General features: G+C 39.9%; 2 protein-coding genes across 3 annotated transcripts; both read right to left on the bottom strand.

Annotated features, from left to right (window-relative positions):
- Positions 1-7815: 7815 nt before the first annotated feature.
- Positions 7816-21022, bottom strand: siva1 (SIVA1, apoptosis-inducing factor). The gene is made up of 4 exons (XM_073039783.1): positions 20829-21022; positions 15018-15239; positions 13152-13308; positions 7816-10023 (listed from the first exon to the last, which is right to left on the bottom strand). The coding sequence occupies exons 1-4, from the start codon at positions 20944-20946 to the stop codon at positions 9975-9977; spliced, it is 546 nt and encodes a 181-aa protein (XP_072895884.1). The 5' UTR covers positions 20947-21022; the 3' UTR covers positions 7816-9974.
- A 19861-nt stretch (positions 21023-40883) lies between these two features.
- adss1 (adenylosuccinate synthase 1) lies at positions 40884-95935 on the bottom strand. Of its 2 annotated transcripts, XM_073039781.1 has the most exons (13): positions 95689-95935; positions 81499-81601; positions 80495-80557; positions 75249-75299; positions 75020-75086; positions 74004-74111; positions 72416-72497; positions 63096-63222; positions 54457-54611; positions 52635-52759; positions 51428-51525; positions 43856-44005; positions 40884-42158 (listed from the first exon to the last, which is right to left on the bottom strand). In XM_073039781.1, exons 1-13 carry the CDS (start codon positions 95860-95862, stop codon positions 42106-42108), a joined length of 1356 nt encoding a protein of 451 aa, XP_072895882.1. In that variant the 5' UTR covers positions 95863-95935; the 3' UTR covers positions 40884-42105. The 2 variants fall into 2 exon arrangements, with proteins under 2 accessions (XP_072895882.1, XP_072895883.1); XM_073039782.1 differs by lacking the exons at positions 75020-75086; positions 95689-95935 and having other exon boundaries at positions 41785-42158; positions 81499-81573.
- Positions 95936-110852: the final 14917 nt, after the last annotated feature.

The raw sequence follows: 110852 nt of genomic DNA, 5'->3' as shown, positions 1-110852 counted from the left end.
TAGCCATTGAACACTGTAAAACCAAATTACAAGTTGGAGTGGGAGTTACCAAATTTCAGGTTATATTTATATAGTTAGATATCTCCCGATATGTAGACTATTCACTCACAATGATACTTACGGTGAACTGGATCATAGCAAGCAAGCTGAAATGAGGAGAAGCTATTTTGCTTATTCTTTGCCTTAAAGGGTATTGGTTAAAAATGTTGAGAGAAAATTTAAAGGCTATATGAAGAGAACAAGAGTAAGTTCTAAGGTTAGGTATCTATACTTTGCTGTAGCAAATTAAATACTGCACGTTGAAGTGTACAGACTGGTAGTCACTGGATTTAATAAAATCTAAAAACAAATACACAGTGATAGTATTAGTCAAATTCAATGAAAAGCTTGGAACAAGAAATGAATCTAGTTTAAAACTAATTTTCAAATATATTGTGACATTGAATCATTTATTGCATGTTGAATTTTTTTTGGAGAGCTGGAAAGAAACGTTTCTATCCTCATGGTGGTTGGGGAACTTGAACATCAAAAAAACCCAGATCAGAATCTGTTGGGCAGCTTTGGTCATTGGGCATTATGGTCATTGGGCATTATGGTCGCTGGGCATTATGGTCATTGGGCAGTTATGGTCGTTGGGCATTATGGTCGCTGGGCAGTTGTGGTCATTGGGCAGTTACGGCTGTTGGACAATTATAGTTGTTGGACAGTTATATTCACCATCTGGAGCACACAGTCCTCCAGTCTGAAACTCGCTTTGACAAGCAGGTTTACAAGTTTAATAATTCACCTCACGGAGGGATGCAGCTTCATTCCCCACCATGATTCAAACCTGGAGCCCAATGGCAGGGGAAAAATAGCACAAAGGCACCTGTGCCCTCATGAATAGAGTATCAATATTGTAATAGTACTTTTTTTGTAATGACACTGCTTTCTTTTCATAATAAATACTGGAAGCTCATTAAGCTTAAGTAACCTAATTCTAATAAACCGCAGTCAGTCATTCTGCAAGCAACAATTTGCTGCAATCCGCTTTTACAATCAATATGTTCTACTCTGTGCATTACTTTGCTGGTTTTCTGTGTCACGCCCATTAAGTACACAAAGTATCAGTCAACTTTGTTCTCTATTTGTGGGAAGCATTTATCAGATAGAGGAGTCAAGGGAGAACTATACACTGGTAGTATTGTTTGACTGATCTGAAGTTCATCAGCATCCCTGTGGTAAATGAGTGATGCGCACATTCACCTTGGTCAAAAAGGTCAGAGGCCTGAGATGACTTGCTGTGTTAGTACTCACTGAAACAAAACTGTCCCAGAGAATATACTGGGAACCAGCCATGTTTTCTTTCTTATGCAGAGACACAAAATATTTCATGGGTATACACATGTTCAGAAACTCTGCATAAAAGCAGTAGTGAATGACTGACAAGATTGAATCATTCTTTGTCTTGCAGAAGTGGGAACATGTGTCAGCTGTCACTGCATCTGCTAATAGTAGATGTGACAGGCTTCAGCCCCTAAGCAACAGATTGCAGGTCCTAATTCTAAAAATCTTTGACTTTTATACGAAACAAGGGAATTTAAAATAGAGGGAACACGCTACCATTTCCCCAAACAGTAGCACATTTAAGATAGGCAGCAAAGGTAAATTCTGTAACCTTTATTCAACTGTCTAGTGAATACTCTACCAGACATCCACACCAACAAAAACTTGCTTCAAAATGTCACACTAGCTTATAGGGATTTGGAAGCATTGTCCTGCATTTTCAGGTCAGATACATCTCTATTTTGGCAGAACTTACTTTAATATCTTCTATAAACACAAAAACAAATGATTCTTCTTTTGAAAGGAGAGTCAATGAATCCCTTACACCCAATATGGTTTTAAATAATCCTGCCTTTACAAATATTTATTTCAAATAAGAATCAATGTCTTAAGAGCAAACCCAGTTGAAATAGAATATATTTACAAGAGGCTAATTTAAAAACTGTGATAGCTTTGGCTTGGCAGTTTTACAGTGCTTGTGATTGTTTTGTTACTCAGCCTGCTGCCTTGTGGCTACACTTTTTCAGGCTTAGATAAATTAATTTCCCTAAAACGTAAAAGAAAGAGACCAATTCCCTACTTTTCACTACATTTGTTAATGTTACTATGAATTACTCTTACAAAAAAATTGAACTTAGAGCAGCAGTTTTTTGCTGTGCTGTGGGAAATTACAAAACTTTTGTGTATTTTTATAGGGAAGGAACAATCAAAGCTGGCAGAGCACAAATGAAAATGGACACAAAGACTTGACTACAAATAAAAATAGTCATGAATAAGAAGCTACATTTATCCAGTGACCACGTGTTAAATATTGCATTTAAAGATGCAAGAACGGCAAGAGTAGAAACAAAGTGTTCAATAAATTAACTGTGCAATTTGGAAAGGATTAATATAAATGACTATCTCTGGCATCTTTCAAGGTTAGTTTTGGAAGGAATATGCGACAACAGAACAGCAGAAAGCAGAACAGGGGCCTTGCATGCTGCTGGAAAAAGAGTCAGATTTGGCAAGAAAAATAATTTAACATTTTTTCTTCAGATATCCTACATTTCACAGAAGCTGTCAATTACTTCCTGTGATTGATGGCAGCTTTCCAACATTCATGATATTTTGATCTTCTATTGAATTATACTCTGTAGATTTCAATTTAGTCAGATTTAGTCTCCACTTTTCATTTTTCTTTTATGTTAGAGAACAAGTTCCCAAGCTTTTATTCAGGTTGATGACTATTGATTTTAGGGACTTTTCAGAAAAAGATTTTGACACGCAGTAAAACTCTTGGCGAGAGGTAGGTTAAGTAGTGAGAGATGTAGAGATTCAGGGAAGACAATTCCAGAAATCAGGCTGAAGGTCTGAAGATCAGCCACAGTGAAGGAATTGGGGTTGCATCATGGGACAAATTGAAAGCAGATTTGAGGGCCAAGAAAAATTTTTGAATAAGCACTGCAATAAAGGCTAGCAAGGTAACACTTTAGGTGGTGAAAGCGACTGAGAATAAATCAGAATTAGGATCTGAAAACCGGATGGAACTTTTTTGTGGAAATTCAAAAAACAGCTGGAAGTTTATAAATAGTTAATTCTAAAGGTAATAAACTGTGATACATAAGAACATAATAAATAGGAGTAGGAGCCGGCCAATCAAGCCTGCCCTGCCATTCAATAAGATCATGGCTGATCTGTCTGTAAACTCCGCTCCATCTACCTGTCTTTTCCCCATAACCTTTAATTCCCTTACTTTGTAAAAATCTATCTAACTGTATCTTAAATATATTTAGTGAAGAAGCCTCAACTGCTTCCCTGGGCAGAGAATTCCACAGATTCACCACTCTCTGGGAAAAACAGTTTCTCCTCATCTCTGTCCTAAATCTTCTCCCCTGAATCTTGAGGCAATGTCCCCTAGTTCTAGTCTCACCTACCAATGGAAACAACTTTCCTACCTCTATCTTGTCGATCCCTTTCAAAATTTTGTATGTTTCTATAAGATCCCTTCTCATCCTTCTGAATTCCAGAGATTATAGTCACAGACTACTCAATCTCCCCTCATAAGTTAACCCCTTCATCTCTGGAATCAACCTGGTGAACCTCCTCTGCACTGCAACAATACCATTTGATTTAAACGTGGGAGTAAACAGTCTTGGTGTTCGTGATATGGAGGCCGATCTCCAGTACACTTCAACAGAGAAATACACTAGGAATAAAGGTGTAAGTGCAAAGCCAAAAATTGAACTAGTCATAAACTAGTTATTTATGATAACCTAAATAACACTAATTTACTGACAGATCTTTTGGGTAAAATTGTGTCTACTAACTCAAGATAGAGTTGAAACCTGGACACTGCAGACAATTTGTATTGTAGGGTAGTTTAATAGGTGGAAATATATGCATAATTCACAACCACCGACATCGAGTTGGTGTGTTCATTTTAAGAGGCTGGTCCGACGTGGTGACATAATGATGTGAAGATTTTCTGATAGCAATTTACGTTCTGTGTTTGGTGGAGAATAAAGGAGTGGTGTGGCTTCCTTAAACTTAAACACATCTGCCATTATATTTGCAAAAACTACATTGGCTCTAGGGTGATTTCGGAGTTATTCAACACGTCGGCCAACACAGTCGCCTTGAAACTGCCAGAGGTTTGCTGTTGCTTAGTTTGTTCAAGCTGATGCCTAATTTGTGCTGTGGAAAATCTCACGGACAGCACCAGATACAACACCTGCCTGAACACCGTAAGTATGGCATGCTGAAAGCTCACCTAATGCAGACTTCTAAACTATTGGAGTCCGAACACACTGAACAGTTGCTCTCCCTGCCTGGCCTGGGGGATGCTAGGCCTTCAGAGCTAATGGACCACGTACTGTCTCTCCTAGGAAATCACCACCCTTGTTTTAGTTTTAAAGAACTCTTCATGCAGCAAATGCCCTGAGCAAATTTGCATAGCCCTAATACACCCATGAACGACTATAGGGAGTTTGCTAAAATGGGTGATAGTCTGTACTCAGCCGGGCAGAGGTGCGCAGTTCCTCCCCCTTTCCCTGCCTCAGTAAGCCCGCTCAGCAGGGTCTCCAACACACATGCGCCTGTGGCTGCAAGACAGACATCGCCGGGTCTGTGCTTTTACCACTCTCGCTTTGGTACGAATGCCAGGAAGTACCAACCACATTGCAGTTCTGACAGTGCCAGTGCACTGGGACATCACAGGTTTGTGAACACCGTGGGTTCAGCTGCCAGGGTCGTCTACTGTTCATTATGGGCACCCTTTCAGGGCAACGCTTCTTGTGTGACACGGGTGCTCAAGTGAGTGCGCTGCCAACATCACCTATTGATCAGAAGGCAAAGAGTGATGAAACGTCACTGGAGGCCAACGATGGGAGCAGGATCTGGAGTCACGGACTCAATGGGTGACACACTGTGCTTCAGTGGGCATCATTAGACACGGAATTTCATCCTAGCTAAAGTGGTTAGACCTCTGCTCGGTACATATCTCCTGTGTGCCCTGTTGATTTATCTTAACTGCTGGCTTGTGGATGTCAAGGACTTTGGGTCGGTACCCTGCTTCCCCAGTGAGGTCTCCGCAATGACACTGTCAGGTGCACACACCACCACATGAGTTTACTTGCCTGCTGGGTGAATTTCCAAACCTCACCCAGTGCACATTCTCCACTACAGACACAAAACATGGGCTGGAGCACCACCATTTCACAACTGACCTGCTGGTCCATGCCCACACACGTAGACTGGACTCAAAAAATCTGGCAACCACGAAGGCTGAGCTTGCCAACTGGAAAGGCTTGGCATTGTATTCCAATCAAATAGCCCCTGGGCTTTGCCCCTCCACATAGACCCCAAGTCTAATGTTGGTTGCCACCCATGCAACGATTACTGTTGCCTCAATGAAGTCACCACCCAATTGTTACCAGGTTCCACACATCCAAGACTTTTTGACATGTTCAGCTGGAAAGTAAATAGTTGTCAGAGTTGATTTAGGGGCTACTATCAGGTTCCTGTGTGTGCAGAAGACATTCCCAAAATGGCTGCGATAACCCCGTTTGGCCTCTGATTTTCTGTGCATGCCGTTTGGGCTGAAAAATGCAGCACAGACTTTCCAAAGGCTGATGGATTCTGTACTAAAAGACATAGGTCTTTTTAATTTACCTGGATGTCATACTTGTCGCCAGTGCATCCAAATCCGAATGTGTATCACATTCCACACACTTTCTCAGCCAACGCCACACACTACTAAAAAAGGTTTTTAGGTATGGTGAATTTCTGTCACCACTTCATTCTGCAAGCTGCTGTATAGTGCCCTTAAGGGCAATGCCCCTAATTGCGTGCTAGGCTGGTCAGCGGACGTGACCAGAGCATTTGATGACACCAAAGGAGCTCTCTCCACGTGACCCTTCTGCCACACCCACTCCCTAATGCACCTATAGCCATTACTACTGAAGCTCGGTGCACAAAGTTGGTTGGAGGTGTGTGGCAGCCGCTTGCCTTCTTCAGCCACGAGCTGTCCTGAAAGGAAGTACACGTTTGACTGTGAACTTCTCAGTCTCTATCTGGCTGTCTGCCATATTTGTTTTCTACTAGTGGGTTGCCATTTCACAGCGTTCATTGACCACAAATCCCTCATGCACGATGGCCAAAATATCAGATCCTTGGTCTGCATGGCAGTAATGGAACCTGGCCTATATATATCAGAGTATTACCCACAAAATGCTGGAAGAACTAGTTCCCAAAACTGAATAATACCATTGCTGATTGACCTCAATGACTGGCTGTGAGGCATACGCTTTGGGGTTGACTACGCCAGATGACTAAACTACTGCCCTAGAGGTGCAGGCTTACTGAACAGCAGTCATGGGCCTGCAGTGGGCTGACATTAAATTCAGGGAAGCTGGGACTTCTCTCCTGTGCGATGTCTCAACCAGTCACCCTTGTTCCATAATACCTGCAAACCAGAGATGTACTGTTTTTAACTCAATTCACAGCCTATTGCGACTGGGCCGGAAGGCTCATGGAAACTGGTTGTACTAAGTTTGTGTGACACAGCCTTAGAAAGGGTGCCAGTGTGCAAAAATTAACCGTGTTTGGGCAACATTGGCACTTTTTGAGATCCTTGAGTAATGGGGTTGACCACATTAATGTGGACCTGCTTGGTCTTCTTCCCTCCTCCTGCAGTTTCATACACTTACTTAGCATGGTGGCCTGAGGTCACCCCTCTAGCATCAGTGATGGCCAGACATAGCTCAGACGAACATCAGCACCCCTTCTGATATTTCCTCTGACCATGGCCCCGAATTCACATCAGTTCTCTGGCTTGTAATGGCCTAGAACCCATCAGGCTGTATCACACTATGGCATACCACCCGCAGACAACAGCACATGAAAGCAGTTTCACTGCTCCTTAAAGGCTGCTCTGAGAGCTTCCCTGATGAGTGAGTCCCCGACACAATCATCTGCTGTGGCTCAATGGCTTACAAAAAGAAAAAAAAACCAGTCTTCCACAGCTGAATTAGTATATCAGGGGCCATTATGAGTGCCAGATGATTTTATCCTGATGCCATGTCTACCTGGCTAGCCTCTGTAAACTGATTTCATTTCCACCTCCCATCATGGTGTACAGCACTCCTGGGTTCCTGTTGATCTACATTCATTTTCATCTGCCATAATGCACACCAACATCTCTTCAGATTCATTGTTTCAGAACAGGAAAAAGTCTTGTCATAGATGGAAGGGGTAAATCTGGATGTATTTCATAAGATCAGCTTAAACCAACACACTAAGATGTAGAGGATTCTACTAGCATGTCCTGACCAAATGTCAACCCATCTCTGGCCTAGGCAGAGGGACCTGCTGTTATTCCACCCATGGAATGTAGGACCCAAGCCTGGCATAATTCACACCCATTGAAATTTAAACCACTTTAAGAGGCTGTTCTGATGATGACATATCAGTTTAAAAAACCTTCATGTTGTGTTTGGTGGGGAATAAATGAGTTGTTTGTTTCCCTTACAACACCTCTGCTGTTTATTTGCTAAAACCATTGTTTAACTTTATGTCAGCTTTCTTTGGGTGTGTGATTTACCCTTTACCCAAAAATGGAGGACAAGGGCTATTGTGGAATATAATATTGAGGTACTGGTTCAGTTTGTCATACTATAGAATGAATAATCTTCAAATAACTTGACAGGAACTTTATTACAAGTGGGCACAGTGAGTAATCAATTGTACTCAAGAACTATTTGAAGTACAAGTCTGTAATTATCCTCAACATTTGCCAGTATAATAAAAGTGCTTTATTGAAATTTCAAATACAAATCCCCTTTAAAGCAGGGCTGCAATTGCAAAAGTCAGTACTCTATAGGTAAAAGGTGTTTATTAAAAGAATCTAAGAATTTTAAAAGACAAATATTTTCAGTGCATAGATGTTTTCCAACTCATTTAGGACAGCGGACTTAAATATCAAGATTAAAAAACAGTAGGAAGTTCAAAAATTTGAAGTTTGACCTTAGTCTAAAATTGAGACTATGTTGTTCCTTAATCTGCTACTTATATTTAACAAACAAAATTAGTTTCCTACAATTGTACTGAATTCAGAGATCACAAGTTTCACAACAGATTGAATTTTTAGCTTATTTATAAAGTGGCTTAGATGAATTAAATGTTCAACTTAAAGTTACTTACAAAATAAATGTAATCTTAAATTTACATTTAAACACTAAAAGAGCTATTAATATGTTGCAACATTTCATCACTTTAAGTCTACAATATTCAAATCTGCACATTTGACAAAATCAGCACTGGATCAAAGTCAAACTATTACTAAAAACAGAGGGTTAAGTAGCTTTAATCCTGTTAAGAACTGATTATCTCCCAATTATAGGTATGAGCAGCTTCACATGCAGATATTACCAAATAACACCCCCCCCCAAAAAAAAATCTCAATTGAATTGCTATGGTTGCCAAATATCTTACATCCAGGTTAAAGGCATTAGTTTTGAACTAGTGTGTAGCAAATGATCATTGTTTGAAGCTTAACTCAATTAGAGGTGTTACTTGTAGCTTACTACTACACTCTAGTGGCAAGAAAGTGCAGCTTGAAAAACCTGAATTGTTGAATCTCCTCACTTCTCACACTTGAATTGTTTTCCCACTCAGATGCTAAACCAATTCAAAGAGAGGATAGAGTAAATTAGCTACAGATGTGGGCCAGCTGGGTTAAAAATGTTTTCACATCAACTAAAACAATTAATGTTGATAATTATTTCAAGTGGCATTTATATTTTCTAGTCGAGAAACAAATACCTGAACCAAGCAGGCACAAAGGTGTGAGAACAGTGCTGTTTTACCATTAGGAACATTAGTCCCAACTCCATGGCTCTTTCTAAAGGAATGCATTTAGCACTTTAGCATCCATTCAAAATAAAATCCTATTATTGACCATCCTTTTATAACACTGAGGCAGACTTAACCTGCAGGATACTTAACTGCAAAGAGTCATTACTCTATCTCCATAAACATGCCAAATGACCACAAAACCATGGGCTTAAGGCAGAATGCATGAGAAGTGGTTTTGCCAATTTGAAGTTAATTTCAGTACTATACTATTTTCATTAAATTTCTGGTTGACACTTGTAATAAGATGGACCAGAGCAAATCTTTGAAAGCAATGATGGTTTTGAAGCTCCATAAAGCAGGAGATGATGGCAGATTTGTGCTTGCATTGGAGGTGTGGGGGTGGAGTTAGATCTCATTCATACAACTTGCTTTGTTTCCAGAGATTTGGTGATGCAGTCATTTTGTAAATTAAATAAAACTGAAGAAATTGGTGAATACTTTGAATATTTCAATAGCTATCCAACATCCAGATGCACCTTGGTCAAATCCTTCCATTCTTCAGTAAGTAATTTCATCTGTTACAGCAGACTGAAACTGTACAGATTTGCTCAATCACCAATAGCACCTCTTGAAACTCACCAGGTCTGTAATTCACCCAACCTCTTAAACAACCAACTCGGTAATTCCATTTTTTAATTATGAGTATTAATTGTCATAATATCCATTAAAACAGACAAGATCTGCAAAATGTCAGGAGTCAGTTTTTCTGCACAGCAACTTTGAACCTGTTAGATCAGATCAGTAATTAGACTAGTTATTAGAGGGAAATACACTTCTCAACCCATGCATTCTGCTGTATGCAAACACCAACACTAAAGTAAAAGTTGATGAATACTTTCCTTCATTTGTTAGAGAACAAATAAGTGTGTACTTAACAGTAAAGTTTTGCAAACAGTTAAAAAACTTTTATTATAAAATACAAAATTAAAACAGTATATTACAATGTAGAATTGCTTCCATTTGTACACAAGTGGAAATCACTTGACGTAAAAAATTCCCATACAAAAGTCCACAAATCTTCTGAAAGGTTGCTTTCATGAGACACAGTCATAGCAGAACACTTTGTCCTCAGCATCATTATAACTGAAAGTGGAGGGAAATTCAGTTAGTACAAGAGAAACATTCTCAGATTATTCAGTTTTGTTTTTGGCAGTCATGATATTTCACAACTAATTCACACCATTTGATTCTTAAATAGATATTGAAGCTTTGGACAGTACCTCACTTCTTTTTAATATATAGCATTTCTGTTTTTACACATTAAAAAAAATCTATTCAATAAACTGATTTATTTATTTATTATGTTTTATTTTATTTATTATTTTTATGCTAGATTATGTATTTCATTGAACGGCTGCTGCCAAGGTAACAAATTTCACGTCACATGCTGGTGATTCGGTGACCCGATTCTAATATAGTGCACTTCCTGCAAGTATTTGGCATCAGATCTAGAAGTAGCAAGTTATTGGTAGCATTCACTCAACAGGTTGAAGTACATGCTATGAGGCAGAAAAGTCAAACTGGAGAGTTCTGTATGTTCAGTAGCTAATCCTAAAGCAGTCATGGAAAAGGAAGGCCTCAACTTCAACCTTCAATCTACTCAAAGCTTAATGCAAATTTCAGCAAAGAGAAACTAGTGTCACCCTATTTCAACATTGGACTTAATTTGGAGACCAGTAGCAGAACTGTCTTGGCTTCCTAAATGATCAGTCCTCATTCATATGAACGGGATTCCTAGTTTGCTGAAGACTATAGACTTAGCAGAATTAGGCCATTCAACACATCAAGTCTGCTCTGCCATTTCATTATGGCTGATCCATTTCCCCCTCAACCTCATTCTGCTCGCAACTTTTCAACGGGAACTATCAAACCCCACCTTACCCAATGACCTGGCCTCTACAGCCATCTCTGGCAGCAAATTCCACAGATTCATCAGCCACTGGGCTAAGAAATTTCTCATTTATTCTAAATTCTCAAGTTCTGCCCTCTTTCCCCACTTTCTGAAACATTCTCTCCACATCCACTATCTACACCTTTCAATATTTGACGGGTTTCAGTGAGATCCACCACTCCTAAATTCCAGCAAGTACAAGCCCAGAGCCAAACACTTTATATGATACGGCTTTCATTCCTGGAATCATTTGTTAACTCCCTTTGAATCCTCCCTACTCTTTTAAATTAAGGGCCTAAAAGAGCTCACAATACTCCAAGTGAGGCCTTGCCAGGGCCATAGAGCTTCAGCATTACATCCATTTTTAGTCCTCTCAATGAATGCCAAAATTGCATTTGCTTCTTCACCACCGACAACCTGCAAGTTAACCTTTACTGATGCCTGCACAAGGACTCCAAGTCCCCGAGTTTTGAATTTTCTCCATGTTCAGAATATAGACTGCTTTTGTTCATTCTACCAAAGTGTATGATCATACACATCCCAACAATGTATTCCATCAGGTATTTCTTTGCTCATTCTCCTAGTCTGTCCAAGTCCTTCTCAAGCCTCTGCTACCTCAACACTAGCTGCCCCTCCACCCATTTCATATCATCCACAAACCTGGCCACAAAGCCGTCAATTCCATCATCCAAACATTGACAAACAAGCAGTACCAACACAGACCTCTGCTGAACACCATGAATCACTGTCAGCCAATTACAAAAGACTCATTTTATCCCCCTTCTTTGCTTCCTGCCAATCAGCCGATGCTCTATATGCTAGCACCTTTCTTGTAATACCATGGGCTCTTATCTTGCTGATCAGCCTCATGTGGCACATTGTCAAAGGCCTTTTGAAAACCCAGGTTCACAACATCCAACAATTTTTCATCTATCCTGCTTGTTATTTTCTCAAAAGAATTACAAGAGATTTGTCAAGCAAGATTCTTCCTTGAGGAAACCTTACTGGCTCAGGCCTATTTTAATGTGCCTCCAAGTACCCTGAAATCTCATCCTTAATAATTGGATCTTCCCAACTAGCAAGTTCAGGTTCAGTTGCCTCTTGTATCTTCCTTCTGCCTCCCTCCCTCGTGAAGGATAGAGTGACATTTGCAATTTTCTAGTCTTCTAGAATCTAGTGATTCTTTAAAGATCATTACTAATATCTCCACAATCTCTTCAGCTTTCCCCTTTCAGAACACTGGGGGAGGAGTCCACCTGGATTAGGTGACATATCGACCTTCAGACTTTTCAGCTTCCCATCTTCCTAGCAAGAGCAACTTCTGTCCTGACTCATACTGCTAGTCTTCCAGTGAAGAATGATGCAAAAGAAAAAAACTTAGTTCATCTGCCACTTAGTGGTCACCCATTACATCTAGAGTGTTATTTTCCAGTGGTCCAATATCCACTCTTATCCCTATATATCTGAAGAAACTTTGTAGTGTCTGATATTTATTGGCACCAATGACATGGGTAGCCAATATGTACCAAGATTTCTGGCTGCTCACCCTCCCCCTTTAGAATGCCATGGACCCAATCTGAGGCATATGATTCTAGCATCTGGGTGTCTCTATTGTGTCCATAGAATCTTGTGTTTAGTCAAACCATGGAATCCCCCATCACTTCTGCGGTCTTCTCCCCCCTCCCTTCAGGGAAAGACAGCACTTGACACCTAGTCATGGAGGCTCCCCGCAGTAGGTCATTTGAGGAGAATGGACACAAGGCTACGAGGCACTGGCTGCCCATCTCTTTTCCCTCTAACAGAGACCCAGGTACCTGCAGCCTGCAACCTTGTCACTCCAAGTCAAAAAAAAATTTAACTTCATATCATGATACATTTAAATGCAAAGCTTTAACAGGAGGGAAGGTTCTTACTGCTGAACAGTATTTGATTCATGCAGGCAGGGGGAGGCAGATGGAAAGAGCCCTCAGCATGAAATTGCCCAAGGGGTTTTGCCACTGTGGCCTAACAAGTGCAGTGGGAGATCGCTCCATCTTTCCTTAGGCAGAGCCCACTGACAATATGCACCCACTCAACTGCAGCTATTTTGGCATCTAGACCAGCAAATCAACAGCTAGCTACAGAAGCAATAAATGCAAAATTTATCTTCCAAACAATTACATCAAAATATGGGAACAGGTTCTAACATCAGTAAATTTAAAAGTCTGGTCAAGCTATTAAATATTGAGTTTGCTGGTTTCAAGTTGGAGCATATAGATTGTAAAGTTTACAGATTACAGCAAAGCAGAAGCCAAGTACAAAATACAAAAACATTACTCACTCTGCAACTGAACATATTGAACAGAAATTCTTCGTGCAGTGATCACACACTTTGATGCAATCCTGGCATAGTAAGTGGTCACACCGTGAACAAGGTTTCTTGAAATTGGATGGTTTCAGACAGATAAAGCAGTTTGTAACTGCTGCCTTGATGGATGCTATATGAACAAAAATCAGTAATTTAGACCAAAACAAATAACCATTCCCAATGAAAGCTGTGAAAGACTGAAAAACCAGTCTTCATTTTTGCAGGAAAAAAAACATTTTGTTGCCATTTGAAATACTGAAATAAAATTGATTTTGTCTGAAAAACACCTATGGTTAGACATCATTCTAAATATGCAAAGATAAAAGCTCAATCATTCCTCCCAAATACAAGCTCATTAAGTCACATCTGTGATTTTTTTTTGAGGTTGGGATGAAGGGCTAAGATTTAAAACTCAATCAACAACCCAATTAAAAAAAACATTTTTGTTTGAAAAGCTACATTGTTTTGAACTTTTCCTATGCAGTTTAAACTGATGGACTGCATGTCCATCAAAACTAGCTGGTGATGTTGTGGCGTCCACACCGGACTTCAAGACAAGTGGTCTCGGGTACGAATCCAGCTGGTTCCTTGCATGCTTTCCACCATCCGGGTTGAGCGTAAAGCTAGCATCCTGGCCTCAAATAGTAAATGCTAAAGAAACAGCAACATTGCCACCTGATGCGCTAAAAGGCACGGGAAGGAACAACAATGTGCATCAAAATAATACATTAAATCAGCAAGGACTGCTGGGCCTGTTGCCACACTTCCAGCACCAACAAAGTATGCCCATAACTCATTCACCCTATCTGTAGACCTTTGGAATTGGGAGGAAACCCACACTATCAGAATGTACAAATTCCTTACTGACAGCAGGAATTGAATGTAATCTTACAGATAGATCTGTCACAGCATTCTGTGCCCCCTCAATTGTAATCACTGAAGTATTGGCATTACCACTAAAAGATAGTAGTAAAAGGTGATGGAAAATAAAAAACACTGAGTAATTACAGCAGCACAATCACCACCCATCCAGAAATGTTTAATAGCAAGCAACTTCATGAGACCACCACCCAGATCCTAGGAACTTGTTCTACCACACTCCCTTCCAAAAATGTCAGTATGAATCAACTAGAAATAATTTCCACAGCAGTACAAGAACTGACATTAATTATACCACAATATTTCAGTTTATGTTGTTTTAAAAAGCATGACCAAGTACTGTTGACTGTCTGAATTCTTCAGATTATCAGATGTTGAGCTTCAAACTAGTTTAACTCATGAATGTACAATAAATGCACATCCATCTTGTACAACCATCTGAAATGCAGACAAAGCCAGACTGGCCAATTTCACCCAAGTCTTCTGTTCCTCAGTTGCCCATACTATTATGCTCTTCTCTCATTAGACATTCCAAAGATGTCTGCCTCACTTGAGGATCAATTCCATTTGCCCATGCTGTCATTTTACCAACTGGTCAATGCCCACAGGGCTACCTTCACTAATACCCATTTTCAGAACTTCCAAGCATATGTTAAATATTGCAGGGATAATGCTAGTGATCTTTAAAACAGTTATCTACTTACTTGTGTAAAGCCTCATTTAGAGAGAACTTTCAGCAATACTATACAGGTGCCAACCTCATGTTCAGTTGCTACAGCTGACCTTGGACAAAATCCTCTGACACAGGTCACTGCATGCATTGGAAGTTTTGACTTAAATACCAAAGATTACTGCTATACAAACATTGACTTCAGCCAATTCGTATGCTCCAGTAACTAGATTAAGACCCCAATAAAATGTAAAACACCCAAACGTGTAAATTAAATCATATAAACTTACATTTTTGCAGATATGATAAACCCCTTAGAAGTTGTCCATTTTGTCCTAGAAATGTCTGCCCTTGGAGGAAGTCATGATTACTGTTACAAATACTTTCAGGTTCCTTCATATAGTTATCCTCAACAAGTATGGGGTCCAGTGTATATTTTTCATCCAAGTTACCAGTCCATAAATCTCCCATAAAAGACTGAGCTCCATTGAACAGCAAGCTCTTGGTTTTCTCTGGAAGTAAAAATTAGGACATTAAGTTCAATTTCAAGTAAATACAAAACAGCTACTCAGTTATCAAAAAGATTTAGCTGTCATTTTAACATTTTTCATGTAGGAAACAGGCCAGGCACAATTTCCATACAAGCTCAATCACAATTGTATCCAGATATGAATTAAGCAATGTTTGTGAAACTTCTAACCAGTACATCACAAGGATTAGGCCAGGGTTTTCATTATTTGTTTGAAAGGCAAATTCAAGCACTATTGATAGTGAGGAGAATATTCTTAAAGGGTGAAAGGAATAATGATGAGCTGTTGGGAATTTAGCAGTCTCTGGAACAATCCTAAAGAAAATGCCAGAAGCCATTATGGGCTGTTCAATTACGGGGGGTGGAGATGCTAGGAAAATCATGAAATGAGCACATGGCAAGACAATATGGGGCTGTTGCTCAAAAAGTCAATACACATTGGAAGATGTGCAGGAAGAATGGAATACATCAAGAATTGAAAAAGGCCTTTTCAGGCCATGGGAATGAGCTCAGTCCTCTGCTCTCTCTCTATACCCATGACTGTGTGGCTAGGCATAGGTCAAATGCCATCTATAAATTTGCTGATATACAACCAGTGTTGGCAGAATTTCAGATGGTGACAAAAGGGCATACAGGAGCAAGATATACCTGTTAGTTGAGTGGTGTCGCAGTAACAACCTTGCACTCAAGGTCAGCAAGACCAAAGAACTGATTGTGGACTTCAGGAATTATAAGACAAGGAAACAAGTCAATCCTCAGAGGGATCAGAAGTAGAGAGTGAGCAATTTCAAGTACCTGGGTGTCCATATCAGAGGACCCAATCTGGATGCAACATATAGATGCAGCTATAAAGGGGGCAAGACAGCAGCTATATGTCATTACGAGTTTGAGGAGATTTCATTTTTCAGCTACAACATCTACAAGTGAAGAGCATTCTGACAGGCTGTATCACTGTCTTGTGGGGAGGGGTGGGGGCTACTGCACAAGATTGAAATAATTCTTATTCTGAATTTTCATGATATATCAATAAAATTCTTAATTATAAGCTTTGGAATTTAAAACATATTCACCATATGTGTACAAAGATGGAGTCACAAATTAAGTGGTACAAATTGATAGCTGTAATTGTAGAAGCACTGATGTTTTATACTGTCTTGGATGGCAGAAGACAGAAGATTTCACTGCATTTGTTCCAGAACACCAAGTCTTTCTGGATATGAAGCAAAATTCTAGGGTATAATCCACGAACGGCACTGAATTTCAGAAGTACTGGTCAAGCCTAAAAGAGGACATTTGTTTTAAGAAACAGACTGGAATACATGAATGCATTCTGATAGCATTTTGCTCCAAAAATAATGGCAGTATAAAGGATGCACTCAATCACACACAAGCAGCTCAGAGGTGCACACCAAGCATAACTAAAGGGCAATAATCTTCCAGGAACTAGTAAAAGTGTCTGCTTACACCTCAACTGGGAAGTCTTGATTTACTTAAACATTTTGAAATTCATTATTCATTCCTCAAAACTAATCTGAAAACCCGGCTCACTTTACTAAGGATGCTACATAATCTGAACTACCGTAGATTCCGGACTACAGAGCGCACCTGATTAAAAGCCGCTGGCTCTAATTTTAGAAATAAAATCAATTTTTTACTTGTACAGGCCGCACCGGATTTTCGGCCGCAGGTGTCCCACGTTGTAATATGAGATATTTACACAGAAAGATATTACACGTGAGGATTTTTTAACTTTTAATTAAATCCATATGGTAACATAAACAAATACATATTGCAAATGCTTTTTTTTGAACCGTGCCTGTAACGCGGCTACTTTTAAATATACGTTGCGTATACTTCTTTACTGTACAGTGCACGAACAACATTCCAATATCTCCTAACGACTGGTAAAAAATATATATACTGCAGCCTACCAGGAAAAGTTATTGATCGCCTTTAACTTAAAAGCAGCGTTTTCGCTCCGCCGCTCGACCCCCTCCTTCCCGTTTATCACAAACCGGTATCCCACAAGACGCGGCGAAACCGGGTGTGACGTCATAGCATCCCGCGATGTAGTACAGAAAACAAATATAGTTAAAACAGTTCTAACTTTAACTAACAAATGAATTACTAAGCGAAAATATTATAAACTAAATAACAGCCATAAAGGCAGCACAATGCTTTTCTTCGAGTGTTTTCCATGTTGATGAGGGTGAGTACAAATGACTGATTTACAATAATTTAATTGTGAAAGTGCGCTTGATTTATCGTACAATTTCATTGGACCTCTGTGAACTACTCATCAATTTTATTGGTCTACTGTTACGAGGCAAAATGTTTTCGGCGGCATGAAAAAAAAATACATTAGCCGCTCCGTATTAAAGGCCGCAGAGTTCAAAGCTGTTCAAAATGTGGGAAAAAAGTAGCGGCTTAAAATCCGGAATCTACGGTACTCACTAGAATCTGGCAGGTACAACCAAGGTTATTAGGACATTTTTCCTTGGAGGGTAGATAAAACTGCATTCTGCCTTTGTGATAGTGAAGTGCAGAGTAACATTACAAGAAACAAGCATAAACTGACAACAGTGCAAGAACATTTTAATTCAGTGGTCAAAACACAATCAGAAAGAAAAAGAGAAGCTTGTTGTTAGAATCTAATAAAAAGCATCTGAAGAAGTGATATACTCAAATTCACTGTACAGAGGTTGATTGAAAGCAGTAAGAATCATGCACTTGGGTGTGCAGTACTATTTTATTACAAGATGTAGCAACTTCTCCATTTAATGGTTTCAGTAAATGGAAGAGCAAGGTAATTTTTTTTATAAGACCATATGAAATAGGAGCAGAATTAGGCCACTTTGCCCATCAAGTCTGCCTGCCTCTTCATGGTGATTAATTTCTCCTCAGGCCCAATAAACTGCCTTCTCCCTGTATCCTTTCATGCCCTGACTAATCAAGAATCTCAACCTCTGCCTTAAATATACCCAAAGACTTGACCTCTGACACCAACGGCAACAATCTCCACAGATTCAACACCCTTTGGCTAAAGAAATTCCTTATGTTGTAAAAAGATGTCCCTCTATTGAGGCTGTGCCCTCTGGTCTCCTCCACCATCGGAAACATCCTCTCCACACCCACTTTCAACATCTGATAGTTTCAAGAGGTCACCCCCATTCTTCTGAATTCCAGTGAGTAGAGGCCCAGAGCCATCAAGCACTTCTTGTATGACAAGCCTTTCAATCCTGGAATGGTGAGACAGAAATTTATGGACAGCTTCTGTATGTTAGGAACCTAATTAAATATTAGTATTATGATTTAGAGCACAAATAGTTAATCTCTAGTTGAGTCTTTTTCAGAAGTAACATTAGGTTCTGTACAAAAAAAAACTGAAAATAATTATTCAATCTATGACCACGAGTTGGATATGGTAGTCCAGGGGTTCCTAACTTGGGATCCGCAGATCTCTTGCTTAATGGTATTGGTCGATAACAAAAAAGGTTTGGATGCCCTGTGGTGGACTGAGGAAGCACACAGGAGTGAGTGTTATCAGATGGTTGAGTGGTATCGCGACCATCTTGCATTCAATATCAGCAAGACTAAGGAATTGTTCCTCATGGAATGAAGGGTGCAGTAGAAAGGGTCAGCAGATTCAAACTCTTGGGTGTCAACAGTTTTAAAGATCTACCCTGGGCCCAACATACTTGTGCTAGATGAAGGCAACGGCCAACGGCTCTACTTGATTCAAATTTTAAGATTTGCAAATTTCTACAGATGTACAGTGATGAGCAGTCTTACTTTTTGCATCACAGCCTGGTAATGGAGCCTCAAATGAACTGGATTGCAGGAGGGCTGTAGACTCAAATCAGATGAAGAACAGACAAACTGCATGGACAGCAGCCAAATGCAGGATTGAACAGTGTTTTCTGACATTGCCAAACAGCAGTCCTACAGGCTGTACCACTCTGCTGCCCTGTAATTCCAGGGCCTTTGATATCCTTAAATTCAGATTTGTTACTAAAGAATGAAATTTAATTATATTGCAGTTATGTGAAAGCAGCAATCAACTACCTGTATATTTAAAAACTTCAGTTACTATTCTGACCTTAAAGATTCAAAGACAAATCACAAGTATTGTTATTAAAAACATACCTGTAACTAAAGCACAAGATACCCAAACATTTCATCATCCTTCAAAAGCTTCAAAAGTGAATTACAATGTTATGCCACAGAAGTTCAGGCAGTGAGGAATCTCAGTGTTATACCCAAGTGAAATACTGACCCAAGTTGATAGAGTAGTGATAAAAACCCAACTGGGTTAGTGGCAAGAATCTCAGGATTTCCATACACGTGTGGATCAGCTTAGAAATCCAGGAAAAATTCTCACCAATTAGGCTCCAACATTAGATTAATCTCATTGCAAAAGTGATGGACTTAAGCAAAATTAATCTGTTTCTGCATAATGGATCCATATAGGATTCAGTTTAAGGTACAACAGGTACTGATAGCTAAACAGGAAACACTGTTGAGTTTGATCAATTAAAATATTATTCCAATTTTACCCCAGCAAATAAGGATCTTTAGCATTTCCCATTTTGAAACAACAATTGCAAATTGTTTAATATTTTGGGACTAACAAATAAAAAATGTAGGAGGGGGAACAGGAATAGGCTTGACAACAGAATTTTCATGTCATTGTTTGGAACTTAATGCATTGGAACTTCAAATTAAACAGAGGATGATAGCTTTTTAAAAAGCCAGTTACAAGTGGCATCAACTTTCCGGACCTTAAAAAAATCAGCACAATATTACTTAGCTCGTCAGCATATCGGACCCCATACCCAGAGCGCTCTTAACGCATTACTTCACAGATAACTCCCAAATGACACCTTCACAAGTGTATCCATCAGTAATAGCAGGGCCTGGACTGGGGAGCATGCCTTATGAGAACAGATTGAGTGAACTCGGCCTTTTCTCCTTGGAGAAAAGGAGGATGAGAGGTGACCTGATAGAGGTGTATAAGATTATGTGAAGCACTGATCGTGTGGATAGTCAGAGGCTTTTTCCCGGGGCTGAAATGGTTGCCACAAGAGGACACAGGTTTAAGGTGCTGGGGAATAGGTACAGAGGGGATGTCAGAGGTAAGTTTTTTTTACTCAGAGTGGTGAGTGCGCGGAATGGGCTGCCGGCAACGGTGGTGGAAGCGGATACGACAGGGTCTTTTAAAAGACTTTTGGATAGGTACATGGAGCTTAGTAAAATAGAGGGCTATAGGTAAGCCTAGTAATTTCTAAGGTAGGGACATGTTCGGCACAACTTTGCCGTAGGTTTTTTTTATGTTTCTAAGACTTTTCATTGCCAATAAAGCACAAAAATGCTCCTAAATGCCCCACTTTCTGGAATGCAACTTGTGCGGAGTTAGCAGACGGCCCTTCTACAAGTAACCCCACACGCAGACCGAGACCACCGGGGAGACGAATCCCCACCTCAGCGAGCAGCTTCCAGGAGACTGCTGGCGACCTGGTGCAAGGCCGGAGCGGACCCGGCCTCCATAACGCGAGTCACAGCACCCACTCACCATACACTTCGCGCTTGTACTTCTCCCCGAGCACGCCTTCACTCAGCTCCCTCTGGGTCACGTAGACTTTCCACTGGAGCGGCGCGATGTCCCCGAACGGGCTGGCTCGCTTCATCATACTCACACACCGCCGAGCGCCCCGTTCCCGCGCCAAACGTGACCTTTCACACGCAAACGCAGGCGGTTTAAAGAACGGGACCACGTGACCACCCGGGCGCCGCGTGTGAGGGGGCGGGGTCTGTCCGGCTGCCCCGCCCACCCGGCCCCTCCTCCAGTGACAATGTTTACATTGCCAATTGTTGCTAATCCGGACGAAATAAGCCTAGTCAACTGCACAAGGCGGTTGGTCTTCTGAAGAGGTAAATTATTAACTGCTTTAGAAAATACAATTTGGGTATTATTCCAAACAACGTGTAGTAGGAAACCGGGAACCAAACAATGAAGGTTCTCGGCCAGAAACGTCGCCTCCATAGATGCTGCCTGACTTGCTGAGTTGCCCCAGCTTTTTGTGAGTGTTGCTCAATATTTGCAGCATCTGCAGACTCCCTGGTGTTAGTAGGTATTACATAGTCAGAAGGAGGTAAGATAGGTTAATTGTTTCCTATAGTTTGTTGAATGGTATAGAATAGGGCAAATTCATGACTCCCATTCCCTCGTGAAACCTTGAAAAGACACCATGCAAAGAAAAATTTAAGAGACTTACGTAGACTGAGCGTTTAGAACTATCTTCTAGATTTGGTGACTAACATCCGAAATTATATTGGATGAGTGGAGTGCACACAGAGGTAAAATAACATGGGAATGGGAAGGTACATATGAGTAAGATTATCTTCTCACCTGGAACAGAGGGGCAATTTTCAAATTATCAAAATTAAGTAAAACTATGAATCTGGTCTACTGAGCTTGCTTTGCGATTCATCAAGATCATTTTCTATCTCAGTTAACTCTACTGCACTATCCCTATATCATTTGATTCTGGCAATTTCCAAAATTTAGATTCAGATTTGTTTAGTTATCACATGTACATACAGTGAAGTGAATTGCTTGCATTAGCAACCACCATAACCTAAGGATGTGCAATCAATCAATAGCCTAGCAATCATCTCCAATTAAAAGTAATAAATTAATACTTAATCTTGAATGAACTCAGCGGCTGAATTGTCAAAGCCCTCTGGGATGAAGAATTCCAAAGATTCACTATCCTTTCAATTAAGTCCTAAAAGTCCTAGCTCTCGTCTTACCAAGATTGTGTTACCGGGAAAACATTCTTCCTGCATCTTCCCTATCCAGCAGGGAATAATTTTTTATGAATTTCAGTGACATCACCATTCATTCTTCTCAATCTCTTCTGGCATAGTAAAGCCAGTATCTCCAGGAACTAGCCTAACACAACGTTGTCACAGCTTCCATGGCAAACGTACGGAGACCCAAGCTGTACGATGTACAATGTCGGAACCAGTCAGGTTTTATTATTACTGACATACGTTGTGAAATTTGCTGTTGCAGTATATGCAATAAATAAAATATATAAAATAAACTATAAATTATTGTAAGATATACACACACACACACACACACACACACACACACACACACACACACACACACACACACACACACACACACACACACACACACACACACACACACACACACACACACACACACACACACACACACACACACACACAGTATAGGAGCAGAATTAGGCCCATTGGCTATCGAGTCTGCTCTACCATTCCTGAATCCTATGATGCCCTTACTAATCAAAAACATATTAACCTCCATTTTAAATATACCCAATGACTTGGCCTCCACAGCCATCCATGGCAATGACTTCCACAGGTTCTCACTAGCCTCTGGCTAAAGAAATTCTTCCTTACCTCCATGTACAAATTGTGTGGTCATTAGACACTACACCATGCTTAGAACAGTTTTCAAATAGCGTCACTTGTGTCTGTCTTCAAAAAGCAGTGCATTTTTCACTCGTGGTCAGTGAGTAATAAGCTCTGATAAAATTCAGAACTGTTTTGATCATTGCGGTTTTAAGTATTTAGGCTTGCCAGAAACAGCTGGGAGTGAAAATGAAATGATTTCGCGAATTAACAAGTTAGGAACTAAGAAGAATTTGGAGTGTCGACAACTGTCTTGAAGATTTGAATGAAAATGAAGATTTGGAGGATGCAATTGTCAAAAGCATTGTTTGAAGGCAGTGGATTATCTGTACTAGGTGTCTGTGCTGATTTTCTTCATTTATAGTCAATCAAAAGAACGCAGAAGGGTACACTGGATTAATTCCTCCATTGATAACTAATAGGAATTTAGCACAGTTTTATTGTTTTGTAGTAGTTTTGGTAGTGTTCTAATTGGCTCTGTATTTCATTTAAATACGTAATTTGTTTCTCAGTTAAATGGTAATTTGCCTTTCTTATACCCCTTTAATTATTTCCATAAAACTTCGGCTAATTGGGGCAGCCACTTAATTGGGCAAAAATGTACAATGTCCCAATTAACAGGAATCTACTGTGAGTTTATATAAATACAGTACTATGCAAAATCTTAAGCACATGTGAAAAGAATCTGTAAAGTGAGGATGCTTTCAAAATAAAGAAAACTAAGTTTCTTTGTATTAAAAAATACCATAAAGAGCAGTATACAGTAAAAAAATTAATTCAAAGCAATATTTGGTGTGACCAGATTTTGCCTTTAAAATTGCATCAATTTTCTTAGGTACACAGTCGTGCAGTTTTATAAGAAGATCAATTGGTAGGATTCTGCAAGCATCTTGGAGAACTTGCTCCAGTTCTTTGGCAGGCTTCCGCTGTCTCACTTGGGCAATCCCAGACAGCCTCAATGATGTTGAGATTAGGACTTGTGGACTCCATCTTGTCTGAAACCATGTAAAAAATCTAGAGTGCCTAAGACTTTTGCACTTTACTGTGTATGAGGAGGAAATGTGACCTAAGTGACTTTAACTGTGAAATGAAATGAATGTTGGTGCCAAGTGGGTAGTTTGATTATGTCACAAGCTAATCTCCTGGGTTTTTCATGCACAGCAGTTGAAAGTTTACAGAGAATGGTGTGAAAATTTTAAAAAAACAGAAGTGAGCTGCAGTTCGGTTTGTGTAAATGCCTTGTTAATGAGAAAGGTCAGGGGAGAGTGGCCGGAATGATTCAAGCCGACAGGAAGGTGACAGTAACTCAAATAACCACGGGCTACGATGGGCAAAAGAGCATCTCTGAACACACAACACCTCGAACCTTGAAGTGGATGGGCTACAGCAACAGAAGACCACGACGTACACTCAGTGTATATACATCTGGAAAATTGACATGGCATGAAAGACCATGCTTTCTGAGCTTGACTGAGTTTTTAATGATGTGATCAAAAAAAGGGAATGGAAGTTGAGTGGGGTACACGTGTTTATATGTACTTCAGTAAGGGCATTGAGAAGGTTTCACATGGTAGGCTGCTCTGGAAGGTCAGATCACATTCTATCCAGGGAGACCTGACTAACTGAGTACACAGTGGGCTTGTTGGTAAAAAGCAGAAGGTGATGGTGGAAGGTTGCTCCTTGGATTGGAGACCTGTGACTAGTGGTGTGCCTCAGGGCTTAGTGCTGGGCCCATTGTGGTCATCTATATCTACAATTTGGATAAGCGTGTACAAGACATGGTTAGTAAGGTTGCAAATGATCCTAAAGTAGGTGCTATAGGACTAAGTTTGTAGGTATCACTAAAGTAGGTCATATAGTAGACAATGAAGAAGGTTATTAAAAATTAAGGGGTATTTTAATCAGCCAATTAAGTGGAGTTTAATTCAGAATAGCGTGAGGTGCTGCATTTTGGGAAGTCAAATTCAGGTGTGACTTTCACAGTGAGCAACAGGGCCCTGGGGAATGTTGTAGGACACGGAGACCTTGGAGTATTGGTACATTGCTCACTGAAAGTAGAGTCACAAGTAGACAGCATGGTGAAGAAGGCTTTGCCTGCAGCCTTTCATATGTCAGTGCATTGAGTATAAAAGTTGGGAGATTATGCTTCAATTGTACAAGATGCTAGTGATACCTACTTGGAGTATTGTGTTCAGTTTTGGTTGCTATGCTAAAGGCAAGATGTTTTAAACTGGAAAAAAAGACAGAAAAAAATACAAGAATGTTGCAGTCCTTGAGGGACTGAGTTAAATAGGGAGAGATTGGACAGCCTGGGGCTTTATTATTTAAAGTGTAGGAGAATGAGGTTGGAATGGCTGGTGTAGGCAGTGGGAGCAGGTAGGTTGTGGGAATAAGCTGCTACTACCTATTAAGTGGTCCCAATATTGTGCACCTCAAATTGCCTCTGCAAACCAAGTCCATCTCCTGGCCTTCACGTGTGGTTTCGCTACTAAGCCTGGCAGAACCATTCCTACTGACAGGAGAAGGGGCAAAGGCAGATTACTGGTGCCTTAAAACCAGTTGTTTCAGGCAGGTGGGGCTTGTCAGCTGTGGTTGGCAGCTCATCGAGGAGAAGGACATCTCTGATCTCAAGCCTCTGCTGCCTTGTGGCTATACTCAGTCATGGAAGAAGTTTTGAGAGTTAACCCCAAAGAAACATTCAGAGCTGGAGCCTCTAATGCAGTCCTACATTGAGTTTGACCTGACTGGCAACTCCTGTGACATCGCTGGTGCCAAACTGTATCAGTCTCTGCCATTTGTTTGGATTCACCAGCTTCATGGAGAGGGAGAGCTTGCTGCATGGGCAACAGCTTGCTCCCCATATTGTATTGTGCTGGCCTGTGTATCACGTAGACAGCCAGGATGCAGTAACTGTGATCGGCCCTGACCAATGGAGGGTCCCATGGAGACTGAGAGATGATCTTGTAGATGTATATAAAGTCTGAGGGTCAAAGATAGGATAAATGTACTCTGCCTTTTTCAAAGGGTTGGAGAATCAAGAACTAAAGGGCATAAGTTTAAGGTGAAAGGGGAAAAGATTTAATAGGAATACTGCACAAAGGGTGTTATTTAAAAGGAATCAGCTGCTTTAGCAACTTTTAGCATACATTTGGACAGGTACATGGATTGAAAAGATTTAGAAGGTTATGGACCAAATGCTAGCAAATGTGGTTAGCTTGAATGGGGCATCCTAGGTGGCATGGATTAGCTAGACCTGCTTCTGTGCTGTGCTATGAGATGCTGCCTGACCTGCTCAGTATTTTTTAACATTTCTGTTTTTATTTCACATTTCCAGCAGCCAGCTGCAATTTTAATTTTTATTCAGTGATGTTAAGCTAATGGTTTGATAGTTACTCGATTAGTTCACTCCTTTATTAAACGGCTGAGCACATTTAATACCCTCCCATCTGCAGGAATTATTGCAGAGTCTACAGAATTTTGGTTGGCCTGTTTGTTCTCTAACCCCACATAGTTTGAAGGATTACTCAGTTAACAACATTCTGAGTGTGTTCTGTCATGATGAGTTGGCATTGGTAAGGTTCAACTAAGAATAGGCAGTTTCTTTTTTCCATGATCGAACTTATTTTCAAACAAATGCATTGCATGAACTAAAAAGGCTTACTTCCAGAAAAGTTTTTATTTTAGCATATACACAGCAACAAAATATTGCACCTGCTAAATGCAATTTTATTGCGAAATAGCTGTATTGGTTCTCTTCTTTAAAAAATCTTTTCATTAAGTTAGTTCTGACTTTAAATACTCCTACATTTTATAAACTAATGTTAAATACTTCCTTTCCTGTCCTGATGAAGGGTCTTGATCTAAAACATTGACTGATTATTCCCCTCCATAGATGCTGCCTGGCTTGCTGAGTTCCTCCAGCATTTTGTATATATTGCTCAAGATTTCCAGTATCTGCAGAATCTCTTGTGCTTACTATTTTTAAAATATTTCCCTCCCCTGACATCAGTTGTGATGTTTCTTTCGCTAGACTGATGTCACAATGGCTTTATTGTATCACCCAGTTATACTGAAGTATCCTTTCGTAGAAAATTGATGGTTACCACTAACAGGCAAATTCTATAATTTTGTTGAGGTAAAATATGTTAAAAGTAATTTAATTCATCTTAGGATTTAACATTATGAATAAGATACCTAATTCACTCAATAATTACAATTCATCTTTATATTTGGCAACTGAATTTTTTTGGTTATTGGATAAAAATGGCTCAACTGCGTGTTTGTACTTTACACATTTGTAGTCTGATTTCATTTTGTTCATTTGAAGGTTCAGGAACAATATTGTGGATACAAACTATGAAACCAGATGTGAGAATTGTATGAAGTGAAAGTGAAGAATTAAAACAGTTACTTCAATGGTGAGATCTTGTTCAATTGATCAGTGGCATTTGCCTTTATTCTTTGCTAGACTGTTCTTCATCTCAACTGTATTGATTATTTCAATCATTAAGGTGTAACAAATAAATTTAAATAAATGTTTTATATTTATTAATATTGCAATTTCAGCTTGTCAGTGTGTATCTAGAATGACATCAGGTAGAGAACAGACAGCAAAGACTTGGTTATGTTGTAAATTTAACAAAATAGTTAAATATCAGTTGTACAAAAACTAATATATCCAATCATCGGCGAGTAAAAGCACTTTTCTGATTTTCCACCTAGTCTGCTAATGTGACAATAGAAAAGATGGATTTTTCCTGTCCCTCAGTTGCAAACGTGTATACTCCGGGGTAAGTACTAAGAACTTCATGTTATTTCAATAGATTTTTGGGATTCTGGAAAGATATATATTCAGAAGCCATTTTATTAGGTACAACCTGTACCAAATAAAGTGGCCACTGAATGTATATGTTGATGGTCCCCTGCTGCTGTAGCACATCCACTGCAAGGTTCAATGTGTTGTGCATTCAGAGATGCTCTTCCACCTGCCACTGTTGTTACACGGTGGTTATTTAAGTTACTTTTGCCTTCCTATTTGTTTGAACCAGTCCTGCCATTCTCTGATTCTCTCATTAATAAGGCATTTTCGCCCACAGAACTGGATGTTTTTAGTGTTTTACACCAATCTCTGTAAACTCTAGAGAAGTTGTGCATGAAAATCCCAGGAGATCAGCAGTTTTTGAGGTACCCAAATCACCAACTGGTACCAGCAATCATTCCATGCTTAAAGTCACTTACATCACATTTCTTCCCCATTCTGATGTTTGGTCTGAACAACAACTGAACCTCTTGACCATGTCTGCATTCCTTTATGCACTGAGTTGCTGCCATATGATTGACTGATTAGATATTTGTTTTAACGAGCAGGTATACAGGTGTATCTAATAAAGTAACGACTGAGTGTATTTCTTCAATGCAATACTTCCTGACAATATCTTTTCGTGAATAGGTCAATTGGTTTATCTATGTAACAAAACATTTTGCATAAGGCTGGCTGGAAGTAGAACTGAAGCCATTTAGGTGCGCTAAAAACATGTTAGTGAATAAACCCTTGCTGGGCTTCCAGACAAGTACAAGTATCAATTTTAACTGACATTTTGATGCAAACTCTGCCACCTTTGGCAGAGTTTGTCATTGAAACATCAGTTACAATCAGTACCTGTACCTGGCTGGAAGCCCGAGAAGAGATTATTCGTCATAGACACCGGGAAAGCACTGGAACTTTTTTTTCCATTTTATTAATTGCAAAATAAAATCACAAAATAGCCCTTGCACAAATGAGGTTGTAAGTCCTAAGTGGCATATTACAGACAGAAGTTCCCCAAAACCATTCCAAAACTGATGAAAGGATCCATCCCTCATTGACCAACTGCATAAAGTAATGCTATGAAGGGGAAGAGAAACTTGGGAAAGGAAGGAACACAATGATCTTCCGAGTGTTTGGTCACTCTCCGTACATGATCTGGTGCCGTTATCAAGCCCTAGCTCCATGACCTAACAGTAAGATGCTGAATTATCAGTGAGGAAGTGATGTTGTAACAAGGAAGTTGAAAACAGTAATGCAACAAAGGGGAAATGATGCTAGAAGTATTTTTACCATTGGAGTGTGAGTTGTTAGATGTTGTGATCAAAATATTGAAATCATAACTGAGACCCTTTAATTTGTGCCTGATTGAGAATTTCATGGTTTGTAGTCCTGGTATTTTGTGACAGTCATGCATTCAAAAGTGCAATGCTGACTATGGGACATCATTGCAAACATATGTGATGCCATGTATCAGTCTGACACATCAGCAGTAAAAAACAAACTGCTGGAAGAATTCAGCGGGTAGGCAGCTTCAGGACTGAGAACGTAGAGGGAAGATAGTCAGGGTATAGAAGTGAAAGAGAGAGGTGAGGTGCAAGCTGGTTTAGTGATTGGTAGAACCACATGAAAGGATGGGATGGCCAGATGAATCCATGGTGGGGATGGGGAGTGTTGACCATGTCTGCATGCTATCTGATGTATAAATAATTATTACAGAGAGCAATGTAAGGGAACTACAGAACAATCGAATAACTTTGAAATGCACTCAAATACTCCATCCAATTTATGTTGTGTCTCAACATCAACTCGACATCAAAAGCTGGTTCCATTAGATGCATATGGCAGACCAGACATCAATCGTTGGATGACTACATATCATAGGGACTACAACACATACCATGATCCAAGGGACGTAAGTGAAATGCACTTTTTAAGTGAGAATAATGCACTGAATTTAAGGTTGTTTAAGATCGTCATAGACGGGTGAGATAGTGGGGATAAGCTCCCACTACCTATGAAAAGCTCCCAATGGTGAGTATCTCAAATAGTCTCTGACCACGTCTAGCTCCTGGCATTCACATGTAACTGTTTACATTGACAGGAGAAGGGGCAAAGGCGGGTTACTGGTGCTTTAAAACCAGTTGCTTTGGGCAGATGGGGCTCATCAGTTATAGTTGGCAGCTCATCTAGGAGAAGGAAAACTCTGATCTCAAACCTTCGCTGTCTTGCTGCTATACCCACTCATGGGGAAGGCTTCGTGAGTAAACTTTGAAGAAAAATCTGGAGCTGGAGTCCCAAAGGTAGTCCTACGTTGAGTTCAATGCTGATTGGCAAATCCTGCAACACTACTAGTGCCAAACCGTATTGGTCTCTGCCATTCCTTTGAACTTTTCAGCTACGTGGATGTGGAGAAGGTGGGCCTGCTGTATGGGCAACAGCCTACTCTCCATATCTTACTGCCCTGCCTTGCGTACCGGCTTGGGCGTCACGTAGACAGCTATTCAAATTTGACCCTGGACAATGGAGGGCATGAATGCAATGAACTATTCTCTACACACAAGGTGTATGATTAGCTATCCATTTTTTCTTGCAATTATGTGAATAGATATCCATTTGGGCTGCTTTTCTAAGCAATGTGATGGTTGCCATGATAATGATTATATTAATAATTTTCCCACAGAATTTGAATGTGTATTCAATGTGTTCATTGGTGTACTTAAAATTCAGTCCAGTTTAAATTACATGTATATTTATAGAATAAACAGGAACGAAGCCAATTTATTATTTATTATAAAATCACCTCCTCCCACTAGTATTTACATATGCAGTCAATAGATGATCATTGGAATCCAACAAGGGACATCTGCTGAGAATGAATTGTTGTGGATAAAGCACAATTTACTACCAGATGAATTATTAAATGGGAAGATTCATTAACAAAGAATCTGAAATGAAGGGATTTTCTTTACAAGTGTATTACACTTATGCATTCAGCAGTTGAAGGAATGGAGTTAAAATTTGCATCAAGTTCAGTGGTTAAGCTGTTAATGCTGATCACGAAATATAAGAAGACATAAAGAGTCTTGCAGGGACGGGAAAATAATTAGGGAGATTCTATTCACTACATCTAAACAAGAGCTGGGACTTCAAAAACTAAGCAGCACATTGAGATAACAGTACATAAATAGTTGTAATGCTAAATTTTAAAAGTTGATTAAAACTGCACATAAAAAGTAGGAACCAGTTTCTAGGTATATGTAAAACAAAAATATTTGGATAGACCATGTTAGAATATTCTGGTTGCTTTAAAAAAAATGTCTCTGTTCTATGGTGTACATGGACAATGAATTGATCGTGTTTAATTTTTCTGTGTCCCTAAGGAAAGAACCTGAATTCACCTTCCTATGGTGATAGGAATTTTAAAAATTTACCAGAAAGAAAAACTACTGGAGGAATTTAGGAAGTATTTGTAGAGACAGAATGATGGTCATCCTTTCAGATCAAACCCCCACATCAAGACTATTCTTTGCTCCGGATTATAGCCTCCACAGTGTAAAAATTCAAAAATGAATTTTCTAAGTCTATACCTCAAAGATACTTGTTGTGTGATGGCAGTAAATTTTTTTTTTTTAATTTTACAGCATATTACAAATCCAGTGGATTGCACCATTTTAGCTCCCATTCTCCCTGCCTCACACCCTGGTACTGTTAATTGTATGTAGAGAACTAAACAAGAAGCACTAGTCGGACACATACCAACTCTTTGGATGATTAATATTATCTCATATGTACGTTGCAGGGTGTTACTTTTAATTGGAAAACGGAAGAAGAACAAAAACAAGAAAAAGCAACATGCATTGGGTGCCAGCATGGTCCAGCTGTAAGTAAAAGACTAATATGTATGTTCAAAATGCAATAACAATGAAAAACAGTCAGTTATTTGAGAAATAGGCAAACATGGATGACATACCGTAGATTCCGGACTACAGAGCGCACCTGATTAAAAGCCGCTGGCTCTAATTTTAGAAATAAAATCAATTTTTTAATTGTAAAGGCCGCACCGGATTTTAGGCCGCACCGGATTTTCGGCCGCAGGTGTCCCACGTTGTAATATGAGATATTTACACAGAAAGATATTACACGTGAGGATTTTTTAACTTTTAATTAAATCCATATGGTAACAAAAACAAATACATATTGCAAATGCTTTTTTTCGAACCGTGCCCGTAACGCGGCTACTTTTAAATATACATTGCGTATACTTCTTTACTGAACAACATTCCAATATCTCCTAACGACTGGTAAAAAATATATATACTGCAGCCTACCAGGAAAAGTTATTGATCACCTTTAACTTAAAAGCAGCGTTCGCTCAGATCCAAAGCCGCTCGCGTAATGCGCTCCCTCCCTCCGTCCCGTTTCATCGCAAACCGGCATTTTCCCACAAGACACCGCGAAACCGGGTGTGACGTCATAGCATCCCGCGATGTAGTACAGAAAACAAATATAGTTAAAACTCTTCTAACTTTAACTAGAAAATGAATTACTAAGCGAAAATATTATAAACTAAGTAACTGCCATAAGGCAGCACAATGCTTTTCTTCGAGTGTTTTCCATGTTGATGAGGGTGAGTACAAATGACTGATTTACAATAATTTAATTATGAAAGTGCGCTTGATTTATCATACAATTTCATTGGACCTCTGTGAACTACTCATCAATTTTATTGGTCTACTGTTATGAGGCAAAATGTTTACGAGGCGGCATGAAAAAAATCATGTATTAGCCGCTTCGGATTAAAGGCCGCAAAGTTCAAAGCTGTTCAAAATGTGGGAAAAAAGTAGCGGCTTAAAATCCGGAATCTACGGTAGTTTTGTCTACAAAACCAAACTTCCATATTAGGATGAATTACTATTCTGTCCATCTTAATATTGTTCAGCTCTTGCTGCATTTTGGATTAGTTTACTTAATTATTTGAGTATAAGAACATAGGAAACAGATGTAAGACCAAGCCATCCCCCCCCCCGCACTCCCCCCCCCCCGTGTCTACTTTTCCATTCCGTAAGATCATGGCTAATCTGGTCTTCTGATAAGATGGCGGCATGTTTGGATGCAGTGGCTTCTGTGGGGACAAACAAAGGTGTTATTGTCTTTCTTAAATGTATTTTTACAGTTGCAAGACCCTGCTGGACATTAAGAATGTGATGTACCGCAGGTCTACTCCATCAGTGAGTTGCTTTTTGGTGGAGGAACTGGAGGAGCTGGACTTGGTGCCGACCATGTTGCTACCTGCAACAGTGAGGCGCCAGAGTTTGTGTGCGAAGAAGGTGTGTAGTCCAACAGTGAGTGATCGTCTGAGTCATTTTCTTGTGATCGCAAGACCACTGGAATGCTGCAAGATTGGTTCACTGGTGTCGCTGATGGCGGGGGCTGTGTGGCCTTGGTTGTAGTGAGGACTAGGCATCAAGCCACGCTGCTACCTGTTTGCAACCATCCAAGAGAGGGGCTTTGGAGGCAGTGAGGCATGCATTCATGCTGATGGCATCAGTGCTGCCCTCTACTGTTCATTCAGCAGAAGACAAACTATAGTGTTCGACTGCAGACTGCTGAAACTCTCTTGGATACAGGGACTTGGACTATATATTTTCTGTGTGACTGTATTGAACTACTATCCTTTATGTGCTAAGTGTGCCTTGTGCTGTGGTGTGACTGTTGGTATCGTGTTTTGCACCTTGGCCCTAGAGGAATGCTGTTTTGTTTGACTGATTCGTGTATGGTTGAATGACCACTAAACTTGAACTTAACTGTTTTCCTGCACAAATCACATAACCCTTTATTCCCTTGTTTTTAATTCATTCAAGAGATGTGGGCTTTAACTAAGTAATTGATGTCCTTGTGGACAATACAAAGATGGGTGGAGGGGCAGTAGTGTTGAGGAAGCAAGGTGTCTGCATAAGAACTTAGACAGATTGAGAACGGACAAAGTGGTAGATGGAATATAGTGTAGGGAAGTGTATGGTCATGCACCTTGGTAGCAGGAATAAAGGTGTGAACAATTTTCTAAATTGGGAGAAAATTCAAAAATCAGAGGTGCCAAGTGTCTTGGGAGTCGGGGTTGAGTCGGTGGTAAGGAAGGAAAATATGTTAGTATTCATTTTGAATACAAAAGCAAGGATGTAACACTGAAGATTTATAAGGCATTGGTCAGACCACACTTGGGAGTATTGTGAATAGTTTTGAGCCCCTTATCTAAGAAAAAGATGTGTTGGCATTGGAGAGGGTGTAGAGGAGATTCAGGAGAATGATCCCAGGAATGAAAGGGTTAACATATGAGGAGCGTTTGGTGGCTCTGAGCCTTTATTTGCTGGAGCTTAGAAGAATATGGGAGGATTGCATTGAAGTCCATCGAACATTGAAAGACCTAGATAGAATGGATGTGGAGTGATTGTTTCCTAAAGAGGGGGAAACTGGTGCACACTGAAAGTGTGCTGTGCGATTCCCCTGCCCTGCTCTGTGGAGCAGTGAGTTAAACCTCTTGGGCAGATTTCCCAGCTTTCCAGCTGGGAGTCCTGTGGAAATTTGCACTACCCAGCTTGACTCTGTGAGTCACTGGAGTAACACAAGGGCAGCTGGAGCCGGAGGAAACAGGATAGAAGATGCCATGGCTGACATAGGCTTAAACTGTGGATAATTAGGGAAGTCCCAGCATTAGCACTGGTGTCAGGATTCCTTCTGATGTGTAGTAATTAATTTCTCCTGAGTGGGTATACTCAAGATGAATACATCTAAAAGGAGCAGGATTTTCCAACATTTTCATTCATTCGAGCTAGTGAGCTTGGGCAGCATTTCTGGGAAAGACCTGGACTTAACAAGTTGACTTCTGAAAGAGGCACTAAAACTGAACTTGCAACTTACTCAGAGGATTAAGTACAATAAAAACTTCACATCAGATTCTTCCTAACTCTAAACACTGTAACCACTAATGGGAATCTAAACTTCTGTCATAGAACTGTCCCACAGTTTTCCTTAAGTCATTTATTCTCTCACTGACTTAATCTCTCTGTAGACATTCCAAGTTGGCAGTGGATTCATATGTAGACCATGTAGCAATATTCCCACCTACTACTTAAACAGTATCATAGTTTGGTGTCAGGCAGTGAAAGAAGGTATGTGGAAAAGGTTGGTAGTGGTAGCGAGGAAGTACAATCAGCCCTGCTGTTCCAACATTTCAAACGATTTATTTTGAAACCTAGATCTTCTTGGGATTGCATGTATTTGCTAAGTAAGATAGTCCTTACTAATCGAGATAATGGCAAGGGATAACACCATAAGACATAGGAGCAGAATTATGCCATTTGGCCCATCGAATCTTTTCCACCAGTCTATCATGGCAGATTTATTATCACTCTTAACCCCATTCTTCTGCAGTCTCCCATAACCTTTGACACCCTGTCTAATCAAGAACCATCAACCTTTGTTTCAAGTATAGCAAGTGACTTGGCCTCCACAGCCATCTGTGGCAATGAATTCCACAGATTCACCACCTTCTGGTTTAAGAAATTCCTCTTCTTCTTTGTCTAAGTGGACGTCCCTCGATTCTGAGACTGTGCTCTTTGGTCCTAGACTCCCCTCCTATACAAAACATTCTCTCCACATCCATCCTATCTATGATGAATTGAAAGAATGTTGCCTGAACCATCTTCATTCATACAACCTTTTCTAAGTCTTCCTTTGGTACCACCTGCCTTGATCTATCTCTAAATATTTGTTTCTATCAGGGTAGGCTCCGTGGTATGTTGTGAAAATCTTTGATTACAGCAGGCTCTGCACCCCTGCTATTTTAAGTGCCTTCCTGTACCTTTCTTGCTGTTGGATCTGTTTTGGTAGGCTTTTAGTTCTAGCACTAAGCTGCATTTTCCTGTTTTCCTATTCTTGAGCATGCATGCCCTGCATTTTCAGAGAAAATAAAAATTAAAATAAAATTGCAGATGCAGGAAGTTGTAACTACATTTTTATTCCTGCACTTTTAAATAGGTTTTACCACCATGGGGAGCACTGTGGGATGGTGGCAATACATCATTTTGATGACCCCAGAAGCCATTCTGCCTTCTTTTCAATTGGTCTGTAAAAACTTAGTGCCAGGTCTCCAGGTATTGTCATATCAAGTTTAGTGGACTACCTTAACTCTGCATTTATGCCTCAAGTTTTACTTCTCTATTAGATTGTCCTGCAGTGCCTTGCACACAACAAAATACTTTTTAAACACAACTTTGGAAATACAGCTGCCGATTTGCAGCCAGAAATCTGGTCTCAGTTATTTTCGTTGAGAGATAAATATTGGCTGGGCCATGATGGACGACTTCCAGATTTCTCCCCCACTGGAATAGTTTCAAGGAATTTGTTATATCCCATCTAAGAGAGTGGTTGGAGCCAAGTTTGCATCTCAGACAAATCAACAATTATGCATTGGAGTGAACCTGGAGTGGGACTGACTGATGGCAAACATGGTTTCAACAGTTTATTATATTGTTTGCTTGATGTTAAAAAAATTCATTCTGTGTTTTGTGTTGTATCTGTGTTTTTTATACTTATGATGAGAAGTTATCTTAGATATACAGTCCAAAAGAGATCCAGCTCGGTAACTGGAATATTTCCATATCTGCAATGTGAGAGGAAATTTTCAAAGTTTATTGTTGTTCTACACTGTTAAACTTCAAATTCTTCAATAATTTCAATAGTTCCATTTAATATCAGAGAAATGTATGCAATATACAGCCTGAAGTTCTTGTTCTTTGCAGACATCCATGAAAACAGAAGAGTGCCCCAAAGAATGACAGTAAAAACATTAGAACCTCAAAACCCTCCCTACTCCCTCGCACAAGCAGCAAAGCAACAACTCACCTACCCCTACTTCAGCAAAAAGCATCAGAGCCCTCCACCCACCAAGCACACAATTGCAAAGCCCCCAATAAAGACCATGATCTGCAGAACAACAAAAACTAATCGTCCACCTGAGAATTTGACCTACTACAGATGCGTTCACTCTCTAATAAAGGGAAAGAGAGGTGTCCCCCTTCCACAGCAAGAGGGGAGGCATAACAAAACAACTTGTTGATTTGCGATGATAAAGTCTATCACAATTTTTTCTCCGACTCAAGAATCAGCAACAAACTCTTCCCCACCAATGAGAGAGGGAGATTTGCCAAGTACAGAGCCACTGTCCCAATGTTTTGTTTTCTCCTGCAATGCTTCAGTTGGTGGCACCAGCTTGTCCACAGGGCCACGAAGCCTCAGAACCCTGAAGGCACGCTCATCTTCTAGGCTGCGTCCTTGGGATTTGGAAAGCAGCCGGTCGTAAGTCCCCAGGAGCAGGTCCCACCACTGCAAACAACCGAAAACAGTGTGTAACTCCAGGTCAGGGTCTCTAACAGAACCCCATCCACCTTGAAAAGGAAAAAGAGGTAGTTTCCATAGCTGAACTCAAAGGAGTTGCTGTTAAGTGCTATCGTAGCTCCTCTGCCCCATTCAGCATCAAGACAATGCAGTTATTAGACTTACTAATACCTCTAATGTATTTCAAAATGTAGGTATTTGTGGGGATGGTATGTTGGCATTGAAAACATGGGGACACTTGCAGACTGCCCAGCACAATGCTCGCTGATTAGATTTGATGCAAAGGATGCATCTCACTGTATGTGTTGACATACATGTGACAATAAAGCTTTTTTTTTATATACTCTTAATATTTATACTAAACACATGAGATTCTGCAGATGCTGGAAATCCAAAGCAACACACAAAATGCTGGATGAACTCAGCAGATCAGGCAGCATCTGTGGAAATGAACAAGCAATATTTCGGGCCGAGACTTTAGGACTGGAAAGGAAGGAGAAGATGCTAGAATAAAATGGTGGGGAAAGGGGAAGGATAGTAGGTGACAGGTGAAGTCTGGTGGGTGGGAAAGATAAAGGACTGGAGAAGAGGGAATCTAATAGGAGAGGAGTGTGGATCATAGGAGGAAGGGCATCGGGGAGGCGACAGGCAGGTGAGAAGAGGGAAGAGGCCAGAGTGGGGTATAGGAGAAGAGCGGAGGGCAAGGGAAATTTATTTTTATGAGGAGAAATTGCCTTCAGGTTGGGGGCTACCCAGATGGGAGATAAGGTGATCGTAGCAAAAGAAGAGGCCATGGGTTGACAGGTTGGAATTGGAATTGAAATGTTTGGCCACCGGGGAAGTTCCACTTTTGGCAGATGGAGCAGAGATGTTCATGAAACGGTCCCCCAATTTACGATGGATCTCACCAATATAGAGGAGGCCGCATCGACAGCAGGGACACAATAGATGACCCCAGCAGATTTTGCAGGTGAAGTGTTGCCTCGCCTGGAAGGACTGTTTTGGACCCTGATTGGAGGTGAATGGGCAGATGTATCACTTTGGCTGCTTGCAGGGATAAATGTCAGGAGGGAGGTTAGTGTTGAGGAATGAATGGACAAAGGAATCATGGAAGGAGCAATCCCTGTGGAAACCAGAGAGGGCAGGGGAAGGTAAAGATGCGCTTGGTAATAGGATCCCTTTGGAGAGGGCAGAAGTTCCAGAGAATAATGTTTTGGATGTGGAGGCTCATGGGGTGGTAGGTAAGGCTAAGAGGAACTCTTATCACTATAAAGATGGTGGAAAGATGGTGTGAGTGTAGATGTTCAGGAAATGTAGGAGATGTGGGTGAAGGCAGCATCAATGGTGGAGGAAGGGGAACCCTGTTCTTTGAAGAAGGACATCCGTGATGTCCTGGAAAAGAAAACCTCATCCTGGAACAGAAGTGGCAGAGAGGAAGGAACTGAGAAAAGGGAATAACATTTTTACAGGAAATAGGACGGAAGAGGTATAGTCAAGAAAGCTGTGGCAATTGGTAGGGTTATGATATGTCGGTTGACAGTTTGTCTCCAGAGATGGATTCAGAGTCATTGAGACAGGGAAGGGAGGTGTCAGAAATGGACCAAGTGAATTTAAGGGCAGGTCAAAAGTTGGTGGCAAAAGTAATGAAGTTAATGAGCTCAGCATGAGGGGATGAAGCAGCGCCAATGTAGTGGAGGAAGAGTTGGGGGGAGCATTACCGGGGAAGGCTTGGAGCTATCCTCCTTCCCCTCCCCACTCCTTTTCTTTCTGGCGCCTTCCTTTCCAGTCCTCTTTTAAACTTTTTTTTATTTTTATTGAACACAAACAAAAACAGAAACACTAAACATATGCTAACAAAGTCAGGGAATCACACATAAGCAGCAACAAACATATAACTATTAACTTTAAATATAAAAATAAACAGAAAATCCACTCTAAATACTGTTGGACAGAAGGAATTATATCTAAAAGGAGTCACAAAATAGAAACATTTACAGAGATAACCCAAAATGCTGCCAGATTTGTAGTTTTTACAGCTTTCTGGTTATGGGAAGTTTTCAGAGTATTAACGTATAGTTTGAAGTCTGACATAAAAAATATAAATGAAGGTTTCTTATTGCTGTATTTGCATTTATAGATATAAAATTTGCTGTAAATTAACAAAGGGTTTATGATAAAGAACTTTCCAGTCCTGAAGAATGGTCTCGGCCTGAATTATAAAGTTTGTTCATTTCCATGGATGTTGCCTGACCTGCTGAGCTCCTTGCTATAATTGGTGATCCATTTAAGGTGCTTTTCAATGAATGAGAACATCACATACTTAAAACATAAAAATAACCACTGATTAGTAATGATCTTGAGATTAAAGAACATTTATAAAGGTATGAAGGTGGCTTTGTAAAGTACTTAAGTACAATAGAGTGAGTGATTTGGGCAATTTCAATAGCATTAAAAGAATCTTTGTTGAAACTTCCTTTTTCCAGACTTCTATAGTGCCACCCCTAGGGACCGTTGAACTTTGTGGAGGTAAAATTACTGTCAGGTAAGATGCATTGATTCCACTTTTTGTAGAATTTAAAATGTGTTTGAAGCTTTAACTAATAGACCTCTGGTGAGCACTGAAATGAACTATTTGATTCCAGGAATTTTATTAATCTTCTAATCAAACTTGACAGGAAGCAACAGTTACTTGATGGGTGGGAACAGGAATTTGATGGGTTCCAAAGGAACTACCTAAACTACTGGAAGAGTAATATTTGGTGGAAGTGTTCTTGGCAGTGAGGGGGACAGGTGCATAGGGGAGAATAAGGTGGGAGAGAAGGGAACTTTATAAAAAAATTATATGGGACTCCTCAAGCTTAGCTCACATTCCAGGAATGACTTTTAAAATATCCCTTGGCAATAAATATCAGAATCCCATACCCAGAGTACATCACGTGCCTTTGCTATCCGTATTCAGCATGGAGGAGCACTGATTTTGCATCCAAGTGTGAGCAGTAATAAATGTTCCTTTGTGTCTGCTCTGTTACTACTGGCCTTTATGGGGTTTGAGGTTAATGTCAGTGATTCCCACTATTTATTTTGGTGGTAAATTACTCTAATTTCCTCTGGGAGATCTGAACTATTGGTGGGACAGGAAATCCCATAGATGCCACCGGGGCATTTGGGAATGTACTGGGAATAGCTCTCTCAATTCAAACACGGATCCAGATGTTTATGTTAAAGGATTTATCATTTGAATTCATTAACTGAATTGAAGTTACTTTTATTTGTTTGGTTTGAGTTTGTATTATATACTGCACATAATGAGAATAGGCAAAATAATTATTAGAATTTACATTGTGAGTACTCCATTTCTTTCAAACCTTGCCACGTGTTCTTCCATGTCCAAGTAAAAGAGATTTTGGCTCAATTGCATATTTCATCTGGAAGTTTTTCATTATTCTGGAACAGGTTCTTTATATTTCGGACGAAGAAATGTCAGTACTAATTGAGAAGATTAACGTATACACCTCTGATGAACATCTACGAATGTTACCATTGATATCAGATGAGGTTTAACAAATACAATATCATAGTTGTCATTTGCAGCAGATTCAAAATCATATTTAATACATAGCTAGTACTTAAAGCCTGTTATTTATGTTTAGGTTTGCAATAATTGAATCCTGAAGCCTTAAAAATAATTGGAAAATATAATGGGCAGCATGGTGGCATAGTGAGACACAATTACAGCTAGGGGGTGTTCTGGAGTTTGGAGTACAATTCTGGCACTGTTAGAGTCTCTGTATGTCCTCCCCGTGGAATACATGGATTTTCCCTGGGTACTCTGGTTTCCTCCCATGGTCCAAAGCCGTACCAGGTAGGTTAACTGGTCATTGTAAATTACCCTGTGATTATTATTAAATAAATAAACAAGTTATTCAGAAATGCACTAATACTTAAATTATTAGGACAAAATTTGTTCATTAATTACTGTTTGTTTAATAAACATTACAGTGAAGATTATGCAAGAAAAATTGAAGAATTAAATTGTAAAGTTAGTCCTTACAGTAATTTGCAACTATCAAGTGAGACACCTAAAAGAATCCCTAAAGATGTATATGGGGAACCCGATACTTATCGCTGGAAGACAGAATATGATTCATCATACAACATTAACCCAGACGTAAGTAAGAACTAGCAGACAAGTGAAACTTGATTCATTGAGGTGTTACATAATCTCAAGTCATACATTTCTGCCTTTGCTTAACATATCTTACAGGGCACTTGGAAATAAGAGCACCATCTCTGTACTTCAGAAAGATCAACAGCTTCCACAAAAAGACAAATATCAAACAATGTTTCTGACTAATTTCAGTTTCTAATAAAAAGTTAACACACCCATAGACTAATTTTTCATCAGTTAAATATTTTACATTTTCATGTGAATGATTACCTATTGCAAATAATTATGAAGCTATTATTATGTATATTAAACATTTTCTTTTCATTATGGTAAACTACAAAAATATCATTCTATAGGTTAATTTTTTAAAAAGTAATGATCTGTGTAGAATTTTCATCCCAGAAGACTGGTATCATGATGATTTTCTGTGCAAATCATTGCAAGCAGCATGAACAGTACCCAAATTCAACACTGCAAATCATGCATTTTTATCCCATATTAGTTCACTATTTTAAAAGGTAGACACAAATGTATGATTTAAGAATAAACTATTAAAAACATAAATTGTGAACAAGAGAAAAACTGCAGATGCTGGAAATCCAAGCAGCACACACAAAATGCTTGAGGAACTCAGCAGGCTAGGCAGCAACTATGGAAAAGAGTACAGTCAACATTTTGGGCCAAGACCCTTCATAAGAACATAAATTGTGCACTGGTTTTAATGATATTGCTCCAATCATGAGTGTTACATTTCTTTCATTCAACTTTTAAAGGAAATTGCATTCAATGCCATACTTTATATTTTGAAATGAACATGAACAGTAAGAATAGTATTTTAGATATTTTCTTTCTGCAATTATAAAGACTCATATTACTGGTTATATATACACAAATGAAATTGTGAAGTAATTATATTTTACACAGTATCATGATTATTGTAACAATAAAGCAATCAGTTACGTTCCTTTAAATAAACTAGTTGTTCAAATGATCCAATGGTGTCCAGTTATGTATTTAGAAAAGCTGAATCATAGACTCCCTTGATTTTCCAACACCAATCCATTTAACTGAAAGAAAGCACAGAGAAAATTCAGGTGGTATAGAACAAAAAAAAGGACTGCAACTTTATCACAATTAAATAACTTTTGGTAAATATTTATAATGATGTAGTGAAAATCAGATACTTAAGTGTCACATAATTCCTAGTCTTTGATGATTCAAGTCTGTTCTGCCTCCCTGCTATTAAACACATTCCCTCATTCTTTCCCACAGTCTTTTATTACGTTTATATAATTACTGCACATCTTTCTCACCAGACTGTCTCTGCTTGCTTTTCTCTTTGCAAGTATTTCTACTTATGTGTATTAAATTTAATCTACCATTTGTCTGTCCATTCTGATAGCCTGTCTGTCCTCATGCAGTCAGTTAATATTTCCCCACCATTTATCTCTCTTGCAATCTTTTTATCTTCCACAATTTGTTATTCTACAAGTGAACACTTAAGTTATTAATGTACTAAAATAAAAGAAACCCACAATTGACCCTGGGAAACATCACTGTCTACTCCGGTCCATAAATACCCATTCACCATTTTTCAGACACAAGAGATTCTACAGATGCTGGAAATCTTGAGCAACGCACACAAAATACTGGGGGAGGTCAGTAGGTGGGCAGCATGCACAGAGGGAAATAAACAGTCCATGTTTCAGGCCAAAACCTTCATCAGGTCCTTGGCCTGAAACATGGACTGTTTATTTCCCTCTGTGCATGCTGCCTAACTTGCTGAGTTTCCCATCAATTTGTGTGTGTTGTTCATCAGTTTTACCTTAAGCCACTTCCCTATCCATGCTCTTGGAAATATCAAACCTCTATTTTACTGAATAGTCTTTTGTGTTGGAATTTTATCACTTAAATTCTCTAAAATCAACATCTACTGCACTACCTTCACCAAACTTTTCTGCTACTTCATCAAAATAATTATTTCGGTTAATCAAATATAACCAGCAACAAACGTGTGCTGCATCTTTAGTACCTCCTCAGCTTTTATCTCATCTTTATTAAATGCCTTTCTATTGGAACTTTGGCAGCACGCTCTTCCTTGGTAAAAAGACAAACAAATTTAGCTTTTTTATTTAGCTTTTCATCAATGCCTTCTGCCTCAATACAAAGATCCTCTCCTTTGTTTACAATTTTCCCCATTCCTCTTTGTTCTCCCCACTTGTGGATTTCCTTTTAATCTCTATCTCATTTTCCTTTTCACCTTGCTGTCAGTTTACTAGATTCAGTCTGGTTGTCATTTGTTTTTCTTTCAGTGGACAAGTTTATTATGCATTTCTTTTAATTGTTCAATCATTTATCTTTCTTTTTCATTCTAACTTTGGCTCCCTTTATCTCCATCCCCAATTCCCTTGAAGAAATACACAGGCCTTTACCCGAAACATCTGTACTTTAAAGGTCACATAGTATTCCATTATAGTCTAACCTACCGGTTTGTATCCTGGCCAGATTCTTTCCCAGCCTATTGAACTTAGTATTCTGCCTGTTAAGAAGTTCTACTTTACGTTTCTATATGCTCTCTCCATTAATAATCTAACACTATGATTCATTCATCACTTCTCCCATTAATACCAGATTGATTTGGTTCTTGTCATTCCCAGAACCAGGTCCAACAATGCCTCCCTTTATTTTTAAAAATATGAATCTGACATTTGATTGTTAGGTAATCTTAATCAAATTCTCTGGAGCACTTCCTTAGGAAACTCACTTGGAACAGCCACATGATTTTCAATGAATCTGATGTAATTTTGAGCCTTTGGAGGAAGATCATCCCATGTCCGAGCATTGGTAATGCTGCTCTTCCAGCCAGGAAGTGTTTCATACTCAACATCTACTTGATTCAGAATTTCCTGGTTTGCTGAAATAGATAAATCACAATAATAAATGAAGAAAAATATTCTAATATCTTCTGAATGCCAGAAGCAAACTAGGGCAATTAGAAAACAGTAGCACATTGAAAATGCTGGAGCAACTCAGCAGGACAGGCAGCATTTATGGAGAAGAATAAAGAGCCAACATTTCGGCCTGAGACCTTTCATCAGCACTACAAAGGAAGGGGGAAATGCCAGAATATGAAGGTGGGGGAGGGGAAGGAGTAGAAGCTAGAAGACAATACACATAAAATACTGGAGGTACTGAGCAGGCCAGGCAGCATCTATGGAAAAGAGTAAATGGGCGATGTTTTAAGCCAAGACCCTTCATCAGGACTGGAAAAGAGAGATTAGATAAGAAGGTGGGGAAGGAGAGGAAAAGTACAAGGTCGTAGGTGATTAGTGAAACTGGAAGATGGGGAGGGGTGAAGTAAAGAACTGCTAAGTTGATTGGTGAAAGAGATGAAGGGCTGGAGAAGGGGGAATCTGATAGGACAGAAATCCATGGAAGAAAGGAAGGGGGAGGAGCCCCAGAGGGAGATGATGGACAGGAAAGGAGATAAGATGAGATAGGGAAGTGGGGATAAGGAATGGTGAAGGGGCAGGGGTGGTGGAATTACCAGAATTTCAAGAAATCGATGTTCATGCCATCAGGTTGGAGGCTACCCAGACTGAATATAAGGTTTTGCTCCACCAACCTAAGTGGGCTTCATCACTGCAGTGCAGGAGGCCGTGGTCTGACATGCTGGAGTGGGAATGGGAAATAGAATTGAAATGGGTGATCCCACTTTTTCTGGTGGAGAAAGTTTGAAGGTGATAAGTGAAATCAAGTGAAGGGGGGGGGGGGGGTGAAATGAGAAGCTGGGAGATGAAAGGTGGAAAAGGTCAAGTGCTGAAGAAGAAAGAATCTGATAGGAGAGTAGAGCACATCATGGGTGACTGGGTGAAAGGGAAGGAGGAGGGGCACTAGAGGGAGGTGACATGCAGGTGAAGAGAAGGGTTAAGAGGGAAGCCAGAATGGGAAATAGAACAAGAGAGGAGGAGAGGTGGGAGGAATTACCAGAAGCTAAAGAAATCAGGTTGGGGGCTACACAGATAGAATAAGACACAGGTGCTGAACTAGGCGATTTGACCCATTGAGTCTGCTCTGCCATTCAATCATGGCTGTTCCTTTCTTTGCCTCCTCAGCCCCACTCACCATAACTTTTATGGCCCTGTCCAAGCTCTGCCTTAAATACACCCAATGACCTGGCCTCCACAGCTGCTTCAGCTAACAAATTTCACAAATTCACCACTCTCTGGCTAAGGAAATTTCTCCGCAGCCCTGTTCTAAATGGACACCCCTTTATCCCGAGGCTGTGCCCACTTGACCTAGACTTCCCCACCATGGAAAACATCCTTCCACATCTACTCTGTCTAGACCTTTCAACATTTGAAAGGTTTCAATGAGATTACTCCCCCCCCCCCCCCCAAACCTTCTAAATTCCAGCGAGTACAGACCCAGAGCAATCCAGCGTTCTTTGTATGATAACCCTTTCATTCCTGGAATCATCCTTGTAAACCCTCTCCTATGCCAGCACATCTTTTCTTAGATGAGGAGCCCAAAATTGTTCATGATTCTCAGTGATGCTTCAACAGTGCCTTATAAAGCCTCAGCATCACATCCCTGCTCTTGTATTCTAGACCTCTTGAAATGAATGCTAACATTGCATTTGCATTCCTCACCACCATCTCAATATGCAAGTTAACTAGATATGCCATGAATTGTTTTTGTTTTGTAGCAGCAATACAGTATAAGACATAAAAATTAATGTAAGTTCAAGTGTTAAAATCAAGAATTTCAGTTATAAAAGAGCAAGAGAATGAAAACAAAATCAAAGGCAAACTATGACATCACCTGATCCAAAATGTCAACACTTTTAATTGTAAAGATCTTGTCTTCCCCAATCTTTCCATGGGTGCAGCCTGACCTCCTGCATTTTGAGTGTTTCTTTTAGTTTTCTTCTTGAACATTTCCTACACCTACAATATTTGTTCTCACCTCCCCCACATGTTGCTACCAAGTTCACTTCTATTAACGTTGTTAACACATAATATAATTAAATGAGGACCCAGGCTTTCTCGGAATATGAGGTGTTGCTCCTCCAACCTGAGAATGGCCTCATCCTGGCAGCAGTGGAGGTCTGACATGTTGGGATGGAAATTGGCAGTGGTATTAAAATGGTTGGCCACTATGAAATTCTGCTTGTAGCAGACAGAGCAAAAGTGCTCAACAAAGCAGGCCCCACTTTTTGTCAGGTCTCACCAATGTAGAAGAGGCCTCACCAGTAGCACTGGATACTGTAGTTGACCCCAATAGACTTGCAGGTGAAGCATTGCCTTACCTGGAACAACTGTTTGGGGTCCTGAATGGTGATGATAGAGGAAGTGAATGGGCAGGTGTTAATTAAAAAGGAGATACTTAGGTTGAAGGATGAAAAACAGGTTCAAAATTCTATCCAAGTACAAGATAGAAAAATTTAAACAAAATTTTCCTAGAAATTCCCCCATTGATAGTAGCAGTAGATGTGCTATCTAACAGCGCAAGTTCATTGTACTCCATATCTGAAATTCTTTTTGTCTTCAACTGAATGTTGAATTTGGAGATAGAACATATTTGCACCATTGACCAGGGATGACTTTCTAGGCAATTATGACTTAAATACTGGAACAAACTATTTACTTCCTGGTCAGGATAACTAAATGACAGAAGTTAGTTAGTGCAATTATGAAGTGGTTACTTTGAAGGATGAAAACAGGCTCAAAATTGCAGCTAATTGGTTTCATCTTGCTTGGATCTGCTAAAACAGTGACTCCCCCAAAAGCAGTTAGTAAACATACTGATTAGACATAAAAATTATGGAGCAATTCACATGGAGCAGGTTCCATGTAGTTGTTTCTAGCTGACATTCAGTGATAGATTTCTTGATGGCTCAGGGACTGAGGAAAGGGAATAGATAATCTCTCCGAAGAATCGAAAGAATCGATGCTTGTCCTAGTAATGTCCAAGAGACACATATTACCTATCAAAATGCCATGCAGACTTTTTAAATAGAGCAAATAGATAAAGTAAGTATCAACTGGCTCTTCAACAAACTACTGGGTGACTTTTCCTTGTAAGAGTTCTATTAAATGATGACTGGACAGATTCCACACCCCATCTTAAGCAAATAAAATGCACCACTGAAAATTATCTTCTGACTGGTTTAGGATTCCAAATGTTTACTTTATTAAATAGAAGAGAAATGAAAGGATGTGCCATATAGTGATTTTAAAGCAGGCAGCTTAAGCTCAAATACATAGGAAATATCATGGACCATGCAGATTTGAAATGAAATGACAAATCAGCAGAAATGTTCTATGCTGCTCAAACAACTTTTGTAAAAGGAGGAACAGCTCTCAGTTTTGATTAATGATTTTCAGTTGAATTGGTAATAGTTAGGGATACAACTAATGTTAAACAAGCACAGAGGCAGGAGAACAGAAGGGAGGAAATGTTTGTTAAAGGGTGAATGGTCGTAAAAGATCAAGTATTTACACACTTTTCACATATTCAAGACATTCTAAAGTGCTTCACAGCAAAATGAAGCACTTTTGAATTGTCCAATCACAAACAAGAGACAACCTGCAGATGCTGGAAATCCAAGCAACACACACAAAATGCAGGAGGAACTCAGCAGGCCAGGCCGCTTCGAGGAAAAGAGTACAGTCGTGGTACTCTGTAATATAGGAAGCCTGAATCCATTTTGATTTGGGTGCTTTTGTGTTGAATTCTGTGCACATTGAAGACAAAATTTAAATAGCTAGGGTGCAAGGATAGCTGCTGAACGCTGATGGCTGTGGGCAGCCACAAGGTTACAGCCAAGGAGAGTGTAACTGCAGACTGTAATGTTTTGGCAAGTGCCAGCCTGGCTAGGTGTCTTTTCCACACCAACATGGGCACTGGGTGATCAGCTGGTAGGGGAGTAGGTGAGCCAACACCCTGAGAGAGGACAGTAAGCACCTCTCCGCCGATGCTATTGCCACTCACTTAGGGTTATGTCTCACCATTCCAACTACTGCCCACAAGGTTTGGCACGCCATCCATGCTTTTATTCACACTTGGCCTGGTAACCAGAGCCTTAAACTCATCTGTTGTAACATCCATCAAACTTGTCAGGGTCAACATTGCAGTATTTATAACTGAGGGTCATTCCTATGTTGTAGATACAAAGTGACCATGTGCTTCACCTCTGATTCCCTTGACTTGATGGATTGTGCAATAACTTCCGAAAATTTGAAAATAAACTCCTTCACACAAGGTAATGATGTTCTTACGTTACCAAGTAGGCATTCAATAATTGGTAGTTATAGCCATTAATCTGGCTCCAAATCTCTTTATCTACAGTTTTTGCGACTTGACTAATAAATGGCTGTTTTGTCTTATAAGCTCCTGCCCTGTACACATGTGTTTGGTAAATCACTGAATAGAGAATTGAAGGATTTGAAAATAACAGAGTGACAGGGAATCATTGTGAGAAGCATCATGCTGAGGCCTTGTTATTGAACCCTGAAAAATAAAGAGAGACAGTTCAGCTGGAAACAGCCAGAAATAGGTATATGACACCTCAGACCAGCGGTCAGTACCCTGCTGAGTGTGACAGGAATGCAGATTAATATGAGGAAGTATTGCCAGCTTTCTTGCCTCTGCATCAATCAAGGCTTAAGCAACATGGAGAATACTTGAATTTATCATGGCTGTTTCGTGCACATCCGCTCCATATTGCAGTGTATGCTTATCCTGATTCAAGGGTTGTGTTCATATGTAGTCTTCTGTCGGGTAGGGAAACTGTGTCAGAGAAGAACAATTTAGTTAATATGCAAAAGTTGGCAGAGATGTGAACTGCTGAGGACTATAACTGAGAGAACAGTGGGCAGAGATTGTTTAAACAGCAGAATGAAAAATGATTCTGTGCTTAATGAAGAATGATGGGGTTACAGGGGCAGAGCAAAGACTGAGAGTTGTAAATAAAGAGCTTTATCTTGGCATTCTGGTCAAATCATTATAATTCTTTTCAGTATTTCTTGCCGGATTGTGGACACAATGCAAGGGAATTAATTTATTCCACCGTCTCTACATATCACCAGTGTATTGCTGTCCTTGACCATGTTCATCCCTCAATTAGAATCAGTTTCCTTCTAAAACCCTCCTTTGAAAAAGTATCTATTGCTTACAAATTATGGAGTTCTGATATTCAGACTGTTGTGTTACCTTACTTTTTAGTTTGAAGCATGAGTAAAATATTGGTCAAGATGACTCTGAGCTGTGGTTTTCATCAAGGCAGTGGCTCAGACTTACAGTGGTTGTCAAGTTGTGGTTTAGGATCAGGGATGTGTTGGAGTTGCTTTGCAAAGGCCAACAATGTGGACGTGTGACGAAGGACATCCATAACAAGTGCTGTGGATGAAGACGAGAAACAGTGGCCTCCCCTATGTCAATGAATCTCCTCAGGTTTTCGGGTCTCGGAGTCAGAGATCTGTGCAGGCTGGAGGTATGGGGGTCAGTGATCCCCTAAGTATGCGAATTGGCTGGTCTGGCATTCAAGGCCTGGAGCTAAGGGTCCCAAAACTGGCGAGCCCAAAGTGGAGTCCTGGAGTTTGGGGTCCTTTCATCAGCAAGTCCCGAGGTGGATACCAAAGAGCAAAGGCCTGGCAGTCAAGGCCTCAATGGCCAAAACCCTGGGCCAGCAAGTCTGTGAGTCCAAAGGAAGTCAGAGGCCCAATGTCTGTGAATCCATGACTCCACTAGAGGCTGGAGGCCTGGAGGCAGCTTGTCCTGGGGTTGGAGGACTGTCTGTGTGTGCAAGTAGGCAGGTGGGAAGGAAGAAAGTGCAAGTTTTGCTGTTGTTTTGTTGCTATTGTTCTATTATTGCTTGTGTTGTTCTGCTGAACTTTGTAGGTGTGCTGTATTGGCAATGGAATGTGTGGCGATACTTACCAGCTGTTCCCAACACATCCTTAGGTTGTTTTGGTTGTTAATTTTGATGTGCATGTGATAAATAACTAAATCTTAATTTTTTGAAAGGCGCATATAAATGGTGACAGTCTGCCTGCAATTATATCACTCCATGAACAAACTGGCTACAACTAGCAAGAATAATGCTAAAACCTTTAAATATATTTAAAGCTGGTGTGAACTCAGCATGGTTTGTGATATAACTTCCATAAGATGCTGACATACTCAAGACGCATTGGCTTCTACAGGGTCAACCAAAGGTCTTTTTAATCAATTTTTTTTTTTTACAAGACCCTGCTGGACATTAAAAAGTTCAAGTACTGTGGGTCTACCCCATCAGCAAGTTGCTCGTTGGCAGAGAGACATCGGTGTGCAAAGGAAGTGTGCAGTCTAACAGTGTGTGATCATCTTAGTGACTTTTCTTGTAATTGCAAGATCCTGTTGGATATCGGTGGTGAAGAATGTTACAAGTACAATCCATTGGTTTATTGGTGAACAGTGGGAGAGCTGCCCGGCCTCAGTCATCATGAGGACTTGGCTTCAAGCCACAGCGTCGCCTGTTTGCAGCTGCCCAGGGAGAGACATCAGAGTTGGGTGCTCCACTGGAGTACTGGAGGCAATGTGGTGCAACATCTATGCTGGAGTTGGTGCTGCCCCCACCCCCCGCCATGGTTGCTCAGCAGAAAACAATGTGTATTGTGTTCAGCTGCAGACTGCTGCAAAATACATGCACTCGAGGACTTGGACTATATGTTTTCTTGTTTGACTGTATTTTACTGCTGTCTTATATGTGTCATAAGAGCATTTTGCTGTTTATGACTGTTAGTACTGTGTTTTGCACTTTGGCCCTGGAGTAACGCTGTTTCGTTTGTTTGTATTGATATATGATTGAATGACAGTTAAACTTGAACTTGTTGGGTACTAAAGATGCCCTACCTACTTAACAGAGATTTGATGGGTAAAACAAAACAAATTCATGAAAATATTATAAAAGATGGTTAGATGAAGAAAGGCATATTCATTCTACCAAATGGTTTCAGCAACAGTTATGTCGATAATTAAAATAACTTTAAGTGTATATTTGATAGGTCTTCCTTTACTGCAGAAAACCAGCAAGATTGGTCATATGCACTGAATACTACTGTTTTTGTGATTTTTGTATTTTGATATTCATTTCTGTTTTATAAGCAAGTCATTATTTTGAACAGGCTTATTTTCATCAATTCCATATGAAGAGATCAGAGATGTGGATATTGGAAGCTGAGCATATTTTCTTGATGGAAGTGCAAATTTTCATATTTTGCAGGAAAGCTACTTTTGAAAATAACTGAAGGTTATATATTATTACCTTAAAATAGATGGTTTCATACTGTACCTGGGAAATGTGGGATTTTCTTTCCATTGAGTTTATAAGCTAAACCAATTTTTATCTCATCAAATGTCTCCAGGATATCCAACTTCATTAGTGCCAAGCTGTGGGTTTAGAAATAATGTCACTGTTAAAATTGAATGAGAAATTATACTTTTCATTAGCTATAAAAAGTTGCAAGAACTTTTCTGACCTTTAATACCATTGCATCACTGTGTCCGGAATCATTAATTTAATTATTTTATGTGAAACACAGATATTTTGACATGTATATTTTTATAATTTTCCAAGTTATTGAGCAACTATTAGATATGTTGGTTATAATGTTAGAATTCCTGACTTTTGTTTGGGGAAATTATTTTATATAAGTTAAAAGCTATTGTTTCTTACTTGTCTGTAAAATATTCTGGAAAGTACGGGATTTTCTTTGGTTTCTAACTAAAATAAATTAGAAGTTTCAGATTTGAGGCAGTAGAGTGGTGTACATTTTGATATTTCCCAATTAGTGTAAATTGGTGATCATAATTTGTCAGTCCATTTCATCACTCCTGATGTATTTTCTATTAAAAACTCAGTGTTTATCCATTTTAGAGTATTTATGCTGTCTGCTGAAAGGTAATTTTACACGTTCTCATTCATGAAACACAACAGTAAAAGCTGATGGATATTAAACATTGGGGGGGGGGAGTGGGAAAGGAAGGGGAAATCACAGCAAAGCTTCATTTCACACAGGATCTACGCACCAGCTGGGATCAACAGAAAGAGTTCAAGAATAAAAATACTGACATATCATTTGAAGGTAAATACAACGCCTAACATTGGTTTTGTTAAGACCAGTTGGCTCAGTAGATATTAAGAATTACATTTGGGATTGTCATGCTCTGAATGGCTAAGGCTGAACCCATTGCCTTTTTCTGAATAGTCATCAAGTGAGCCAATTACTGATCTCTCAGACTTTGCAAATCAAACTTCAGTGTGCTGGAGAACTGTGTGTTCCAGCTTCAGATTAAAAATCATTTGCTTTTTATTAGGGTTGGCAAGGGGTACAGGGGCCTTGCTGAATCTGTCTGCAAAGCTATAAAAAAGTGTGAAAAGAATTATTTGGCTACGAACTCTTTGGAATGTTTTGAGATGCAAGAGGGGCTGAGTAAATATAAATGTTTCATCACTGAAAATGCAGTATATAAAATGGAATTTGTGCCAATGTACTTACGCAGTGAATCCATTGATCATATTAGCATATTTCAGTATAACTAGATCTAACCAGCCACAGCGCCTCTTCCTTCCTGTTGTTACACCCACTTCATTGCCTTGCGACTGTAGCAGTTCACCAATTTCCTGAAACATTGTAATTCAATTTCAGAAACTGATACATGAACTATTTATATTTGAGGCACAACATCATTTAGAAACTATGCACATAAATAGATTGCAATGGATGATTTCTGTTACTGCATGATGTCTGCCTGATATTAAACAACAGATGGAGGATAGCAACAACAACACAATTACAGCAGTAATTTAATTACAGGACTTTCTGTGGATTTGGAAGTCCAATCACCATCACATCTTCATTTAGGCAACACGGTGTCATAGCGGTTAGCATGGCGCTATTACAGCTCAGGGTGTTACAGTTCAGAGTTCAACTCCGGAGTCCTCTGTAAGAAAATTTGTGCATTCTTCCCATGTGTGCATGTGTTTCCTCCAAGTGCTCTGATGTCCTCCCACAGTCTACAGACGTACCAGTTAATAGGTTAACTGGTCACTGTAAATTGTCCTGTGATTAGGCTAGGATTGAATCTGTGGGTTGCTGGGTGGCATGGCACAGTGGGTCAGGAGGGCACGTTCCACTCTGTATCTCTAAATAGAGTAAATTAAAATGAATTTATATCCCTTATTTTGGTAAAAAGTCTTCAGTTTGTAACAAATGTAATTTTGGTAGGTGGGATTTAGGATATTTTCTTCCTTTTGATTTCTGGGTACAGGAATTCCCAGGTTACAGCTGTTAGGGTAATTGTAATTTGTCCTTACAGAATTTATAAGTCACTCGCCAAAAGTTTTAGAAATGGAAACTAATCATTCATTTTGTGAGACAAAACTAAATAGATGCAAATATAATTTTTGTTGTATTTCGTAGTACATGCACAGGCGACACACCTTCGTGTTACAGAAAATCATTATAACATTATAAGGACTGTTTTCCAGGAATGCCCCATCTGAGACACAGCTTGTACTTTATACCAAAACTGTCTGAGGAGACAGGCAGAAAGATCTTGATATTATTTTAATAGATCATTAAAGGTTTATATCCATTGTAGAGACTACTAAGAAAGTCAGCAAGGTATTAATGTTATTTGGTATAAGTTGCAGGAAACAATGTTTTGTCAATAGAATACCGTGACCTTTCTGAGATGTTTGGGACCAATGTCTGACCGTTAGGGTGTGGATGTGCTTGTGGGAATCATTGGTCTCCTTTCTCCCATTTTGCATGTTGTCAGGTTGCAGCCAGGTCAAAGCATGCTCCCTGCCAGGCTGCAGCCAGCAGAGGGCAGTATCACCAGGCTTTGTTTGAGGAGACGACACAAGAATAGTACAATGTACTGCATATGGAACTCCCCAGTCTCCAAGCTTTCTCCACCATCGCTGGCGAGGAGAAGAAATAAAAGCTCTCAATGTTTTTCAGCCAATTCAACAGTGGCAAAGCTTGTAATGTGCTCCTGTCAGTTGCCCAACAGCATACCTTTGAAGTGTCCACTCTATTCACTGGTAAAAGAATCTAGTGCTTTCCCAGCATATTTGATGAATAAACTCTTTTTGGGCCTCCAGCTGGGTACAGATATCAATTAGGAGAGGGGGAGGGAGGAAGGGGGTGGTGGGGGTGGGAAAGCAGGAAGGAAGAGGGGTGTGGGAGGGAGAGAAGGAGAGGGAGGGGGAGAGGGGGAGAGGAATTGACTTTGCAGAGTGGTGTTTGTTAGTACAACTTTCAATGTGCTTCAAAAACTTCTGATCTGTTAGTGTGAATAACCCAGACTTACATTTTTTTGTTCAGTTGGGAATGCTCCAATTCCCACTCTGGTGGTATAGGCTTTGAAAATGCCATACACTGCTCCAATATTTGATGGAGGTATTCCCAGTCCAGTGCATACACCTCCCGCAGTACAGTTTGAAGATGTCACAAATGGGTATGTTCCTTTTATAAGACAAAGTAAAAAACAGATTCTATAAATATCTTTTAATCTGCCTTAACACATAACTGAAAATGTTCAAGAAATTTATTATAAAATTATTATAAAACAAAAAAATGTCATCTGGTCATTATATCAAAACTTTTCTTTTGATCAACTTGCCATTTCGTGATTCACTTTAATGAGTTTCCAAACACTCAAGTTTGTTAGTGAGAAAAACAATAATTGCCAATTACATGTAAGCAGATGGAGGGTAGACAGGACACTGGTCTTAAGTAATTAAAATTTTTGGATAACAAATGGTACAAGCAAAGCATTCGTGATCCTTTGCCAAAATTAGGAGGTTTTCTCCCCCACTGAGTTAACAGCAAAACTCCTACAGAAAACTATTGGACAGAATCAAAAAGGAGGAAACCCATGCGGAGAATGTACTAATGTTTTACAGACAGTGGCAGAATTGAACCTGAGTCACTGGTGCTGTAACAGTGTTTTGTTAGCCACTATAGGACCGTGTTTCAGTAATGTTCAATTTTTAGTTACAGGTTTCCCCCGCTATCAGAAGGTAGAGCGTTCCTATGAAACCGTTCAAAAGCCGAAATGGCGTGAAGCGAACAAGCGATTACCATTAATTTATATGGGAAAAATTTTTGAGCATTTCCAGATCCAAAAAATAACCTACTGAATCAAACCAAATAGTACATAAAACCTAAAATAACACTAACATGTAGTAAAAGCAGGAATGATATGATAAATACACATCTATATAAAGTAGAAATAATGTATGTACAGTGTAGTTTCACTTACAAGAATCGGGAAGATTGAGCCAAAACTGATTTGTAGTAAAAAATCGGCACGTACACGCATGCACACACACCTGCCCACGCAAGGCTTCGCAGTCATGGTAGTCTTTCTCCGGATAAACACAAGTTTAAAGCGGGCGTCTTTTTTCGTAAAAGTGAAAATCCTCTTTCGGTTAGCGAAAAAAGGTACTAATGTAAGTCTTTCATAAAACCAAAGTTGCGTAAAGCGAACGTTCGGAAAGCAGGGGACACTTGTATATGGTCTTCCTATTTTTCCTAACAAATGAGCAATTTCACATCTTCCATATTATACTCCATTTGGCAGACCTTTGACTAGTTACTTAGTCTACCTTAGCTTGATCTAGTTTCCTTAAATCCTCTTCCCAGCATAGCTCGGCTAGCTATCTTTCTATTACCAGCAAGTTTTCTTCAGTCAGGAAACAACAGGCAAACTGTCAATTTGGGTAGAAACTAATATGCAGGTATTCAGTACAGACAATTAGGAAAACAAATGATGTGTCTGGTTCTATGGAGTTGCACACACAGAATTACCTCTTCCGAAAGGGTTAATGTATGAGGAGCATTAAGGTTGTCATAGCTGGGCAGTGGGTGGTATAGTGGGAGAAAACTCCTATTAAACGCTCCTAATGCTGTACTTCTCAAATAGCCTCTGACAACCAAGTCCAGCTCCTGGCCTTCACATGTGGCTTAGCTACTAAACCCAGTGGAACCACTTTTACTGACAGGAGAAGGGGTAAAGATGGGTTACTGGCACCTTAAAACCAGTAGCTTCGAGCAGAAGGGGCTCATCAGCTGTGGTTGGCAGCTCATCTAGAAGGAAAACTCTGATTTCAAACCTCTGCTGTCATGCAGCTATACCCACTCATAGGGAAGGCTTCTGGAGGAAATACCAGGGAAACATCTGGAGCTGGAGACCCTAAAGCAGTCCAACATTGAGTTCAGCACTGTCTGACAACTCCTGTCACACTGCTGGTGCTAAACTGTATCATTCTCTGCTGTTCCTTCTGATTTATCAGCTGCGTGGAGAGTGTGAGCTTGCTGCGTGGGCAACAGCCTGTTATTCATATTCAACTGCCCTGGCTTGCATACCAGCTTGCCTATCACATCGACATAACATCCATCGTTGACTCCGACCAATGAAGGGCCTCATATAAGAAGTGTTTCAAGGCTCTAGGCCTGTAATTTCTAGAATTTAGAAGAATGAAGGGGAGATCTCATTGAAACCTATTGAATAGAGTGGATGTGGAAAAAGTATTCCTTTAGTGGAGAAACTTAGGACCAGAAGACACAGCCTCAGAATAGAGGGGCATCCATTTAGAACACAGATGAGGAGGAATTTCTTTAGCCAGAGGGTAGTGAATCTGTGTAATTCATTGTTACAGATGGCTGTGGAGGTCATGTCATTGGGGATATGTAAAACGGAGATTGATAGGTTCTTGATTAGTCAGGGCATTGAAGATTACAGAAAGAAGACAGGAGGATAGGGGTGCAAGGGATAATACATCAACCATGATGGAATGGCAGAGTAGATTCAATAGATTAAATGGCCTAATTCTATTCCTATGTCCTATGGTCTTTTCCAATTTTGTAATTTGTGCATTTTACCTGTAAGTGATTTCCAGCAATGATTTATTGCAGGTAAAACAGAATTTTGTTTGATTAATACTTAAGATCTATCTCTGCCTTAAATACACCCAATGACCTGGCCTCCACAGCCACTCGTGTCAACAAATTCCACAGATTTACCACCTTCTGACTAAAGTAATTTCTCCACATCTCAGTTCTAAAAGGATGTCCTTCAATCCTGAAGTCATACCCTCTTGTCCTAGAATCCCCTACCATGGGAAATAACTTAAAATAGCGGGCTATAGGTAAGCCTAGTAATTTCTAGGCTAGGGACATGGTCAGCACAACTTTGTGGACCGAAGGGCCTGTATTGTGCTGTAGGTTTTCTATGTTTCTAAATAGGTACTATCAATCCAATTTTTGGGCCAAGATGTATGGTAGAGTAGTGACAGTAGCATACTTGTCATAGACTCAGAGCACTACAGCACAGAAACAGGTCCTTCAGCCCATCTAATCCATGCCAAACTGTTTTTCTGCCTAGCTCCATCGATCTGCACCTGGACTATAACCTTCCGCACTTCTCCCATCCGTGTACTTATCCAAACTCTCTTCTGCAATTGAACCTGCATCCACCACTTCAACTGGCAGCTCATTCTCCACCTGCACCACCCTCTGAGCGAAGAAGTTCCCCCTCAGGTTCTCCTTAAATGCTTCACCTTTCACCCAAAACCTATAATCTTTAGTCCTAGTCTCACCCAACCTCAGTGGAAAACGTCCTCATAATTTTGTACATCTCTATCAAATCTCCCCTCATTCTCTAGAAAATAAGTCTTAACTATTCAACCTTTCCCTATAACTCAGGTCTTCAAGTCCTGGCAACATTCTTGTAAATCTTCTCTGTATTTTTTCAAGCTTATTGATATTTTTTGTACAGTTCATGGGTGAGCAGAACTGCATTCTAGAGTATTAATTTGGCCTCTCCAAAGTTTTGTACATCTTCTTCAACATAATATCCCTCCCAACTCCTGTACTCAATACTTTGATTTATGAAGGCCAAAACTACCCTTCATGGCTATACGTACCTGTGACACATACTTTCAAGGAATTATGAATCTGTATTCCCAGATCCCTGTTCTACCACACTGCTCACTGCCCTTCCATTCACTGTGTAATTTCACCCTGGTTTGTCCTCGCAAAGTGCAACACCTCTTACTTGTCTGCATTAAATTCTTTCCAGATCTTGCTACAAGTTTTGATAGCCTTCCTCACTCTCCACTATGCCCCCAATCTTGGTGTCAATCGCAAATTTTCTGATTCATTTTACCACATTATTATCCAGATCATTGATATAGATGACACAATAGACAATGCACCGATCCTTGTGTCACACCATAGTCACAGGCCTCCAGATTGAGAGGCAGCCATTTACTACCACTCTGACTTAACCTGCAAAGGCAGTGTCGAATCCAATTTACTACCTCATCACATTCCCATGTGGAACTATGTCAATGGCCTTGCAAAAGTCCACGTAGACAATATTCACTGCCTTGTGTTCATCAACTTTCCTGTTAACCTCTTCAAACACCTCTATAGGATTGGTTAGACAGAATCTACCACATACAAAGCCATACTGACTATCCTTAAACATGCCTTGTCTATCCAAATACTTATATATCTGGTCCCCTGGAATACAATGCAATAATTTACCCACTACTGACGTCAGGCGCACCAGCCTATAATTTGCTGGCTTATTCTTAGAGCCTTTCTTGAACAATGGAACATTAGTTTTTCCGGCGCTTCACCCCGTGGCTAAGGACAATTTAAACACCTTTGCCAGGGCCCCTGCAATTGCTGTATTTTCCTTCCAGCAGGTGTGAAGGAACAGGCCCAAGGGACTCATCCACCTTAACTTGCCTCAAGACAACAAGCACGTCCTCTTCTGTAATCCGCACATGGTCCATGACCTCATTGCTTGAAGGTTCACACCTGCTTCAAAAGGGCGACAAACATACCAGTGCCCAAGAGCAGCATGGTGAGCTGCCTCAAGGACTACTGCTCAGTTGCACATGCATCTACTGTGATGAAGTGCTTTGAGAGATTGGTCATAGCTAGAATCAACTCCTGGACCTGCTGCAATTTGTCTATTGCCACAACAGATCAACAGCATATGCAATCTCATTTGCTCTCCACTCAGCCTTGGATCACCTGGACAATAGCAATACCTTCATCAGGCTGTTGTTTATTGACTACAGCTCAATGTTCAACACACTCATACCCTCAAAATTAATCAACAAGGTCCAAAACCTGGGTCTCTGTACCTCACTCTGCAAATGGATCACTGACTTCTTCACTGGGAGAACACAGTCAGTATGGATCAGAAATAACATCTCCTCTAGGCTGACAATCAACTCTGGCACACCTCAGGGATGCGTGCTTAACCCACTGCTTTGCTCTCTCTACAGCCATGACTGTGTGGCTAGGTGCAGTTCAAATATAATTTATGAATTTGCTGATGACACAACTATTGGTAAAATTTCAGGTGGTGAAGAGGAGTTGTACAGGAGGAGAGATCAGATGTGAGATGTTTGGGTGGTGTTGCTACAAAAACCTTGCACTCAACATCATTAAGACCAAGGAATTGACTGTGGACTTCAAAAGGGGGATGTCGAGGGAACACACCAGTCCTCATCGCGGTATCAGCAGTGAAAAGGGTGAGTGGTTTCAAATTCTTGCGTGTCAATGTCTCCAAGGATCTACTCTGATCCAACATATAGAGAAGGCAGGACCACAGCTATATTTCACTAGGAGTTTGAAGAGACATAGTGTGTCACCAAAGACACTTGCTAATTTCTACAGTTCCGGTTAATTGGGCCATCAGTTAATCAGCGCAGCCACTTTATTTGGGACAATTCTACAGAAGAAATAAGAACAAAACCTAATCAAGAAAGTAGCCGGGATTCCCTTTGTTTATTTGGGACACTAGACTGCTTAATTACGGCAGGAGACTGTTGTCAAACAGCTTCTAACTAGTGTCAGATGCATGCATTTGTGTGGCTGTTAGACATCACACTGTGTTTAGAGTGAATAGTTTTTAAACAGCATCAGTTGTGTGCATTAGTGTTCCAAAAGCAGTGATTTTTGTCACTGATAGTTGGCGAGAAATAAGCAGCAAGACAATTCAGAACTGTTCTGCTGGAAGTGATTTCAAACATTAAGGCTTAGAGATGCCGGAAATGACCATGAGTGAAAATGAAACGATTTCACTACTTCAACAAGTTATGAACTATGAAGAAACTGAAGGTATCAACAATCATCTTGAATATTACAATGAAAGTGAAGATTTGGAAGTTGCAAATATCAATAATATTGTGTGAAGGCAGTCCATTATCCACACTAGGTGTCTGTGCTGATTTTGTTCATTTATTGTCAATCAAAAGAAAACAGCAGCATGCAGCATTGGATGAATTCCTCTGTTGATAATAATTAGGAACTAATACACAATATTATAATTCTATAGTGTTCTTATTTGTTCTGTATTTCATTTAAATACATAATTTTTGTCACTCAGTTAAATGATAGTCTATCTGTTTTATACCTTTTTAACTATTTCAATGAAACTTCAGCTCTGCCATAGTTGGATGCATCAGCAAGGGAGATGAGGCGGAGTACAGGGCGACGGTGGGAAACTTTGTCACATGGTGCAAGCAGAATCATCTGCAGCTTAATGTGAAAAAGGCTAAGGAGCTGGTGGTGGACCTGAGGAGGGCAAAGGCACCGGTGACCCCTGTTTCCATCCAAGGGGTCAGTGTGGACATGGTAGAGGATTACAAATACCTGGGGATATGAATGGACAATAAACTGGACTGGTCAAAGAACACTGAGGCTGTCTACAAGAAGGGTCAGAGCCGTCTCTATTTCCTGAGGAGACTGAGGTCTTTTAACATCTGCCGGACGATGCTGAGGATGTTCTACGAGGCTGTGGTGGCCAGTGCTATCATGTTTGCTGTTGTGTGCTGGGGCAGCAGGCTGAGGGTAGCAGACACAAACAGAATCAACAAACTCATTTGTAAGGCCAGTGATGTTGTGGGGGTGAAACTGGACTCTCTGACGGTGGTGTCTGAAAAGAGGATGCTGTCCAAGTTGCATGTCATCTTGGACAATGACTCCCATCCACTCCATAATGTACTGGTTAGACACAGGAGTACATTCAGCCAGAGACTCATTCCACCGAGATGTAACACTGAGCGTTATAGGAAGTCATTCCTGCCTGTGGCCATCAAACTTTACAACTCCTCCCTTGGAGTGTCAGACACCCTGAGCCAATAGGCTGGTCCTGGACTTATTTTTCCACTTGGCATGAATAACATTATTATTTAATTATTTATGGTTTTATATTGCTATATTTCTTCACTATTCTTGGTGGTGCGACTATAACGAAACCCAATTTCCCTCGGGATCAATAAAGTATGTCTGTCTGTTTGTAATAGGGGCAACTGCTTAATTGCGTCAAAATGTATTAGTCCTGACATGTCCCAGTTAACCAGAATCCACTGTATCTATTTCTTACTGTAATTTATATTTTTTAAAATTATGTATTGCAAGCATTGCTGCTACAAAACAACAACTTTCATGACATATGCCAAGGATATTAAAGCTGATTCTGATGTTTTATGTCAGCTCTATAAATTTTGTGTCCATTTCCTGGTAAATACAAACGCAGAATTTTAATTTAAGGGGGTCACTTCTGATATCTTTCGGATCCATGCATGGATGATCACGTTGGCCTTCAAGAAACCAGTTTTCTCCCTTGCTAGTCCTTTGTTCTTAATATGTCTGTAGAAGCCCTTGGGATTCTCTTTCACCTTGTCTGCTAGAGGAACCTCATGCTTTCTTTTAACTCTTCTAATTTCCCTCTTAAGTGGTCTCTTGTATTTTTTTATACTCCTGAAGCACCTCATTTGTTCCCTGTTGCCTATACTTGCTATGTATTTCCTACTACATAACCAGCACCTGAATATCCCTTGAAAATCATGGTTCCCTAAACCATGCCTTGCCTTTTATTCTAACTAGATAGAATAAAAGAATTGTGTGATAGGCTGCTGTGTAACTCTGCCACCTGCTGGTGAAATTCCATACCAAGAATAGACTCATTATGTTGAATGCCAACATTACAATCTTCAAGATATGCTATAGGCTACTGAGAGTAATGTCACTGATGTTGAGTTAGAGGTTGTTTTTGTGGCACCGATCAACCAGATGACCTATGTCGCTCCATTAAGCCATCTCTCTCTCTTTCATTATAGGGGCTGAAAATACCTTGTTCAAATTTCAATATACAAACTTGTTTTACTAACTGTGTTTTAGCTACACAACAGCCCTGACCAGGTAAACAAGTAACAGGTTCCATATGTTGTATTTAATCATACTGTGTTTTACATGTACCTGGTTAATTCTTATGCTATCATTCTCCACGGAAAATAGTCCAGATTATTTTGTCCCTGAGCAGTGCTCATCAGCTTTTGGCTTCTTCATCACTACTAGTCTGGAGGACCTAACAATGCTACTTAGGACAAAGGCAGTCTTTCTTGCTTTACTGTATTTGCAACAAAGTTTACATTAACTTCAATTCATTGGTAATGCAATAATGTGAAGGAAGTAATAAAAATAATGGCACCAAAATATTATATTTAAATCCATTATTATTATTCCTTAACATGAATTTTGTACAATTCGTACACTCAAGTCATCCCAACCACAAACTGTTCCAGCTGCTACCATCCGGGAAATGGTACCGCAGCATTAAAGCCAGGACCAACAGGCTCCAGGACAGCTTCTTCCACCAGACCATCAGACTGATTAATTCACGCTGATACAGTTGTATTTCTATATTATATTGACTGTTGTACATACTAGTTATTACAAATTACTATACATTGCACACTTAGATGGAGATGTAACATATAGTTTTTTACTCTTCATGTATATGAAGGATGAAAGAAATAAAGTCCGTTCAATTATTCATATCAGGTTTGAGGTTAAATTCTTCAATATGATGTGCACGTTTTTATTTAAATCGTAGGGTGTATTATTTTAAAAACTTACCAAAATCTATATCTAGTAAAGCTGCATTGGCACCTTCCACAAGAATGTTTTTTGCTGGACCATGAAGAGCTTCATACATAAAGTAAACACCATCTCGTACCATTGGCCTGATACGTTCAGCATATTCCTAAAATAAGATTTGGATATTAAAGAATGTTTTTGCTGAAGAACAAAGAAAATTTTAAGCACAGGCTATTCTGATAAATGGCAATCTGCTAGACAATCAGGTATTTTCTCATATATTTTTAAATTGCTGAATTATTATTGTGTTATATATTTATTTTCAAAGAAAATTCTAGTGTTCTCTACTTAAAAGTTGTGACAGGTAAACATAAATGGTTTAAAATTTTGCACTGCAAAGTTCCAGAACCTCTACAATAGAAAAATTAAATTCAAACAGTGCTGACAATATTAAGGGAAAATAACTGCCCATAAAAATATGCAATGTACTATCCTTGTATGGGAAATTTCCTATTCCAATTTCACTTTCTGGTCTCATAGAAAAAAAATTGACAGATTGAATAATATATCACATCTATTTCTCAATTAATTCTCACTGGCAATTTCATAAATTCTTCACACCTGTTTAAATAGACTCACAGTAACTCTACTAGCTCCAAACGAGGAAGTAGCTACTTAAAGTACCTGCGGAATTACAAATATAATGCAAAGAGATGGTTGCCTGTGAAAGGGAGTCGGCCCTCAGATACACTCATGAAGATCATTAGTCAGCTTATTGGAGTGAGAATAGTCTCCTGGTTGATTGATGCCACAAAAGCAACCTCTAACTCAATGTCAGTGATACTACACTCAGTGGCCACTTCATTAGGTTTAGGAGGTTCCTGATAAAGTGGGCACAGAGTGTAGAGCTGATTGTTGACCAAGGAGGACAAACGTGCACCAGGTTGCATTGAGTACTAGAGGTGGTGATTCAGTGGTTTTAAATTACTGGGTGTTAATGTAATGGATCACCAGTGCATAGGTGCAATCATAAGGGAAGCATGCCAGCATCTTTCTTCGGAGATGAACTATGTTAAGCTTGTCCTCAATGCTCTAATGTACTTTTGTAGGTGTACTGATGAAACTCTCCTGGCAGGCCGCATCATGGCTGGTACGGGAAATCATATGCGCAGAAATGTAAGAAGCTACAGGGAGTAGTGGTCTCTGCCCAATACATCACAGACACATCCCTCTCCACCAAGATATCAAAGTGGTATCGAAGGAGGCACCACACCAAGAAGGCAAAACCGATTATCAAACATCTCCACAATCTGGGCCATGCCATCTTTTTGCAAGTACCATCGGGAAGGAGGTACAGAGGTCCCTGAAGTCCCACACCCTAAGTTTCAAGAACAGCTACTTCCCTTCAACTGTACAATTCATGGATAAACCAGCAAAACCATAATCACTGCAGATTAGCAACATCATGACCACTTTAACCATTTGCAATAAAATTGACTTGTTTTCTAATCATGTTTTCCTGTAACAACTGTATAATTTCTCTTTTTCTTGTGAATGGTGCTTATATGATGCTATGTGCCTCTGATGCTGCCACAAGTAGCTTCTGTATTACACCTGTGCAAATGGCAATAAATTTGACTTTGACTTAGTTAAAGATCCAAGTGACTCCAGGAGAACCTGAGCCCTGATGAGTCTGCATTCTGGTCAGATCACCCACAGGTGTCTATAGTGTGCTACGTAGTGGAAAAGATTAGCCAGCTCTAGAATAACCTTACAACAGAATTATTCTCCTAGTATAATTTGAAGAAGGAACAGTTTAGGGTGACAGTGACCTTGACCTCTGGTAGCAGCACAGTCCGGGCATGGGTGCACGGAGGAGATCGAGCTGCAGAAGATGACATACGTCTGCTACCAGTAGTTTAGCACAGTTTAGCCACCAGATTTACAGGTCGCTGTAGAAGATTGCTCCCTGTAGACCTTGAGTCATTTAGGCTCCTCTGGCAATAGGTGCTCTTCTTTTTTGGGTTCTTCTGGTGAGTCATCCTTGTGCTCTGACTCCTGACCATGCCATAGGAACAGTAGAAACCGTACAAAAGCACCCATTTATCACCATTGAGATAGCCACTGTGAGGCTCAGCACTCACCGGCAGTAGAAGATAAGTTCTAGCAGCAGTGACTGGGCCTCTCGACTGAAGGGTAACAAATTGCAAATGGTTGTGCAGCAAAATGCAAGTTACTGATGATCTCTTTAACCAGTTCAGGTGCAGGGCAGGTCCCTATCCCTATCCCTATGTATCTGCATTTTAATTACACAACCGGAATATAATTTCATTTTGGAGACAATCAAGTAAATATTACATCAGGACTGAGTTGTGCTTAAGTTGTGTGAAGCATAGATGTATCATGCACAAAGAAGTACCATGCAAAGTTTGCAAAATGTATGAAGTTCATTAATATTTATTATTAACAAGTGACCCTGTTCTGAAAGTGGTCATGTAGCTGCAGGGAAAGGTAACAATCCACTGCTACTCAAACACTATAGGTCTTCTTGCAGCAAGGAATACTAACTTAATGAAATGAACCACATTATTTGCAGTGTCAGTTAGATATACTGCCTACCTAGAAGGGCCTTCTCATTCCTCATATTATTTCCTTCACACTCTGCAGGACTATAGCTTAGCTTGAGAATTACTGTAAAAATCACACATGCATGTAATTAGATGCCGTCTGAATGGTCTAAATTTACTACTAAATAAGAGGCCAACAGTGCCTCTCGTCATTCTTCACACAGCAATTTCATCTGAGTGAAGGTGATGGTTTAATATGATAAGTGGAGTCTCTTATCCCAGATGCTCTACTCTTCCTTATTAACTTGAAAACCATATTCACTGCATGGACCCCCTCCTCCCACCCCATTCACATATAACCATACCTTCTAGCAATGAAGCTTGTCTTTGATAAACGTGGAGTCTCTTTCCTTTATATTTTAGCAGTTATTTTTCCTTAGGTCCCTTTTTACTGTCACTGCATTCCTCTCTGTTTTATCCAGTCCTTCTTTTCCACACTTTCTAACTTAATATGATATTGAATTTACTATTTCCACTGGCACACCTCGTTTCGGAATCTGTCCAGTTTATTAACATTTCAATGTAATTGTTTGAGGAGCTTTATAGTTCCGGCTTGGCAGGCCTTGTGCACAAGGTCACAGTAATTATATAGGCAAGGTAAATGCCAGTTGCATTTAGAAACATAGAAAACCTACAGCGCAATACAGGCCCTTTGGCCCACAAAGTTGTGCCGAACATGTCCCTACGCTAGAAATTACTAGGCTTACCTATAGCCCTCTATTTTTCTAAGCTCCATGTACCTATCCAAAAGTATCTTAAAAGACCCAATCATAACCGCCTCCACCACCGTTGCCAGCAGCCCATTCCACACAAACAACACTCTTGAGTAAAAAAAACTTATCACTGACATTCCCTCTGTACCTTCTCTCCAGCACCTTAAACCTGTGTCCTCCTGTGGCAACCATTTCAGCCCTGGGAGAAAGCCTCTGACTATCCACACCATCAACGCCTCTCATCATCTTATCTCACCTCTATCAGGTTACCTCTCATCCTCCGTCGCTCCAAGGAGAAAAGGCCAAGTTCACTCAACCTATCCTCATAAGATATGCTCCCCAATCCAGGCAACATCCTTGTAAATCTCCTCTGCACCTTTACTATGACTTCCACATCCTTCCTGTAGTGAGGCGACCAAAACTGAGCACAGTACTCCAAGTGGGGTCCGACCAGGTTCCTATATAGCTGTAACATTACCTCTCGGCTCCTAAATTCAATTCCACGAGTGATGAAGGCCAATACACCGTATGCCTTCTTAACCATTGAGTCAACCTGCACAGCTGCTCTGAGCATCCTATGGACTCGGACCCCAAGATCTCTCTGATCCTCCACACTGCCAAGAGTCTTACCATTAATACTATATTCTGCCATCATATTTGAACCACTTCACACTTATCTGGGTTGAACTCCATCTGCCACTTCTCAGCCCAGTTTTGCATCCTATCAATGTCCCGCTGTAACCTCTGACAGCCCTCCACACTACAACACCTCCAACCTTAGTGTCATCAGCAAACTTACTAACCCATCCCTCCATTTCCTCATCCAGGTCATTTATAAAAATCACGAAGAGTAAGGGTCCCAGAACAGACCCCTGAAGCACTCCATTGGTAGAATATGACCTGTCTACAACCGCTCTTTGCCTTCTGTGGGCAAACCAGTTCTGGATCCACAAAGCAATGTCCCCTTGGATCCCATGCCTCCTTACTTTCTCAATAAGCCTTGCATGGGGTACCTTATCATCCATATACACTACATCTACTGCTCTTCCTTCATCAGTATGTTTAGTCACATCCTCAAAAAATTCAATCAGGCTTGAAAGGAATAACCTGCCCTTGACAAAGCTGTGCTGACTATTCCTAATCATATTATACCTCTCCAAATGTTCATAAATCCTGTCTCTCAGGATCTCTCCACCAACTTACCAACCACTGAAGTAAGACCCACTGGTCTACAATTTCCTGGGCTATCTCTACTCCCTTTCTTGAATAAAGGAACAACATTTGCAACCCTCCAATCCTCTGGAACCTCTCCCGTCCCTATTGATGATGTAAAGATCATCGCCAGAGGCTTAGCAATCTCTTCCCTTGCCTCCCACAGTAGCCTGGGGTTCATCTCATTCTTATCCAACTCCAACTTGATGCCTTCCAAAAGCTCCAGCACATACTCTCTCTTAATATCTACATGCTCAAGCTTTTCAGTCTGCTGCAAGTCATCACTATTATTAACAAGAGACTTTTCCATAGTTAATACTGAAGTAAAGTATTCATTAAGTACCTCTGCTATTTCCTCTGGTTCCATACACACTTTCCCACTGTCACATTTGATAGGTCCTATTCTTTCACATCTTATCCTTCTGCTCTTCACATACTTGTAGAATGCCTTGGGGTTTTCCTTAATCCTGCCCGCCAAGGCCTTCTCATGGCCCCTTCTGGCTCTCCTCATTTCCTTCTTAAGCTCCTTCCTGTTAGCCTTATAATCTTCTAGATCTCTAACATCACCTAGCTCTCAGAACCTTTTGTAAGTTTTTCTTTTCTTCTTGACCAGATTTATTACAGCCTTTGTACACCACGGTTCCTGCTCCATACCATAACTTCTCTGTCTCATTGGAACGTACCTATGCAGAGCTTCACACAAATATTCCCTGAACATTTGCAACATTTCTTCCATACTTTTGCTTAAGAACATCTGTTTCCAATTTAAGCTTCCAATTTCCTGCCTGATAGCCTCATAATTCCCCTTACTCCAATTAAACACTTTTCTAACTTGTCTGTTCCTATCTCTCTCCAATGCTATGGTAAAGGAGATAGAATCATGATCACAATCTCCAAAATGCTTTCCCACTGAGAGATCTGACACCTGACCAGGTTCATTTCCCAATACCAAATCATGTACAGCCTCGCCTCTTGTAGGCTTATCTACATATTGTGTCAAGAAACCTTCCTGAACCCACCTAACAAACTCCACCCCATCTAAACCCCTTGCTCTAGGGAGTTGCCAATCTATATTTGGGAAATTAAAATCTCCCATCACGACAACTCTGTTATTATTACACCTTTCCAGGATCTGTTTCCCTATCTGCTCCTCAATATCCCTGTTACTATTGGGCGGCCTATAAAAAACACCCAGTAAAGTTATTGACCCCTTCCTGTTCCTAATCTCCACCCACAGAGACTCCGTGGACAATCCCTCCATGACGTCCACCTTTTCTGCAGCCGTGACACTATCTCTGATCAACAGTGCCATGCCTCCATCTCTTTTGTCTCCCTTCCTGTCCTTTCTGAAACATTTAAAACCCGGCACTTGAAGTAACCATTCCTGTCCCTGAGCCATCCAAGTCTCTGTAATGGCCACCACATCATATCTTCAAGTACTGATCCACGCGCTAAGCTCATCTGCTTTGTTCACAACACTCCTTGCATTAAAGTAGATACATCTCAAACCTTCGGTCTGAGTGCATCCCTTCTCTATCACCTGCCTATCCTTCCTCACACGCTGTCTCCTATCTTTCTCTATTTGAGAGCCAAACGCCTCTTCTCCAGTCTCTTCAGTTTGGCACCTGAGAACATTTCTATCACATACAAACCTTTGATTTCTGTCCACACAAGCAGTCCTCGCATGACCTTTACCCTCCTCCACCTCACCATCCGCTCTAACACTCTGGTTCCCCTCCCCCTGCAAATCTAGTTTAAACTCCCCGGAGCAGCACTAGCTAACCTACCCGCAGGGATGTTAGTTCCCTTCCAGTTCAGGTGCAAACTGTCCTGTCAGAACAGGTCCCACCTTCCCTGGAACAAGGCCCAATTGTCCGGAAACATGAAGCCCTCCCTCCTGCACCATCTCCTTAGCCACGTATTTAGCTGCATTATCTTCCTATTTCTAGCCTCACTAGCACGTGGCACGGGGAGCAATCCTGAGATTGCAACCCTGGAGGTCCTGTCCTTCAACTTTGCACCTAACTCCTTAAACTCTCTTTGCAGGACCTCCTCCTTCTTCCAATCCACGTCACGGGTCCCTACATGGAGCACGACATCTGGCTACTCACACTCCATCCTGAGAATACCGAGAACTTGATCCGAGATATCGTGGACCCTGGCACCAGGGATGCAACAGACCATACGGAATTCTCGACCTCTCCCACAGAACCTCTTATCTGTCCCCCTAACTATCAAATCCCCTATCACTACTGCTCTCCTTTTTTCCCTGCTTCCTTTCTGAGCTGAGGGTCCAGTCTCGGTGCCAGAGACACAACCACTACGTGTCCCCCGTAGGTCGTCCTCGCCAACAGCGTATCAACTCTGATACAATATTATGGGCACAGGGTTTAATACTCCCACATCATGTAACACCCAGTACCATTTCCATTGTGTCAGTACATTCAGTTAGAAGCTAAACCCAAATTAATAATTTCATGCTAACCACCACACTTGCTGCTTTAACTATACAAAGGTTGGATGAGCTAAATTATAGTGTATGGGAATGCATCTCATGTAAAGAACATTTTGTGTGCACCTAGCTTGAAAATCCAGATCATTAAAATGGTCCTGGTGGTCTCCAATGCAATATAAATTCAGTGGAAGGATAATTCAATGAACTGTTCTGACTGCAAGATTTGCAGTCATGCCTACAGCTTAAAAATAGCAGCTTCAGAGCCTCAAGCCCAAGCAAGACATTTGCTATACCCACTACATGCAAGTTGAGAATTTGCTAGCAACCCCTTCTGAGGTTGCTTCAGGTATTTGTTTTACATTGGGTAGAGACAAGGGAAAAGGGAAACAAGATGTGTCTTGATACTTTTCTCATTCTTCACTATCACAGTATCATGTTTCTATGTAAGAAACAGGAATTTTCAGGTGGCAAAACTGAAGAAAATAGATTTACAGGACTAGTAACCTCCTCTAGCTATTAATCCAATTAAGATCTCAACAGTGTGCAAATTTGAACTCCGTTGTGGAAAACTCTTGGTATCATAAATTGTGATCATGACATTGCTAGATTACCGAAAAACACAAGTATTTTGTAAGGTAGGAAATTCAGCATTCATTTGCGCTCCTTACAGTATTAAACTTCTGTCCAATGTCATATGGTCACATGTAACTGCCTTCTGAAGCAGATTATCAGGATATTTATTTTATCGCAACTCAAATTAGACGGTAGCTCTTCAAATGGAAGAACTACACAATCTCAGGTCAACTGAGGAAAGTCAGCAGAGACTTTAGCTGGAGAATGAATTTTTAAAAAAGGAATATGCATTGTTTCTGCTTGACCTTTACATTTTTAACATCTTCAAGATTAGGAAACGCTGATTAAAACTTTTCTCCCTGAAAATTATGATTGTTGTTCCTAGATCCAAGTTTGTGAAGGATTGTTCATTTCTGACCAAACCAGTTGAATCTTTTGAGGAGGTATTATTGGTATAAGGGTTATATTTATTATTTATCATATTTAGAGATACAAAGTGGAACAGACCCTTCAGGCTCAACAAGCCGTCTGGACCAGTAACCATTCGATTTAACCCTAGACTAATCACAGGACAATTTACAATGATCAATTAATCTACCAACCAGTACATCTTTAGAGATGTGGGAGGAACCCCCAAAGAAACCCACATGTTCATGAGGAGGATGTACAAACACTTTACAGATGAAGCAGGAATTGAACTCCGTACTCTGACACTCCGAGCTGTAATAGCATTGCACGAACCACTACTCTATATGGCACCCTAAAATGTTTATTGGTGCTGTCCATTGTATTTTCAGAAGCATGTTATAGGCTCCTCCCATCCATGTACTTATCCAAACATATCTTAAATGTTGAAATCAAACCTGCATCTACCACTTCTGCTGACAGCTCGTTCCACACCTGCACTACCCTTGCCATAAAGTGGATGGACCGAGGAGCCTCTTTCTGTGCTGTAGTGCCCTGCGATTCTATAACTTTTCAATGTTTACTTAAAGGAGAATATTCTTAGCAAACAGTTACTCAGTGTTTATGATGGAGGCATGGCAGCCTTGCTAGTTTTGTGTGGAGCCTCTTGTCGGTGATATTCTTGCAAATATGAGGTCCCAGTGCTTTATGCAGTAAAGGGAGCTTCTCATGAGAGTAATGACACAAAGCGCTTCCCTCTACAAGTTCCTGTCACTGCAGAAATCCAGAACAGATGGATAGTGGGCTTAATTGAGGGTGGTGAGAGACAGAGACAGAGAGATAGATAGTACTGATGCGGGGTCTCAACCTGCAATACGAGGAGTGATTGATAAGTTCGTTGTCTAATGTAGAAGGAGTCAATTTTAGAAAACCTAGCGCATTTATTTTCCAACATAGCCCCCTCCTACATTTACACACTTAGTCCAGCGGTCGTGTAGCATACGGATCTTGGACCTCCAGAAAGTGTCCACAGATGGGTGATTGATAAGTTCGTGGCCTAAGGTAGAAAGAGATGAGTTATACAGCTCTCATTACATGCACATGCAGGTCAAATCTTTGAGTGATTATGCAGAAAGTTCGAAGTAAATAACTCATCTCCCTCTACCTTAGACCACAAACTGATCAATCACCCCTGACGAGTTAGATTAGTTTTGAATCACTCCAACAGAAGGTTACTGTTACAGTTGTAGTATATACACTGTTATGAGAAGTAAATGCATGATGCCATGATATAGTACAGGTGTATTTTCAGATTCAGTTTGATTAACATAACAATAAATATTTTTAGTTAGCAACGTCCCCTCATGCTTTTACCTTTAACTTTTTTAGCTGTCCTTCAACATCGATTTTCAGACTTGGGAACATGGACTGATATTGTTGTGCCAGAAGTTTAAATCTGTCAGAGATACAAAAATTATATAAAACATCTTTATTAGTATCCTTTCCTTTTGTACCTGATATTTCAGCACAGAACATGGTGATTCAGCCTGTTCTGTGTTTGCTTGTTCTGTGCTAGCGTAATCGAACATTACAGAATTTACTGACACACAACCTGCTCAATTCAATGACTGTCTGGCCTCTGAACAAAGATTCCATCCACTAATTAAAGAAATGGCAGAGCTATAATTAAATTGTCAGGCTATTACAGGGTTCATGATGTACCTGGTTGTTTCCAGTGGATACACCTGCCGCATAAATTATATTTAGTTTAAATGACTGCCCGCATGACCCTAGAGACATACAGCACAGAAACAGACTGCTTAGCTCACATTCAATTATTGAGCATCTATCGATACTAATAATATCCAATAGCACTATCCTTTGGTGATTTAAGTACTCATTTAGTTCATTGAACTGAACTGAACATTCCTAGTCTGTTTCAATGACTCTATGGTTTGATGTTTTATATTCCGTGTTTTTCACTTGTTTTTTTGCCGTTTGCGCAATTTGTTCTTTTTTGTGCGCTGGGTATTTTATATTTTCTTTGAATGGGTTCCATGGTATTTCTTCGTTTCATGGCCGTCTGTGGGATGATGAATCTCAGGGTTGTATATTGTATACATACTTTGATAATAAATGTACTTTGACTTTGAATCATTCAAATACTTCTTTAATGTCATGAGAATCTCTGGCAGTTATGCATCCCAGATTCTAACGACCCTATCGGTCAGAGGTTCACAAACTTTTTTAAGCCACGGACCCCTACCATGGACCCCAGGTTGGGAATCCCTGCTCTAGGTGAAACAATTTTGCCGAGATCTTCTCTAATCTTAAGCCCTCTAGTTCCAGACTACTCTGCTATGGAGAAAAGTGTCTTATTGCCTCATCTATAAATGCTTTTCATAATTTTATGTACTTGATCATCATGTGCAAGTTCAAAGTTTAATTCAATGCCCTACTGCAGTCAGACCTTCATTGAATACAAAGTTAAAAATTATCTGCATTTAGTAATGGTCTGCATTAATTGTCCTTATAAGCATAATATTGTCATTTCAGACAACTAAGTATTTTCTGAAATACAATTTTTTGAAATAAATTATCAACTTTTGCACTGACTACATCACATTTAGACAGAATTTATAACAAGTAAGTTCAGGGTTTTTTATGTTAAATCAGCACTAAAAGTATCTATTGTTTGCTTTGCACCAATTTTCTGCTTTAAATCTATTTTTCTCCTCCTTTATCAAATTCAGCAATGCTTAGCCAATATCAAACAACTTATTACAAAACCTATTTCCATGTAGCTACACAGGAGTTGCTTACAAATATTCAACTGTTACTTGGTATTTCTTCCAATTTGGTCAACACACAATACAGACATACAGCACAACCATCACTACCATACTATAGCAGGTTATTCCATTTAAATTCTGATGTTTAACCACAGTTTCTCTGTTGTTACCTGGCACTGAAGTCATTGAAATCAGCCAAAAGGTCACAGACACGAAGACCAGTTCGAGCTGCTTTTGACGAATATGTTGGTCCTATTCCTTTCTTTGTTGTGCCAATACTAGAATAACAACATATAATTCTTCACTGTACTGTGTACAAAAAAGTCTCCTTTATATATTGCATAACAAAAGTGCAACCAGAGTTATCTATTCATGTCAGTTGGTTATACAAGACAATGATTTTTTAAAAAGTGTTTTTTCAAAATTGTGGCAAATAGAATATCTCATTTCAATTTATTCTGCATTATGATCCACTCCCTTTCTGACAAAATTTGTTCTACTAATATGATATTTAATTACTGAAGTTAAGGATATGTTTTCAACTTTGTTAGTCAGGATTAGCAGATTTTCACTGATATTGGGTAGCCTCACAGTGTACCTGAAAAATGAGTCTATCTACATCTGACCTAAAAACAGAGTCATTATAAACAGCACTTGTGACCACTAGTGTATTTGAAAATTTAGCTGTAAGACTGGCTCAGGGTAAAGGACTCTGGCGAGCTGCTGTCAGCAGCCTACACCCCAGGAGGGGTGAAGGGCTTAACTAACTGGAGGCATTTTCACGTAGCTACACAGGAGATAATTACATTCATTCAACTGCTTCTGGATATTTCTTCCAGCTTGGTAAACGCACAATACAAACATACAGCACAATCATCACTACCATGCTGAGTTGTTATAGCAGGTTATTCCATTTAAACTTTGATGTTTAATTCAGTTTCTCTATTGTTACTTGGTACTGAAATCACTGAAGTCAGCCATGTAACAATGAAAACAGACCTTCAAAGGGATTCTTGGTATTTGGTATTTCATACATCAGAATTATTAGATGCCTACAGTCATACTTTTACAATTGGAAGCAACTCTACAAAGTGGAGTTTAGCAGTACACATTGACTGAGTTATTAACATGTAGTAAGATCTAATAGTCTGTTGCAGCACACATTTAACACTGAGACACTTTTTACTTTTTCCCCTCTTGCTCTTGCCGCTGGATTTCTTGGAGCCCATCAACTGCTTGATGAAAATCAAACACTGTCAAATTAAATAGAAAAATAATGTTGAGTTCAAAACTAATGTTTCAATAGGTATACTTTCTGTTTTCTAGGTCTGAGAGAAAACATTAAAGCATTGTCGGCATGATATTTGAAGTTTTACACTTTTAAAATGTTGCTGAAAAGTTTTAAATTAACTTACCTAAATGTGCTCTGTCTGAAATAATGAGTCTCTTCTCCCATTCCTTTAAGCCTGATAAAAAAATGCATTTGAAGATAGGAGATAAATGCAGAATTTAAAACATCATTCATATGCTAAAGGATGAATTCTTGAACTCTCAACATGCTTCACCATAGCCCTTACGCTTTTTTTTGTCTACCACTGCTGGCCTTTCTCTGTAGCTGTAACGCTATATTTTCCACTCTATTTTCTCTCTACTACGATAATGTAATAACGTTTGGCACGATCTGGATGAAGCGTAAAACAAAAACTTTCTATTGTATCTTCGTATATTTGACAAGAATAAACCCAAAAAATAAATATTTGAGACATAGATCAATAGATTTTTTTTTAGCAGAGTTTCTACTTAACTAAAATAAAGCCAGTTGTGTGGGAGCTGACCCACAAGTTTCATGACACCTTTAAAGAATCATAGGATGGTTATAGCATGTGGGATGCCATTTGACTCAAAAATCTATATTGGCACAAGAATAATCAAAACAAGCGCACTCCCCTGCTTTCTCCCCAGATGTCTGCAAATTCATTCCTTTCAGATAATTAACAATTGAATCTGCCTTCACAATTCTCCTAGCCACTTATCCCAGACTTTAATCTCATCAGTCTTGGATCTTTTACAGATCATCTTCATTCTTTGTCCTCTGGTTCATGAGATCCCCCATCAATGGGAACAGTTTTTCTCTACCTACACCATTTATACCCTTCAAGATTTTAAACACTTCCATGAGATCTCCTTGCAATCCCTCTGCTCCAAAGAGAACAACCATAGCATAATTAAAGTTCCTGATCATTGGAATCTTTTTAGTAAAGCTCTTCTGCACCCACTGCAAAGTCTTGACATAAGTGTAGTATCTGGAAAGGGTCGGAATGATCCTTTGTAATCCTTTTACACTTGCATTAATAGAACATAGAATAGTACAGCACATTACACCCCTTCGGCCCACAATGTTGTGCTGATCCTCAAACCCTGTCTCCCATATAACCCCCCCACCTTAAATTCCTCCATATACCTGTCTAGTAGTCTCTTAAACTTCACTAGTGTATCTGCCTCCACCACTGACTCAGGCAGCGCATTCCACGAACCAACCACTCTCTGAGTGAAAGACCTTCCTCTAATATCCCCCTTGAACTTTCCTCCCCTTACCTTAAAGCCATGTCCTCTTTTACTGAGCAGTGGTGCCCTGAGGAAGAGGTGCTGGCTGTCCACTCTGTCTATTCCTCTTAATATCTTGTACACCTCTATCATGTCTCCTCTCATCCTCCTTCTCTCCAAAGAGTAAGGCCCTAGCTCCCTTAATCTCTGATCATAATCCATACTCTCTAAACCAGGCAGCATCCTGGTAAATCTCCTCTGTACCCTTTCCCATGCTTCCACATCGTTCCTATACTGAGGCGACCAGAACTGGACACAGTACTCCAAGTGTGGCCTAACTAGAGTTTTATAGAGCTGCATCAGCGTCTCTTAAACTCTATCCCTCGACTTATGAAAGCTAACACCCCATAAGCTTTCTTAACTACCCTATCTACCTGTGAGGCAACTTTCAGGGATCTGTGAACATGTACCCCCAGATCCCTCTGCTCCTCCACACTACCAAGTATCCTGCCATTTACTTTGTACTCTGCCTTGGAGTTTGTCCTTCCAAGGCACCTCACACTTCTCCGGGTTGAACTCCATCTGCCACTTCTCAGCCCACTTTAAGGATTAAATTAGATCAAGGTGCAAAAATAGATAGAGTGAACAGCCATAATATTATAACCCAGAACGGTAATAGCTAATACAAGGGGTCATAGTTTAAAGGTGATTGGAGGAACGTAAACAGGGAATATCAAAGGTAGATTTTTTTTTTTTTACACAGTGTATTAAGTACATGGAATGCACTGCCAAGTGATGGTGGTAGAGGCTGGTACATTTAAAACATTAAATGACTGTTAGTAAGGTACATGGATGAAAGAAAAATGGTGTGCTACATAGGATGGAAGGGTTAGATTCATGTTGGAGTAGGTTAAAAGGTTGGCTTGACATTGTGGGCTGAAAGGCCTGTGCTGTACCTTTTATGCTCTATTGAGTTATTAGGGTAGGGAAAAGTTGTGACTGCTAAAAATATGAAATATAAAATTGGAATTGATATTTATTCACTATTGAATTTAATGATCAATCTTGAAAGCTGTAAAAGGTCCTGTAAGAAGAGACGGTGGTGTCCTTTGCACTTGCTTTGGATATTTTTGGAATGATATAGGAGGCTAACATAGAGTCAGAGAAAAATACACCACAGAAACAGGCCCTTCAGCCCATCTAGTCCATGCTGTACCATTTGAACTGCCTACTCCTAACAATCTGCACCAGGACCATAGTTCTCCGTAACACCACCATCCATGTACCTATCCAAACTTCTCTTAAATGTTGAAATCAAGCTTGCATGCATCACTTACGCTAGCAGCTCATTCCACGCTCTCATGAACCTTGGAGTGAAAAAGTTTCCCTTCATGTTCCCCATAAAATTTAATCCATGACCTCTAGTTGTAGTCCCACCCAACCTCAGTGGAAAAAGCCTGCTTGCATTTACCCTATGTATACCCTTCAATTTTGTATATCACTATGAAATCTCCCTTCAATCTTCTATGTTCCAAGTAGTAAAGTACTAACCTATTCAATCTTTCCTTATAACTCAGGTCCGCCAGTCCTGGCAACATCTTTGTAAATTTTCTCTGTACTCTTTTAAACTGATTTACTTCTTTCCTCAGGGTAGGTGACCAAAACAGCACATAATACTCCAAATTAGGCCTCACCAACATCTTACACAAATTCAACATAACATCCCATCTCCTATAGTCAATACATTGATCTATGAAGGTCAATGTGCCAAAAGCTTTCTTTATAGCCCTATCGATTTATGATGCCACTTTCAATGAATTATGGACCTGCATTCCCAGATCCCTTTGTTCTACAGTATTCCTCAGTGCCCGAGCGTTCACTGTATAAGATCTACCCTAGTTGGTCCTACTGAAGTACAACCCTCATATTTGTCTGCATTAAATTCTATCTGCCATTTTTCAGCTGGTCCAGACCCAGATAGTCTTCCTTGCTGTCCACTACACTCCCAATCTTGGTGAAATCTGCAAATTTGCTGATCCAATTAACCACAGTATCGTCCAGATCATTGATATAGACAACAAACCACAATGTACCTAGCTAGCACTGATCCCTGTGGCATACCTCTAGTCATAGGCCTCAAGTCAGAGAGCCAACCATCTACTTCCACTCTTTGGCTCCTCCCACTAAGCCTATGTCGAATCCAAATTACTACATCATCTTGAATGCTGAGTGACTGAACTTCCTTGACCAAACTCCCATGTGAGACCTTGTCAAATGTCTTGCTAAATCCATGTAGACAAGATCCACTGCCTTGCCTTCATCAATTTTCCTGGTAACTTCCTCGAAAAACTTTAAGATTGGTTAGACATGACCTACCATGTACAAAGCCAGGTCATCCCTAACCTGTCCATGTCTATGTGAATACTCATATATCTGGTCCTTTAGAATACCTTCAAATAGCTTTCCCAGTACTGATGTCATACTCACAGGCCTATAACTTCCTATTATCTTTAGGGCCTTTCTTACCAATGGACCAACTTGGTCTACCTTCCAATCCTCTGGTACCTCACTTGTCGCTAAGGATGATTTAAATATCTTTACCAGGGCCCCAGCAATTTCCATGACTCCAAATTAAACTGCTCATTTGCCCACACATGATCTATATTCCTTCCTTCCCTGCTTGTTCAAATGACTAAAGGCCTTTTAAACACTGCTGTCATATCTGCTTCCACCACATCCTTTGGCAACACATTTCAGAAACCTGCTACTTTCTGTATTATAAAAAACTTGCCTCATAGCTTCTTTGAAGATTTTTTCTCTCATATTAAAGCTATGTCCTCTAGCATTTGATATTTTTCCTCTAATATTTGACAATACATGTCAAAAAATCCTACAAAATGATTTTTAAAAGATTAATAAACTGAAATAATAATTACACTTGTGAAACTATGATATGGTGACAATAATAGAAGACTCTCTCAAAAAGCACACTTGGGTTGGAGGAACAACACCTTATATTCCGTCTGGGTAGCCTCCAACCTGATAGCATGAACATTGATTTCTCAAACTTCCAGTAATAACCCCATATCTCTTTCACCATTTCAATTTCCCTCTCTCACCTTATCTCTTTACCTGACCATCACCTCCCTTGGGTGCTCCTCCCTCTTTTCTTTCTTTGATGGCCTACTGTCCTCTCCTATCAGATTCCCAGTTCTCCAGCCCTCTATCTCTTTTACCATTCAATTTCCCAGCTCTTTACTTCACCCCTCACCTCTCTCGGTTTTACTTGTCACCTTGTGTTTCTTCTCCACTTCCCCCCACCTTCTAACTCTGAGTCCTCATCATTTTTTCCCTCCATTCCTGATGAAGGGACTTGGGCCAAAGCATCGACTATACTCTTTTCCATAGATGCTACCTGGCCTGCTGAGTTCTTCCAGCATTTTGTGTATTGCTTGGATTTCCAGCATATGGAGATTTTTTCTTGTTTGTTAACAATAATATATGTAGGGTGACTTAAAAGACAGAATATATTTAGTTAAAGTTAAGGAAGAGAAAAGCTATTATATCACCAGCTGCATTCTATAGATGGGGAGGAAATAGTAGCAAAAGAATTGCCAGCATATTACAAAGAGATGCAATAACTAAGAAAACAAAGGACCTCAATTACCCCAATATGCAGGGATAAAAGGCCAAAAGTCTAAGGAATTCTTAAAAGCAGTAAAAACAAAACTTTCTTGATCAGTGTGCTTTCAGTCTAACAAAGAAATATAATACAGAATAGACATTAAAGCAATCATGCATCAGAAATCTGCATTTGGGGAGCAGTGATCATGATATCACTAAGTTTAAAATAATTATAGACAAGGACAAAAAGCATTTAAACATGAATATATTTAGCTAGAGGAGGCTATATCCAAGTGAGATAAAATGCATCTTGTCCATTTACTTTTGAACCTACAATTGGCAAGTTAAACAGTAATGATGAAAATTAAGTATTCCCAGGTGACTAGAGGTGTTTCCTGCACATCTAAAACTATAGACATAGAAATATTGTCACACAAGGGAGTATTTTTTTGCATGTTACAAAGGAACGATGCTTAATTTGGAACTAAAATACCTTTCTTTTCATTTCTCTCAGCTTCTTCAAACAATCCAGGCAGATGTATTACAACACCATTCCCTAAAGTAGTAAAAACAGTGAGAGATATTGGTACAGCTAGATATTGCAATCTATAATACGTTAAAAGTTCATCAAAAGTCTTAAGTGATTTCAGCTTACAGTCAATGGCCTAGAACATCCTTCTCTACAGAAGTGTAACTTTTCTAGCAGAATAAAGAGCCCTGAGCATTAATTTCTTTTGGTGTGAAATTCAAGTTCTTTGAAGATAATAATTTTCCCCACTATAACATGAAATGGCATTAAAATCTGCTTCAATTTTATTTATTTCTGTATGGAGGATAGAGTTTTAATGATTTTGTTATCCAGTCTCTGTAGTTCGATTACGCCTCAGTAACATCCTCCCATCTCTGCAAATTAATGTCCAACTTTTTCTGAAAATAATGAACCACATTATCATTTTTTGTACATTCCTGGGTACAACTATTTGAGTTAAGATGTTCTTGTTAAATGTACTGTATATCAAATCATTTTAACTAAAAAAGACAGTGCTAAGTTACATCTGTGTAATGCAAGTATATAGAATCTTTCTGTCTTTGATGTCTTTGTTTTTCTATGGATCTCAATGACATGAGAAAAAGTACATCAGTGATCAAAGATCCCTACCAATCTCTTGTCTCAGTGTTGACTTTCCTTGTTGTTTGTATACTAATTTCTATGCTTATTGTCATTGGTAAGGAGATCATTGAGAACTCTGACCTCATTCTCTCGATGTTTCAAGCTTCCCATTGAAGTTACATAATAATCTCCAGAACAGATTTGGTAAACAATTTTTCTCCATCTAATCTAAGAATGCTGGTGAACAGTATTTTGCAAAGGCTATTTCTTAACAGTATGAAAAAGGATGATCCACATACCTTTTTGATCCAAGCAATAGTAACATTTGTCCATATTTACATTAAATTCAAACTTATATTTTATATTCACTGAATCAGTTTACTTACCTAAAAATGAAATAGCTTTTGGGTTAATAATGCCACTTGGGAAAAGATGGAACTTGTATTCTTTCCCATCCACCACAACAGTGTGGCCAGCATTGTTTCCACCCTGTAACACAGTCAAAGTTGTAAATTAGTGTTTGTAGTGAAATTATAAAGGTGAAATTGTACTTGAAAAAATTTGTACTTTAGTAATTTCCAAGTTGAGGTGCTTTAACAATACAGAAAATGATCTAAACAATTGTATATCAAACGCCCTGACAGATACACAAGGGTTGTTGCATAAACTGTGAAGTCTCTCTGCACACTTCTTTAGTATCCGAGGATGCAGGTTATTGAACTGCCATTGGATATATCCTTCAGATGCAATTGAATGTGCAAGACATGTGAGATCATAGTGAGGTATTTGTTGGGTGTGGGGTGATGGTTAGGACCTGAGGGAATGGTAAAACTGAGGATGTTTAGGTAGTGTTGGTTGGCTTCACATCAGAGTGAACAGGTGAGTTGGCCAGAGATCAATATTGTATGAAAATAATGACAACTGGGTGGTTGATACTGTGGCTGAGGAGCCTAAAGGAGGGGTATTTATTAATTGCAATGATACGCTTGAATTAACCAATAAGGAATGAGGATTTGCATAGGTTATTGAATTTATAATTTAACCTTTTGATGAACCTTCAAAGATTCACACTAAGCGCTATGCATGCAAAATTCTGAGATTAAATGCCAGATTACTCAGTGTTGGAAGCAGGAGATTATGAAGTAATGAAACTACTTATCAAAATAAATCTCTGTGAAAAGCATGGTCATGACATCAATTGCATGCTACATGGTAACTGAAGTCACTAAGTACGCACAATAACCTCCATGAGTGTGTGTGACATACACATAAAGAACTATACTACAACATACTGTATATCAGTGCATTAAGCAGACTGTTTAATTCCACCCCACTCCTTTACCTCCCGTCTTCAGAGAAGTACTAAATTCTCTTCATGATTCACTACAGTTGCACACTCTTGAGTTTCACAACTTAGTATTAGACTCCATGTGACAAAACACATAGAGTTCCAGTGTGCTGAAAGACCAGACCACTTCAAAAGGCTGCAGGTGAAAAACTGAATATCATGATCAATACATAGACTCTTCAGGTATATATTAATTTTGGATTATGGCTGTAACAAATATAGACAGACGAGGTGGAGAAGTGTTTGGTGGGAATGGGTAGTGAACAAAAGATGCCAAGGAATATGAAAGTTATCTCACAACAAGCTCAGAAGGGCTATTTGTTCTGAAAGGCAGGGACACTTTGGATTGTGTATTTATCCCCCAGTGATATTACTTGGATTGCAATGGAATTTTGATTTTTGAATTAGGAGATTGTAGGTGCTAATTCCTAATTCCAAATCATGGGGAAAATAGCTGAGCAGGAAGAAGCTGCTAAGGCCATTTCAACAACTTAAAAACTTTCTGGAATTCCCATGGGCATGAAAGAAGAATGGTTTTTTTCCTGGACTAATCAAGGAATTCTGCTGACCAAGTCTTGCTGTTCCCTGTAGCATTAAAATTAGTGTCAATGTCTCATCTCTGGCTCTAGTACTTTTTCACAGGGACTATTTCATAATGACCCATGTGATTTTTCACTTCCTGCCTTGTTATCACTTGTGTTGCCTTTGGTCACTAGGTTGTTTTACTTTATTCAAAAGTTAGCATCTCAAGTACCCTCAGTAAAGTAGTGACATAATCAAAGACTCTGCCCACTTTGGACATTTCACTCCCCCATCACATCAGGCAGAAAATACAAAAGCTTGAAAAACTCATACCACCAGGCTTAAGAATAACTTCAATTCTGCTGTTCTTAGACTCTTGAACAGACCTCTTTGCATGATGACAGATTCTTCACCTCACAATCTACCTTGTAATGATCTTGCATTTTATTATATATCTTTACTTTCTTTGTAGCTGCTACAGTATATTCTGTATGTTATTGTTTTACCTTTTTCTACCTCAATGCACTGTATCTTGGTACATGTGACAATAATAAACCAATACCAATGTATAGTGCATTGGACCAAGTGGTGCTCTATCCAACCTGTGGACTACCAATGCCCTGTACACTAACCCTGTGGCCACATGTGCCTGGTAGATGGGCCAGATGGCGATATTCACTCTGCAATTCTTCCATAAGGCTGTGAGCTGCAAGTAGCAACCAGCCTGCCTGTGGATCCTGAATCCCATCCTAACCCACTTCAGACCAGAAGGCCTTCAGGATGATGCCACAGTTCAAATTTGAAGATAATTAAAATCAAACAGTTTAAGTAATTCAAACAATCATTTCAGTTGAAAACTGAATTAATAAATATAAAGTGAAATAAAGAAACAAATCAAACTTAAGTTGAACTTATTTTTTCAATGAATCTTTATCCTTGTATGCCAGGCACTCCTAGTGTATACAGCTGAAGGGTCAGATTCAATGTGCATTTGACCATCAGCTCAGCATGTTTCAGAGCTGTCACTGGCTCAAGTGTTGAATCCAGTGGGCATAGTGGGAGGTTCAGTCTCTGTCATTGTGGAATAGCTCTTTAGTATCCCTACTCACTCTACCAAGGAGAATGCATTAAATGACTTTTTTTTGTGCGTGTGTCAGCATATCATTCATTATCTGGAGCAGTGGATATGCCATTGCTGTATACTACAAAGGAGTACAAATCATAGTGGTCTGGCTAAGGAAGCTGGCTTCAGTACTTCAATCTGTACAACACAGCCACATAAGAAGTTAAACAATAAATGTTATTTTATCACACATGTCTGAGACTTGCTGAAACTGATTCCCATCTTTGTACATATTATTCATGTACTGTATTTCAGGGATCACCATTTGGCACAGAAATATGACTTCACTAATGGTAGCATGTAGAAAAGCGCACAAATAGTCTGACAATATTTTTAAAAATATTCAAACAGCTTTCTGAAGCTTTTTTTAAACTTCAATCTCAAAAAACAACAATTGGGATTGAGTTTCTGAATGAGTTTATAATAGCGTCTAATCATGCAATGAAACCTTGATATGTCTGGTGTGACTAATGACATGGATTTATATCTTGTGTGGCTGCCAATAACAAACATTTAACTGACCTTCTCAAGTTCTTACTTAGCACTCCAATCTGACCTTTAGCTACTCCACAAGGAAAAACTGGATCAGATATTTTGGCTTAATAAACAGCAAGATAATAACAGTGCATAAGTGTAGAACATGTTGAATAAACAACCTACATTTTCATAGGGGATTGTGAAAGATATGGGATAGACATACCAATTCGAATCTTGGGAAAACTAAATAAAATTTGGGTTAGAAAGCCAACTCACATTTACTGTTTTTCTAGTATAAAAAAATCAGCATAAACACCATGCTGTGATTGAAGTGAAGAGAATTGTTCAGGTCACAATATTGTAGCAAATCCAAGGTATTTGAAAGCCAATAAATAAATATAAAGTAGGATTCTTGAACTTAATGTGGAAATTGAACTTAGTAACTGCTACAATCAATTAATCTAATACCATATCAAGTTATCAAGTGACAACAGATATGAATGCAACATTTATTTAGAAGGAACCTAAACTGCATTCAGGGATATCCTTAGTTAGTTGTTTTAAGCCCGTAACAGTTTCTTTTAGGTCAATTTCTGGCTGTGGTAACCGCTGTTGTTTTTTAAAACAACGCACTCTTTTGCAAATATAGACAGTCTCTCCTCTCGAATTTACAACATGGGAGATTGCTTGGTTTGTCATTAGTGCTGGGACATTAGAAGAAGGAATAGCAGCAGGTCAGCATAATGAACACCTTTTTAAGTGTTGTGGTGAGGAATGGAATAGCGGACAACACTGAAGTTCTAGAAGAAATCATGTATCTTGCTTCCAGTAAACCGAGTTATTTCCCACCTGTGCTGCATCATGTGCCAGTCAAGTAAAAAGCTGCAACAGCAACCTCAAAGTTCACTCTAAATTTAATATCATAAACTTATTATTATAAATTTATTTCAATTCTGACACCAAGCCATATTGTCTCTGGCTCTGAAGGCTGGTGTGGAATTACTTCTGTACATACAGCCTACCAGTACTAAAACTCCCATTAATCATTAGAATTTGCATTCTGGTATTAACGGATGGAAGGTTTCACTTCATTTATATAGGCATATATTTTCTGATCACTCTGGATCTGGTTAAATGCTCAAACAACACTTAAAGCACAGATCGGCCTATTTACTTTACCGATACTTGATGAACTTTGAGGTATACAACTGACGAGACAAAATGCTGGGCAATAATCTACATTCTGCTCTATCCAGAGGCTGCCTAATGACCAAAAAAGCTTACTATTAATAGAGAAGGTCTTAAAATGTTAAGAAATGAAAGGTTTTCAAAGTACAAGACATTAAGTAATTCAGATTTTATATTCTTTCATCAATAAAACCACCAGTCTTAAAATCCCAGTTTGATAGAAAAAGCGCTGAAATGGAACTATTCAATTTTAATAACTATAAATTGTTCTTCTATTACATGACTTTCAAACTGATGGAAATCTACTTTAGAAATGCTTTAACACAGATATCAACTGGATTGTATTCCTGTGCTCCATGGTAATTGTCCACATTCTAACCAATTGCATTTTCTGATGCAATACACTTGATAACAATCTGCAATCTGTTGAAGGCCAGTTCAGTGGCGTACAGGTCTGGTGACCGAGTAAAATACAAGAGGACCAGGTATGACCTCCGGAAAGCTATCTCACACGTGAAAGTACAATTCCAGACCAAACTTGAATCACTGAAGGATGCTTGATAACTGTAAAGGGCATTGATGCTATCACCTCCTACAAAGTGAAACCAAGTGACATAGGTGACAAGGTTTTGCTCCCAGATGAGTTCAGTGCCTTTCATGCTTGCTTTGACTATCAAAACCTTCATTATCTCCCACAGCCTGATGACCCTGTGATTTCAGTCTCAGAGGCCAACATGAAAGCACCCTTCAGGAGGGTGTACCCAAGGAAAGCATCCGGCCCAGACAGGGTTCTTGACCAAGTAGTAAAGACCTACATTGATCAATTGGCTGAAGTGTTCACTGATATTTTTAACCTCTCGCTTCGGCAGTCTGAGGTAACCCACCAACTTCAAACAGGTTTCAATTATGCCAGTGCCTAAGAAGAACATGGCAACGTGCCTGAATGACTATCGTCCAGTAGCACTTATACTGACTGTGATGAAATGCTTTGAGAGTTTGGTGATGAAACATATCAACTCCTGTCTGAGAGGTGACTTGGATCCACTCCAATTTGCCTACTGTCACAAGAATTCAACAGCAGATGCCGTTTTACTGGCTCTTCACTCAACCATGAAGCATCCGGATAGTGAAATTGCATTCAGCAGGATGCTCTTCACTGACTACAGCTGAGCATTCAATACTATCATCCCCTCAAAACTACAAGAACTATCCCTCAATAATTCCTTTATAACTGAATCCTTGATTTCCTCACTTGCAGACCCTGGTCAGTTTGGATTGGCAATAACACCTCCTCTTCAATCTCCGTCAGCACAGGTGCACCGAAAGGCTGTGTGCTTAGCTTCCTGCGCTGCTCATTTTAAACTTATGAGTGTGTGGCTAAACACAGCTCTAATGCCATATTCAAGTTTGCTGATGACACTACTGTCGTAGGTGGTGATGCATATAGGAGGGAGATAAAAAATCTGGCTGAATGGTGTCATAACAACAACCTCTTACTCCATGTTGCCAAGACCACAGATTGGATTATTGACATTAGGAGGAGGAAACCAGAGGTCCATGAGTCAGACCTCATCAGAGGTGGAAAAGGTCAACAACCTTAAATTCCTCAGTGTTATTATTTCAGAGGATCCTGTCCTGCACCCAGCACATAAATGCAATTACGAAGAAAGCATGGCAGTGCTTCCACTTCCTTCAGCATGACATCTAAAACTTTTGACAAACTTCTGTAGATGTGTAGTCGAGAGTATATTGACTGGCTGCATCACAGCCTGGTGTGAAAACACCAATGCTCATTAATGGAAAATCCCACAATAAGTAGTGGGTATGGGCCAGTTCATCACAGGTAAAACCCTCCTAAACATTGAGCACATCCACACGAAGCAGTGTCACAGGAAAGCAGCATACATCATCAGGGATCCCCACCACTCAGGACGTGCTCTCTTATTGCTGCTGCCATCAGGAAGAAGGTACTAGAGCCTCAGCACTCAAAGCACCATGTTCAGGAACAGTTATTACCCCTCAACCATCAGGCTCTTGAACCGAAGGGGGTAACTTGCAATGACTTTTCATCTCATGTTCTCGATATTTATTGCTTATTTATTTTTATTATTATTTTTTCTTTCTGTATTTGCACTGTCTGTCTTTTGCACACTGGTTGAACACCCAAGTTGCTGCTGTCTATCATTGATTCTATTATGAATTTATTGAATATGCACACAAGAAAATGAATCTCAGTATTGTATATGGTGAGATATATGTGATTTGTTAATAAATTAACATTGAATTTTGATCCATTGTCTCAAAATTGCTTCAAAATTCAACACTTCGGGTACCAAAAATAAAATGGTATTTTACATCGAGGGAATTATGTAAAACAAATGCTAAATAATATCACTATATTTTTAAAGCAAATCCTCCGTAGAGCTATCTCAATGACAAGTTAGTGATATTATCTCAGATTATCTTGCAAACTCGACAAGCGGAATTGTACATTTTCCTAAAGTTATACTGTGTTTCACACGTCTAGATGGTTCTTAATAAATTGATATTGTTATGTTAATAAATATTACTGAAATAATGATGTTCGAGTCATTATAAGGGATTTAGTTAAATTTCCAACTAAAGACAACAAAAGGATCTTAACAGAGGGTGAGATGTACAGTATATGGAATATACTATTAGAGTGGAAGTAGATTCTAGAATGTTATCCTGACTGCAGTCGGAGTAACTCTGCTTGCTGATTAAGCAGGGTGGCTTGGGTCAAACATTCTGGTGATCAGCATTAGAGGAGCAAAGAATCTGCTTAGATCCAGAATGCAGTCCATACATGACTGTGTCTACCCGTGGACAAGATGGTCCTGTGTATCAGACAATCAGGTATCTAAGGACTCACTACTTCGTAAACAGCATTACATATATATATAGAAATCATTATTGGTGCAAGATGTCAAAAAGAAATAAAATCCCTAAGAAGACCAATAAATGCAATTTAGGACTTTTAGAAATATACCAAAACGAACACATGACCAACATAAAACCTACATCTTTTCCTGTTCAAACATATTGCTGTGTTATAATGTTAACAAACATATAAAATTTATTGAATATACTTTTAAAGCTCTTATTACTGCCTCTCAAAGACACCCATTAGTTTAAAATTTCGGAATAACTAATCTACAAACCATTAGTTGAAGATCAATGTTACATTGACTATTACTAGACAAAGGTACAGTTTACCATTCGTTTATACTTTGAGCGATCTTTCTTTGGCATCTATTCTATACCTAGCAAAATGTGATAGTATTTAGATAGGTAGATTCTGACAATTGCCCCCTTAGTATGTTCCTGAGGCACGTATATATAATTATAATTCATTATATCCATTTTGTGATATAGCAGCAAGACAGCCCACACTCAATTTGTAAAGTTTCCTTGTTAAATTAAACTTTCTTATACTTTAAGCCCTTAAATACATTAATCCTAACTCCTTTTTAGATAGGTTCTTCAGATGACTTGCTTCGACTCTGGTTTTGTGGACCCTGGGGTATCTAACAAGGTCAGTGTGGGAATCTGATGGGGCAAGAGAAGGCTGAAAGGGCAGATGGATGAGTAATCTGTGAAGTGAAGCTTGAGCAAGACTTCTGCATGTTTTTGATGTTTAGCTTCAAGGTTCTCAAGAGTATCCAAATGCCCCCACTCCACTTTGAGTAATTATGGGCTAGAAGCTTCTAGAAAATGTTGGGATGGTGTACTCCAGGGAAGCTTTGCATAATCGTTCGACCTTTTTCTGTTTGGTAGTCTCTTCCCACGACAGATCTTGAACAAGAGTATCTGTTTCAGGACTCTGGTGTCCAGTATACAAGTTATCTGACCTTGCCAACAATTGACTGAGCATGACTGGTTCTGGAATATTAAGTGTGTAGTAGAGAAAGGTGAGGCGGAACAAGTGATAAGGAGGACACATGTACAGATGGATGGTCTGACGGAACATGGAGTTAAATGTGCAGAAAGAATAAGTAAATTTAGGAAGGACAACAAAATTCAAGAGGCGTATAGCCCGATGGGAGTTCGGGGAGCTGGGTTAAGCACAATAGGCAGCGATTTAAACAGAGAGAGGAGAAATGGGCTAAAAATTCTATATCTGAATGCACGAAGTGTCAGAAATAAGGCGGATGAGCTTGAAGCTCAGGTGCGAATGGGTAACTATGATGTTGTTGGGATAACGGAGACATGGCTGCAGGGAGATCAGACCTGGGAAATGAATGTACAAGGGTGTACGTGCAATCGTAGGGACAGAAATGTGGGCAGAGGGGGTGGGGTGGCCCTGTTGGTGAGGAATGAGATTCAGTCCTTTGCAAGGGGGGACATAGGATCAGGAGAAGTAGAGTCTGTGTGGAGAGAACTGAGGAACAGTAAGGGCAAAAAGACCCTAATGGGTGTTGTCTACAGGCCACCAAACAGTAGCATGGATATTGGGTGCAAGTTGAATAGGGAGTTAACATTGGCATGTGGCAAAGGTAATGTCGCAGTAGTTATGGGGGATTTCAACATGCAGGTGAACTGGGAGAATCAGGTTTGGTGCTGGACCCCAGGATAGGGAGTTTGTAGAGTGCCTACGGGATGCATTCTTGGAACAGCTTGTACGAGAGCCGACCGGGGACAAGGCTATTCTGGATTTAGTCTTGTGTAATGAACAGGATTTGATAAGCGATCTTGAAGTAAAGGAGCCATTAGGAGGTAGTGATCATAATATGATAAGTTTTTATCTGCAATTTGAGAAGGATAAGGGCAGATCGGAGGTGTCAGTGTTGCAGTTGAACAGGGGAGACTATGGAGCCATGAGGGAGGAGCTGGCCAAAGTTAACTGGACGGATATCCTAGCAGAAAAGACAGTGGAACAGCAATGGCAGGTATTCTTGGGAATAATGCGCAAGGTGCAAAATCAGTTCATCCCCCGGAGAAGGAAGGATTCAAAGGGGGGAAAGGGGCCACAGTGGTTGACAAAGGAAGTCAGAGATTGCATAGCATTAAAAAAAAGAAAGTATGACAGAGCTGAGGTGAGTGGGAGGACAGATGATTGGGAAATTTTTAAGGAACAACAGAGCTTAACTAAAAAGGAAATACGGGGAGAAAAAATGAGGTACGAATGCAAGTTAGCCAGGAATATAAAGGAGGATAGCTAAAGCTTTTTTAGGTATGTGAAGAGAAAGAAGATAGTTAAGAACAATGTTGGGCCCTTGAAGAATGAATTGGGTGAAATTGTTACGGGAAACAGAGAAATGGCAGAAGAATTTAATAAGTACTTTAGATCTGTCTTCACTAGGGAAGACACAAGCAATCTCCCAGATGTATGGATGGGCCAAGGACATAGGGTAACAGAGGAAATGAAACATATTGACATTAGGAAGGAAACGGTGATGGGTAGACTGATGGGACTGAAGGCTGACAAATCCCCAGGTCCAGAGGGTCTGCATCCTAGGGTACTAAAGGAGGTGGCCCTGGAAATTGCGGATGCATTGGTAATCATTTCCCAATGTTCCTTAGATTCAGGATCAGTTCCTGAGGATTGGAGAATGGCTAATGTTATCCCACTTTTTAACAAAGGAGGGAGGGAGAAAACAGAGAACTATCGTCCTGTCAGCCTAACATCAGTAGTGGGGAAGATGCTAGAGTCCATTATTAAAGATGAAATAGTGGCATATCTAGATAGCAGTGATAGGATTGGGCCGAGCCAGCATGGATTTACCAAGGGTAAATCATGCTTGACTAATCTATTGGAGTTTTTCGAGGATGTAACCAGGAAGTTAGAAGGGGGAGATCCAGTGAATGTAGTGTACCTCGATTTTCAGAAGGCATTTGATAAGGTCCCACATAGGAGATTGGTGGGTAAAATCAGAGCTCATGGCATTGGGGGGAAGATATTGACATGGATAGAAAACTGGTTGGCAGATAGAAAACAAAGGGTAACGGTGAATGAGTGTTTCTCGGAATGGCAAGTGGTGACTAGTGGGGTGCCACAGGGCTCGGTATTGGGACCACAGCTGTTTACGATTTACATCAATGATTTAGATGAAGGCATTGAGAATAACATCAGCAAGTTTGCTGATGATACTAAGCTGGGTGGCAGTGTGACATGTGATGAGGATGTTAGGAGAATTCAGGGTGACTTGGATAGGCTGAGTGAGTGGGCAGATACTTGGCAGATGACATTTAATGTGAATAAGTGTGAGGTTATCCACTTTGGGAGTAAGAACAGGAAGGCAGATTATTATCTGAACGGTGTAGAGTTAGGTAAGGGAGAAATACAAAGAGATTTGTCTTTACGCAGAGAGGTTAGAGAGACTGGGCTTGTACACGCTGGAATTAAGGAGATTGAGAGGGGATCTGATTGAAACATATAAGATTATTAAGGGATTGGACAAGATAGAGGCAGGAAATATGTTCCAGATGCTGGGAGAGTCTAGTACCAGAGGGCATGGTTTGAGAATAAGGGGTAGGTCATTTAGGACAAACTTCTTCTCCCAGAGAGTTGTGGGGGTCTGGAATGCACTGCCTCGGAAGGTAGTGGAGGCCAATTCTCTGAATGCTTTCAAGAAGGAGCTAGATAGGTATCTTATGGATAGGGGAATCAAGGGATATGGGGACAAGGCAGGAACCGGGTATTGATAGTAGATGATCAGCCATGATCTCAGAATGGCGGTGCAGGCTCGAAGGGCCGAATGGTCTACTTCTGCACCTATTGTCTATTGACTCAGGTCTCAAGGCTGTGGATGCTGTACTGGGTAAGGCAGCTGACATTGGTTTGCTTACCACTCAAGTGAATTTGGAGGATTTTGAAGATGGTGTGGTTTCATTTCTTCAGTGAAGTCTGTTGTAGGTAGTCTATGTTACAAAACTGCAAGGCAGAATCTACACAGGATTCTCTATCTTAACCCTATCAAATCTGGGAGAGAGAATCTTCTCTGCCTCCCCCTGCCACAAGACTGATATTGATGTGTGACTAGCTGCAGAAGGTGAAGGCCAACCACTCAGTTTATTGGTGCAGATGGCACGGAGATTCTGAAGCCCAAGCAAACTCTGGATGGCAAACAAGCTTGAAGGGGACGTAATGGATGAGGCTTGGGAGTAGCTGTTCTTGGCTGGCAGTGTAAACAAGCAGTGCCCTCAGAACCAACTTTAAATCCTATTGACAGATATGACAATAGGGCAAATGTCCGAATAGAATACGGTACTAGTTTATTGGGGCAGATCCTCAAGTTTTAAGTTACTTCCATGATCACTCAATACTGCAACTGGAATCCAAGCTTCATCTTCATGCCTAGTAAATGCATAAAGTTATGTAGTACATTTTTCAAATAATTGTTAGATTGTTCATGCTGCAATAATTAGAAATATTAATAAAATTAACACGCTGGACATTTTAAACGTGCACTTTTTTAATTTTAGGAAGTATATAATGAAGGGGGTCTAGTATTTATTTTGACTTTGGCTATGCAATAGTAAATCTCTGAAATTAAATGGCCCAGAACTTTGGGCTGTGGGCAAAGCAGGACTTTCCTCCCAATTGTTATGCCTTTGCTTCTAATTTTTTTAAAGTGAAAGTCTCCGCACAAATGTATGTTAAAAATCCTGGCATTTGGTCAGAAAAAAATGTGAGAGCTTATTGAATATCATAAATGTAACACATTGTATGAAAAAGAAAGATGAGGAAAGACATTAGAAGATTAGCAGTACAGGTAGAAGAGAAACAGATCTGGGACTCTTCATCAGAACGTAACAATTGATTAAAAGCTCCTAAATTTGTGCAACAATTTAGCATTTTGTAAATGTTACAAAACTGGCTTGCACACTGGTTTGACATATTTAGAGAAAGTCAAATTAAAATATGAAGCTAAATTTTGGGCAATCAGAAAAGATAAATAAACTTAATGAAAATATTGGAATATCTTACATTTTATTTGTCAAAAAAATGCCAGAACATTAAATGTTCTTCCAAATTAAGTTACTTCTCCAACATTCAACAAAAAAATCCACAGATAAGAAAATTGCTTTATCCAACTACTGAACAATTTCAATGCATAAGAATCTCTGCACTTAAAACTGAAAAATTACAGAATTTCTCCTTGGGAGCAGGAAAATTCTCCATTTGTCGAAAAAGTACTGAATTAAAATTGGCAAGATATAGAGTATTGAGGATGTAGATTATCCAAAATAAACAACAAAAATAAAATGTATTTTCTGAACTTTTATCTTTATCCATAAGAAGCCTAATGTTAGAGAAAATTGTTTAGTTCTAGCTTTACTAATGGCAGCATTAGCAGCTGCCTGTCATGTTAATTCTGATTAGGAATTCCTACTTCCAGTATTGTTTATTTCTAATGTTGATCTTACAAAACTATTGGGAACTTCTATTTTCTCTTGCTCCTGAAGCAGACTGCCCTCCAAGCAAAGTGAGTCGGAAAATGAAGGTAATGACAACCATTCAAGGAAATATAGGTTGCCAATCCATACATCCAAATTTCAATTGAAAAAACATGAGAATCTAGCACTCATCAACTGTAAATTGGCTGATACATACATGACCAAGTTTTTTCATGCAGCCCCCCCCCCCCCCCATGTTGCTTGCATGAATGAAAATGAATAAGCTCCATTATTTTAAACTGAGAATCTGGTCTTCCTCATAACTGGATGTCTTCATTAACACTATTTAGTTACACACACAAAATACTGTACAAGCATAATTTTGAATGAAACCTAGTTATTACACAAAAATGCTACATTATATTACACTTAAGCCATGTTTAAAGTTTTCCTCTGAAACAAAATAGTTTCTCCATAAAAGACACATTTGGATGAGTTTTAGCTAAAGGCAAAGTATTACCCATCCACAATTCCTGTGATAAGGAAACAACTGTGTTCAGAGGACAAAAGGAAAATTTCAAGCTGATTTTGGAAGTACTCCATGCAGTCTTTAATACATGAAATGCACTCCCAGAAAAGGTGAAGTTTTTGGCATAGCTTCAAAGAAAGTTGCATGTGATATATAACTGTCTTCCTTCATTACATCTATTAACTTGGAAAAAATACTTTTTATCAACTTGAATATACATTTCCACATTCCAAATAAAAAGCTTGCAGGTACTTATTCCAATGCAAAATATTTAATATGCAATGTATTTAACTTACAATTTATTGGATTTATATTTACATAAGAACATTTGATTGTACATTAAATTATATTTTGACACACGGATTATTTAATGCAGTGCTCATTTATTAGAGAACAGCACATTCTGTTCACTGAACTGTTGAAACTCTTACCGTAAAAATGTATTATCATATAGAAATAAAGATCACTCAGAACTCTTTGATCAAGTTTGTAGGTATAATAAAATGTGATCCTCTCAGCATTAGAACAATGCACTTAAATTTAGCCTAAATATTTAATGCAGTCCAATAGTTACTGCAGAACATATACCGGTTCACTGTTATGTTCAAAACTCCTGCAATAACTATCAGTTACAATTGCGTCAGAGGGCGATCGACCTTGCTTGAATCATAGGACACATTTTAACCAAACAAAATAAGCCTGCTATTTTTAGTTATGTTTGAAGTAGCATTTTATTGCTTGGACTCTTTAGTGTACAATGTCTAGCCTTTTCTCAAGACAGAGAGTCTTCTAACTAGGATTACCCAACTGGAAATGATACCTAGAATCACAGCTCCCCTAGACAGAATACCTATATGAAATCAAATGCACATGCTGCATGTCCTGATGTACTTAAATAAACATTTTGTAAATAGATTCTTTGGCAAAGTATGTTTGCAAAGCATGCATATTCTTCAATTCTTTCCACATCTGTTATCTGAGTTACAGGAATATGACGATACTGGCTGTCTCTCCCCGGCACAATTTACCTGACACCGGCACACAACGTCAGCATCGGTCGCAAGCAGATCGACGACCTTGCCCTTCCCTTCGTCGCCCCACTGCGCACCGAGGACCACCGTCACTTTGTTTTCTCCACTCCGGGCCCGCTTGCAACCCGTGTAACTTCTGTGGTCGCTGCCCCGACGGCTGGACTCACTCATGGTGCTCTCCGGGTCAGTGCGACACACGCACTGCTCGCCGCCGCTCCACGGGCGCGGGCTCGCGTCACCGCCACGCACGTGGCCGTGGGGCCTCGCCCCTCCTCCCGCGCCCTGACGTCACTGCTGGGAAAACCCAGCTGTCCGAAGTGGCGGCGAGTCGTCGTCGAAATTGAGGATTCGCACCTGAGCAACGGCATTTACTTCCATCCATATGAGCAGGTGCAGTGAAAAACATGAAGTCCCGATCGCAAATGTCGGCCGTTCACTTGCCCCCATAGATCCTCCAGCTCTTTCCTGTGTGGCCCCAGACTTCCAGCATCTAATTCAGACACCATTTTATGAATCTGTGGTGTTGCAGGTGTCGTGGAACCAGTGAAGATCAATGAAAGAACAAATCGGGATATGTCAGTAGACTTTGGGGTGAAGTACCTCAGATGTGCTGAGGAACAGCATTAGAATGTTCTATGGCAAAATTTGGCACCTCACCACATAAAGAAAATAGGGCACGAAGCCAAGAGCTTGTTCAAAAATAAACAATGGGAGAGGGCAGGATATCAAGGCTGAAGTAATAAAAGAGGGAATTTGGGCATTTAAGCAATGGAAAGTTGAAAATTACATATACTAATGATTGAATTGAAAAATTGGCCTTTAAGTCACAAATGATGCTATGCAGATAAGAAAAAAAGTTGAAAACTAGGATAATCATTTTAATGTAAAAATGTTGCAGACTGGAAGGCAATGAAAAACAATAAATGGTGTGAATTAGGATAGGTCTGCAGAGTTTTAGGTGAAGTTTACAGAATCTGAATCAGGTTTCATAACTGACATATGCCATGGAATTTGTTAACTTAGCTGCAAGAGTAGAATCAATACACAATAAATATAGAAAAAGGAATTACAGTTAGTGTATACGTAATTCTTAATATCTAATCCAATCTAATGTGTGTGCATGTGAGTGTGCGCATGTGTGTGTATAGAGGGTAAAGGACAGAAAATTGAGGGGACCATTGGAAAAGTTAATTACAAAGATAAAGATATAATAGAAAAGAGTGAAACAAAATACTACAGATGCTAGAATATGGAACAATCAACAAGATGCTGGAGGAACTCGTCAGATCAGCCAACATTGGTGCAAGGAAATAGCCAAGATGAAGGGTCTTGACCTTTATCACAGACTACCTATTTCTCTGCACAATGCTGTCTAACTTGTTCAGTTTCTCCAGCATATTGTTTGCTGTAATCTGATGAGCTGAGAAATAGACAGATGAATGATACAGAATCACAGAATCCTATGGTTTTTGACTACATGGTTGGTAGATATTTGGAGTTCTGACATTGAAAGGCAACGGGGCTCCAGTGACTTGGGAGGGTATCATTTCTGCTTTGGGTCTAACAGGCAATATGGCCACAGATTGTATTTGGACATAAACTGGGATTTCACAGTAAAGTGAAGGTTTAAGTTTCAGAGTTGCAGCTCAAACTCATTTCCAGTAGTTTCAAAGTAATTGTTTATGTTTCCTCATTCAACAGAACATAGTCTTCCATATATTTAAAAGTGATTGGTGTTGTATTAGTACTGGTGAAAATCAGTCTATCATTACAAAAATTATAAACTGATATATCTAGTATCTCTGGACATCTCAAAATCTGTAATGAGGGAAAGGGTAGGTCCCCCTCGAGGATTAGTGTGGAACTACTGGAAATGAACGAGGTCTTAAATGAATACTTTTCATTCATATTTACTGTGGAGAAGGACATGTAAGCTAGTGAGTTCAAAAACAGTGTTTTTCTGGAGCATATCAATGTAACAGAGGGGGTATTAAAGGTCTTGAAATGTATAAAGGTGGATAAATCTTTGAGTCCTGATCATGTGTATCCTGGAATGTCGTGGGGGGGGGGGCAAGGGGCTCTGGTAAAGGCTTATCCATCTTAATAGATTACAAGTAAAGCACTGCAAGACACAAGGAGAGCTAATGTTGTGCCTTTACTTAAGAAGGGCAGTAGGAACAAGTCAGTGAACTATAGGCTGATGAGAAAATTACTGGAAGGGATTCTGAGAGATGGGATTTATTTGCATTAAAAAAAAAAAGCAAATATTGACATAGCCTGCATGCCTTTGTGCATGGGAAAATATGTCATGAATTTGGTTGAGATCTTTTGAAGTGATAACTAAGAGAATTAGTAAAGTGGTTTATTATTGTCACATACACACAAATAGTGAAAAACTGCTTTGCATGCTATTCATACAGATAATTTTATTTCAATACTGGATTGAAGTAGTACAAGGTAAATCAATACCAGAATGCAAAATATAGTGTTACAGTTACAAAGAAAGTGCTGTGCTGGTGACAGTAAGGTGCAAAGCCATAACAAGGTAGACTGTGAAACCAAGCGTCCATCGTATCATATTAGGGAACCATTTAAGAGTCTTAAAACAACAGGACAGAAGCTGTTTTTGAGCCTGGTGGTACATGATTTCAGTTTTCTGTGTCTTCTGACTGATGGGGGGGTGTGGTGGGAGAAGAGAAAATGTCTAGGGTGGGTGGAGTCTTCGATTATATTGGCAGCATTACCAAGACACCAAAAAGTGTAGACAGAGTCTGTGATGTGCTGAGCTGTAGCACAACTCTTTGCAGTTTCTTGCAGGCATGGGCAGAGGAGTTGCCATACTAAGCCATTAAGTATCCAGATAGTATGCTTTCTATGGTACATTGATAAGAATTACTGAGGGTCAAAGGGGCCATGCCTGAGGCAGTAGAGACGTTGGTGAGCTTTCTTGGGTGTAGCATCTACAGCGTACCGTTTAGACAATAGACAATAGACAATAGGTGCAGGAGTAGGCCATTTGGCCCTTCTAGCCAGCACCGCCATTCACTGTGATCATGGCTGATCATACACAATCAGTACCCCGTTCCTGCCCTCTCCCCATATCCCTTGACCCCGCTATCTATAAGAGCTCTATCTAACGCTCTCTTGAATGCATCCAGAGACTTGGCCTCCACTGCCTACTGGGGCAGAGCATTCCACATATCCACCACTCTCTGGGTGAAAAAGTTTTTCCCCATCTCAGTTCTAAATGGCCTACCCCTTATTCTTAAACTGTGGCCTCTAGTTCTGGACTCATCCATCAGCGGGAACATGCTTCCTGCCTCCAGCGTGTCCAATCCCTTAATAATCTTATATGTCTCAATCAGATCCCCTCTCATCCTTCTAATTTCCAGTGTATACAAGCTCAGTTGCTCCAATCTTTCAACATATGACAGTCCCGCCATTCCGGGAATTAACCTTGTGAACCTACGCTGCACTCCCTCAATAGCAAGAATGTCCTTCCTCAAATTTGGAGACCAAAATTGCACACAATACTCTAGGTGGGGTCTCACCAGGGCCCTGTACAGCTGCAGAAGGACTTTTTTACTCCTATACTCAATTCCTCTTGTTATAAAGGCCAGCATGCCATTAGCTTTCTCCACTGCCTGCTGTACCTGCATGCTTGCTTTCATTGACTGATGTACAAGAACACCTAGATCTCGTTGTACTTCCCCTTTTCCTAACTTGACTCCATTTAGATAGTAATCTGCCTTCCTGTTCTTGCCACCAAAGTGGATAACCTCACATTTATCCACATTAAACTGCATCTGTCATATATTTGCCCACTCACCCAACCTGTCCCAGTCACCCTGCTTTCTCATTACATCTTCCTGACATTTCACACTGCCACCCAGCTTTGTGTCATCAGCAAATTTGCTAATGTTACTTTTAATCCCTTCATCTAAATCATTAATGTATATTGTAAACAGCTGCGGTCCCAGCACCGAACCTTGCGGTACCCCACTGGTCACAGCCTGTCATTCCGAAAGGGACCCGTTAATCGCTACTCTTTGTTTCCTGTCAGCCAGCCAATTTTCAATCCATGTCAGTACTCTGCCCCCAATACCATGTGCCCTAATTTTGCCCACTAATCTCCTATGTGGGACTTTATCAAAAGCTTTCTGGAAGTCCAGGTACACTACATCCACTGGCTCTCCCTTGTCCATTTTCATAGTTACATCCTCAAAAAACTCCAGAAGATTAGTCAAGCATGATTTTCCCTTCATAAATCCATGCTGACTCAGATTGATCCTTCTACTGCTATCCAAATGTGTTGTAATTTCATCTTTTATAATTGACTCCAGCATCTTTCCCACCACTGACGTCAGGCTAACCGGTCTATAATTCCCTGTTTTCTCTCTCCCTCCTTTCTTGAAAAGTGGGACAACATTGGCCACCCTCCAGTCAGCAGGAACTGTTCCTGAATCTATAGAACATTGGAAAATGATTACCAATGCGTCCACGATTTCTAGAGCCACCTCTTTAAGTACCCTGGGATGCAGACCATCAGGTCCCGGGGACTTATCAGCCTTCAGACTCAACAGACTATCCAACACCATTTCTTGCCTAATATAAATTTCCTTCAGTTCATCCTTTACCCTAGTTCCTTTGACCACTATTACATCAGGGAGATTGTTTATGTCTTCCCTAGTGAAGACAGATCCAAAGTACTTGTTCAACTCATCTGCCATTTCCTTGTTTCCCATAATAAATTCACCCTTTTCTGTCTTCAATGGTCCAATTTTGGTCTTAACTATTTTTTTGCTATTCACATACCTAAAGAAGCTTTTACTATCCTCGTTTATATTCTTGGCTAGTTTACCTTCGTACCTCATTTTTCCTTGGCGTATTGCCTTTTTTGTTATCTTCTGTTGCTCTTTAAAAGCTTCCCAGTCCTCTGGTTTCCCACTCATCTTTGCTATGTTATACTTCTCTTTTATTTTTATGCTGCCCTTTATAGCCCTTTACTAGTTTGGACTAGAACAGGCTACTGATGGAACTTGAAGCTCTCAACCCTCTTGACCACTGTACTATTGATGTAAACAGGAGTGTTTGCATCACTACCTTTCTGAATTCAATGACCAGCTTTTTTCATGACATTGATAGAAAGCTTATTGTCATAATGCCATGTCACGAGGTTCTCTATCTCTTTCCTGTGCTTCAATTCATCAGTATTTGAGATACAGCCCACTATGGTGGTGTAATTTGCAAACTTATAGAGTTAGAACAGAATCTGGCCCCACAGTTGTAAGTGTTCAGGCAGCCTTACAGGGCACCAGTATTGAGAATCATCATGGCAGAGGTGTTGCTGCCTATCAATTGATTGCAGTCTAATGGTAGAAAGTAAAGGAAACAGTTGCAAAGGGAGGTATTGATTTGTTGGTAGAGTGCAGAGGGTGGGTGTGGAGGACTGTTTTTCAAATTAGGGTCTTGTAATCAGTAGTGAGCTACAGTGATTAGCTTTAGGTCCTCTATTGTTTGTTATATGTATTAATGGTTTGGATGATGGTGGCATGATTAGCAAGTCTGCAGATGACACCAGAATTACTGGTATAATGGAAGATAAAGAAGCTTGTCTAAGGTTACAAAGGCATATTGATCAATTTGGAAAGTAGGCAAGGGAATGACAGAATACAAGGTAAATACAGGCACATGTGAAGTGACACACACAAAATGCTGGTGGAACTCAGCAGGCCAGGCAACATCTATAGGAAGAAGTACAGTCGACGTTTCGGCCGAGACCCTTCGTCAGGAACTGAAGACACGTGAAGTGATGTATTTTGGAAAGTTAAATCAGAGTATGATGGAAGAAGTGAGTGACAGGGCTCTGGGCATGTTGTTGAACAGTGAGACCTTGAGGTACATGTATATAGTTCCCTAAAAGTGGCAATGCAGGTAGACAAGGTGGTGAAGTGTATAGCATGCTTGCCTTCATCACTGAGGACATGAGCTGAAACACCATGTAATACCACATGACACCACTAGGAGTATTGTGTGCAGTTCCAATTGCCATGCTTCAGAAAATATTCACAAGGATGGAGGGCCTGGACTTGAGATCATGAAGATTAGATAGACTGAGCCTGTTTTCCATGGAGCAAAGGAGTCTGAATGGTGACATGATAGAAGTATGTAGACTTATGAATAGCAAAGACAGAGACATGGTAGGGACATTGAAAACTAGAGATCATAGGTTTAAGTGAGAGGGAGGAGGTTTAGAGATACTCTGAGGGGTAAATTTTACACACAAAGAGTAGTTGGTATCCGAAATGAACTTTCAGAGGAGGTGGCATACATTTTCAGAAAGAGTAACAACATTAAAGAGGCATATGGACAAGTACCTGAATGAGCAGAGCATAAAGGAATATGAAATTAATGTATAGATAGACATGGTGTGTGACTTAGTTATAATGGGCTAAAGGTCTTTACTCTGTGCTGTATGACGTTATGACTGTATGAACTATTTGTGGGTTTTATTGAAGTACAATGGTGCAATTTATCAATATATCAAATATCTCTACCAAGCCTCATACTGAAAAAACTGGACTTTGGAAGGTCAAGAAGGGACTTGACTGAAGCATATAAGATGACACGGTGAATGTGGAGAGAACTTTGAACTTAGGGTATGTCTATTTCAAATGAGGGGATGTTTTTTTTTTAGTGAATCATGAGTCTTTGGAACCCTCTTCCCTAAAGGGCAACAGAAATAGAAATGTGAGTGTTTTTGTGACAGAGGTGGTCAATTGATAAGCATAAAATGTTACTGTCCATAGGTGGGAATGTGGAGTTGAGTTGATCTTATTGAATGGCAGTGCTGGCTATAAGGGGCAGAACTGCTGACTTCTGCTCCTATTTTGTATGTTCATAAAAGATTTTGATATGAAGGGACTATAAATGTCTGAAGCAGCACAAGGTTTAAAAAATGCTTGGGGCCTTTCATAATTCTTCAGCAGGCTACAATTACAACAATTTCTAACCACTTGGTAAAGGCCAATAAAAAGAAGCACGGTGTAAGTGGAGGGGCCATTGTTGATGCAGAGTGTTAGAGTGGTCAGACTTTGGCTCAAAAGGCTTGGGCGAGCACAGGTTTAGGGGATTACAAACAGAAAATCTAAGTAGGTTTCTAGTAAGTTTTTTTTTGTCTATCAGTGCATGGCTAATTCAGTGAGAATGGGTTCAGGGTTAATAGTATGTTGAATAAACTCTCTTCAGGCTTCCAGCCGGGTATAGATATCAATTACATCCAATGTTACGATGACAAACTCTGCCACCTTCATCAGGGATGATGCCTGGGCATAACTAGTCCTGTGGTATTTATACCCTATCGCCATCCCTCACGATTGTTTAGTCCTCATCCAATCACATTTCTGTTCTCCCAACTTGTTTACTATCGAGTTCCAGTTCTTACTTACGGCGAGACCTTTATCTTTATTAAAATTCTTTTCCTCTAGTTTTATTTCAATGGTTTTCTTTACCAAGCAGTCCCAAAAGCCATTGGCGCGCTATAGTAGTTTTGTGAATGCAATGTTCTGCTACTGTCGATTTTTCCAGGTAACCCAAATGGATATACCTCCTGTGCTCCTTGATGCGGGTTTCCACTGCGCGTCCCATCTAGCTGATGTACACTGCTCCTCATTCACAAGGAATCCTGTAAATGCCATATGGGATGAAGGCCTACTTTCTAAAACTGGAGAAAATTTAAAACTGAGATGTGCAAAGGGACTTGGGTGTCCTTGTGCAGAATTCTATAAAGATTAACTTGCAGGTTGAGTTAGTGGTAAGGAAGGCAAATGTAATGTTAGCATTCATTTTGAAAGAACTAGAATATAAGAGCAAGGCTGTAATGCTGAGACTTTATAAGGCATTGGTCACACCACAGTTGAAGTATTGTGAGCAATTTTGGGCCCCTTATCTACGAAAAAATGTGCTGGCAATGGAAAGGATCCAGAGGAGATTCACGAGAATGATTCAGTGAATGAAAGAGTTAACTTATGAGGAGCATTTGATGGCTCTGGACCTGTTCTCGCTGGAGGTTAAAAGAATGAGGCGGGGATCTTATTGAAACATATCGAATATTGAAAGGCCTGGACATGGTGGATGTGGAGAGGATGTTTACTATAATGTGTGAGTCTAGGACCGGAGGGTGCAGCCTCAAAACAGAGGGACATCCATTTAGAACAAAAATGAGGTATGAAATTTAATATGAGATTTGACCAATTTTTCCAATGTGTTATTTTATTAAACCTTAATTGTCATTGGTTCAAATGTCTGAACTCTGTGTGTACAGAATTGTTGGACAGCAATGTTTCAAGATAGTAACAATCAAAGCAATTACTTGCACATTGTGCTTCATGGGATTGCTTTATATTTACATTTGTTGTGTTTTTGTGTTCTTCATGCCTATTGTTGTGTTCTTTATGCTGCATTGGATCCAGAGTAACTTTTGTTTCATTCTCCTTTATACTCTTGTACTGAAGGCACTAAATAAACAATAAACTATTTTAAATCTTAAGTAAGTTGTCATTACTTTTAAAAAAAGTAATAAATCATGTCTAGCAATGATGGCAACATCTGATAAAAATTAAAAATAATTAGACTAATTTCATGTGTTCATGTGTTTAAATGAGTAAAATTTTAGATAGTAGTGCCACCTAACTTGGAATTTGAGTTAGAACATAACACTGCAATATAAGAAAACCTTGGGTACCAGGCAGATAGGACTAAGTTTTGCAAATAAATTGAATAAACATGTTTTGCTGTGAAATAAAAATACACTAGAAATTTATGATGGAAAGAACATGTCAGAAGAAGCGTGACAAAAATAAACTGGACAGGAAGCAAATGGCATACTAGCAGAAAGTGCGTGCACAAGCAAGACCTTTAATAAATTATGCACAGAATTTTGGCTGGTACAGGAAGGGTTGTACTCCAGTCTAAGACTTCTACCATGTGTACTAAGAACTATGTAACTTTAAAAATTCTTCTCGTGAAGCTTGAAGCTTAGTATTTCAACTCTGTTGTACTCTAATTGATAACCACTTTGCCACTCCAACCTCCCAAACATCAGCCCTTTCCCTCAACCCAGCACTGGGATTTGGCATCAGGCCACTGGTGTTGAGGCAAACAGCCAAAGATTCATCATTTAACTTAGTCCTCCTGCCTGTGGAACATCAACAAGTGTTTGCAGGTCTCCCAGATAAAGTTAAAAATATTGATTACCAGGGCAGAACTGCACTCTGCATTGTGTATTTGCACTTTGCTTTCAATGACTATTCCAGGCTTGAAATCCAGCCTAAAATGATTCTGTTCTGCTTTCAGTTCATTGAAGTCAGCAATGCCCATGTGTTTTTACTTCATAAAGTATGCAAATAAAAATCTAACTTATTGGATTTTACTAGCAAGTAGCAATAAGAGAACAGTCAGCAAGATCATTTAAAGGAGTTAACACCAATCTGAACATAAATTTTTATTACTGATGTCCTCTGAGAATATCATCATTTGGGACCTAGAGCATGTAGAGATGGGTATGGATTTTACTCAGTCTATCTCTCATGCATTCTGTTAATTAGCAATTTAAGTAAAATAACTCTGAAGTGACCTTACTGTGCTGAGCATATGCTGTATGTTCATGCTTTACTTGGAAAAAGGGCAAGTAATCAAGATGAATTTCAGATTTTTAATGTCAAGTAAATAGCTAGGACATGACTTTACAGGCCAAACCGACAAGTTGAATTTTATTACTTCAAGTTGTGTAGACTAAGTGCTAGTTAAAAGCAGATACATAAAGGACTTTTAAGGAGATAGTGTTTTTTGCAATGTTTAATGCAGCCATACACAATATTATTATAGTATGTTTATTTAAATGTTATTAGTTGTCTTTCTATTAATATATGGAGTTAGAAATGAATGCAGATAATAATATAGAAGTTTTATCATATGACATTATTGCCTTTCACTTAGCTGCATATTTCAGTATCTATCAAAAACTGACTAGAGTTACTGTATATTTCTTTCAGACATTCTTAGTCAATCTTACAAAATTATTTAATTTTGCTTTCTGCCTATATTTTATAATCAATCATCACAGTTGAAGACCAAACAAGTTCTATTGGTTTCTGTTCCAGTTTTGAGTCTAATTGACACAATGACACAGTGGACACAATGGACAAGCAACCTGGAATGTGTTTGTCTTTGCTTAATTAAAAGAGGTTTGAGAATTGAATTGTCTCGGACCACCTTTCATGAGGGATATTGGACTGTCCCACAGAGTATTTTCTGTGCTTTTGCCACTCTCAGTACTTCTAAATGGAATAGTTTTGATTCATCAGTTGAAAAGGAATGGTGGATGGTAATCTGAGTTTAACCTGATACCATTAGATTTCATATGATCTGAAGTCACTGTTGAGGACTCGCAGTTCAGTTCCCTGCTAACTGTGAAACATTGTACCACCACTTCTGCCAGTTTTGTCCTGCTACTGGGAAGGACATGCATAGGGATGGAGATGATGGTGTCTGGGACAGTAAGGTAATAATTCTATGAGTTTGATTATGACTGTGTATGGTACGTCATGTTATAGTTTTTCGAGGTAGCTACCAGGAAAATGGATGAAGACAAGGATGTTGTCTACATGGTGTTACAAATGTGCCACAACTCTGAGGGGCCGAAGGGTACAAAGTAGCCCCCTCCTTTTTGAGAATCGCAAGATCGCTATTAATTCAGGTCTGGGGACCCAGGAAATGAGAGAGAGAATCCTCAAGGGTTTGGAATGTGTGTCCTGCCCTCAGCAAGACAAAGCCACGGATACCGGCCATTGTCTCTTGGAGACGGAATTGTGTATTGAGTACTGTACTATTCATTGAAGCCCTCAGGGAATGACCAGAGTGGGCTGGTTGAGGGATCGCATCATCCCAACCTGATTGATATCTGAGACCTCGTGAGTAAGGATAAAAGAGGGTCTGGGGAACAACCCCTTCAGACGCACCAGGAGAAACGCTAGAAATCTTGTGACAGCGTTTAATAGCGACATCCGGTGGGGGCCCGCGTGCGTCCTTTTCCATTTGCCAAGGAATTGGTGGGCCTTACCACGGAAGAACGGCTTTAGCTAAAAGGAGAAACCAACACCAACGGAACTCTGGAAGGATCGACATCATAAAAAGGAAAAGCTGGCAAGTTTAAAAAACTCTCATGACTCCAACCAAAGGCTGCAGCCTGAATGAACTTGAGTGACTTTTATATTTCCATCGGACAATACATTATCCCCTAGACAACGATAGAGCTTATTTCTTATTGATTATTATTATACCCGCACTTTTAGATTTAGTATTGACAACGTATATTATCTGTATGGTTGCATTGATATTATTTTAGTGTATTTTTACCAATAAATACTGTTAAAAATAGTAGCATCAGACTTCAATGGACCTCTCTATCTTTGCTGGTAAGTGACCCAGTTACGGGGTTCGTAACAATGGACTCTAGCAAGGCATTTGACAAGGTCCCACATGGGAGCTGGTCAAGGAGGTTCAGTCGCTCAGCATTCAGGATGAGGTAGTAAACTGTATTGCATGTTGGGAGAAGCCAGAGAGTGGTAGTAGAGGGTTGCCTCTCTGACTGAAGGCCTGTGACTAGTGGTGTGCCGCAGAGGTTAGTGCTGGGTCCTTTGTTGTTTGTCATCTATATCAATGATATGGATAATAATGTAGTTAACTGGATCAGCAAATTTGAGGATGACACCAAGATTGGGGGTCTAGTAGGCAGTGAGGAAGGCTATCATGGCTTGCAGAGGGTTCTGCATCAGCTGGAAAAATGGCTGAAAAATGGCAATGGAATTTAATGCAAACAAGTGTGAGATTTTGGACTTTAGGTTGGTCTTACATAGTTGATGGTAGGGTGCTGAGGAGTGTGAACAAAGGAATCTGGGAATATAGGTACATAATTTGTTGAAATTGGCGTCACAGGTAGATAGAGTCGTAAAGAAAGTTTTTGGCACATTGGCCTTCATAAATCAATGTATTGAGTACAGAAGATGAAATGTAATGTTGCAGTTGTATAAGACATTGACAAGGCCTAATTTGGAGTATTGTGTGCCGTTTTGGTCGCCTACCTACAGGGAAGATGTACACAAGGTTGAAAGAGTGCAGAGAAAATTTACAAGGATGTTGTTGGAATTGGAGGAGCTGAATTAAAAGGAAAGATTGAAGAGGTTAGAATGTAGAAGAGAGAGGAGATTTGATAGAGGTATACAAAATTATAAAGGATATAGATTGGGTACATGTAAGCAAGCTTTTTCCATTGAGGTTAAGTGGGACCACAACCAGAGGTCATGACTTAAGGGTGAATGCTGAAAAGTTTAAGGGGAACATGAGGGAAAACTTCTTCACTCAGAGGGTCATGAGAGTGTGGGATGAGCTGCCAGTGCACTTGGTGCATGTGAGCCTGATTTCAATGTTTAGGAGATAGGTACGTGGATAGTAGGGATATAGAAGGCTATGGTCCCGGTGCAGGTCATTGGGAATAGGCAGTTTAAATTGTTTTGGCATGGTCTAGATGGGCCAAAGGGCTGTTTCTGTGCTGTATTTCTCTGGAACTCTCTGAATGTATGTCAAGCTTTTGCTTGACTAATCTATGAGATACCTTATCCAATTTTGGCACAAGCCTACAGATGTTGGTAAGAAGAACCTAATAGGGCCAACAGAGCAGTTTTTGCCATGGTTGTTTCTGGTGCCTACTTCAAGTCTGGGTGATACATCCAGTTTTGTTTCTTTGTGGCTTTTTAGTGGTTTATTACAACCACAATTGTCTTGCTGGGCCAATTCAGAGGGCAGTTAAGAGTCAACTACATTACAGTGTATATGGAATCATGCGTACGCCAGACCATTAAGGAATAGCAAATATCAGTCTCAACAGGACCTTGCCCTAGGTATTGATATTATTAATCCAGTGATAATATCACCATGGTATCACCTCCCTGTTTTCTAGTAAGATGATGGTGTGCTCTGATGCAGTGAACTCTCTGGGTCCAAACAAAGGATGGTTGTTCATCCTTTCCATCTTTCACTGCTGGATGTTAAAACAACAGTTACTCAGGTTTATTCCACTAGTGAGTTGTTCAATAGCGGTGGAGCTGGACTTGTTATGTACCGTGTTGTGGCCTGCTTCAGCTACTCAAGAAAAAAGACAGTACAGGCAGTGTACGGAGGGTATAATCACAAGATGCTCTTGGAGATTGATAAAATAGAAAACTACGATTCCACTTCACTGCTTCTTTGGCGTGACCAACACTGAGGGAGCTAAGAGGCCTCATTTGCAATGCTGACCAGACCCTCATGCTTCAGGGTCGCCTGTTGCTGTCACCTGGGCAGGAGACACCGGAGTTGGCTGTGTGCCGGTAGATTTTGCACTGGGTTGTGGGTTGGCCCCTCCCATCTATGTTGCCCTCCAAAATTCACTCAGTGGAAGGCAAGCTGGTTTGTGTTCGTCTGAGGCTGTACTCGGGCAAGATGAGGACTGCTGCAGGTTTGTTCTTGCAGAAATGTGGCTCCAGGACAGCAACCATGTACCATCAATCTATGGGCCATGGCATTTAGGGACTTGAGCAATATGATGTTTTATATTAGATTTTTGTAACTGTATGTTTTCTGCTATTGTACTTACATGTGTTATATGTGCTGTATGCTGTGTGTGACTGTTAGTACTTGATCATGAAGTTTCTAGTTATAAGGACAGATTGGAGGGGCTGGGTTTATTCTGAGTGGAATATAAGAGGCTGAGGGATGACATTATGTGGAGATTTATAAAATTATGGAAGGCACACATAGGATATATAGTATTTTACCTAGGGTGGGGGAATCCAGAACTAGAAGGCATAGATTTAAGGTTAGAGGGGAGAAACATAATGGCAATCAGAATGTTAAATATTTTACATAGAGGATGATAGGAAGATATGAGAATGATTCCAAGAATGAAAGGGTTAATGTATTAGAAGTGCTTGATGGCACTGGCCCTGTACTCGCTGGAGTTTAGTTGACTGAGGGGATCTCATTGAAACCTATAAGATATTGAAAGGTCTGGATGGTGTGGATGTGGGGAGGAAGTTTCCATAGTGGATCAGTCTAGGAACAGAGGGCACAGCCTCAGAATAGAGGGGTGTCCATTTACAGCAGAGGAGGAATTTCTTTAGCCAGAGAGTAGTGAATTTGTGGAACTCAGTGCGACAGAAGGCTGTGGAGGCTAAGTCATTGAGTATATTTAAAGCGGAAGTTCTTCAGGACGTCAAAGGTTACAGGGAGAAGGCACCAGAATAGAATTGAGAGGGATAATAAATCAGCAATGATGGAATGGTGGAGCAGACTTGATGGGGCAAATGACCTAATTCTGCTCCTATGTCTTATGGTTTGTTTGGAGTTAGTAGAGACAAATACAATCACGACTTTTGGGAGATAATTGGACAGGTATTTGAATAGAAAAGATCTAGAGGACTCAGGCCTAACATAGGCAAATAGGGTTAGTCTACATAGCTATTGTGGTTGGTATGGATGAGGTAGCCCAGAAGGCCTGATTTCTCAGCTGTATAAGGAGAAACTATCTATGGTACTGTTCTATAGATTCATGAGGTTCTAAATCTGAGAAATATGTAATATGTGCTACTTTCTTTGGAAGATTGATGTGAGGGTTCTACAGTTATTCAGTCTGGGTGATTTCAGTTGACTGGAAGATCAACCCTACTGGGCACACACTCCCTAACACACCCATAGCCATCACTACAGATGCTCAGACTACCCTGTGGGTGCTGTGCATGAACAGTTGGTTGAAAGCATGTGGCAGTCGCTTGCCAGCAGCTCCGTCCCTCGAAAGGAAGTACAGATGTTTGACCATGAGCTTCTCAGTCTCTAGCTAGCTGTCAAGCAGCAGCAGCAGTACTTTCAAGCAGCAGTAAAGGGCCTGCAGTTGGCTGACATTAAATTTGGGGATGCTGGGTGATGTGATGTCTCAGCCAGTCACCCTTACCCTATAGTGCCAGCAAATTGGAGGCTGACTGCTTTTAACTCCATACATGGTCTCTCACATCCTGGCCAGAAGGCGTCACAGAAATTGATTGCAATAGAGTTTTTGTGTAGCACAGCCT

The sequence above is a fragment of the Hemitrygon akajei genome, chromosome 3 (genome assembly GCF_048418815.1).
Source record: "Hemitrygon akajei chromosome 3, sHemAka1.3, whole genome shotgun sequence".
Classification (NCBI taxonomy): Eukaryota; Metazoa; Chordata; class Chondrichthyes; order Myliobatiformes; family Dasyatidae; genus Hemitrygon; species Hemitrygon akajei.
The sequence above is the reverse complement of the archived record's forward strand: the minus strand, read 5'-3'. Positions and strand labels throughout refer to the sequence as shown.

What these genes read in the sequence shown, in the direction of transcription:
- adss1 (XM_073039781.1), bottom strand. Translation starts at nt 95,862, where the DNA reads ATGAGTGAGTCCAGCCGTCGGGGCAGCGACCACAGAAGTTACACGGGT. An exon ending in TTTACTAGATATAGATTTTG is followed by an intron (nt 54,612 to 63,095) that starts GTAAGTTTTTAA and finishes GTCTTATAAAAG; the next exon opens with GAACATACCCATTTGTGACA. An exon ending in GAAAATCCCACATTTCCCAG is followed by an intron (nt 44,006 to 51,427) that starts GTACAGTATGAA and finishes TATCTATTTCAG; the next exon opens with CAAACCAGGAAATTCTGAAT.
- siva1 (XM_073039783.1), bottom strand. Translation starts at nt 20,946, where the DNA reads ATGATGAAGCGAGCCAGCCCGTTCGGGGACATCGCGCCGCTCCAGTGG. An exon ending in TTTATCATATCTGCAAAAAT is followed by an intron (nt 13,309 to 15,017) that starts GTAAGTTTATAT and finishes TTGTTCATATAG; the next exon opens with CATCCATCAAGGCAGCAGTT. An exon ending in TCAATATGTTCAGTTGCAGA is followed by an intron (nt 10,024 to 13,151) that starts GTGAGTAATGTT and finishes CTCCACTTTCAG; the next exon opens with TTATAATGATGCTGAGGACA.